The sequence below is a fragment of the Xenopus laevis genome, chromosome 1L (genome assembly GCF_017654675.1).
Source record: "Xenopus laevis strain J_2021 chromosome 1L, Xenopus_laevis_v10.1, whole genome shotgun sequence".
NCBI lineage: Eukaryota > Metazoa > Chordata > Amphibia > Anura > Pipidae > Xenopus > Xenopus laevis.
In genome coordinates, this window is record NC_054371.1 from 186951075 (window position 1) to 187078046 (window position 126972).

Consider the following 126972-nt stretch of genomic DNA (forward strand, 5'->3'; position numbering starts at 1 on the left):
CACTTATATACTATTTGTACTTGGGGAGTGGGGACCCTTCTGGGCATATGTTAAAACTGGTGGGGCCTTTTCTGTTTCATTTATTGGCTCTATAACTTTCGTGGGTGTGACATGACATGAGGGAGGTTTAAGTTTCTCCCACTATGGTATATGTCTCCAGCACTGGCTGTGAGGTGACTGTGCCAGCCCTGGGAACTTGATGTGGACAATGTTGTTCTAAGATGGAGGAGGGGAGAGCAATGGGCGGGGCTAGACTCGGCTCTGCTTGGGTTCTCTCATGAAATTTTCACATCATTGCAACCCACGAGGCTTATTTATTTCCACTTGCTTCTCAGTTACCTCGTGCAGTGAAAAACAGTCAGAGAGCCGCTTCATATCGCCTTACTGACCTGTCAGCTCATCTGTCAAACTTGGGAGAGTTGCTCCTTCTGCGTCCGGTCCACTGCCGCTGCCTCATCACTCGCTGCCTGTTCTCGCTCGCTGCCTGTTCCCTCGCTGCCTTCTAGGGGAGACTTCATGGTTTTACGCTTTCAAAATGAACGGCTCGGATGAAATTCATCAGTTTGGCTTCATTATGGACACGATCCAGAAGAGTCAGGTGAGAATGGAATGAATGAGACGTGTGATTGGGAGAAGATGATTGTGCAGCAAGAGTATGTGTGTCAGTGAGTTGCACACACAATGCACATTGCTATATGAAGCAGCAACACTATATGTTGTCACTAGATATAAGAATGGGAGCTTTGTAACGATGGGGGATTTCTGTGCCAAGTGTCAGCTGTTCTCGTGCGAGTCATATACTGACACTTACTGCTCTGCCCTTATACAGCGTTCCTCCTCGCGTGAAGTTTGTCTTGTGCTTAAAGAGACCACTGACACCAGAAAATAACGTTTTTTTATATCAAGTATAATATTGTCTTTGCATAAGATTTATAATTTTGCCATAAAAGTATTTGCTCTATGCTTTTACATGACTTTACCTTACCCCCATGTTCCTGTATGAGGGGGCTGTTATATTTGTGGAGCAGTAGCATTAGGAGCTCTAACTGACAGCCTAAAATAGGACAGTCAGGTTGGCAAAACTGTCAGTTTTAGGAACTTCAAGTGGCAATTAATTACAAAAACAGCACTATCCTTTAAAAACGATCAACATGACCTATAGGCAACTTTTAATGTAGATTAATATTTTGAAAAGAAAATTTTTAGTGTCCGTATCACTTTAACGTAGTTTTTACTTAAACTGCCTACCTGGGGCGTCACTGCTGTGATTAGCGTTATGGGAATGATTTAGCATGCTTGCTTGCCTGCTGGTCCGAGTCAGTGTTTCTCAGCTCCTCCCGCAGCAGTGACAGTGTCGGAGACACTCGTGTCACTCAGGCTTTGTAGTGCGATTTGACAAAGTGACAAACTCAACTCTCAGCTGTTTGTCCTTGAAGCGCCTACAGCTTTGCTTAAGCTCAGGGATGAACCTTTGAGGCCTTGTCTTTTATTCACACAAAGTTCAGGGCCCTTCTCAGATACATAACCAAAAATAGACCCAGAGACACAGACAGAAACATAGCCAGACACATACACAGTTAGACACACAGCCAGATACATATTGAGAAATATAACCACATACACAGACAGAAATATACCCAGACACATACTGAGAAAATAGACCCAAAAACACAGCCAGAAATATATTGACAAACACAACCAGACAAACAGAGCCGGACTGAAAGTAAAAAGCATCACTGGCAAAAAAAATCAAAGCAGCCCACCTAAAACATGCAACATTGACGGCCAGGGCCCCTCCCACAAGTTAAAAAAATAACTTTTGTGGTCAGGTCCCCCCAGGTTAAAATTGGTTACCAGACCCCCCATAAAAGTTTTAAAGCATTGGTGGTCAGGCCCCCCTGTAAAAGTTAAATAAAATCATTGGTGGGCAGGGCCCCCCAACAAGTTAAATGAAAAAAAAACAAAAACATTGGTGGTTATCCCTCCCCAAATGAATAAAACCATTGGTGGCCAGGGTCCCCCATAAAAGTTTAAAAAAAAATGGTGGTAAGGGCCCCCCCAAGTTAATAAAACTATTGGTGGCTAGGGTCCCCCCATAAAAGTAAAAAACAAAATAGTTGTAAGGGCCCCATACAAGTTAAAAAAGCATTGGTGGCCAAGGCCCCCCCCATAAAAGTAAAAAAAACCCAAAACATTGGTGGTCAGAGGTTTAAAGAAAAAAAGACCATTTGTTTTCAATGGAACTTACCTTTAGAATTTGGCAGGTGGCCTTCTTCCTCCTTGGGACAGAAGCATCTTCGTTCTCCTCTGTGGCTTCCACTTCTGGCTCCCTTCAGCAGCTTGTTCTTCAGTGGTTTCAGTTGCCTTTGGTGTCTGCAGTGGCTTCACTTTGGTGGCTTCTTCTTTTGGCGGTTTCTGTGGCTATGCTTCAGCTCCTTTTGGTGGCTTCACTTTAGTGGCCTCCCAGTTCCACTTTATAGCAAGCGGCTAGTATGCTATAAAATGCCCTATTGCTAACAACTTTGCAGCTGATTTTCATTATCTATTTTATGTGTTTTTTTTTAAATTATTTTCCTACCTCTTCTGCCTCTTTCTAGCTTTCAAATGGTGGTCACTGATCCTGACAGCCAAAATCTATTGCTCTGCAAAAAGGCCCGGATTTGTGGCGAGGCCACATAAGCCCGGGCCTGCTCCCCAGTGCTCCGGCGCTTGCTGGCGCCTTTGCGCCAGCGTGTGGTAGTGCGACCACACGGAGCGCACGGCCTAGGGGCGCCCGCCCAGCGAATCCGCCGCTGTCTGCGAGGCTACAATTTATTATTATGGTTATTTCTGAATTACTTGTTTTTCTATGCAGGCCCTCTCCTATTAATATTCCCATCTCTCATTCAAACCATTGCCTGGTTGCTAGGGTAAATAAGACCATCGCAACCAAAAAGCTGCTAATAAACTTGAGAGCTGCTGAACAAAGAGCAAAATAACTGGAAAACCATACAAAATAATAAATGAAGACTAATTGCACACTGTCCCAGAATAGCAATGTCTACATGATACTAAAAGTTAATTGAAAGGTGAACTATCAGCTTACAGGTATTTTAATGAATTCAATAACATCTGGGCAACCAGATTGTTCACAAAGGTGATTCTACATTTTGGAAACTGTTGATGGTCCAGGGTCAGACTGGTGTATTTATAAACAGTTTTGTTTTGTAAAAGGAGTAAATGGTTTTGTTAAAACAATCATATCGGTGCCAATGCATATTCAAGTGATCAATCATTTGTTAGCAAACAACCAATCTGAGGATCTTAAATGGGCCACACAACCATATAGAGCTGTTCACTATAGGTTTCCTAATGTCTTGATCACTGCAGATCTCTGCATATCAACCCCTTGTGACCTCCGCACAGTGTCAGAACTCCTTAAAACACTTATGTAATCACACATACTTACACAGCCTACTACTACTACACGTGTGTATATGTACACTGCGAAAGAGGTCTCCTAAGGACTGGTGCATGCAATCCCATTTATTACAGCCCCTGACTGATGTGTATGGCCATTGTAATTTAATGAAAAAGCTATTGCATTCATTAAGACCTTATTCATTGTCAGTTAAGAAGGGTGTAATGTGCATCTGTCACTAGGTCCCAGGAGTAATGACAGCCTAATTGCCTTTGTTGGTGGTTAGGTAACTGTCATGGTGCTGGGGCATATTTATTAACATTGGAGACAAATGTCACCAGTGATGTTGCCCATAGCAACCAATCAGAATTTTGCTTTTGTTTTCAAACTGTATGTGACTGTTAGAAACATATTGCTTAGCTTATCGTTCTACGTATCCTCCCTACCTCACACGCTGCTAATAATATTCTCCATATCTACTGATAACAGCTGTCATGTTTGTGGGTTTCTCATATGGGGGTACTCTACTTTATCCACCCCCATTACTTGTTTAATTTTAAACTTTAACACGTACATATTATGTGTATTATTATGTGTATTTTAACTGTATTGTAATTAGTGGCAGTTTTTCCATAATATGCAGTACTCAGGTTGTTGCTGTTATCCAGAATGCTCGGGACCTGGGGACTTTCCGATAATGGATCTTTCTGTAATTTGGATCTTCATACCTTAAGTTTACTAGAAAATCACGTAAACATTAAACAAACCTTATAGGCTGGTTTTGCTTCCAGTAAGGGTTAATTATACATTAGTTGGGATCAAGTACAAGGTATTGTTTTATTATTACAGAGAAAAAGGGAATGATTTTTTAAAAAATTGATTATTTGGATAAAATGGAGTCTATGGGAGACTGGCTTTCCATAATTCGGAGCTTTCTGTATAATGGGTTTCCGGATAATGGATCCCATACCTGTATTTGCTTTTCAAAGTGCATGCCGATTTGCGTTTAACCATGCATTTGCCATGCTGTTCATATCTTTGTGTTACACGGGTCAACAGAAGAGCAAAAGACTCATGTACCCAAACAGTATATTTTATCCACAATCCAGAGATTTCTCCTAGAATTCCAGCATCGGTATGGGACATTAGCAAGAGTCATCAATGCGGATGCAAATTTGTGTCCACTCTGATGAATCACATGCAAGTTAGGATGCACTAGAAAATCATGTAAACATGAAATAAACCCAATAGGCTGGTTTTGCTTCCAATAAGTACTCATTATATCTTAGTTTGGATCAAGTTCAAGTTTCAACAATTTCAATGTACTGTAACAAGCATATTGACAATAAATATTTTGATTTTTGAGCATAGCTTGTGACAAATGTTTAAATACCAATGGGTATGTTCCCGGATCAGCACAATATCGCCCACTCAAGGTAGGCATATCAGGAAAGGATCTGCTCGTTTGAAGATCTCTCCACATGAGCAGATACCCATGTATGACCTCCTTAACCCACATGATACAGGTGATAGACAGAACTCGTAGCAAAAAAACACTCAAAGCTAATGTGTTTATGCGGAGGTCCATCTGTCAGACAGGAGCTATCTATTAAATAACATTACCACCAGTGACAGGGGCATTTTAATTGCCTTGTGTGTACATTCAAAGATCCACTTACTTGGTGAGGTCAGCAAACCAGCTGATTTTTCCCTGATGTGGCCACTCAGAGGTGGGCAATATTGGCCTGATCTGATATTTTGGCTCTGGGGAATGCAGGCTGTCTGGACGAGGACCACACTCCCCACAACAGGATTTTTAAAACGGCTTGATGAATACTTGTCTGATTTTTGGCCAGATATTGGTCAGGCAGGCCTGTCAGAGGGCCTGTGTAAAGTCGGTATGCATATCCTTAGCTAATACATTCTGCTTGATGTGAATCGATAGGAGGTCTCTGAGGAAGTGCTTTGTCACGAAACGCGTCAGACCTCAGACGCCATAGTTACTTGATTGTATGTCTTAAATAAAGTATTTACCTTTTAAACAATTTGGAGTCGAGCGATCTGTATTTATACCCAGGAGTGCGCGGCCTGCACATCGATTGTGAATCGATAGCATGCCAGTTTGGCTACTACTATACAGACCCATCTCCTTTGTGTTAGGGATATGCAGTACCAGCAATATGAAAAGTGCTTATCTTTTATTCAAACTGTCCCATTCACCTTCCAATCTGTCATTTAAAGTGCTGCCAGTTAGAATGAGAACTACTCACAGCCATACTGGAGTGTTACAGAACACAGAACTGTGAAATAATCAGCAAATTGCCTCAGGGCATCTCTGTCATACCATTTTAGACTGGCATTTCCATAACAAGAAGATGAAACAAGGAGGCATTGTCCTTTCCATTGTACAGTATCATAACCTCTTCTACAAATAGGGCTTGTTTTGAATATACTTTTTTGTATGTTTTTGTAGGTAATGATGCAGTAAAAGAAAGAGGAAAATAGAGTTGGGAAAACATTTAAAATAAGTGAAAAAAAGGGTAAAACCCAAAGATACCTGATGTCAAAGTAAAATGCACTTTAATATCATTAATATCATCATTTGCATTCCTTCAAATAAATTCAGACAGGAAACACTATATCATTTTTAAAAAGGTCACTAGCAATAATGATATTATATACATATCCAAGCACTCCCCGGCAGTTGTTAATATTTCAAGTGTGAACATCCACATGAGAATTTACATAAACAGAAATGCCAACCTGCATCAAAGTGGTCCATGTAATGTGGCTGCGCTGAGTAACAAGACACAAGACTGAGCAAAACTTTTTTCTTTATTTTAGATCTTCTCTCACATGTGCTCTCCTATGTGGGCATTTACAGATGTCCCTTATTACTTCCTATTACATCACAAGCTAATGCAGTGCTGCTGCTACAGGTCTGACAGTCCAGTATACTACAGTCCAGGTTCATGTTGGCTCCACCTGCCCGCCCAGGCCCCACCCCGTTCATGTTCTCTCCTTCACTGTGTCTGCTGAGCACCAGGTCAGAGTAGGGTTGCCACCTGGCCAGTAAAAAAAGATGGTTGATTCCAATGTTATTAATAGGAAAAGAACATAAATATATAGGAAGGCCGTTATTTTTTTCCAGAAAACGTGGCAACCCTAGGTCAGAGAGGCGATTAATTTAGGGTCACTCGTGAAAAATACAGTGAGTTGACATGTATGTATACATGCTACATACAGAAACCTAGGTGTCATAGCTGATCCTTGCTGGCTGCTTGCTATGGTAGTCTTATAAAATGCAACATGTCAGCTATATTTTTCTGCATGCAGGGTACATTCACACTCTGTTCGTCTCCTTTAATACATGTATGTGGTAAATGGCATACAAAGTATCTTACCTAGGCCTTAGAGCCAAAAGTGAAGTGAGTAGTGAGGTTTACTGGCTGGGAGAGGCCTCCTTGTTGAATTTCAGAAATTATTAGTATATAGTACCTAGGTCTGGAACATAATAATATATATTACAGCATATAATGAGTTTTACATTTACTGTGTCATGTATCATAAACGCTGGCTATTACTAGAGATATGCAATAACCAAGCATCAGAGTTTATTGACGACAAAGGCATGGGCTATCCACTGCCAGCTACCGAGACAGTCTATTGCCATTAGATTAGCCACAATGGTGCAAGCTATAAGACTATATTTATTCTGTAGAATACTTTATCATACCCGAGTAAACAGCTTTAGAATCTCTCTCTGTTTGTTTAGGATAGTAGATGCCATATTAGCTTGATGTGACATCATTTCCTGCCTGAGTCTCTCCCTGCTCACTCATAGCTCTGGCATCAGATTACAGCAGGGAGGGGGAGAGGAGCAAATTGAGCATGCTCATGCCCTGCCCTTGAGGTTTAAGCTGAAAACAGGAAGGCTGATACAGAAGCCCATGTGTACAAAATAGAAGAAAACAAATGTTGTTTCATTTGACAGAGGACTCAGAGCATCATTACTTTGAGGGTTTACTGGTGTTTTAAAATAGACCTTTCTGATACAACTTACTTAGTTTTAACCGTTCCTTCTCCTTTAAATGGTAAAAGGTGTTGTGGTACCCTCCATAAGAGAAATCAGGGCCCTTTAAGACATTTGGACCACTTTGACTACTGAACAATAGAACTGGTTGCTTTGCAAGTCACTATGAATGACTGGTCCTTTTTCTACCCCCCATACCTACTCTACAAAGTATTTTTTATGTACAAAGTAATGGCCACATGGTGCTACTTCTGAAAACAAAGTTCCTGCTGAAGTGACAAATGCTGCTTTTGTCCTTGAAGTGGAATTTATAAAACCCAAATTGAGAAGAAGGTGAAGCCCTCACACAAAGGCATTTAGATGTTCATGTACTGAAATGCAGGCTGATTGCAGCAGAATGCATATGATGAGTTCATATGAATTGTTCCTATAGCATTTATAAGTACGTGTGTGATTGGGGCTTCAACATTCATTTGTTTATTAGACTGTATTTTAATCTTCAGGCAAATGTGTAAAAATGAAGAAGAACAACCAAGCAAAACACAATGTGCACTTAATCAAGCATCTAAACAAAGCACACGCCTTGTGTATAGACCCCAAGGTAGAGTCCTGCAGCTGGTCGGGTACCCGCAGGTTACCCGCAAAAGCCTACGGTACCCTGCGGGTTGTGGGTAGAAGTTCAGGGTGCGGGTTGTCGGTTCTGCGGTAAGGCATTTTTATCATGGCTTGAGGAATGTCAACTTTGTAGGGAACGTAAGTCAGTTATAAATTGAAAGTGTTATTAAATAGCTGAACAGACTGACAGACAAGAGTTTGCCTCAATGTACTTCATGATAGCAGAGGTAACTAGTGTATATGAAGATGCCTAGCAAGTCAACAGTGACATCCCTGTGGGTCCCTCTCCATGTATGCTCCTGTCCTTGAAGCCAAGGGCACAGCTAGAGTCACATTTATCAAAGTCGAATTTCGAATTCATGTGAGTTTTAAAAACTCACCTAAACTCACATAAATTCGAAATTCAACCAATCAAAATTTGATAAAAAAAAAAAATCTAATTTTCAAAACTCAATTCGAAACGAATCTAATTCGATTTTAATTTAAAAAACTCAATTCGGGTTTTTTCTCAGAAAAAAACTTGAATGTCAGAAAGGCTGCAAACAACTCCAAATTGATCCCTGGACTTCTCCCATTGACTGAAACAGCAATTCGGCAGGTTTTGGATGGTGAATAGTCGAATTTGAATTCTTAAAGGGTCAGAGTATGATAAATCTCGAAAATCAAATTTGAATTTTTTTTAAAAAACTCGGATTGAATTTGAATAACTCCCTAGTCGAATTTGACAGTTTTTACCATGAAAATTTTTTTAAAATTCGAATTTCAATTCGACCCTTGATATATCTGCCCTGCTGCTCTCAGCCTGTGTTTTATCTGCCCCCTCTGCAGCTCTGTTTATTTGGAGTGAAAGGTACAGTTTCCATTTGAGTGCAGGTAAGTGGAGCGGTCTAAAAAATGCCTGCTTTAGAGTTTTTCGGGCCAATTTCCGTTCCGTGTACCTGCACTTAAGAAGTGCAGATCAGTGGTGCTAGGAAAGGGAGCAGATCCACTTCTCTCCGCCTGCAGAATAAAATGCTCTGTGTGCCCTTAGTTGCTGAGCCATTTCTTTTTCCATAATAAACATTCTTATGTATATGGCTAATACTTGGTGATCTTGAGCTAATGTTGGCATGAAACTTTTTTGCTCTTTGACTTCTAAACTATCTCCAATCCTATATATACTAAAACTTCCTATACTTCATGAAATCTAATCATTATATGACTATGGAAATACTGATATCTAAGCTCTGTTGAATGGGTCCCTCTCTGCCTCTTCAGCCAATATTTGCATGTAATCTGCATGTTCGATGTGTACTCCAATCTATTGTACAGCACTGAGGGAGATAAAAAAAATATCAGATATAAAATAAACAGGAAAAATTATGTTATGTGACACAGCACTCTATCCTCTTTTGTTGTGCAGAGAGCAATATGTTATTTTAATTTACTGGAATGCTCTTTTTTGATTGCATTACCGACTGCTATGAGTGTTCTAGTGAGGTCTTCGTCCAAAAGAAGAAGTCTTGAGTTCATTAATCATTCAGCTCCATGGCAGTTAGATGGGAATAATACAGCTTTTCTATGCACTTGGTGCTATGGAGTGCGCAATTGGCTATCATTGAATAACTGCTCCCTGCAGCTATCAATACTCTTGGCTACGTGAGGTATTCACCTGCCCCCATGGATATAATAATGAAGACAGCAGCCCCAGCAACTCCTTGGGGGCTAAGGACTGTTTAGGGACCAATGAGTATCCTAAATGAAGTATAGCCACAATATATATATGTGAAACAGTTCATCTTCCCAAAAGAAAGCATTGTGACTTCCAGCCCCATCCAATCTCTTGCTTGTATGTAAATAATGGGGGTCTTAACATGTGGGCTAGTTAAAATGAGATACACTTGAAAGACAAGTTTGAATGTGAATCATGTTGAGATCTGAGCGAATTTTTTTTTTTTATTATTGGCTTGAGCCACCAAGCACCATTTTCCTTGGTTAAACCTCCAATGGGGACCTGAGTCAAAAAAGACAGGCTCTGCACTACAACAACATGACTCCCCTTAACCTTTCATTAAATTCCGAATGTGCTTGCTGTGCAGACACTGCTGAGATGCTAAGCTTGAGGAACAGTAAGAAATAAAGCAACAGGATTTCAAAATTAAGACAGGACCAAACTCACTGTAATTGCCTTCTCTCTATTTGAAGCAGGCATAACACTGTGCATAGGTTTTCTTTTGTGCAACTTATTAAAAACAGTGGGGCTTATTTAGCAATGCTGGGCTAATTTACACCTGGGCAGTAAACCATGGCAACCATTAACATCAGTAGAAGGATCTGCACACCATTTATTGAAAAAAAGTGTTGTTTTATTTCATTCATTGTGCATTCCTTAGGAATTCCTGCACAGGAATGTATGAGTGAAATAAAATAACACTTTTTTTCATTCATCCATCTTTGATCCAGCACCCTAATATATACTTACCCTCTTGCTGATGTTTATTTTCCAAGTATTCACTCATGCTGCTTGTCTTCATCAATATATTAAAGTAGTGCTGTCCAATTGGCAGCCCATGAACCCCCCTGGTGTGGCCCCCCCACATGAAAGTCAGCCTGCTGTGACTGCTTAACTTGTGTAAAGTTTAAAAAGTATCAATGCTGAGATTAACTGGCCCCTGTATTGTTTACAACTCAGATTCAGACAGTAAATTCCTTCATTGTTCACACCTTTAATCCCCCCTGCATTGTTCACACTTATGACATCCCAGACTATAAATGCTCACATTGTTCACACTTCAGACAAACTGCTGAAGGAGCACCAGGTCCTGACAAGTTTCCCTGTCTCCTGCTGTATTCTGCCTTCCCTATGCTCCCTGTGTGTGCCATACTCTGTCTGCCTTATGCTCCCTGTGTGTGCCAAAATCTGCCTGACCTATGCTCTCTGTGTGTGCCATACTCTGCCTGCCCTATGCTGCCTGTGTGTGTCTTATTCTGTCTTTGTGTGCCATACTCTGCCTTCGGGAAACTGGTAGGGGTTTGTAAGCATTTGGAAATACTTGTTAGGGGGTCCCCGAGGTGTTTAATCATGTGCTGGGGGTTGCTGCGCTATCCACAGGGGAGGATGATGCATATGGCTTTAGGGGTATGTTTTAATATGGTTTAATAAACTTGTTTCACAAATGAGTGAGTATCCCTTCAGTGAGCACCAACCATTTGGTTTTATGATGTGCTACCGCCATTAATGTTGCTATAGTCTTATAAATTCTTGTGGTAACATGGGTGTGGTTTAAAGTGGGTGTGGTTTAAAAGAGGGAGTTGTCAACACTGGCTTCCATAATTGGCCCTTCACCACGTACGCCAGAAAAATTCCAGTAGCACAGAAGTTGGACAGCACTGCATTAAAGCATTTGGTAACATGGGAGCATGTATATATAATGTATAATGTGCATGCGTAACTTTTCAGCCCATATAGTCTGTCTGGATGACTGACACAGTGGCTTAGTACTGCTTGCACAGCTTTCATGTGCTTGGTAAGTTCCCAATTCTTTTAACTGGTTTGCCAAAGTAGAAAGGGCAAAAATCAATAAATAGTAGCATATGTTCTGTGCAGGGTCAGTTATTTTAACTGCTAATTCGGAAGCTTATTTTGTAAGGTGTTTTATCTGCTGCATAAGTAGATATTGCCCTGTCTCCCTTACTGCATACTACACACAGAAAAACAAGGCTGCTACTAATCTGCAACACATTCTCCAACTGTGTAATATTACCTCTATGCCTCTATGTGTCAGTTTGCTGTTAACAAAGAATACTGGAAAATAGATTCCTTAAATTAGCCTTACAATGAATTAATAAACAATGTATGCTTGCAGACATTAAGGTTCATATTTTGAATGCAATTTTTACACTTGAATTAGAGTAGAAATGGGGGTTTGTACATGCAATTATTTTTTCCCCATTAAAATGTTATTGTAAGTGTTACATTTAATTCAATTTATTATTTAGTATTTTTCTAAATGCATTTCTACACTATATTTCTACGTTTCAAGAAGAGGATCAAAATACCCGTTAAATATTTGTGTGGACATAGATTATATAAACAGTAATATATAAATCATATTGTCAACGAATGTTTAAACCTCAGTGATATCAGTACCTTATTTGTGTATGCTGTTAATTTAGGTTTATTGCATACAAAGCTGCTAGAAATAAAAATTGGGAACAATGCTGTTCATTTCCCATTAATGACTTAGCAGCAAGTTTTTCAAGATAATGGAGATTTGTGGGCTCTGAATCAGTAAGCCACTGACTGCAGTATTTACCCCCTATTCACTTTTGGATCACTTTAAAGAACCAGGAAAGATAATCAGGAAACCTGGGTAATACTGTATATAACCCTAAGTAGTAGGTAGAATTTTTAAATTTTTTCTTTAAAAACCTTCAACACTGCCTTGAACCTATGGCACTCTGTCAACAATGCCTTTTTCGACCATCTCAAATCAAGTGTTAAAACAGGGATCAATAACAGAGGTTTACTGCTCACTTGGCTTCACAACACAATAGAGACCTATTCAAGATAACACAAAAACAGCAGCCTGATGGTCACTGAACGCCTCTATCATTTCTAATAACCTTGAGTCATAATATCCCTTTTGTTTTTCTTAATCTTTTCTATTTGTTTTTTCCATGGTTTAAATTATTTATTGTGGTTACCAATATACAAACACAAATTTGTGAAAATTATAAAACTTTTGAACCATAAATAGCCTGTTTTGGTCTCAATGAGCATGTTCTCACATTGATCAGTAAGAAAGCTTTTCTGTTAATAGGTTTGTAAACGTATTTTCCCCTATATGAACCAGGGTGGATGTTTGGTTATGCCCCCAATCTAAAGGTGACCATACACGTAACAATATTTCCTACGACCACTGATTCAACAGCCGATGTTGAATCGACAAACCAACCAATCGACAAACCAACCGATATCCAAGTCTTTTGCTGATATCAGTCATCTTGTCTCTCACCATACACTCATCGAATATCGTACGAATTATATCTTTGCATGTATGGTCACCTTAAGCCAACCATGCATTATGCTGTCCTGACCAAGAGGCCACGTTCACATTACAGTTATTTTATATGGAAGAAAGATAAAGAATATGTTATTTAGTTACAGAAAGGATGAGAAGTAATATATTTACTTGAATGAATGATGCCATCTCTAAAGTCTCTCTCTTATTTTATATACATAACGGATGGGACAGCTGTAGTGCACTGACTGTTCCCCTCTGTTCATATAGTTGAAAGCAACAAATGTGACAGGAAGGTGCAGAGCCATAGTGAGGACAAATCCATATCAGAATCATGTTTAGGGACACAACTTTAAATTGCCCAAGTAGCAGGATAATATTCTTGTGTATTAGTGAGGCATGGGTCAGCTAAAAACCCACAGGCCCATCAAACCTATCTTGGGGCATAAGTTCAAGCTCCTCACTGATGATGTCTAAGGCTAGGGCCAGACGATACAGAATCTCTGCAGGCTGGAAATCCTCTGCCTGGCTGCTCTTCTTCTCTTCTGCAGACAGGGTGTATTTTGGCGCGAAATGGAAAAGTCACACGATTTTCCCTTCTGCCCCTAATTTCAATATGCAAATTAGGATTTGGTTTGGGAGCCACAAGGATTGGGTTAAATCTGACTGAAAAAGGCCAAATACTGGCTGAATCCTGAACCAAATCCTGGATTCGGTGCCTCCATATTTCTTACAAACATCCTCAATATTTGCTCATATTAGTGATGTGTGGGACAGGTTAAACCCGACCCTAACCTGCCCTGCCTCCACCCGCCCGAGCCTGGCTTTCATTTTTAGACTTGCGCTGCCCCGAAGATGACGTCACATCGGGCCAGCCCGCACATCACTAGCTCATATCCATTATCTCGTTAAATGTTTGCTTCCAAAAGGCTAGGACTACATGGCCGGCATTGATGCGATCTGAAGCTGGGCAACTAAGCGCACGTGTCAAGTCGGATGCGACAGGAACAAGGTAAGTAAATATAACGTCGGATAGTGTCGCAACGGTGATCCGACGCAACACGATTACTTTACATTACTTACCTTGCTCCTGTCTCATCCGACTTGCATGCATTTAGTTGCACAGTGTCGGATTGCATCAATGTCGGCCGTGTAGTCCTAGCCTTATTCTAAAACCGCTATACCAGGATAAGCCAATTACTGGTTGGCAGCTACTAGATAACAGTTACTGGTCTCTAGAAAACTTTACCTGATTCAGCATGACCTTTGTCTTGATTTAACTCAGTTTCTATTATGAATTAGATGGACTGAATACTGTATATAGAATCATTAGAAATCAAATGAATGTCTACTGTAATTAGATATAAATAAATGAAAACTTACTGCACTATATGTGTCCATTTTATATAACTTTATGGGCACATGGGGTTGATGTCGTACTTGGTGGTACTGACTGGACAGCTCCCCTGGTTGGAAGCTTGAGCACCTGCTAACAGTTAACGCACCAGCAAATGGTTTTGTGTATTATTTCCAACAAAACCACTCCCATCTGTTTTTTGTATTTCCCCACCCCCTGGGACAAGATCCTATTTCAAAGCATTTTCATTTCCTCTTCTGTTGCACAGGGAGATGGTGTAAAATGAAAATCTAACAAAGGCCTGTCTTGTTTGCATATAGTCAAGGCCAGTGCTTATTGCAGCAATACAAACACAGACATGAGCTGCACGGGGCAAATATAGACTCTTTTATCATTTGCGGTTCTCTCAGCATCAGTACATTGGCCACAAGCCTGACAAGGGAATACAACACGCAAGTAAAAAAGGTTATGCCAGGACACACTCATAAATAATATCAAAAGAGGGAAGCAACACATAACTATTCCTCCAGAGCAGGAGAAAAAGCAGTTTCTAGAAAGGAATATTTAACTATTGACGCATGCTAAAATACATATTAAATGATGTCAAATTAAAACACGTACATCTATTGTATGATATACACACTAGCTTGCATTGACATTAGTGCTGCTTTTTATTAGGGTTAGTCCAGATGTATTTATATCTATACCTGCACTTGAATTAATTGCAAAGGCAGTTATTAGTGTTACTATTACAGCTTATTTAAAACCGCTTAAAACTAATTGCTGATTGGTTGTTGTCTGTATTGGTGCTATTTTTTCACCTATATTATCAGATTTGCCCCATTGTCTGGTCTTCTTCACACACACATCCAACTTTTTGCTTTATATAGGGTTCAGACTTGTTTAGGCCAGGCTCTTGGATCCGAATCCTGTTAAAAAAAAAGACTCGGATTTGGGCAAATCTTGAACCCAAACCAAATATGGGATTCAGTGCATCCCTAATTCGCAATTATTTCAATATTCACAATGTTTTCATTTTAGATAATTTTACATAAAAAAGACTAGTCCCTGGATCAACTTGTACTATGAGCTATCTTCCATAACCCTGTATTCCCTCACTTGCTAAAAAGCAATCCAACCCCTTCTTAAAGCTTTCTAATGTATCAGCCTGTACAACTGGTTCAGGGAGAGAATTCCACATCTTCACAGCTCTCACTGTAAAAAAACCCGGAATGGGTGACCTTGTGTCAGACGGAAAGACCTACTGGTAAATAAAGCATTAGAGAGATTATTATATGATCCCCTTATATATTTCTACATAGTTATCATATCACCCCTTAAAGGACCAGTAACATCAAAATTTTTTTTTTAAAAATTCGTTAGTATACAACGAAAAAAAAACACCAAGACGAATTAAACTTTAAATAGCAAAGCCTTTATTAAGAAATAACTTACTGAAACTCCACTTCCTGTCCTCTTCAAGAAACGGCGACACGGCGAACATCCATTCTACGGCGCTTGATTTCTCCTCCCTAGCTGTTTCTCCTCCATGACAGCTGTTCTCTGACCCGATCTCCTTCTCTTCTTCATCCTCCGTCCTCCCAGGTGTCCAACAGCAGCAGTAGGAAGGCGATGTGGGTAGCCTCCCCAATGTCTCTACAAAAGGTGCAGTAAGGTAGAGGAGTGCAGACACGAGTGTGCAGCCTGCGGGGGAGCCGAGCTGAACCGGTACTTATACATCCGCTGAGTCCTGCGCTGCCGGTGCAACTGGTCATGGACAGATACAAAAACTGGATCCTTCCCATGGAATCGCCGTGTATCTAGAGCCCAGCAGCAGCGGTATGGGGGTCGCCTTCCTAGGATCTCCATGGACGTGCAGCTTGTGGGGAAGCCGAGGCAGAACCCCTGCCTATACTTCCTGCGCTGCAATCGTACGAAAGTTATGTCCAAGAAATAGTAGTGACAGTCACCCATTGATATTTTCAGATATTGTCGTTCGCTGACAGAAATCTTCTGACCTGTCCCATCAACCAAACAACCAACCAATCTCCATGAAAATGGAGTCCACAGTGCAAAAATACAAACTTTTGTTTACTTAAAACTGGACATAGACTTGCAGATTTTAGCCTATGTCTGACGAACGATGGTCCGTGCCAATCATCCGACCTGCAACTAACCAATGAGATTAATTTAAAGTAGTAAAGAGAACCAGTCACATGATGCTCGGGCATCGTATGAAAGTTATGTCGACAAATATTAGTGACAGTCTCCCATTGATATCGTCAAATAGGCAAATACGTACAACAATATGAAAAATGTCTGGACATTCCGCACACGGTTTGAAAATTGTACGAAAGACTGTATCTTTGCGTCTATGGCCAGCTTAACAGGAATAGAACAAGACAGCTCTTCTTCCTGGCTGCCCTGTGTGGAATCTGCAGGGTTTAGTAACCCACACTATCAACCTACCACTGATACCGAGGTCAATTGAAAGGGTTGGTTCACCTTTAATAAAGCCACCTTTACAATCTGAGGTAAGTACACTCGGGCCCCTCCCACTTATGGCCAAAACCAGTAGTCCTCCCGCCTCGCCCTTTACAGAACCTGAAATGCCCCCAATACGGTTTCCGAGCGTTGCGTCTCAAGCATTTTCACCAGTAACTCCATTCGAGGGACTTACCTTCCCCCAGGGCCGCCATCAGGGGGGGACAAGTGCACTTTTGAAAGAGCTGGGCCCCCCTTGCGAGCATTGAAGATTTGCGGCCAGCCAAAAATGCGGAAGTGCCAAACTCCCGAAGCGGGGAAAAGACCCGAAGTCACGAAATCAGTCGAAATTGAAGTCCTGAAGCGGCGAAAAGACCCGAAGTCACGAAAGGAGGCGAAGTTGAAGTCCTGAAGCCATGAGTTCAATTCTACTGAACACCAGTTTTTGTTTTTTTAATCCCCTGGCCACCAATGTATTATTTTAATATTCTATAGGCCCCTGCCACCAATGTTTTTTTAAAAAAATATTTTTTGGGACCCCAATTTTTTTTACTTGTAAGGGGGGCCCTGGCACCAATGCTTTTTTTAAAAAAAAAAAACTTTTATTGGGGGCCCTGCCGCCAATGTTATTTTTTAAAACTTATAAGGGGGCCCTGACCATCACATCAATTTATGTGTGTGGGGGATTACTTTTTTAGCGCTGATGTCTGTGTGGTCTTTTAACTGTGACGTGGAGTGGGTGGGTCTGGGGCGGGGCTTGGGAACCAGGGTGGGCGGGGCAAAATTTTGTTGTACGCCGTGATTTCTAATGGCGGCCCTGCCTTCCTCTTCTCCATATGGAATAAAATATGTCTCTGATATTGCAGAAAGAGTAGTACCTAGTGTATCGCACATGCCTGCCACTAATGCAACAGGTATAACGCGTCTACCTGGCACTGAACTCCACTACTCCCAATCACCTAACTAACTGGGGGTAAATGACCACGCCCACCTTGCCGGCTTGGATCGGAACTAATAACCCCGCCCCCTATGTTAGCCGCACCCATTCAACACCGCCCAGAAGCCGAGCGGCAGATGCTGAAGTTGGAGCGGAGAAGGTTGTCGGGCGGTGTGTGGGTGAGATGCGGTCGGAGCGTTGATTCAAGGAATATCTGTATTGGGAGCGCGTAAAACCGTGAGATATATTTGTTCGAACACGCAGACCGGGATTGGCGTGTGACATCGCGTGTTTGACCCAGCGCCTGTGTCTGCCGCAACAAACAAGCGCAGATGGAGGAGACGGGTCGCCGCGAGTCGATGGGAGGACAACAAGTAAGTGGCACGTGGAATGGATAATAAATATGGATAATAAATATGGGAAATGCCAGGGTGTAAGTGACCCAAAGCCGCAGAGGCGCAGTTCCCTGAGGTTCATGCCCCGCGTGTGTGGGCAGATCTCACCCGAGTACCGACCATATCCTCGTCCTGTCGCAGACTTTGCCTTAGATGTGGGAACGTCTAGCCGACACCATGACCTGCTGCTGCTCTTGTAGTACAACTCCCAGTATCCTCTAACAGGATCTGACCCCAGTGTAGCAGCACCAGCCTGCGCTCTATTCTATTCACCCCTAGTGAAACTGCTTCTAATAACTTCCTGACCCTGCTCTCTCTTAACTCACACTATAAGAACATCATCAATCGGCTCAGTGATGACACATCTCCCTTTAAATCATTCTCCCCTGCCTTTATTGAACAGCTCATACCGCAGTGTTGAACTGGATGACTCCTCTCACATGCAGCAACTGGCCGCTGGTTTTGCCAGAGGTGACACCCAAGTTACTTATCTAATTATTTAGACGGCTCTCTACATTCTACTTACTGTAACTTTATTGCAGCAGTGACATATAATTGTGCATGGGCTGTTTTGTTGTGGGTATTTTTCCTAGTCACTCATAGCACTGGTACTAAACTGAATCCCCTTCCATAACACCTCCAAGCACCCATGCCCTCACCCTTTGTCCTTCACTTTTAGGGTCAGGGCACACAGGCAGATTTGGGGAGATTAGTCGCCCAGCTCTAAACTCTAAATCATCCTTTTCTTCGTGGCGACTAATCTCCCTGAAAAGCCGCCCCCCTTGGCTACATTGTAGCTCACCGGCTTAGATCGCTTAGTTTTCCGAAGTTTCCTTGTGAGGCAACTTCAAGCACAAAAAATGGAGCGCTCACCTCCCAGAAAAACACTGTTGTTGTGTCAGGTGCGTCCTAGGGTCACATCAATACATGGAAAAAATCCAGCACCACACTATTAAATTTGCTCAAATGCAGAGTTTATTTAGCCCATAGCATACAAAAAGTCAACGTTTCGAGCCAACCAGGCCCTTTATCAAGCCTTCAGGCAGATTCGGAAAACAAATCGATCCGAGTGCAGTCCTGCAGGCGATTTATATTTTAGCCGGCGGGGAGGCAGTTAGGGGAGATTAGTCACCCGAAGAAGAGGAGATTTGTCGACTAATCTCCCCTAATCTGCCTGTGTGCCCTGGCCCTTAGGTTATTACCGGTAACTGGCTGCTTCAGTTAATCTATGGGGCCAATTTAGTGCATTGGTGACCCTTGTGAGCTCTGTGTTACATTCCTGCTAATGTGTAATAATTAAATTAATCTTTTTGAAGGTACAAGTATTGTAAATGTTAGTCAGAAGTTTTGGGATCTGCAGCTTTCTGGATAAAGCAGTTTTATCTTCTGGATAAAGCAACTTATCTATCATCAAGTACAAGTTACTGTTTCATTATTACAGAGAAAAAGGAATTAATTGGAATTAAGTGCTTATAATGGACATAATGTGAATCTGAATATTGACATTCTAGATAAAGGATCCTTGATATCTCATCCAGCACTGGTCAAGGAGCCAGCTGCCAATTGAGAATGAACTTTACTTCCAGTTTGCTGTAGGCCAGAAACAGCAGTTTTGCTTCCATTTAAAGGAGCAGTAACACCAACAAATGAAAGTGTTTGAAAGTAATTAAAATATAATATAGTGTTGCACTTGTAAAACTGGTGTGTTTGCTTCAGACAGACTACTGTGGTTTATATTAGCAAACTGCTGTAGCTATGGGGGGCAGCCATTCAAGGCACAGGTTACATAGCAGATTACAGATGCACTCTGCACAATACCATTGTATTCTATTACAGATCTTATCTGTTATCTGCTAAGTAACCTGTGCCTTTTCTCCCATTTCATCTTAAATTGCTGCCACCATGGCTATGCAGTAGTTTGTTTATGTAAACTATAGTAGTCTTTCTAAAGCAAACGCATAACTTTTACCAGTGCAGGGCAACAGTACATTTTATTTGAATTACTTTAAAACACTTTTATTTTTATGCTGTTACTGTCCCTTTAAGTGAAGGGTTGAAGTTGATGGACATATCTGTGTTTTGAATCTCTAAACAGCATATGTGTTAGGAATGAACTTGACTGTTGGCCCTCTGGGCTTTTGCGCAATGAGCACATTGGGAGCCCTTTTTGACATCCTGATCGGTTTGTTATTGCTCTCTGAGGCCCCAGAAATGGCTACACTCAGGGGCCGATTCACTAAGCTCGAGTGAAGGATTCGAATGAAAAAAATTCGAATTTCGAAGTATTTTTTGGGTACTTCGACCATCGAATTGGTTAAATTCGTTCGAATTCGAACGAAAAATCGTTCGACTATTCGACCATTCGATAGTCGAAGTACTTTCCCTTTAAAAAAAACTTCGACCCCCTACTTCGGCAGATAAAACCTACCGAAGTCAATGTTAGCCTATGGGGAAGGTCCCCATAGGCTTGCTAAACTTTTTTTGATCGAAGGATTTTCCTTAGATCGTTGGATTAAAATCCTTCGAATCGTTCGATTCGAAGGATTTAATCGTTTGATCGAACGAAAAATCCTTCGATCGATCGAACGAACGTTTAGTGCTAAATCCTTCGACTTCGATATTCGAAGTCGAAGGATTTCAATTCGAGGGTCGAATTTCGAAGTATTTTTAACTTCGAAATTCGACCCTTAGTGAATCTGCCCCTCAGTACTGTTAGTTGAATGCCGCCAAATAATCTCTTTACAGAGAGGAAAACTTTCATTACTTATGCATTTAGAGCTGCTGGCAATATGAAGTCATGTACCTATTAAGAGCAAGTACAAAAAGATAATATTGCCTTTTGTTAGAAGGAAATAATCACAAATAAACTGAAACCGCCAACTCCTAATTCTTTTACTTGTAAGGAGCTCGAGGCTTGTCCACAATGAGCTGGTATAACTGGTTCTAAGCTCTCCTGCTCCACTTTATATTCTAATATGTGATCACAACCTGATTCTGTACATAGGAATTGAGTGCATGCAGCCCAGTATGTCCCATTCCTAAGAGAGGGGTCTTATAAAGCAGTTGTGCTTGGGAAGAGAACTGTGTCATTATCATGGCTATCTGATTTTCTGATGCGAGTGACCGAGCCCCTGGCTGTTAGGATGTTCTTTCAGATTGGTGGTAATGGCAACTGATGGGTTTGCGGTTTAGTTGATCCAAAACTGGCTGGAGTGCCCCCTCCCCTAACATCACACAGGCTGCAGTAAAAAGTCTCTGCTTCCCATGAAAGGAACGTGAGTGATGTTCCGACTGCCTGTTCATCTGTTCAGTGAATATGAGCAGTTATTTTTTCTTTTTCCCTCTCCTGTCTTCTCTAATTGCTGTTGAATTCTTCACATGCATTACAATAGCAGCTATATACTGTAACTGCTGAAACGGGGGATACCACTCCATGACACCTCAACAGGACCCCCCCCAACCACTACCCTTGATGCAGATATTTCATATGGTACATCTACTGCAAGTTTCATAGTTCACTAATTGCTCTAGTGCTGGTCTGGCCAACTGGAGGCCCATGGGCCAGATGTGTCCTTCTCTCTCATGTATACTGTAAGTGGGATTTCTTTGCAAAAATGATAACAATTTATTGACGAATAATGTAAGTTCAAGTTATTTGCGTCAGCCTTCAGATCAAAAGTCAGCAACTTAAGGGGGTTGTTCATCTTTGCGTTAACTTTTAGTATGATGTAGAGAGTGATATTCTGAGACAATTTGCATTTGGTTTTCATTTTTTATTATTTGTGGTTTTTGAGTTACATATTTAGCTTTTTATTCAGCAGCTCTCCAGTTTGCAATGTCAGCATCTGATTGCTAGGCTCTAAGTTAAATAGGAGAGGACTTGAATGGAAAGATGAGTAATAAAAACAATAACAATACATTTGTAGCCTTACAGAACATTTGTTTTTTAAGATGTGTTGAGTTACTCCTATTTGAAAGCTAGAAAGTATTAAAGTAAGAAGGCAAAAAATAAACAATGAAGACCAATGGAAAAGTTGCTTACAATTGGCTGTTCTACAACATATTAAAAGTTAACTTAAAGGTGAACCACCCTTTAATGGCTCATATATGTTGGCTGCCAACTGATCTGTTTCTCAAAATCCCCTTGGGTAGTAGGTGGATGTCTGTTTTAGGCTATAGCCAGACGAGTCATATATCGTCCTGCGTCAAATTGTAGGCCGAAAATCTGCTTCTCTGCTGCTGCTCTTATGCCCGATGTGCCTGCACCCGGAAACAATGCCTCCACTCGGGTGCAGGCAGACGCAGCGGATTTCACCACGAAATGCAAAATCCGCTGTGTCTGCCTCCACCTGAGTAGAGGTTTTAATGTTTTGTGTCAGTAAAATCCCGCATATTCACAATAAAGTGAATCATTTTGCTTTCATTTCCGTCATACTGACAATAAATATACGGTAATGATCGTGCACTATGTGCTCCTGGCCAGTTTGTATTTACAATATACACATTTTAATTGCGCTTCCAGCCTCAAAATCCACTTGCTTCTAGGAATTTCTGCATGTGGCTTTCTCTGAGACGTCCATTCCTTTAGTACTTTTTATTGCGCATCCCTTCCTTTTGTGCTTTTCCCACAGGGGTCTAAAATGTGCAGACAAAACCTCTTTCCGAATGATTGACTGGTGTCCTGTGCTTTCTGCTAATTCATCCAGGCAGAATGTAATATGGGTTCTTTAGTGCATCTGGATGATTGAAGGAGGCAATCCGTTCCTCCCCCACTTTCAGCACACTTTGTTGTGTAGATTGTGGCAAGTGTTTCGGAAGTGATGCATGCATTATTGCCATAGTTTCATTATTAACCTTTATATACATATGCTGAAGTGCTTTAAATAGGTTGTCATTTATATCGGTTCCTGCCTCATTAGAGTTTACAGTCTAAGGTCCCTGTCATATGCACATATGCTATGGCCAATGTTATCAGCCTCCCTGTATGTCTTTGTGTGGGAGGAAATAAACGCATGCATGGTAAGAACAGATAAACTCCTTGCAGATATTGCCCTGGCTTGAATTAATCCTGACCCCAGTACTACAAGGCAGCAATGCTAACCAGTGCACTGCAAGTAACACAAATAAATGAAGATGCAACAAACATACAGTAGAACCCCCATTTACGTTTTTAGGGCACCAGAAAAAAATGGTGTAAAATCCAGGAAAATGTAAAATGTCTTATGCATAACATTTATATGTTGGACCACAAAACAACAATGTAAAATGAGGGAAAACGTAAAATCAGGGAATGTAACATTTAGTTTTCGCTGTATTTAATTCATATCCTTAGTTTGCATTTGGGCGATAGCTAGGTTTTCTACAAAGCATGATTTCTTTTTTTTTTAAAGGACAAGTAATACCTGTTAGTAGAGTGTCCCTTCCCAATGATTCCATCATCAGATTCCTGTGGCCTGTTTGGGGGCTCAACAGGTTTTACTTCTTCTTTGATTTAAAATAGCTTTTGATTTAATTTTGTATGACATTCTGACTGCATTTTTATCTAAAGCCTATTCGAAAACACAAATACTTGTGTGGGTTTCCTTTTTTTTTATAGTTTTTGAATTATTTGCCTTCTTCTAAAAACAAATGTTCTGTAAAGCTACACATTTATAGTTATTGCTACTTTTTAGTACTTGTCTTTCTATTCAGGCCCTCTACTATTCATATTCCAGTCTCTTATTCAGACTGATTCATGGTTGCTAGGGTTTGGACTTGCAAATTTTAGGGTAAGGGCACACTGGGCGATTCAGGGAGATTTAGTTGCCTGGCGACTAATCGCCTCGACTTTGCGGCGACCAATCTCCCTGAACTCCTTCCCTCACTCTGCGCCTGGCTAAAATAAAAAATCGCCGGCACTAATCACATGCGGCGATTCGTATACCAAAGGCGACTTCGGAAAATTAATCGCCACGTGTGATTAGAGCCGGCACTTTTTTAGACAATTTTAGCTTTCTGCTTTCCATGTTATTTTAAGAAAAAGGCCCATTTTGTTCCTTGGCTAAGTTTATATTCCCATGACCTTAATTGATTTAAAAAAAGAAAAAATCCTTGGGTGGTCCGGGGGCTATACATTTGCCTTTTGCCAGCCCAGCTGTTTGAAAACCTATTGTGATTGACCAGTTAGTAATGAAATAGATGGGTAATTCATCATCTGTCTCTAATTCACAAAACATAGCAAATATTCTGACCTTTTTTTTTAATGATGCCCCATTTTGTATCTCAACAGCTGGTGGAAAATATGATCTCATTTTAGTGGAAGCCTAACAAATGTGGCACCCTGCCCCTCTCCAAGCAGAGGAGTGAGTAATGTGAAACCACTTGTACATCCCCAGGAGAAATTGCTATTTATTATTGAAGTCCTATATTTCAGTAAAGTGATGCTCATCAGGTGGCCTCTTTAGCTACAGCCTCTATGCTAGGGAACCCACCAGGAGGCCTTTGCCTTTGTGCATTTCATAAACTGTATGGAAAATATTTGTGCTGCAAACTCATTACACATCAAAAAAATATAGTTTTCCTTTATTTAAAGAAATTGTATTGTGCTATCTATGTGTGTCTCTACTGAGCATTCCAGGAACACACGGAAGGTCCTGTGCCAGATAGCAGACAATCGCATTAAATGAAAATTTAAGCTTTATTTCTTTTTGTTTATTTTGAAGGAGACATAGGATAAATGAAAAAAAAAAAAAAGTTTTGTAGGCAGTTATAAGTAATATATGGTATTGCTTTTACATGGTGCTAAAAATTTATATTATCTTTAAAAATAGCCTCTTTATTCAAGCTCCCTACAGATGTTCTCTGGTCCCTGTCTGTGTTTCCAAGGGTGGGTTGTGTCCTAAGAGTACTTGCCAGAAGCACAGTAGGAGGGGGACAGCCAATCACAGCCCTGTGGTCACACAAGCACAGACAGGCTTCAGTTCCCTATCAGGTCCTGCTAGCTGCTGATTGGTTCCTGTCCTACAGTGCAGTGAGCTGAAAGCCACTGGCTCCCCTGCACAACCTGGGAATTCAGGGAGCAGGAAGTGGAAGAGAAGGGAGGGATTATTATGGTTTTAGCAGAAATATTCAATAAATCAGCTTGAAACAATACTTTTTAACCACAATTCTTCTATATCTAAATAAGTATAATGCACTGGTACATTCTCATTTTTTACACAAAATGTCTCCTTTAATGTTTTCAGATTGAATATTTTTTAATCTAAAAATAATATCCTAGCTCTTTTTAAGACTGCTCTTTTTTTTTTTTTTTTTTTTTAAGGGCGCAATTAAGAATATTGAGAGGGAACTTGTATGCCCTTCCTGCAAGGAATTGTATACCCATCCACTGATCTTGCCCTGCCAGCATAACATTTGCCACAAGTGTCTCAAGGAACTTCTTTACTTGAGTCTTGAGGACTCCACTGATGTCAGTTCAGAAGCATCGACACCTGGAAGCCCACGAATTCGGTTGACCTCCCCAAGTGTGGAAAGAATCGACAGGCTTGTCAGATCAGGTTGGTATTTATTATTCATTACAGATATATATGTTACAGTTTAAACTTTAGTCTCCTAACAGAAGTAGATATAAAGCTATTTTGCATGCACAGCAGTGACAGCTTATTTAAAGGAGAGCTAAACCCACCCTAAGAACAATATACCTCCTTTACTGCCTTCCGTCAGCCCCCTCACATCTTCCTCCTCGCACAGTGTATTACATAGGTACCCCTATTTGTAAACCTGCGCCTAAACTGCAGAGCAGCGGAATTCCCTGTCTACATCTTCTGCCCATTCTCATCCTTTGCTGACACTGAGCCTGCGGTAAAATGCGCAGTTGAAGCCTGACAAACTCCAAATGTGCATGCTCCTGCAGGTTTAGTGTCGGAAAAAGAGACCCAAAGATGATGAGAATGGGCAGAATATGGTGCCGGGAAACTCCACTGCTGTGCATTTTAAGATCAGATTCTCAGATTAGAGTGCCTTTATATGTAATACACTGTGAGGGGAGGGAGAGATGAGGGGGGCTGAAGAAAGGTAGTTAAGGAGGTCTGTTATTCCTAGGGGGTTTTAGTTCTTCTTTAAAGGAACCACAGCATCAGGGGGACGTAAATGGTCTGGGATAGAATTTTAGATGCCACCCTGGTGCACTACTGATAATTCTGCTTGATAATTTGCGACGACCCCTAAGCTTAGCTTTTCAACAGCTGCCCAGAGCCCACTGAGCATGTGAGTGTCGCAGACCCTTTCCAAGATGGTGACCCCCTGTGACAAGTTTGAACTCCTGGATCATTGCTGCTATTGAGAAGCTGAAACTTTAGGCTGGTGCAATAAGTTCAGTATATAAAATATGTCATTTTAGCCATATTAATGTTTAGGGGTTAGTTCTCCTTTAAACGCAAATCAGAATCCGTTTAATCTCCCACTGAATGAAAAATCAGTTTCACTTAGGCCCCCCCCTTCCGACATCATTGTTACTCCTTCACTAGGGAAGCACATAGTAGTTCCCAAAACCATGTTACCCAGGGTTTCAATTACTGTCCTTTAACCTTCAATAAGACAAATACAAGAGGTCCTCTGCACTCAAACCACTATCAATATATTAAGGACATTGAAACATTTTGTCCCTTAAGCTACTAAAAATGCCTTATCCTTTTAAAACAGGGATTGTTTGTCAATATACTGCAATATATTTAAGCTGGCCAACTACGTCAGTCATCCCTGGTATAGCCAGTTCTACACGCAACTTGCATCTGATTCATTAAGAATTCTATTGCTTCATTATATATTTTACAAAGGGATTACGTTTTACCCGCAACTTACTTGCTGCTTTCAAAGTAAAGCTCCCAAATTTGGTTCCCCTTTTATTGGCCACCAGTGGGATGACCTGACTGTTGCTGGAAAGGGTGGGAGCTACAACAAGGAGCTGGTCACTTTCCCTTGTTTGTTATACTTTAGCCTTCAGGAACACACAAGCACACACACACTGGAAGTATGTTTGAAAAAAAAAAAAAAAAAAAAAAATGAAAATAATTTACAATGTGATGGTAGTACTGAATCAAGTAGCACCCCTTTGGACCACAATTTGCACATAATATGGCAGCAGATAAGGCCTTAAAATATGTGCAGCTATCACTGCTATTAGCTGCACATTTACTGTAGAACATTCATGAAAGGGCTTGTATTGTAGAGCTCTTACAGTTGATAAAGACTATACCATTTCTGGGAATTGCTTTATGCAAAAGTTGTTGAAAAATAATTTAAAAGGGAACTAGATGCAGTTCCACTTCAACAATAAAGTACCAGCTTTGTGCTATGGATAAGTCTCTGAGATCTTGAATGGAATAGTTTCAGAAGCATCTCACAAAAATGACAGCCGTTGATGAAATCCTATTGAAATCCTTTTCAATATTTTTGTAACTTCAGATTGGTCCCGGAGCCCATTGTTCAACATTATTTGTTCACCAACAACTACCACTTTCAACATTGAAATGATGAACTCTAGTTTTCAACACACAGCTTATAAGTGAACAATCTTGCTATAAATGTACACCTTCTGACAGTGTGTTTAAATTCTGCCTAATTGTCTATATATAATTATTTTGTAATGTCTTATAAATGTCAATTACTTTCAGCCTCCCAGCGGAATTCTCTTGGGCGAAGAAGTATAGGTGATTTTATTTATCTCTGTTTATATATGATCCTCTTGAGTTTCCTTTGTGTGGTGGGTGTTTAATCTTTCTTTGATTGTAATTTTTCATTCTGGTGGAGAAAAATAAAAATTGCTGCCAGTTTCATTATATACAGTACAGGTATGGAATCTATTATCCAGGATGTTTTTTTTTAGGACAAGCTTTTTTTCTGTAAATGGGATCCCCTTCCCCTTCTACTAAAAACATCTAAACTTTAAATACACACAATAGGGTTGGTTTGCCGCCAATGAGGGTTCATGCAGCTTACAACCTTGTTATGATTAAGTAGAAGAATTTTTTTTTTTTTTTAAATATTGAATTACTTGGCAAAATGGACTCTATGGGAGATGGCCTTCCCATAAGTTGGAGCTTTCTGGATATTTGGTTTATGGATAAGCCATCCCATACCTGTATTCCTTTAAAGGGGTTGTTCACCTTTTAAATTAACTTATCGCATGATCTAGAGAGTGATATTCTGAGACAATTTGGTTTTCGTTTTTTTTTAATATTTGGTTTTTTGAACGCTTTAGCTTTTTATTTAACTACTCTCCAGTTTCAGCAGTCTGGTTGCTAGGGTCCAAATGCCTCTAGCAATCATCCATTGATATGAGTAAGAGACTGAAATATGAATAGGAGAGGACCTGAATAGAAAGACGAGTATTAAAAAGCTGGAAAGAATAAGAAGAAATCACATAATTCAAAAACGATATGGAAAAATTGAAGGCCATTTGAAACCTTGCTTAGAATTGGCCATTCTATAACATACTAAAAGTTAACTTAAAGGTGAACCACCCTTTAATAAGCAGTTTGGTTATCTTTCCTCTTGTGTCCTTTGGCTCTTGAACACCTTGACTTTGTTACAGCTTTCAGTACACTTCACTGCTCGGATTTTTTAAACATTAACTACCAACAGTCGGCCAACCAATTCCTTTTGCATGCATACTCTTTTTATTTTAATACACACATTTTGTGTGCTAATCAGCCCCCTGTCCTCAATAAGTGTCCAATAGCAAACATTTGCTCCTCATTAAAACCAAGAGATAGCTCTAAGGCTTATAACATATGCAGTTTTGGTCAGTGAGCTGCTTTCAGGTCAAAAAAGCTGCTGTGATAGCTCCCTTAATTGCTTGTCACCACTTCTGGGGAAAAAGCATGGCAGGCATTTGTAGTGGCAGATGGGTATTTTATACAGGTGATCCCAAACAATCCTTCCCTTAGAGGAGGCTAAAGCCTATAGTGGACGCAGCCTTTAAAGAACAGTTCAGTGTAAAAATAAAAACTGGGTAAATAGAGAGACTGTGCAAAATAAAAAATGTTTCTAAAATAGTCAGGCAAAAATGTAATGTAAAAAGACTGGAGTGACTGGATATCTAACATAATAACCGGAACACTACTTCCTGCTATGCAGCTCTCTTGCTTTCCACTGATTGTTTGCCAGGCAGTAACCAATCAGTGACTTTAGAAGGGCCACATGGGTCATAACCCTTTGCTTTTTAATCTGACCTGCATGCTAAGGATCAATTACAAACTCACTGAACATTTATGTCCCATGTGGCCCCCTTTAAAGGAATTGTTCAGTGTAAAAATCAAAACTGGGTAAATGGGCTGTGCAAAATAAAAAATGTTTCTAATATTGCTAGTTAGCCAAAAATGTAATGTATAAAGGCTGGAGTGATTTGATGTATAACATGTCAGTCAGAATCCAACTTCCTGCTTTTCAGCTCTCTTGGTTTACACTGACTGGTTACCCTGGCTACCAGGCAGTTACCAATCAGAGACTTGAGGGGGGCCACATGGGTCATATATGTTGCTTTTGAATCTGAGCTGAATGCTGAGGATCAATTACAAACTCACTGAACAGAAATGTACCATGTGGCCCCCCTTCAAGTCGCTGACTAACTCAGAGTTATAGAGCTGAAAAGCAGGAAGTTGGATTCTGGCTGTTTTATTAGACATCTGTTCACTCCAGCCTTTATACATTACATTTTTGGCTTACTAACTATATTAGAAACATTTTTTATTTTACACAGCCTATCTATTTACACAGTTTCTATTTTCACACTGAACTATTCCTTTAAAGTCGCTGACTAGCTCAGAGTTATAGAGCTGAAAAGCAGGAAGTAGTGTTCTGGCTATTATGTTACACATCCAGTCACTCCAACCTTTATACATTACATTTTTGGCTAACTAACTATATTAGAAACATTTTTTATTTTACACAGCCTATCTATTTACACAGTTTCTATTTTCACACTGAACTATTCCTTTAAAGTCGCTGACTAGCTCAGAGTTATAGAGCTGAAAAGCAGGAAGTAGTGTTCTGGCTATTATGTTACACATCCAGTCACTCCAACCTTTATACATTACATTTTTGGCTAACTAACTATATTGGAAACATTTTTCATTTTGCACAGCCTATCTGTTTATCTAATTTTTATTTTTAAACTGGACACTTTGGAGAGATTTGTGGTGAATGCTTTTTGTGTGTTCCCAACACTGTTAGGGTGACATTACAACATTATGAAAATCTTTGCTTAAATGCCATATGAAAAACACCTTCATTTTGTTCTGCCATGACTGCTGGAAGAATAAGACCCCATTGTGACAGGGTGAGAGTTGTCCTGTCCCAGATAGGCGTAGGTTGGAGAAGAAAAAGTGTAGAAATCAGATTGTGCTTGAGCGTAACTATGAAACCTGCCCTTTTAAGCATTAATCTTGCTGTAAATTCATGGATTTGGTTGGGCTGTTTGGAAGATTTTAGCTCCACTGTGGGTGGGACTTCTTTTTCCTAGAAAAAGTAAATAAAGCTCAGGGATCGTTAAGGAAGGCCATAGATAGACAAGCAGTTAGGAGTACAGTTATAAATAGTACTATCCATAGGGAAGCCTTGTATGGTTTCTTTCCATTTATTGTTTCCATTATAATCAGGTACACATCCAAGATCTGTTCCCATTTATTGTACATTTCACTATTTTGGTGACATACTTGCCTGATGCAAAGCATATTTAGCAAAATGAAGGAATTCCATAGGTGCTGAAACCCACCATTAGTTTGTGACTGTCCATTTCTCAATCCATCCATTTTATCTTTGGGTCATCATCAGCATGCTTCATTGCTTCACAATGTACATAGAGTTGTCTTCCAACAGAATGAAAGCTTGCAAAGCTAATGTAACCTAATTGGTGCTTTGGCTTCACTCTCCGTTTGGTGTATGCATGCAATGTTTATTGCTAAAGGCAAAAGCGGCACAATGCTTACCGAGTCCAAGGTCCTTAAAAACAAGTTGCTTCTTACCAGAATGTCGATTTTTCGTAAATAGTTTATAAAATATTTTCTCTTCTTCTAGACTGTCCCACCATATTCTAGCAGCTATATAGCATCTTGATTCTATTTGGGTGCAGGATAGAATGTATTGAGGAATGAGACGTGTCTGAGATGCTAGACAGTTCTCTTGGATGCTGCACCTCTCTCATAAATGTCGCTGAATGTTCAGCTCCCAGAGCACAAGGGTCATATTAATTTTATAAGTAAGCCTATACTGGAGAATGATCTGGTCAGCACTGCTAGCTGAAATATTGTGTTATGTGTTCTTAGACCACACATGCAGGGTTAAATGAACTTGCCAGGCTGTTCTATGCTGCTGTAGTTAGTTTTTGTACATGTTCTAGTGCAGTTTACTTTTTTTTCTGCATGGAATATGTATTTGTTAACCTGTGGGAGACCCTTTGAGTAGTTGTGAGGCTACAATAACTTATATCTATTGACTGAAAATGATCTGAATTGCATAGCCTTTATCCACCAACCCCAGAGCAGTAACCCCTTTTAGGGGAGATGTGTTACCCGTGGGAAATCTACACTACCTGCAGATAAAAAATCTAGCAAAAATGCATTTTACGAAACATACAGGACCGGATTACTCCTGAGGGCACCCGGAGGCCAGTGTCTTTCATTGTCCCCTCCGATGCGCATCCTTTGTTCATACCAGAGCACAAGTGCCTAGTCCCTAGTGCTCCGGAAGCAAGCAAACTTCTAATCCAGTTTAATTGCTGAAAAATTAAGAATACTGGAATTCGTTTTTTCAAATTGCTTATCCTTGAATTTTGTGCTGAGGGCCTTACAGGTACAGAGCAAAGTCTGCAAATTTATTCTAAAATATCCTTATTGCCCAACCATCTTGCTGTGTTTGTTGCCTTTTACTCCATCACCCCATTACCAGTATTTTTAGTCCTTAGCATCTCTCTTCATGATCCAGTCCCAAACACATAGTCTGATGTTATGGTTTTGTCAGTGCAGAACAGGCCAGTATCAGAGAGCTGTTTGTTTGGCAGTGACAAACTGCTTGCTGGGAAGCAAAATGTTAAAAAATGGACATTTTTAAACCAATACTAAATTTTTTGCATCTTTACACTTTTTGCAACTTGTTTTTAAGCCTTAAAACCTATGAATTTGCATTTCGCTTTCTTGTAAGGACATGCATGCTACAAATCATTGGTTTTCAATCCCATATTTGTGTCTTTTCAAAAATGCATGTTTTCTAAATATCACCATGGGGAAAGTAGGTCAGTAACTAGGTGGGTAATAAGAGATTGCTTCTGTGCTTCTTCATGGATGTCCAAAAACCATGTTTTGTTGGATGGTCAGGAGAAAAGGTGTGAAGTGTGTTTTGTGGTATTTGTGTGACTCTTTGAGAAACCAACAGAGGCACCTTTGGTATGGATCTTCCGTTTGATTTTATATGCACTGTTCCCTTTGTGGCCTGTTGCATGCCAAGGAACAGGCACCAAAATAGGTTGTTATGGTCTGATTTCCTGTGCATTGGTTTAGTACTATATAAGAAAGATGATGTTGCAATATTTATTATATAACATGATAGCAGTCGTTGCCTACAAAGTTGTCACGAATATAGAACAGTCCCTCGTTTATCCTTTTCTGAGCATAGCTCCCAGCAGGTTGTCACGAGTTGTCTTCTCCAGCAAAGGCCATGTTTTAGTGCTTCCTACTGGCTAAAGTTGGATGAGCTTAGTATTTTGCTGATGTCGGTTACTTACAATTTTTTGGCAATAGATGATCTAATCTCTCTTGTTTTTACTATTTAAATTTAATTTTGCTTATGTGCTTATGGTTTCTTTTGTTGTGATGTTTATATTTGGCATGGACTCATTTTTATTTGAACATTTCCTAGGCTCGAAGCGCAATTCGTTGACTCCCAAGATCACAACCATAGCATGCCCAGGGTGCTTGCACGATGTAGATCTTGGAGAACGTGGGATCAATGGCCTTTTTCGTAACGTTACTTTGGAAACTATTGTGGAACGCTACAGACAGGCAGCCCGAGCAGCTACTGCCATCATGTGTGACTATTGTAAACCTCCAGCTCAGGAATCTACCAAAAGCTGCATGGATTGCAATGCTAGTTTCTGCAATGAGTGCTTTAAAATCAACCATCCGTGGGGGACCATCAAAGCTCAGCATGAATATGTTGGACCAACAAATCAATTTAGGCCAAAGGTAGGTCACTTGGAATTAATCTTCAGTTTATTGGTATGGGAAGGTTGGTAAGTCTGTTTGTCTTCTTCTGTAATTTCTTTAATAAAGCACTCTCCGATTCGTTCCCTCTGTTTCATTTGCCACAATAGTTGTTGGAAGTGATCAGACTGATGCATGCATACAGATTCAGAAACCGCAACAACTGATATTGCTTCATGCGTTTGTAGTCCAGATAGACTTGCAGAGACCGTGTACAGGAATACAAGCAATTGCAATGTTCAACATATTATTTTTCCCATGGTTGGTCTTTATAGAGATGGTCAGTTCCCCCAATAACTCAAATTCAAAGCAAGGTTGATAAAACATCATCTGCAAAAAATACTGTAGTATTCAGATCCAGTACCTGGCCTAAGGAGAGTCTGCGAGTATGCATTAAAAGTAAAATCAATTGCTTGATCTCACCTGCTTCTGCCTATAGTCACCTCTGCTTTACCTGTCCTCCCACTTCCACTATTCACTTTTTTGGTAGGGGCGTAATAGGCTGCAACAGGGGTCCCCAACTTTTTTTTACCTGTGAGCCACATTTAAATGTCAAAAGAGTTGGGGAGCAACACAGGCATAAAAAAGTCCCTGTGCCAAATAAGAGCTTTGATTGGTTATTTGGTAGCCCCTATATGGGCTGGCAGCCTAAAGGAGGTTCTGTTTGCAGTACAGCTGTTTTTTTTTTTTTTCATGCAACCAAAATTTGCCTCCAAGCCAATAAGTCAAAAATAATCACCTGCTTTGAGGCCACTGGGAGCAACATCCAAGGGGTTGGTGAGCAACATGTTGCCCGTGAGACATTGGTTGGGGATCACATTTGTTTATTAGGGTTGATAATATAAGTGTATATGTAGAGTAAGACCTCACTTTGCCACTTACCAGTGGACTACCATAAATCAGTATGTCTAAGAATCTGGCCATGGCATAGCAATTAATGTCTAATTTCTGTAGCGAAAATTCCCTTCATACCATTTTGAAAAAGGTGTCCACTATTTTGCAGTACCAGCTTTTAATGACTATTCCAAACACTTGATTTAACCATCAAAAAGACAGATTTTTCTCTGTCGGTCTGTCTGTGCAATTACGTAATTTGTGTATAGGTAACAAGGGTGTGTTAACACTAGCTGACATACAGGGTGCCTAATTGCACAGTAGGAAATCACCTCTCCCGCAGGCGATGAAGAACCCGACAATACCTGTCGATTCACATTAATTGGATTTTCTACATTACATGCTTCTTGTTGCATGTTATGTATTTTACATGCAGAGATTCCAACTAGTGGGAAGGGGCAGGTATTGTTGGGTGCTTCATCGCCCGTGCAAAAGGATATTTACCACCCGCTCATAAAATACCCCATGTGACAGGGCCATTAATCACTATAGTGTTTAGACTACAGCAGACCGTAACTTATAGACCATCTGGCTACCAGTCAGAAGTCACTTTATCAGCCTTAAGTTGGTGCAAGTAAAATGCACAAATATAATTCTAATCATTATACATGGTTTTAGTGAACCATATATAAAGGCAAAGTAAACTCTGCCTGTAGAAAGGCTTTTCTGTTTAAATTACAGATCCATAACAAGATTGTAAATGTGCAAGATTGCTTTTAGAAACCATCTAGATCCTTTTGGGCCCGGAATAAAAATGGAATTCAATGTCTCTCAGGAATTTCTCAAGCAATATAAAAAACTGCTTCCATGGCGCTAGTCCGGTGGTAACTTAAGCAATGCTATGTGCAGCTGCCATTTGGGGGTGTGTATGTACAGAAGTGCTTTCGCTAATATTAGTTGTTGTCACTGATTGTTTCTACTTATACTGGCTTTATGAAGTGCCAGAATCAATTCCTTGTGGGTAGACGCTGTGCTACAGTAAATTCCTGTCCAGAACGTTTCTGGGAAAACCTGCTAATTTTAGAATCTTCTTCGTAATGCCTGCAGAAATGAGTGATGGAATAATGTCCTGCACCGTATATGGCTTTTCAGCAGTATGTAGTGATCCCAGGTGGAAGCTGCCAGAGCCTGACTGAAATATTAATATTCTTTGTTTATCAGAAAAAAGTTATTTGAGCTGATTAGCTGTTGGAGATGGTTGTCATTGCTCTAAAATATTCCTAGAGAGGAAACGGGAAAAAGTGTTTGCAGCCGCAGGCATAGAGGGCCTTGAAAGCTTAAAGGGATACTGTCATGGGGAAATTTTTTTTTCCAAAACGCATCAGTTAATAGTGCTGCTCCAGCAGAATTCTGCACTGAAATCCATTTCTCAAAAGAGCAAACAGTTTTTTTTATATTAAATTTTGAAATCTGACATGGGGCTAGACATTTTGTCAATTTCTCAGCTGCCCCTGGTCATGTGACTTGTGCCTGCACTTTAGGAGAGCAATGCTTTCTGGCAGGCTGCTGTTTTACCTTCTCAATGTAACTGAATGTGTCTCAGTGGGACATGGGTTTTTACTATTGAGTGTTGTTCTTAGATCTGCCAGGCAGCTGTTATCTTGTGTTAGGGAGCTGCTATCTGGTTACCTTCCCATTGTTCTTTTGTTTGGCTGCTGGGGGGGAAGGAAGGGGGGTGATATCACTCCAACTTGCAGTACAGTAGTAAAGAGTGACTGAAGTTTGTCAGAGCACAAGTCACATGACTTGGGGCAGCTGGGAAATTGACAAAACGTCTAGCCCCATGTCAGGTTTCAAAATTGAATATAAAAAAATCTGTTTGCTCTTTTGAGAAATGGATTTCAGTGCAGAATTCTGCTGGAGCAGCACTATTAACTGATTCATTTTGAAAAAATTTTTTTTTCCCCATGACCGTATCCCTTTAAAGGAGAAAGAAAGGTTAAAACTAAGTAAGCTTTATCAGAAAGGTCTATATAAATACACCAGTAAACCCTCAAAGTAATGTTGTTCTGAGTCCCCTGTCAAAAAAACACAGCATTTCTTTCCTTCTATTGTGTACACATGGGGCTTCTGTATTACACTTCCTGTTTTCAGCATAAACCTCCAGGGCTAGGGCTTGAGCATTCTCAGTTTGCTCCTCTCCCTTCTCTGCTGTAATCTGAGCCCAAAGATATAAGTGAGCAGGGAGAGGCTCAGGCAGGAAGTGATGTCACACCAAGTTAATATGGCAGCTGCTATAAACAGAGAGCTTTAGAGCTTTTTACTCAGGTATGGTAAAACATTCTACAGAATAAATATAGCATTCTATCTTGCACTAATGCAGCTAATCTATTGGCAATAAAATGCCTCTGTAGCTTTCCTTCTCCTTTAATCTATGAAAAAGAATACTGTTGTTGCATAATTTTCCTTTTAATTTTGTTCCGTTTCAGTATTACGTAGTTTTAGTGCTTTTCACTGTTACATCAGCAGGCTTATTTACAGACCTATTTGTTGTCTGTGTTTCTGGTGCTAACAAGAATGTTTATTTCCCAGCATGCTGTGTGAAGAGCACAACAATATGGCAGCAGGCTGCTTTGTCTAGACTACACCACTGGGCAGCACCAAGTGTCACCCCCTCCCAAATGAGACCTCTGGTATTTAAAGCATCTTTAATATTAGAGGTTTCTGCTTTGTGTAGTTCGGTACATTCTTAGTATGTTGTTGTGTTTGGGTATGTTTTGTTACTAGATCTATATATGCCTCCACCAACTGGCTGATATGTTCTCAGAATCTCATGGGTCATTCTGCCCAATGTGCTTTAATTTCTAGGTCCTAATGTGCCCAGAGCATGAAATGGAGAAAGTAAACATGTACTGTGAAATTTGTCGGAGGCCTGTTTGCCACTTGTGTAAACTGGGAGGAGCACATGCAAACCATCGAGTCACTACAATGAGCACTGCTTATAAAACACTGAAGGTAAGCAACTTTCCCTCTTTGCTAAATATACACGGGATGCTTACTGCATCTCTAATGAGAATTCATTTGTTTACTGGGGTTTGGCCGAATCCAAAATAGTGGATTCAGTGCATACCTAGAAGAAACACAACAACTTTTGCCGGTTTAAACAAGAACAAGCTTTCGAGGACCAACCCCCTCCTGAGGTGCAATACACACTAGTGAACATAAACCTAGTTTAAATACCTTACAGCCCATGTGATACAAACATGTGGTCCATTTAACCCCATCCTAGCAGCATATTATATCACAGTCCAAAACAGCTTTGTCAGTCAATTGTATAGCAGTCCAATGCACAGTGATCCTTGTGTTTCAAAATCTGCAAGAATATAACAATAAATTTATCATTGTTAAAACCATAACGATAACCAAAATGATTACTCAGTTATATATTTCTTTGCTTCTTCTGATTTAATTCATTCTTTTTCTTTCTCTGGGGAATAATTTAGTACATTACTCTTGTGTTTGTTTACTCGAACCCACACAGATTATTGTGCATTGCTATACAATTGATTGGCCAAAGCCGTTTTGGACTGTGATTAAATATGCAGCTTGGATGGGGCTAAATGGATCAAATGTTTGTATCACGTGGGCTGTAAGGTATTTAAACTGTGTTTATGTTCACTAGTGTGTATTTCACCTGAGGAAGGGGTTGGTCACCAAAAGCTTATGCTACAACTTCTGCAATAAAATGTGATAAAGGTTTATGCCGGCACAAGTTTGTGTGCTTCTTCACTATATACAGCTTGGATGTTATTTGACTTGGAGGCAGTCAGGGAATCGAATGCACCCTATTAAACAAGTAAGTGGTGTGTGTCAGATAACACTTTCAGTGCTGGCCAACTTATTGGAGGTGGCAGGGGGCAATTTGGGTATGTTTGAATTTGCCAGAAACATATGAGAACGCAAAATACCCTGCACAGTAGATATTAAGTTTACCGCTGCATAGATCCCCCTGCATATTGGAAAATTTCTTATCTGTGCACTTATAATCTACCTTTCAAGAACCAAACATGGAACAGTTTCCCTGTTTAGCTCAAGAAATAACATAAAAACATAAGAGTTCATGAAACAATAGGCAAAGTACGTTCAGCATAAGCCTTATTCATCTACCTTGTGTCAAACAATGGGACATACTGCCTGTTTAATTGAAAAATGGCAGCGTTTTGTCATTTTTAAATATAATTGCAATTCTAAGCAGTATTTGGTTATTCCTTTATGTTCTCTGATTCTAACCCTGGAAACATTGCAACAGAATTTGGTTTTCCAGATCTAATTAGGAGCCTTCTGCTGCATTGTTTCAAGAGCTACAACTAGATGTGCATATAGTAATTCAATAGCAATTGCTTTTACAAATTAATTGCAAAACCACTGAACATTTTAGTAAATGTGTGTTGCAAAATTGCTTAGAATATAATAGTTTTCTTTACACAACAGCAGTTTTTGGTTGGCGATCCCCTTTAATTGAATTGAAGGTTTTGTGCAAGTATTTTTATATTAAAGAATAACAACTGTTTATAGTTTGTGCTTCAAATTGTCCTTTAATATAATGTATTTTACTACTTACAGGAGAAACTTACAAAAGGCATTAGTTATCTTATTAGCAAGGAAAGCCAAGTAAAGGATCAAATATCTGAACTGGAGACACTGATTAAACAAACAGAGGTAAGTAATACTTGTGCCAGTCTTTCTGTCTTGAGGCCTAGTTGGTGGTTGAACTTAATGTCATTGGGAATCTTTCTGGAAACAAACCTGTAATGTTGCAGTTGCTGAAATCCAACATATTCTCCTAACATAGATCACCGTATCTTAAAGCTACATAAAATATGTAAACATTAAATAAACCAGATTCATGTTTTTGTTGCCAATGTTGATTTAAGAAGCTTAGTTACTATGAAGTGCAATGTACTGTTTTATTATTGCAGATAAAATGGAAATTATTTTCAAAAATTAGGATTATTTACCTAAAATGGACTCTATGGGAAATTCCCTGTAATCCACAGCTTTCTATGTATTGGGTTTCTGGATAAGAGATCCCATACCTGTACTATGATTGTCAACTTCTTCCTCCCAATATTAAGATAAGCATTAAAAATAGGCATGGAGTAAGAGCTATGGAAATAATACATGCTACAAATGTTTGTGTTTTTTGACTTGTAGAGTAATGGAGAAACGGCAAAAGAGGATGCAACCTACAACTTTGAGAAGCTGTATAATATCCTAGAAGAACGGAAATCTTTTGTTATGAGGTCTATAGAAAATTCAAAGACATTGCGCTTGGAAAAACTCAAAAACCAGATGGAAGAGTACCAGGGACTCCTAGAAAATAATGGGCTTGTTGGTTATGCTCAGGAAGTGCTAAAGGAAACTGATCATTCTTGCTTTGTTCAGATTGCTAAACAGCTGCATATAAGGTAAAAATTGGGGGCTAAAGGTTGAGCAAATAATAGAACTGGCATAGTAAAATGGTCTTGTTTGGAAACAGTACTCTTTCTAAAGGACTGCACTTTATACATTGTATTGTGTAAATGTATTTATAACCTTTGGCCTACATGTTCATGTGTTCATCTCTAATACCATCAAAATTCTGGCACACTGGCAGTGATTCCTCAACTATATGTTGTACTCTTAGTCAGATAAAATGCAAAATGAAAAAGACCATTTCTTTTAAATCAAGTCATTAATGGAAACAATGCCAAATTCAGTTCTCTGTAGATTTTAGTACAACTCTTTACCCTGTATATTTCACACATGACCCTAATTAACATAGTAATTTAGTTATTACGTTTGTTGTGGCTACATAAAACAGTGCATACAGATGTGTCTAGCTTTAGTAAAGAGACGTGCCAGTCACTGCTATTGCATGGGTGAGCTGCTGTTGATTCTTTCTTGAATTTAGCCAACCACACTTATAACGTTCACAAGAAAAAAAAAACCCAGGTGAACGTGATTTTTTTTATTTTAATTATTTAGCTTTTTATTCAGCAGCTTTACAGTTTGTAATTTCATAAATAGGGTCCAAATTACCCAAGTAACCATGCATTGATTTGAATAAGAGAGTGAAATATGATTAGGAGAGTAGTGATGACCATAAATGTGTAGCCTTACAAAGCATTTGCTTTTTAGATCGAGTCAGTGACCCCTATTTAAAAGCTGAAAAGAAGGCAAATTTAAAAAAAAAACTATAAATAATAAAGACCAGTTGAAAAGTTGCTTACAATTGGTCATTCTATAACATACCAAACGGGGATCTAAAGGTGAACCACCCCTTTAACATTCAGGCTGAAAACCATTTCATAGCAATTGAATTTCTTTTTATAGCCAGCCCCTCCACCATGATGTCTGTATTCTTTCCTGTATCATCTAATAAAACCATTATTCATATATATACAGATATGGGATCCCTTATCAGGAAAGCCAGAATTACGGAAAGTTTGTCTCCCATAGACTCCATTATAATGAAATAATCCAAATTTTAGCATACAAATGCAAAGTACAAATTAAAATGTATTATTTACATTTTACCTGTTCCAGAATTCAGAGAGCATCAGAGTCTCTGACATCATTCCGACCTGCAGCACAGCCAGGGTTTGATGAGTATTTTCTTGATGTGGCTAAGGAAGAAGATCTATTAAGTGAAATGGCCTTTTCCAAAGGTACGTATACTGTGTGCCTCACCCATATTACTGCTACCTATCTCTATATTGTACTTTGTCGGCTGTGTCATTGGAATGTCAAAACATGATTTAGTTTTAACTATCAAACAATATTCCTTTCTAGCTCTAGCTGTGCCAGAAATCAACACGGAACAGAGCAAGATCTATAACAAAGCCAGGATTTGTTGGAATGAGCCCAGCGATTCCCTATCCGCAGATAGCTATGTGCTTGAGTACCGCAGACTTGATAAGAACGAGGATCTTTTATGGAATGAAATTGAAACAACCAATACCAGCAAAATCCTCACAGATCTTGACTTAAATAGTCAGTACTGCTTCAGAGTGAAAGGGTACAGAGGTTCTACCAGCACTCCTCTCAGTAAGGAAGTCATCCTGCACACCCCGCCAGCACCAGGTATAGGTTTGGCTCTTGAGATTTTAACGGGGTTGTTCACAATTAAATTTACTTTTCGTATGATGTAGATAGTGATCTTTTGAGACAGTTTTTAATTAATAATGAGAGTTCAAAAAGGGGGGAAGTGGGGAAAGGAAAAAAAAATATCCAGTTTCAAAAGCTTGTAAGCAGTAAGGTGCACTTACCAATGCTAACAGGGGGTCCAGGTGCTCAAGCCCCAGACCTTCAGCTTGGGGAGGTAATGTCATACATTCTCAATTCAATTGTAGGCTGGCACAGAAACTGGACTTCACTCCAATATGATGCAAATAAATAAAAAAAAAATATTACACAAAAAGGAACATCTCAGAGGGTGGCCTTATGCGTTTCGTGCCTTGTGGGCACTTAGTCATAGGCGATGTATAGGCGTATGAATAAGTGTCAGTGGGGTCAGTGACGCCCCATTTGAAAGTTGGAAAGAGTCAGAAATAGGCAAAGCATTCAAAAATATAAAAAAGAAAAAATGAAAGCCAATTGAAAATTTGCTCAGAATTAACTACTATAAAACATACGAAAAGGTAAAAAGTAAAGCTTAAAAATGTATCTAGAATTCCTTTCACCTTTGAGCGTATGGCAGGCAGATTAAATTTTCAGTTTGAACAGAGCATCTGCAATTTGGAAGGATGGTCTTTTAAAACTGACCCTCTAGCTGACAAACTTGCCAATAATATCAGGAAGTATGATCATAAATCAATCAAACTGCCAGGTCTTGGCCAGCTTAAAAAAATATATTTGACAGAGCTCACAAACCCATTTTCACAAAATAATGGTGTCCTAAAAATGTCACACAACTACAATTTTACCTGTGAAAAGTTGTTTGTTTCAGTTTTTGCTGTTTAATTTTGTTAATCTGATTTTCTTTTTCCCCCTCCCCAAAGTTTTTAACTTTCTGTTTGACGACAAATGTGGATACAACAAGGAGCACCTAATGTTACATGCCCAGCGGGATACTGTGGAGAGCATGGCGGGGATCTCTCTATTGCTTGGAGCAGAACGTGTCCAAGTAGGATGTTACACGTGCCTTGATTATATCATTGGTGACACTGGAATCACAAAGGGAAGACATTTCTGGGCCTTTTCAATTGAGTCTCATTCATACCTGGTGAAAGTAGGCGTTGCATCTGATATTAAATTGCAGGAATGGCTTTATAACCCACGGGACATAAGCAGTCCAAGGTAATTCTTTGTTAAAGGAATGGGGAAAGACTGACAAATACTCTTCAGTCATTATGTTTTCTAGGAAACACATTTTGTTTATCGGTCTTACCTATTGCTTAGAGAGAGGCTGTAAAGCAAGCCTTGAAAGAAAAAAATACACTATTGTATATTGCTTTTATTTAAGGCAACTACAGACAACCTTTTTCTGCATTGTGCCATTGGAGAGTTCCTATTTGTTCTGTTACCACATGACAGAATGAAATATTACAAAAATGTAATATCCCTGGTTACTTTCCTACCTACAAAGCACCATGCAGCTGTATTTCTCCTGCTACCAGATTTAGCTTGACTGTTCTACAGCTTTTTGGGAACTTGATGTAATGACCGTGTTCCCAGCTTAATTCAGCACAAAGGGTACTTGGGAGAAGGGAAAATATGGTGGTGACACCCTTTGTAAGAAATGACCCTAGTGGCGCCCATGTTTGCTGTAAAAGTTGAGCTATTTTTAGCACTGTGGAGGTGAGTGAAGGGTGTCTAACAAATTGCCAACCCTTGGGTTATTTACTAAACTCCGAATGCAAAAATCACGAATTTTTCTGAATTTATTAAACCCAGAGGATGGAAAAGTTTGAATCAGAAAATCTGGCATCTCAGACCTGTCGAGGTTGCATATAAGTCAATGGGAGAAGTCCAATGATGTGCACTGAGTTTTTATCCAGAAGTTTTCGGGCAAAAAATATAAGAAATTTGAGTTTTCGGGTGAAAAATCTGAACATTTTTGAAAATCGTATGAAAAAACGGAAGAAATCTGGAAAATCTGATTTTTTTGCCCACGCAAAGCAAATCTTTGGGAAAATGTAATAATAAATAAGCATAAAAAACCTGAATGGATTTGAACAGAGTTTGTAGCAGAAAATATTGAGATAAATTTTTTCTTAGTGTTTGTTTTCCTTCTTCTTTTAATAGTATCTCTTTGTGATTGTGATCTCTTTGAGTTTTTCCTCCTGACCTTTCAACAATTTAGTTATAACAAACTATACTCAAGTCCCACCTCTTTAGCTGCAATGGGTTGTTGCCCTGATAAAGGCCAGTAGTTCGTTTTGAGCTGAAAAACTCTTTACTATCCTAAATGTTCCTGAAACTGTAGTAGAATTACTAATACAATTCTGTCTTTATATATCAATGACGTTGTTATGAGATGAGGCTTTCTGAACAAAGGTTGAACGTTTGCATTACAGGAAAGCTATTGGAGTTAATCTGAAAGGTTGTGCCCTAACAGCCAGTAAACAATAAAATATAAAGTATATAGTGCAGCATTTAGAGGCACATTTATCAAGGGTCGAATTTCAAATTCATGTGTTTTTTTTTTTTTTACTCTCGTGAATTCGATTTGTATTAGAATATAAGGGGTATAAACACACTGCTTCTTTATTATTAACATGTATTTATATAGCGCCAACATATTGCGTAGCACTGTACATTCAGTTGCACTTAAAAAAACAAATTACTTAATTTTAGTTATATTTGAATGTTGGTTAGTTTTTGGGCGGTGACCCCCATTAATGTTTAAATATGGAGCTCAATATTCTGTAAATCATTTTATGAGTATTGTTGCTGTCTGGATTTTCTTCTGTTTTTGGGATATTTGTATATATTCCATTGGAAGATGCACATTCTATTAGCCATTATATTCCTTCTGAGGTTCCATGTAAATTTAGAAGTATGAGATGCATGAAATCCAGTATTCAGTTCAGGATTTGGCCAATTCCTAGCACCTTTTGCATGATGCAGATTCATCTGAATCCTAAATGTTGGGCCAAACTGTATTCTATTTAGGGATGAACCAAATCCACTATTTTGGATTCGGCCAAACCACCTTTCTTTCGCGAAGGATTCAGCCGAATACCAAATCTGAATTTGCATATGCAAATTAGGGGTGGAAAGTGGGAATTTTTTTTTACTTCCTTGTTTTGTGACAAAAAGTCACACGATTTGCCTCCCTGCCCCTAATTTACATATGTAAATTAGGATTCAGTTCGGCCGGGCAGAAGGATTCGGTCGAATCCGAATCCTGCTGAAAAAGGCAGAATCCCGAACTGAATCCTGGATTCGGTGCATCCCTAATTCTTTTGATGCAATTGTTAAAAATAGTAAATAAATCAGATTTGATTATGCAACATTTCTATTCAGTATGAGGACATTTGGATTCAATAATCACCCAAATCCAAAACTAATGGATTCATAGCATCAACATTAGGCACAAATATGAAATTCAGTAGAGCTAAATAAGCAAGCTTTGCTAATGGGCAGCTCAAATGGCTTCCTTGTACTAATAATGTTATCTTTTAGGTACGACCAGGACAGCGGCCATGACAGCGGCAGTGAAGATACTTCCTACGACTCCTCACAACCATTTACTTTGGCAACTATTGGAATGAACAAATTCTTTATCCCAAAGTCCTCTCATGTTGCAGGTGCCACCGCAGACCGAGTTCTCCCTCTACCAACCCGCATTGGCATTTGTCTGGACTATGACGAAGGAAAGGTTGGGTTCTATGACGCAAATAATATGAAGTGCCTTTATGAGAGAGATGTTGACTGTATTGGAACAATGTACCCGGCTTTTGCTTTGCTAGGGGGCGGAGCCATACATCTGGAGGAGGTTATCACTGCAAATCATTTGGACTATTCTAATGAAATATAAACGGCGATATCACATGTAAAACAAGTGATTTTGATTCAGTGCACCACAACTGATCATTTGCACTCCAATTTTAATTCCATTGTCTTCTTCATGCAAGACTTTGCAGCAGGCCTTGTTCAAATGTTAACCACTATGTTTGTGTAAGCTCTTTTTCATAAGGAAAATGCTTTTTCTGCATTATTAATGAATAAAAACAGGTCTGTGTCACAGTGAGACAGACCCAGTGATTAGCAATAGGATGTATTAGGCCAAAATGGCTGCTGTGTTGGTTCTAAAGCAACGTTTGCAGCTGGACTATGTGATGCTCTGGGCAATAGTCTGAGGCCTATGAGCTGCTCTTATCAAATATTCTATAAAATGCTCTGTTACAGTGTAGCTTCATCAGTGCTTTGGCTTATTCTTTCCCTTTAAACACACTTAGTGGCAGGGCTGGGTCTGCTCCCAAGACCGTATCCTTTAAAACCCCATCATATTTTAATATCCAAATAAGTTAATATCATCCTCAAGTTTCATTGTTCCAGTTTGTCATTTGAAGTTGTTTTAATGAAATCTTTTAATATACATTTACAGGGTGGTAGTTTACTCAATACCTAATGTTTTGCATGTAAAAAAAACAAAATGCCCAGGCCTTTTAAGTCTTTATTTAGCTGTGAACTCCAGAAAGAGTTAATACTTTTAAACCTGTGACCTGCTGACACGTTTAAATTTCATATATTTATATGTGTAATTTATTTGCAGATGAGCTGTGGCATTTTGTCACTGTTTTATTTTTTATCTCTGTTGAATGTTTCCTCAAGTTTCATTTTGTTTTTTTGTGTGTGTGTGTGTGTATATATCTGTTGTCGGCAAAATAATAATAATATAAGTTAAAGTTTTATTGGCAGCGGACGTCTATGGAGTTCAACAACCAAAAAGGCTCACCTGACAAAAAATAACCTTTAAATTCACTTTCTGGGAAGGTGTTTAAAATCCTATGAAATTTTACAATATCTAATTTATATTTTGTAATAGAACCACATTAAATAGTGGTTACACATTTTGTTTCTATAGAATGTCATTTGTTATCACTGGATCCTGTTTCCTACTGTACACTAAGCTCATAGTTTGGGTTTTTGTTTTCACCTTTTAAGGGAATTGTTTGTTTTAGGCAAAATATGGTGTTTGATTTTTTTCAATGCAGGGACTAAGTAATTCACTGAGCAAACATATCATGAATATTTTTGGTAATGCATCGCTGATACTGCGGGTTTTTTTTTCTTTTTCTTTGTAAACTATGTTGGGATGGTGTTTCCCCCTCGGTTAAATTGCACTTTATGGCATAGCGTTCACAAGGTACTATGCAACCTTTTTTGAATTGTGTTTGATGAAGCTGCTAAACTATAAGAATACTGGCTAATACATAATATAAATATGTTCTTTATTTCTTCAGGAAACATGTACTACTAAGGAATTTGGAGGTAAAAATGTCTGTTTTTTAATAAAATATTAAAATTTATTTTAATATTTGGTTTGTGATAATTATATGTATTCTACTTTATGACAAGGCCTTACTAATTTTCAAGGTTGAGAAAAAAAGCAGCAAAACTCGATTTGCGACACTATATTCTCATGCAAGTTTTTTCATAGAAAAAAAAAAAAGTCACGTGCCGCAAGTCATTGCGTAGTTATTAAAGGCCATTTAGAGTGATAAAGCCGACAGTTTGCCACTGAAGAAGCTGAAGTTCTGGGCATGTGTTGACTCTGCACAACACTACTTCTGACTGGAGTTTCAGACATCTGGCATGTCCGATCTACAATTACAAAACACGTGGAGCACAACTTGCTGAATAAATCTAGTATCCTATTGCTTCTGCAACGATTTAAAGCCATAATGTGCATACAATGGAAAATCTCTGCTCACCAAACTTACGACCCATCTTCATCATTTCCCAAGCCTTTCCTGTAGATGTGAGCTGCAGTCATCCAGCTTTAATACTTAAGCAATCCAATATTTTCAACATAATCTCAGCTGTTAGGGAGGAGATATAACTCCCTGCACTGGGTGTTGCACCTACAAACCTGTACCTTAGGGAGAAAAACCTTTTGCTTAAGCCTGGTGTTGTGTACTTGAGATCATGGGTAAATCGTCCATACATAAGCTTGTGCTTCACATTTGCGCATTATCAGAATGGGACTAGAGAAATAAAAACTGAAGTTTTATATGGACAAATGTAGAAAGTTTGTTAAATCAGGTAGTATTCTTGGCTGCAGCACTCCAGATGCTGTATACAAAGGGTAACAGTATGGAGGCAAAGCCAATTTTGCTTTGGCACAATCGCTGATTAGCCACATAGAAAGTGTACAGGTTTACAAACCCGTCTACAAAGGAGGCATGTAAGAATATTAACAATGAGGACACGAGAATGAAGAGTTTTTAGCAGAAGGATTTATGCAAGGTCAAAAATTAAGAGAATAAAGTATTTGAAAAAAGAAAAATTATCCGTGTGAGTGGTAAAACCACTAGTCAACTAATAGAAAATGTCAACAATATTTAGTGACAGACTGGAATTTCTGTGTATATACTGTTTAATGTAGGTAGTGCCGTACATTCTCATAGTCCCTTGCTGCAAGATAGGAGCACCATGAAAGAACACAAAAATCCTCAGTATGAGATGATCTGGCTTTTCAATAGGAATGCTTTGTTTCACTGTGTTGAACTGCGTAGTATATACAGTACTGCTTGAACATTTGTGAACCATTTTATATGTTTCATGTATATTGTGTAAAACATCATCTGTTTTTCATGCAAATTCTAAAAATAGATGAAAATCTAAATAAACAAATGGGTCAGAAATATTATACTTCTTTTGGATTTTCGGTTAGGTTTCTGGATTTATTTGAAGGGGAGATTAGAGTTGGGTGTTTCAATCAATGGCATAACCAGGTGCGAGTGTGGGAAGCCTTGGGAGTTTGGACTCCACCAGTCTGCTACCAGGCAGAATGGGTACAAATGAAGGCTATTCAACACCATTTTTACCTGGTGTTGGCCAGCAAAGATCACATCAAGATCAAAGTGTATAATATACCGGGAGATCTCAAAGAACCCAGGCTAACATCTAAGGATCTAAATTTAGAACAGGAACATTTTGCATTGCCAAAATTTTGGGTTCATGTGTCCACTATCAGTATAACAGTTAACAACAAGAGTGTGCATGGGAGGGTTGAAGGTTGCAAGGAGAATGCTACCCATAGCTCAAAAGAACATTCCTAAATGTAAAAAGCACATGAATATATCAGAATAATGAACGAATATATGGACAACTGTGACCAAAACAGAGGTTTTTGGCTTGAATGAAAAAGCCTTATGCCTGGCCATCTGCATTCCAGCAAAAGAACCTCTCAGCTTTGAAACGTAGTGGCAGTATCCTGGTTTGGGCCTGCTTTGCTGCCATCCATTGAACTTGCAGTGAATTTATCAGTTATATATGCGTCTTTTTTTCAGCAGGTAAATATATTAAACATTATCTATCTATCTATAGCCTGAAGCCTATATAGCTATGTTGTATAATATTCCTACGATTGATATCTGAAAAACGCATAGGTGTTGCCAGAAGCTTATCGTAAATTCAAATCAGACTCTGCAGTTACAGTAGATGTTGAGGTTTGTGTAGAAGAAAATATGCACTGAAAGCCCAAAATACAGAAAGCGTGCAAAGTGAACGCATGCAGTGATCACGTCTATAGAGGTCGTTTATGAACACACCCAAGTGTGGGTATTCCAAAATGGGATCAGTGGAGAGTCCATATTGACACAATAAATTAAATAGGTAGTACACCCTCTTGTTCAACATGAATTCAATAGGGCTTATGCTGAACATTATTGTATTAATGTGCCAACCTATTCTACAGCACTGAACAATATATGGGTTCGTTCACAAAAAAGCCCTGTTCATTACACTCATGCTTTTGTCACAAAAATGCATGGTTTTGCAGACTTGTGCTGATGTTGATCCATAAACATACATGCCAATGCTTTGCCTGTAAATGCTTTCTAATGATTGTCCAGAAGGCAGTGACGGAAGAGAGAACACAATATGTGCCTAAGGGTTCAGATTTAAAGGTTTGGCTGAAGACTTAGGCTCAATTTACTTCTGTTTATTAGTGGCAATTAATTATTTGTCTTATTAGAAAATTAGTCATGTCTGTTTTTGTGCTGTATTGTTGCCTGCTACATAGATCCAAAGAATATGTGTGGGTTTTATTTTATAGGAAATGAGAAAGATTTTTACTATGTTATCCGGTATTAGTCAGACAAAAAAAAAAAAACTACAGGTATGGAATCTGTTATCCAGAAGGCTCAGGACCTGGATAAGGGGTCTTTCCATAATTTTAATCTTGATAATTTCCCTACTGAATTTAAACAATATTATTATTATTGTTATTAACATGTATTTATATAGCGCCAACATATTGCGTAGCACTGTAAGGTAAATGTGATTATACAACTAAATCACATGAATTATATGCATAGAACATATGGAGTTACAAACATCACAATCAATACAGGTACAAAAAGGTGAGGAAGGCCCTATGCATAGACATACACTCTAAAGGGAAGGGAGTAATACACAAGGTGAGGGAGTGGGCAAGATCGAATTAAGTGGGTGAGAAATGTGGTACTGTATGTGGTGTTGCGTTTGGTAGCTAAGCAGGGTGAGGGTAGACTTCTCGAAAGAAGTGCGTTTTAGGAGATTTCTTGAAAGCAGAAAAGTTGGGAGAAAGTCGGACAGACCGTGGGAGAGAGTTCCAGAGGAGGGGTGCAGCCCTTGCAAAGTCTTGAATGCGAGCATGTGAGGAGGTAATGAGAGAAGAGTTGAGTAGCCGGTCAGTAGAGGAGCGTAGTAAGCGGTTGGGTCAGTATATAGAGATGAGTTCAGAGATGTAGGGTGGGGCAGAGTTATGAAGTGCTATGAAAGTCAGTGTCATTAATTTGAATTTGATTCTGAAAGGTAACGGAAGTCAGTGCAGGGATTGACAGTATGGCGAGGCAGAGGAGGAGCGGTTTCTGAGGTGTATGAGCCTTGCAGCAGTGTTCATTATGGACTGGAGAGGGGGAGGCCAATTAAAAGAGAGTTACAGTAGTCTAGACGCGATATGATGAGAGAGTGAATAAGAATTTTGGCAGCATCTTGGGTGATAAATGATCGTATTTTGGATATGTTCGTTAGGTGGTATTGACATGATTTAATAAGTGACTAGATATGAGGAGTGAATGACAGGGCAGAATCTAGGATAACCCCAAGGCACCGGGCCTGGGGAGAGGGGGTGATAGTGGAATTGTTAACTATGATGGATACTTCCGGGATGTTACTGGTGTTAGTTGGAGGAAAGAGAACCATTTCAGTTTTAGAGAGGTTTAATTTAAGGTAGCGTTGCGACATCCAGGTAGAGATAGCGGACAGGCAGGAGGAGACGCGAGTTAGGAGTTCTGGGTTGAGATGAGAGATAGATCTGAGTATCGTCAGCATAGAGGTGGTAGTGGAAACCATACGAGTTGATGAATTTGCAGAGGGAGGAAGTATAGAGGGAGAATAGTAATGGTCCCAGGACAGAGCCTTGAGGAACTCCAACAGAAAGAGGTAGGGGAGAAGATGATACTCCATTGTAGGAGACACTGAAGGAACGATTGGTGATGTAAAAAGAGAAGAGAACCAGGACAGGGCTGTGTCACGAAGGCCAAGCGAATGGAGGGACTGGAGGAGGAGAGGGTGATCTACAGTGTCAAATGCGGCTGAGAGATCAAGCAGTATTAGTAGTGAGAAATGATTGTTGGCTTTAGCGGTTAAAAGGTCATTAGTTAGTCGAGTCAGGGTAGTTTCCGTGGAGTGTTGTGGCTTAAAACCAGATTGTAGGGGGTCGAGCAGGTTATTGTCAGAGAGGAATGAGGTTAGTCGGTTGTAGACTAGGCACCCAAGTAGTTTCAAGATGAAAGGTAGCAGAGAGATAGGTCGGAGGTTGTCAAGATTGGAGGGATCAAGAGAGGGTTTTTTCAGAATGGGGGTGACGAGCATGTTTTAGTTGAGAAGGAAACAGTCCAGTTGAGAGTGAAAGATTAAATAGGTGACTTAAGGCTTTGATTAGACAAGGATTGGTATTGCGGAGAAGTTTTGAGGGAATTGGATCAAGCGGGCAGGTGGTAAGGTGAGAAGAGATCAAAAGCTTTGAGACTTCCTCATCAGTGACAGGGGTGAAGGAGCACAGGAGAGACTGGGGAGTGTGGAGGGAGGGTGGTGGAAGTCTAGGGGGTTGAGTAGTGTAATGTCCCTTCTGATAGTGTCAATTTTGTTTTTGAAGTGCTCAGCAATATCTTGAGCAGAGACAGATGTGCATGGAGGGGGTGGAGAAGGGGAAAGGAGAGTGTTAAAGGTGGAGAAAAGTTGTGCTGGTTTTTTAGAAAGGGAGTTAATGAGTGAAGTAAAGTATGTTTGTTTGGCTTGGAAGAGGCTGGTGTTATAGGATTTTGACAATAGGATTGTTATGCCTCCAATATGGATTCATTATATCGTAGTTGGGATCAAGTACAAGCTGCTGTATTATAGAGAAAAAAGGGAATCATTTTTAAAACATTTAAATTATGTGATTATAACGGAGTCTATGGGAGATGGTCTTTCATAATTTGGAGCTTTCTGGATAATGAGTTTCTGGATAACAAATCCCATACCTGTAGTACTTAGATTGTACTATTACAGTACTTTTCTCCGTCTTTTTTTTTCAAGGTAACTGTAAGAATGGAAAGGTATCTGTTTACCGTCTGAAGACTCTTATAAGGATATTTCTGCACAGGAACATGCTCCCCATAAGTCTTAGGATAGAAGCCAGTATTTCAGCCTACCAAAATCCCATAAACAAAGCTCCATTACTGGGGGTGAACATAATGCCCATGGAAGAGACACACAGCTAAAGATATTGTCCATCATACTCATCAAGTCCCTGCTCTTAATTTACTATTACATTCACACGCACCAGGGTTGATTCTGTGAGTAGCAAATAGACCTACCCGCATGTACATATACTGGTTATATAGTAACGGCAGACTGGACACTATAGTTATCAGTTAATACAATTTTATCACAGGGAGATGAAAATGAATCTTGATGTCAGAGGTATAATATTCTGATAAGCGTTGCTGGGACAGGCATTATACAGATAATGGATTCCAGATGCTACTTGTGTAATTAAATTGTTCCTACTTAGGTGGCTTTTCTGCTCTGGGGTACAAGAAGGCTGCCTTGACAACAGATGAGATAAGAATGTCAGGATGCTGGAGGTTAAAGGAAAACTGATATATTTACAGTTAGAGATGTGTATCAGTAACAGCTGGAGTGTCACAGGTTAGCAGTCCATGCTCTGTAAACTCCAGCAAAATTGCTGCGCAGACATCTAATTTCCATTTGTTTGCTAAAGGGACTCCTGTCTGACTTTCCCACAAGTTTCTGCAGATTATGCTGATGAAGCATTTCATCACGGTTTCTGGTGAGTGATATATTAATGTGGTGAGCATCATGTCTCGGTGTGATCTTGATGAGCTGCTAGCGATGCCTAAAGCTAGCCATATGTATTATATAGACGCTGTATAAATGATGTCTCTGGAATTTGTGAAAAGTCAGCAGAGGCAAATTAATAAACATACATAAAAAGAAAATGAAATTTATCGGCAAAGAAAGATTCTCATGATTTTACACGGATAGGTTTTTACACAAATGCATGAAAAGTATTAACTATTGCATGCGGCTGCGTTTATCCCATAAGGGGAAAGAGTCAAAAGAGACTGAAATGTAAGCTTTAGGGATAGACTTCAGTGTAAGTGTTTTTGACATTGTTATTAATCTTTTGCTGTTTCCTGCACTGCTGGTTCTGATTACATGTACCCAGGAGCGTAACTACAGAGGAAGCAGACACTGCACCTGCAGGGGGGCCCAGGAGGTAAAGGGGCCCCAATTCATATACAATATACAGAGGTCAACCTCTAAACATTTGTGGGGCCTGAAAAATAATTTTCTGTGGGGTCCAGTAATATTTAGTTACTCCAATGCATGTACCATTAGAACACTATAGCACTAATCAGCTATTCAAGGCTCCAATTGCCACAGTTCCTTTTATGTTCTGTAAAAAATGAAAATCACAAAAGGGGACATTTTGGGAACTGGAGTTTTGGCTTGGGAAGAGCTGACTACCTTGACACTAAGGTGTAACCAAGTACCAAGAATTACAAAGAAACAGCTTCATTTATGAAACAAAATTGCACCTGCACTGTACGCCCCTGCCTTAGTGCTAATGAATATTATTGGTACTGTTCTTCATTAAGATTATGACTGGTGGTGTTGGGTTCATTGATGAACTATATAGCATTTATAAAGCACTGTGCAAAAACACCAATTATCATGTGTATTAACAACCGGCAACCTGCAGAATAGCCACACACACATCAGACTGCCGAGATTCTGTTTAGTTGGTATCCTGCTGGGATAAGTGTCAGAGTCCTTTTGGTGCCCTAATAATTCACTTCTATAATACTGTCTGTCTGGGAACACAATAGCCCTTCCCATATCAACTTGTCTGAGTATAACATTATTATCCAGCTTCAGGTTTTTTTTTTTACTCTTAGGGCAATGTTGTGTAGGGACCTATAGGTTTATCATGTCCCTATGGCTTTAAATCCCTATACTTCCTTATCTCCCTAGCTGCCTATGTATCTAATTACTTAATTTACCTATTTCAGTTATTTGCCTACAGGCTCATGACCACTTCCTGCCACACGTTAACATAGAGTCTGATAGAGGTGGATAATTCTCTTTGGCTTTAGGTTGCTGACCCAGCTGCATCTGTGCCAGGGAGCCTGGGTACACCAAGGCCCAGTAAAGCTGTTCTGCCCTAGAGGGACCAGTACGTCTAGTAATAAGTCAGGGAGAAGGGACCCCATGAATGAGGCCAGCCAGTGATAGGTCAGATCATTTCATAGTGCTCTCTAGGAGAATAAAATAGTGAGGATAAATAGAAAGACAGCCTGTGCTCCAACAAGGATTTTAATAGGGAATAGCTCTTCCCTAGGCTCTGAGTCTGCCTAAAGTGAAGGGACCACAGCTGGATAGGGATTCAGGCTTAGAATATTTCTCCCTGATCCATACCTCCCAACATTTTGGAAATGAAAAGAGGGACAATTTTTTTTACCACGCCCGTTTTTGTGGCCACAGCCCCTAATTACCATGTTCATTTTACAAAATTGGGCAGGTTATGAAAGTTTGAACATATTTCTGTGTTTTTTTTCCAGTTATTACAGTTTTGCTAATGAAGGTGAATTGCCCTTTAAGCTGTGAGTCTGACTGTCCCCAAGGGACCTCCTTATCTAAATTGTTACAATTACTTATTTGCTTATCTCAAAATTGTTACAAAGAAACTTAGTTTCACCTGGTGGCTGTTCTGTGCTCTCTGCCAAAAGCTAATTAACTTAGATATTTTGTTTCTTTTTCTGGCTGTTCAGTGCAGAGAAAGATGGGACTTTTCATTACAAATGCAGGACTTCGGGTTGAGCTGTCAAAAGCAGGACTGTCCCACTGAAAACGGGACAGTTGGGAGGTATGCCTGATCATTCCACTGTATGGGATCCAGACCACGACGGGCATTCCATCCTAGAGATGTACCTTTAACTACCTTAACTGTTTCCACATGGTGCCACATTGTGCTGTCTGGCTTGAATTATCCTGACATTGTATCATCAGTTAATATTTCGCCTCTGTGAATGTGTGAGTATAACCCTGTAGATCCATGTCTTTTTGTTAATAAATTGTTCCCTTTGTTTACTGCAATAACCTCCTGGTGACTTTTTTACTTTATTTTTACACAGTAGCATACTGTATGTGAGTTGTATTTCCACTGCACCCTCCTTTCATTACTTCCACCCCTTAAAGGGGTGGTTCACCTTTACGATAACTTTTAGTATGTTATAGAATTGCCAAGTTTTAGAAACTTTTCAATTGGTCTTCATTATTTATTTATAGTTTTTTTTTAAATATTTACCTTCTCCTTCTGACTCTTTCCAGCTTTCGAATTGGGGTCACTGATCCCATCTAAAACACAAATGATCTGTATAGTAACAAATCTTTTGTTATTACTACTTTTTATTACTCATCTTTCTATTCAGACTCTCTCCTATTCATAGTCCAGTCTCTTATTTAAATTAGTGCATGGTTGCTAGGGTAATTTGGACCCTAGTAACCAGATTGCTGAAATTACAAACTGGAGAGCTGCTGAATAAAAAGCTAAATAACTCAAAAACCTCAAATAAAAAATCAAAACCATTTGCAAATTAAATCATACTAGTTCCTCAAATGTGAACAACAACACCATTGGGTTTTACCTTGACCTGGTAAGGTGACTTATCAATCTTATGATCATAATTTTGTAATTTAAAACCCCCTGTCTTTGTAAATACTTGCATCTGCATAGATTACTTATATGACAGGGGACCAGGGAATGTGCAGTGATCAATCTCTCTTATTTTTCTTTAAAAGTTAATTTAAACGTGAACCACTCCTTTAATGATGTCATTGGTTATAATCAGAGCTTAGTGATGTCATGTCATGTGACTTGAAACTTGTGTATTATAATAAATAAAGTACCCCCTGTTGCAAAATATGGGGATATTAGAAGTCACCTTGGAGTTCCATGACCTGTATAAAAACAGCCTTTGGCCTTGTGTTTTCATATGGTCATGGAACTCCTTGGTTACTTATAATATCCTTATGTAACGCTATAGTAAACTGACTTGTGCTAGGGCAGTTTTAGCTACTTTCCTTTGTGGGCTGAGACCACCGATGAGCTCTCTTTCTCAGGGGTAAGCCCTCGCAATACGGTGGAGGCAGGGTGTAGTGTAACTGTAACCAGGTGCGATAGCACAATGATGGGCGCCAGTAGTTCTTTAACGGTTGAACACGGAACTATATTTATTGAACAATAGCACATAGATCATTCAGCACATTGATCCACAACAGAGCATAGAACATACACAGCAGCATAAGGGAAGCATATACTCACAGCACGTATAGGCTGAATCCCCACAGGCTAGGGAATATACAGCAGAGAGTAAGTTGACAGCATGTGATGGGTATTGCCCAGTTTTCAGGATATCTTCCAGTGGCAGACTAGGGGAACTCCTGACATCCCTATCTCAACACTTGGTTCCTTACTCTAGGTCAGTAATACCCTGGGATCTTAATCCCTCTAATCTCCTCGGCGGAGCCTTGAGCTGCTCAACTAAATAACCTCTCTATCACGCCTAGAGTGATCTATAAACGAGTATAGCTGTCTAATTACTAGGGCCAAGGCTCCTAGGGTCGACACTACCCATTCCCTTCCAGCCTGCTTGGTTGGGCTAAAGCAATGGACCCAGAACACATGGTTCCTAAACCTTTTATACTCTGGCACAGTGCCATCTGGTGTACACTGTGTGAACTACAGGGGTTACATAAGCACAAGGTCCCCATAAGGACCCACTGAGGTGTCCATATTACTAGGGATGTGCCTGTCTGTAATGTGTAAGGGTGTCTAAGATTTTCACATCCCTACACTTAGTCCTGCAAGTGCTCAACCATTGTTATGGATGTGCTTGCTGAACTATCACCCTGCACCAAAGCAGTTGGTGGATTTTTTTTTTTAAAAAAAAATTCAGTTCAGCCTCCTGCTGCAAGCAGCCATTAACATCAGATGGAATGTGTTAGTGACTCACAACATCAGTGTGTTAGCTGCAGCCAGAAAGAAAAATTTGGGGTTGAGAAACTCACCCATAAATTTATCAACAATTATAGGGAAAAATAATAAAGAATATTTGTGAAATAGATAAATTAAACTGTAACATTTCTGGATTGTTTATTACTACCAGCCATATTTCCTTCTCCTTTTTATAAAGATACCATGGACAATAAAGAGTTACTAGCTTAAAAAAGAAAATCAATAATCAAGCTTCTACCATTTCTTAACAACCCAATGTATCGTTTCTATGGTTTTAATCAATAGTGACCTGAAGGGGTAAGCACAATTGATTTTCTATTAATGTATTATTTCCAGCCATCAATCCAATGTCTCCACTTAACTGTCATCTAGAAGAGCCCTTAAGCTGGCCATAGACGCAAAGATCCGATCGTACGAATCGAGGATTCGTACGATTTTCGTACCGTGTGTGGAGAGTCCCGACATTTTTCGTCCGGCGGAGATCGGTCGTTTGGTTGATCGGACAGGTTAAAAGATTTCTGTCGGCTGCCGATAATTTCTCTGCGTGTATTGCCGATCGTACGATTTTCAGTGGGAGACTGTCGCTAGTTTTGTCGGACATAACTTTCGTAGGATTGCTGTCAGGGGCAGAACATCGGCTGATCTGTTCTTTTACTACTTTATCTGAATGGTTAGTGGCAGGTCGGGAGATGGGGATGTCCGATCATTCGAGGATTCAAACGATCGGATCTTTGCGTCTATGGCCAGCTTTAATAATGACTGCTGTGCACTAATGACTAATGGTGAATAAACTTAAATTTGCTTAAAGTTATTATTCGGTGTAAAAAGAACAACTGGGTAAATAGATAGGGTATTGGGCCGGCCTGCATATCACTAATTCCCGACATGGTTCAGCCCCATCTTCCAAAGGCTCCATTTCATCAAAATTATCCAACATTTTAAAAATGATTTTCTTTTTCTCTGTAATAATAAAACAGTAGCTTGTACTTGATCCAAACTAACATATAATGAATCCTTATTGCAAACAAAACCATCCTATTGGGTTTATTTAATGTTTATATTTCTATTACACATATGGTATAAAAATTTAAATTATAGAAAAATCCATTATCCGGAAAACCCCAGTTCCTGAGCATTCTGGATAAAAGGTCCCATACTTGTATAATAGAAAGGGCTTTAATCAAAACATCCCTGTTGTTGTCAATGTAGGGAGTTTCTGTTGTGGTTTCCTAGTATTAAATACAGTATCTGTTTTTGCCCTTAGAAACTGGAAAATCTATTGGTTGCTGTAGCTCCATGACTTACTTATATATACCATAGTAGGATGGGCAGCTCTTTCCTTCTTCCTTCTTCCAGACAGTAATCTGTTAAGGATCTGTTTTTAACATGGAGTAAGAAACTGAATCCTTATATGTATTAGCAAATATGACAAAATCTTCATGTGAAAGAATGCTGTAATTAATGGTTTAATGTATTTTTCAAGGGGTTTATAATTAAGCATTGGCCACAGGAGAACTTGCCTTCCCCCATGTCTATAACCTGGGAAATAGGTCGCCACATTTGAAAAATCAGCTATTGTAAGATATTGCCTTTGTTTAGTTAGAAAACCTGTACTGTGTTTATAAACCATAGAAACAACTCATGAGCCTAAATCTTGTTTTACATTTATTCTAATTGAGTGTTTTTAAAGAAAGCTTAGATTGCAAGCTCTTTTGAGCAAGACCCCCTTTACCTCTTGTATCAATTACTGGTTGTTATGTATATTTAATCTTGCATGTTCACTGTATACACCCATTTATTGTACTGTGCTGTGAAATAGACGGATGCTTTATATTTATGTGTTATTAACAATAATAATAACCAGAGGAAATATGGCCACCTTTTATTATAAATTCTATCTGCTCTGCATATGACTGATATCTATTAATCTTAGAAATGTGTTACTAATGGTGAAATACTCATTAAATGCAAGGACACAAGTATGGCTAAAGCAGAAGTAAAGGTTTTGTATTATTATTGTTAGGTATTTTGTTAGGACATCCCACCCCTTCCCAAACAAGTAGGTTTAGGTGCAATGAAATTACTGAATATTTACTGACATTCTTTACCCTGGAGATGTGGGTGCAGGCAGGCAGGGGGCAAGCTGATGGGGCACTGGGCCAGTTTTGCCTATGGCAGACAGTAAGTACAAGTATACAGTATGTGCAAAGAGCAAGCTGCTCACAAAGTAAGTAGGGGATGACATAAATTACTTCTTTTGTATTCTGATGACTGTATTATTATAACATATTCCACAATAAATGGCTTAAGGTTCTATTGGTTGAAACTACAGAATGCAATGGGCACTGTTGGTATAATATCCTGCTAGAACCAAGAGAAACACAAAGGATCCCATCAACCTAACCCTCATACTGTATAAGGAATATATGGTGAGAGATAGACAGTACTTGTCTGAGCATGAGAACTTACTCTTAGAATTTCCTATGAAGTTTAGAAGCACATATTTAAGAAGAGATGGATATATAGCTGCAACAACACCTCCCAGGAGTGAGTCTACATCACAAGAGGGAAATCTGAATGGGACCTATTGGCTGGAGGCGAGTCAGTTACCCTATAGTTTGTAATTGACTTCACTTGTGCTTCAAGTCCTGCACATTGTCAGGCTTCACTGCAATACACACTGACATACCACCAGACTAATATCAATACAGTGTAACCGTACAAAGAAGGGGGCCCAACACATACCTAAACATTGCAATGCAGCTCCTACATGCCTTCTGGCAAATTTTTAGGTGATATCATGTACATTTGTCCAGGGCCGCTCCTGCCATGAGTTGACACCGTAGCCTCGGGCATCAGTGAGTAGAGATGTCGCGAACTGTTCGCCGGCGAACTTGTTCGCGCGAACATCGGGTGTTCGCGCTCGCCGGAAGTTCGCGAACGTCGCGCGACGTTCGCCATTTTGGGTTCGCCATTGTTGGCGCTTTTTTTTGCCCTCTCACCCCAGACCAGCAGGTACATGGCAGCCAATCAGGAAGCTCTCCCCTGGACCACTCCCCTTCCCTATAAAAACCGAAGCCCTGCAGCGTTTTTTCACTCTGCCTGTGTGTGCTGAAGAGATAGTGTAGGGAGAGAGCTGCTGCCTGTTAGTGATTTCAGGGACAGTTGAAAGTTTGCTGGCTAGTAATCGTTTTGATACTGCTCTGTTATTGGAGGGACAGAAGTCTGCAGGGGTTTGAGGGACATTTAAGCTTAGGTAGCTTTGCTGGCTAGTAATCTACCTTCTACTGCAGTGCTCTGTATGTAGCTGCAGTGGGCAGCTGTCCTGCTTCTGATCTCATCTGCTGACTGCTGCAATAACAGTAGTCCTTGTAAGGACTGCTTTTATTTATTTTTTTGTTGTTTTACTACTACTACTACTACTACTACTATAAGAGCCCAGTGCTATTAGTCTAGCAGTGTTGGGGAGTGGGACTGGTGTGCTAATCTGCTGCTCCTAGTAGTTCAGCAGCACCAACTTTAATTTTTTTTTTTTAATATTCATTTTTTTTTATTTTACTTTTTTTTATTTTACTACCGCTGTAGTAGTGTATAAGTTGACCTTTTAGGCATTATTTGCCCTGTAGGCATTATTTGCACACTGTTTTCTTCAACCCGCCATCGAGCTGTGTGACCTTGTTCACATTCTGTCTAAATATCCATAATATTACCGTCTCCAGAAAAACACCGGAGTCACTTTTTTCAAGCAGCCATAATATATTTTACGTAATCCGTATCCACCGCTGTAGTAGTGTATACGTTGGCCTTGTAGGCATTATTTGCACACTGTTTTCTTCAACCCGCCATCGAGCTGTGTGACCTTGTTCCCATTCTGTCTAAATATCCATAATATTACCGTCTCCAGAAAAAACACCGGAGTCACTTTTTTCAAGCAGCATTCATATATTTTACGTAATCCGTATCCACCGCTGTAGTAGTGTATACGTTGGCCTTGTAGGCATTATTTGCACACTGTTTTCTTCAACCCGCCATCGAGCTGTGTGACCTTGTTCCCATTCTGTCTAAATATCCATAATATTACCGTCTCCAGAAAAAACACCGGAGTCACTTTTTTCAAGCAGCATTCATATATTTTACGTAATCCGTATCCACCGCTGTAGTAGTGTATACGTTGGCCTTGTAGGCATTATTTGCACACTGTTTTCTTCAACCCGCCATCGAGCTGTGTGACCTTGTTCCCATTCTGTCTAAATATCCATAATATTACCGTCTCCAGAAAAAACACCGGAGTCACTTTTTTCAAGCAGCATTCATATATTTTACGTAATCCGTATCCACCGCTGTAGTAGTGTATACGTTGACCTTGTAGGCATTATTTGTACACTGTTTTCTTCAACCCGCCATCGAGCTGTGTGAGCTTGTTCACATTTTGTCTAAATATTGATAATATTATCGTCTCTAGAAAAACCACTTGAGTTACTTTTTTTCAAGCAGCATTCATATATTTTACGTAATCCGTATCCACCGCTGTAGTAGTGTATACGTTGACCTTGTAGGCATTATTTGCACACTGTTTTCTTCAACCCGCCATCGAGCTGTGTGAGCTTGTTCACATTTTGTCTAAATATTGATAATATTATCGTCTCTAGAAAAACCACTTGAGTTACTTTTTTTCAAGCAGCATTCATATATTTTACGTAATCCGTATCCACCGCTGTAGTAGTGTATACGTTGACCTTGTAGGCATTATTTGCACAGTGTTTTCTTCAACCCGCCATCGAGCTGTGTGAGCTTGTTCACATTTTGTCTAAATATTGATAATATTATCGTCTCTAGAAAAACCACTTGAGTTACTTTTTTTCAAGCAGCATTCATATATTTTACGTAATCCGTATCCACCGCTGTAGTAGTGTATACGTTGACCTTGTAGGCATTATTTACACACTGTTTTCTTCAACCCGCCATCGAGCTGTGTGAGCTTGTTCACATTTTGTCTAAATATTGATAATATTATCGTCTCTAGAAAAACCACTTGAGTTACTTTTTTTCAAGCAGCATTCATATATTTTACGTAATCCGTATCCACCGCTGTAGTAGTGTATACGTTGACCTTGTAGGCATTATTTGCACACTGTTTTCTTCAACCCGCCATCGAGCTGTGTGACCTTGTTCACATTTTGTCTAAATATTGATAATATTATCGTCTCTAGAAAAACCACTTGAGTTACTTTTTTTCAAGCAGCATTCATATATTTTACGTAATCCGTATCCACCGCTGTAGTAGTGTATACGTTGACTTTGTAGGCATTATTTGCACAGTGTTTTCTTCAACCCGCCATCTAGCTGTGTGTATTATCGTTTCCAGAAAAACCAACTGAGTTTTTGTTGTTGTTGTTGTTTTTTTAAAAATAATGCCAGGCAAAGGCAGGCCGCCACGCAGAGGCCGTGCTAGGGGCCGTGCTGCTATGCAATCCTGTGGCCCTAGCAAATTTCCCAGTTTTAAAAAGCCAATGACCCTGAACTCCCAAAATGCTGAAGAGGTAGTTGACTGGCTTACACAGCACACCCCATCCTCTACCGTTTCTAACTTTACCACAACATCCTCCTCATCCTCCACTGCTATGGCCACCCCACGTAACACTTCCTCCACCACCGGTGCCCCTTCTTCACTGGGGTCAGAGGAGTTATTTTCCAATGAGTTTCTTGAACTGAGTAATGCGCAACCATTATTGCCAGAAGAAGATGAAGGAGATGAGGACCTTACACCAGATTTAATTCTGGCAGAGAACACGATAGAGATGGACATAATGAGTGATGAGGAGGAGGTCCCCGCTGCTGCTTCCTTCTGTGATGTGTCAGAAGAAATTGATGCATCTGAGGAGAATGATGATGAGGAGATTGATGTTTTGTGGGTGCCTAGTAGAAGAGAGCAAGAGGAGGGTAGTTCAGATGGAGAGACGGAGAGTCAGAGAGGCAGTAGGAGAATAAGACTTAGAAGAAGCAGGGAGGACAGCCCGCAGGGATCAGCAGGGCAACAACATGTATCGGCACCTGTGTTCAGCCGGCCAACGCACCCGCCATTGCCGCCAATACCGCCAACTCCGCCAACTTCTACTGTTACCGCCAGATCGCACACTTCCAAAAAGTCAGCAGTGTGGGATTTTTTTAATGTGTGTGCCTCTGACAAAAGCATTGTAATTTGCAATGAGTGCAGTCAGAAACTGAGCCTTGGTAAGCCCAACAGCCACATAGGTACAACTTCTATGCGAAGGCACATGAGCGGCAAGCACAAAGCACTTTGGGAGCAACACCTCAAAGGCAACAGGCAAACTAAAAGCCACACTCCTTCTGGTCCAGCATCTTACTGCTCTACCTCTGCTCTCCTTGACCCGTCTGAACCACCCTCCACTCCGCCTTCCACCTTGACCACCTGTTCCCATTCCCAGTCATCTGCCACCAGCCAAGTTTCTGTGAAGGCCATGTTTGAGCGTAAGAAGCCAATGTCTGACTGTCACCCCCTTGCCCGGCGTCTGACAGCTGGCTTGTCTGCACTCTTAGCCCGCCAGCTTTTACCATACCAGCTGGTGGACTCTGAGGCCTTCCGCAAATTTGTAGCAATTGGGACACCGCAGTGGAAGGTACCCAGCCGCAATTTTTTTTCTAAAAAGGGAATACCACACCTGTACCAACATGTGCAGAGCCAAGTTACCGCATCTCTGTCACTTAGTGTTGGGCCAAAGGTCCATATGACTACTGACGCATGGTCCTCCAAGCATGGTCAGGGCAGGTATGTCACCTACACTGCCCACTGGGTGAACTTGGTAATGGCTGGGAAGCAGGGAATGGGTAGCTCAACAACAACAGTGGAGTTGGTGTCACCGCCACGGATTGCACGCGGTTCTGCCACCACCTCTACTCCTCCATCGCTCTCTACCTCGTCTTCTTCTTCTTCTTACTCTGCTGCTGGGTCCTCCTTCTCCTCCTCCACACCTGTGCACCCCCAGCTCCCCTAGGCTATTCGACGTGCCAGGTACGCCGTTGTCACGCTGTCTTGGGGATGACGTGCCTGGAAAGCAAAAACCATACCGGATCTGTACTCCTGTCATCTCTGCAGTCACAGGCCGATCGGTGGCTGACCCCACACCAACTGCAGATCGGAAAAGTGGTGTGTGACAATGGAAGCAATCTGTTGGCAGCGTTGAGACTAGGCAATTTAACACATGTGCCCTGCATGGCACATGTGTTAAATTTAATAGTCCAACGTTTTGTCTCCAAGTACCCAGGATTCCAGGACGTTCTCACCCAGTCCAGAAAGGTGTCGGCCCATTTCAGACGTTCCTACACAGCCATGGCACGCCTTGCTGACATTCAGCAGCGCTACAACATGCCAGTCAGGCGTTTGATTTCTGACAGCCAGACTCGCTGGAATTCAACGCTCCTTATGTTGGAACGTCTGCTGCAACAACAAAGGGCCGTCAACGAGTACCTTTTTGAACTGGGTGGTAGGACTGGATCTGCACAGCTGGGGATTTTTTTCCCCCGTTACTGGGTGCTTATGCGCGATGCCTGCAGGCTCATGCGACCTTTTGAAGAGGTGACAAATATGGTCAGTCCGCACCGAAGGCACCATCAGCGACCTAATACCCTTCGCTTTCTTCCTGGAGCGTGCCGTGCGACGAGTGACAGATGAGGCTGTAGACCAGCGTGACGAGGAGCTGGAAGCGCACGATTTCTGGTCGGAATCACCAGAACGAACCCAGGCACCTGCTGCAACGCAGGGAGAGGTGCCAGAAGTGGAGTCAGAGGAGGAAGGTGGCTTTGTGGAGGAGGAGGAGGAGGACCAACAGGAGCAGGCTTCCCAGGGGGCTAGTGGTGACCTTTTGGGGACCCCTGGTCTTGTACGTGGCTGGGGGGAGGAGACCGTGGATGATGCAGTCCTTGATAATGAGGAAGCGGAGATGGATAGCTCTGCATCCAACCTTGTGAGAATGGGGTCTTTCATGCTGTCATGCCTGTTGAAGGACCCCCGTATCAAGAGGCTTAAGGAGAAGGACCTGTACTGGGTCGCAACGCTACTAGACCCTCGGTACAAGCATAAAGTGTCAGAAATGTTACCAACATACCACAAGTCCGAAAAGATGCGGCATTTACAAACCAGCCTGCAAAACATGTTGTACAATGCTTTTAAGGGTGATGTCACTTCAGGAACTCATCAACATTCCAGGGGCAGAGGTGCCAGTAATCCTGCCACGAGCACACCTGCAAGGACAAAGCCCTTTGGCCAGTCTGTAACGTCAGACATGCAAATGTTTTTCTGTCCAAGGCAGCGCCACAACCCTTCTGGATCCACCCTCAAAGAACGCCTCGACCGGCAGGTAGCGGACTACCTGGCATTAACTGCAGATATCGACACTCTGAGGAGCGATGAACCCCTGGACTACTGGGTGCGCAGGCTTGATCTGTGGCCAGAGCTGTCACAATTTGCCATGAACCTCTTGTCTTGCCCAGCCTCAAGTGTGCTCTCAGAAAGGACCTTCAGTGCAGCAGGAGGGATTGTAACTGAGAAGAGAACTCGCCTAGGTCACAAAAGTGTCGATTACCTGACCTTTATTAAAATGAATGAGGGGTGGATCTCGGAGGGTTACTGCACGCCGGAAGACTTGTTCTGACTTCTATGCAGCTGTCCTTCTCTTCAAGCCTCATGACTCCACACACAGCTGTCCTTTAGCGTCCTCCTCCTCCCTCCGCCACCGTTACAAACTAGGGTGCAAACCCTACTGGTTTAATTTTTTCTGGCCTCTGTGCTTCAGTGGCTGCAACCAAAAAAACTGGGCAAACAATGTCTACAAGGTCAACGTATGGCAAAAAATGACTATTTTCAGCATTTATATGGCATATTTTTTCTGGCAACTGTGCTTCAGTGGCTGCGTCCAAAAAAATGCATATTTTCTGCATTTATATGGCATAATTTTTCTGGCAACTGTGCTTCAGTGGCTGCGACCAAAAAAATGCATATTTTCTGCATTTATATGGCATAATTTTTCTGGCCTCTGTGCTTCAGTGGCTGCAACCAAAAAAATTTATATTTTCAGCATTTATATGGCATAATTTTTCTGGCCTCTGTGCTTCAGTGGCTGCAACCAAAAAAATTTATATTTTCAGCATTTATATGGCATAATTTTTCTGGCAACTGTGCTTCAGTGGCTGCGACCAAAAAAATTACTATTTTCAGCATTTATATGGCATATTTTTTCTGGCCTCTGTGCTTCAGTGGCTGCGGCCAAAAAAACTGGGCAAACAATGCCTACAAGGTCAACGACGTTGACCTTGTAGGCATTGTTTGCCCAGTTTTTTTGGCCGCAGCCACTGAAGCACAGAGGCCAGAAAAAATATGCCATATAAATGCTGAAAATAGTAATTTTTTGCCATACGTTGACTCAACGTATATGGCAAAAAATGACTATTTTCAGCATTTATATGGCATATTTTTTCTGGCAACTGTGCTTCAGTGGCTGCGACCAAAAAAATGCATATTTTCTGCATTTATATGGCATAATTTTTCTGGCCTCTGTGCTTCAGTGGCTGCAACCAAAAAAATTTATATTTTCAGCATTTATATGGCATAATTATTCTGGCAACTGTGCTTCAGTGGCTGCGACCAAAAAATGCATATTTTCTGCATTTATATGGCATAATTTTTCTGGCCTCTGTGCTTCAGTGGCTGCAACCAAAAAAATTTATATTTTCAGCATTTATATGGCATAATTTTTCTGGCAACTGTGCTTCAGTGGCTGCGTCCAAAAAAACTGGGCAAACAATGTCTACAAGGTCAACGTATGGCGAAAAATTACTATTTTCAGCATTTATATGGCATATTTTTTCTGGCAACTGTGCTTCAGTGGCTGCGTCCAAAAAAACTGGGCAAACAATGCCTACAAGGTCAACGTATGGCAGTTGTTTAAAGAGAACAGTAGATTACTAGCCAGCAAAGCTACCTAAGCTAAAATGTCCCTCAAATCCCTGCAGACTTCTGTCCCTCCAATACAGAGCAGTATCAAGCAGATTACTAGCCAGCAAGCTTACTATCATCTGTCCCTGAAATCACTAACAGCTCTCCCCCTACACTATCTCTTCCAAGCACACACAGGCAGATTTTTCAGATACATTTTTGCCCTTGATCCCCCTCTGGCATGCCACTGTCCAGGTCGTTGCACCCTTTAAACAACTTTAAAATCATTTTTCTGGCCAGAAATGTCTTTTCTAGATGTTAAAGTTCGCCTTCCCATTGAAGTCTATGGGGTTCGCGAACCGTTCGCGAACCGCTCGCATTTTTGCGCAAGTTCGCGAATATGTTCGCGAACTTTTTTTCCGACGTTCGCTACATCCCTATCAGTGAGCGGCCACTTACATGGGGCAACACAAAACCGTTTCTTGTAACTAGAGCCAAATTTCTGTTTTTTAACCCAGAAATATGGTTCCGCTAGTGCAGAGAACGCTATAGTGCTCATTGCATAGTGAAGCAGCCCCTCTTTGAAGTATTATGCGCAGAGCATACAATTCAATTGCTAATTAGTGCATTTGATTTGTAGTATTTAAGGCGGCATGTGCAAAATGTGTCTCTTTAGGATTGGGATGCACCGAATCCAGGATTCAATTCGGTATTCAGACAGGATTCAGCCTTTTTCAGCAGGATTTAGATTCGGCCGAATCCTTCTGCCCAGGCAAACCGAATCCAAATCCTAATTTGCATATGCAAATTAGTTGCAAACAAGGAAGTAAAAACTGTTTTCACCTTCCCACCCCTAATTTGCATATGCAAATTAGGATTCGGTATTCGGACGAATCTTTCGAGAAGGATTCGGGGGGTTCGGCCAAATCCAAAATAGTGGATTTGGTGCATCCCTACTTTAGAAGCAGAATTGTTTTTCTTTTCCCTTGAGAAAATTATTCTCTTCTGTGGAATCCCAACTTGATTTAGAATGAAATGTTGGAAAAGAGAGGCAAAGAACTCTGAAAGTGTTTGCTGAAATGTATGTTTATTGCCCTGGGAGTTTACTACATTCACCTATAAAAAAAGCACATATTTACCAAGAATGTGATTATACACTGTAGCTGAAGGGCCCTGATAGAGGGGGCACTTTAATGTCCATGAGAAATGTTCTCCTCCCACTGGCCATAAATCGACTGAAAATACCGTCTTCTGCATTTCTTTTTACGTGGAATCACCAAATGTACAGTGTTTTACATGTGTAATTCAAATAAACACAGATGGACAGATATATTTGGGCACATGAGAGGAGACTTCCTGTGGGCAGTAAAGAGCCGGCTCTATCAGTGGAACCAGGGCCCGAGTACAAACCAAGAAAAACAGCCCAGACCATTATTCCACCCCTGTCACGCATGCATTTCAGACTTTCCACATCTCCATTGTCCATTTGCATGACCTTTGCACCTCTCCACCACAATGCATGACTTTGTTAGACTTGTGCTGCTTACCTATAACTAATCCCTTGTATTGTCGTTTCATCCAGACATAGTGAGTGTTCCAGCAGCTGAGGCTACGTAGATAGAGAGCTAGCCACACACAAGAATAATTATAATAATCTTCCTCTAGATGGCAGTGCCTGCCTATCATAGTGACATTAATGGTGTGGCAGTAATTACAAGTAGTTTTTTCCATGAAACCATGTGTTCAGGAAATCCATCCCCAGAGAGAACATTACAGACTCTTAAAGGCTAGAGAGAACATTTAAGTAGACTCGTGTTTTTATCTGTATGAAAATCCCTTCTGCATGCAAAATGAAGCCATAATAAGGGAAAATGGCATGAAATGTTAATTATAGTTATTGATGTTTAGATATAACATGGGCTTGTGGTCATTTATTGTTCTGTTTCTTTGTCAATCATTAAGTAAGATATTGTCATTAAAGGAAAGTTTACTCGCACCCTGTATGATATACCAGAGCAGCTATACCCTGCCTCTGCTGCACTTACCTGACTTAGTGGATAATAAAGACAAATGTGTTGGTTTTGTAGATGAGGTACAGTGACACTCAATGCAGAAATGATTACAATGAAAGTCAAACATTTTTTACCATCATTCACTTCACTTCTGGGGTGAAACTGAAAAGCAAACAGACCCTATTGGCTGTAGGGGGACCTAGGGGCATAGAGGGCACATTGAAGTCCTAATTAATGAGAAATTCAATATGTTTTGGCGCAATAGGTCAATTTACCAGTGTTGGGGCCCTAAACGAATTTGCTGTTGGGCCCAATAATATCTAATTACACCACAGCTTCACTTCACTGTCCTTGTGATGTCAGTTGAATATTAGGATGAGAGTGAGGAAGTGTAGTTTAAGAATTCTGTGCACCTCTGTAATGCATTTTTTCCTGCTTGAAATTTACTTTTTCAATATGATTGCATAATACTGCACTATCCCATATATATACCAGAGAAAGCATTAAATGATAAGGGTACAGTTACTGGGAAGTGACTCGTTTTTAGGACCCCTCGTTGATTCTAGTCACTTATTTCACTTAGTTACTTACGCCAGGACTTTCTTTTCTTCTACCAAAAATGCTCCAGCCCAGGGGTTTCTTCTCAGCATGGCACTGCCATACTCCCCCAGTCCTTGAGGAGGACCTTGAGTGCAGAGGACTCTTGTATTTGTCTATATGTATTTTGTGGTCACAGCCTCATTGCACCCCCGCCTAATGGTTTTAAAAACTAGTGGTGAGCACAACTTTCCCTTGTTTGTTATACTCCTCCAGTCCCCCAGCGTGCAGTACAGAGAGGGGAAACAAATTTCCCTACCATACATGCACTCACACAAGGCAGCATAAAAGATGCTGGGAAAAGAGAATGGTGGCACATCACTTAATAAGAAAGCTTTGCCAGGCCGGTGCATTTTTGAAAGAAGAGTTCCTGTATAGGGTCTGAAGAAAGTGACCTTAAAGCTAAGCTTTAGGGTTCCATTTCAAGGCTATTTACCTGTTTTTAACTGCTAACGTAATGAACTTTATGTCAATAGTGCCACCTGCTGGTCAGTTCCTTTGATACAGTACAGTAAGAAAGGTGTATGCTTAGATAGAAAACAAAGAGCTGTTCTGATGTTGCTCTGCTCATGACAGAGATTATCTAAAGATTCTGATCCATTTCCTGAGGAGCGGAGGATCATTTCTTTGTTTTCCTTCTGAATCTATCTCTCTCTGACCATACAGTCAGAGGAACCAACCAGCAGGTGGCAGTGTTGTTACAAAATTCATTATATTAGCATCTTATAACCAGCTTCATAGCTTTGAAATGGAAAAAAATGGTAAATTGTAATTACATTGATTTTTTTAAGGTATAAATATCCATTCCAATTCCCTTTATTATGTAAAAAAAAAAAAACAGTTTTAAAAGAAAACCAACAAATGTACTGTACTGTACCAGTTTCAGACCATTTCAATGTGGTTTCAGATTGATTGACTCATTTCTATCCAGTAAATAGCTTCCTAACCTTATCTAATTTCTTTGGCCCCTTCTCTTCCCATGTTGTAACTTCACGAAGGGTTCAGGTACATAGCAGTATTATGAAATGAGTTTCTTGCACTAAGGTCATTATCCCACTGCCTGGATCACAACCGATACAGACGCCTCATGGGAATTAGTGCAGCAGCCTGTTATCAGTAAGTTATTTACTCATATTCTTGCATTATAGATATCACAAGAAAACATTTTTTTTTACAAAATGCATCAGTTAAAAGCGCTCCTCCAGCAAAATCCTGAATTGAAATCCATTTTTTAAAAGAGCAGATTTTTAATATTTCATTTTGAAATCTGACATGGGGCTAAACATGTTCTTAGTTTACCAGGTGGCCTCAGTAATGTAACTTGTGCTTTGATAAACTTTAGTTGTGCTGCAAATTGGAGTGAGGTGTTTTTATTAGCCAGTCCATATGGTGCTCAAGGTTTAGCACAGGCTTCCAGCACTCATCACTAAGGGGAAAGCAGCAGGTGTGCTGGGGTAAAGATGGCCATACATGCAAAGATCCATTCCTTTGGCAAGGTCACTAGCAGATCTTTTAGTGATATGCCCACCTACAGTTGGGCGATATCTCACTGATCTGATCATTTGGCCCAAGGGCCAAACAATCAGATCACAATGCCGGACAAGCAGGCCAGGGGAGGGCGCAGACAGCATTGAAGGAGAACTAAACCCTATACATTAAAAATGTCATATTTTATATACTGAATTTATTGCACCAGCCTAAAGTTTCAGCTTCTCAATAGCAGAAATGATCCAGGACTTCAAACTTGTCACAGGGGGGGGTCACCATTTTAGAAAGTGTCTGCAACAGTCACACACTCAGTGGGCTCTGAGCAGCTGTTGAGAAGCTAAGCTTAGAGGTTCCGTAAATTATCATCCATAAAATGAGGTTCCCCTGTAATAAGCTGATGCTACAGGGCTGATTATTAAATTCTGATGCTAGTTGCACTGGTTTATGTGCTGCCATGTAGTAATTATCTGTATTCAACCTTATATTGTGACATTTATATTCTATGTGTACAGAAACGGAACTAGAGGGGGGCCGGCCCTGGCACAGGATGCGCAGCCGGGCCCCCCGCCCACCTCCGTAAACCCGGAACTGGCCGGGATATGTGTAGCGCGCGGACTGCCGGGGGGCCCTGAGGGGGTGCGGGCCCTGGCCCGCTCGCACCCCCTGCTCCTCCGGTAGTTCCGCCCCTGTATGTGTATTGTATATTGTGAGTGGGTCCCTAAACTCAGTAATGGACAGCAGCACAGAGCATGTGCAATGAATCAGCAGGAAAGAAGATGTGGAGCTACTGGGGCATCTTTGGAGACATAGATCTTTTCTGCTAAAGGGCTATGGTTGCCATGGGCTGGTACAGAAGCCCAAAACATAATGTACAACATTTCTAGCTACTTCTTTAGTTAAGCATTAGTTTTCCTTTAATGAGCCAATGCTTTTCTTGCCCCAAGAAACCTGTTCAATCAACATCTGCCCAATTTTTAACCACGTTTTGGTTGAGGAGGCCCTTGGAGGGCCCCATACATGGGCCAATAAGTAACTGTCTGTAGGCATCTTTCATTGTCCCGTGGATGACCACCTTAAGCTTTGCATTTATCAATGTAAGATCCTTTTTGATTATATTTTTGATAATTATCTGGTATGAAAGCAAAGTTTTTGAATTGCTTCCATTTTCAAAATATTACTTGCGTGCAACCATGAAACATAATGTTCACATCTACACATAAAGTAACAATAAAAAGAGAACAAAGCGATGTGTTCGTGATACAAAGCCTCAAGGTCTTTTCTTACGCATTCCTCAGTCTTTCAGTTTAATACATTTCCTTGAACTTATCTGATTATTATTATTTTTTTTCAAAAAAAAAGATGAAAACACATATAAAATACTGCACCTTTAAAGGGGTGGTCCACGTTAAATCTTAGTTTGTTATAGAATGTCCTATTCCTAGCAATTTTTCAGTTGATCTTTGTTATTTTTTTATTTATTTGCCTTGTTCTTCTGCCTCCTTCTAGCTACAAGCCTCCTTCTGAGGCTACAATTTTATAGTTATTTTTAATTTTTATTACTTATATTCGTATTTGACCTCTTCTGTTCATCTTCCTTTCTCTCATTCACACCTGGTTGCTAGGGAAAATCTATCTTCCCAACTAGATAACTGTTGAAATACCAAACTGGAGAAAGTCTGAACAAATAGCTTGATAACTAAAAACACAAAAAATGAAGACCAACTGCACATTGCAGAATAATAATTTATTCATGCAGTTTATCTTGACACCAATTTACACCATATGCAATGTTTTTACACCAATTTACACCATGTGCAAGGTGTGTAACCCAATTCCTTCCCCAGGTGTGGACTGAGGACTCCTTTGGTAAAGAACGCTTGGTCAACTTGCAGAGTGGCTGGCTCATCTTTATTATGAGGAAAAAAATGATTCCTAACCGATTTACAGCTGTCGTGTAGAATCTGTTGCATTTTTAAAGGCTATGCCAGACAGTAAACTGTTTTTTTCTAATCATACTGATGCATAAGGTCCAGGAAAGGGCTGATAAAGAAGCCCATTTTTAATAGGAACCATGTCTATATTTTAACTTTCTGAAGGCCACAATTATGGCCAATTTCCTAATTTCTTTTCCTCCTCTTCAAGTACTTCTGCTTTCTATGCCTAGTAGGACTGTAAGATTGTTCAAATTACCCCTTCAGTTCCTGAGAGGAACCCCTTTCAATTTGATAACAGGCCTCAACAACTGGATACCCTACATCCTATTCTTTTGTCCTGTTATGTGGATAACTGGGAACACGAACTACAGAAATGGAGAAAGTGCTTCACTGCAGTCAAAAAGCAATTTTTGTAGCATCAGTTATTAGACACCAAACAGTTGAAGATTTGGGCTTAACACCACTTTTATCAAGACTGCTGTCTTTCCCCCAGAGTGCATTTGGGTGAAAAATTCGCAAAATGCATCAAAGTCTATGGGAGCCTTTTTTGTCACAGCTACTTTTTTGTAGAGCCGACTTTTTTTGTAACAAAATATATTAGAGTCTATGGGCAACTTCATTTCTCACGCCAATTGCATTAAAGTCAATGGCCATTTTTTCTCAAGTTTCTGCTCACTCCAAAATGCATTAGAGTTATTGGGAGGGTTTTTTTTGGCAAATTTTTGTAGCAGTTTTGCAAAAAATCAGCCAATGGCGAAATGCGGAATTTTGCTGCAAATCCATGCGTAATGAAACAAAATGTGCTCATCACTACTGCTGTTTAATATAGTCCTCATCCATAAAGGCAAAGCACCAAGGGTCCAGTGTAGAGTCTTGGCTCCCCAGTCAATGCCCCAGCAGATTGTAAGCCAGTTGAGCCTGGGTTGAACAGGGAAGCCTAGGTTAAAGAAAGGGTAGGGTTGGATTTAGGATGTACAACTCTTTGCTGCACTAGATATGCTTTTAGCTAAGGCAGAATGGATGATACATCAATGTTTTATGTGTCTTGCTATAAACCAGTAATCCCCGGCCAATGGCTCAGGAGCAACATGTTGCTTACCAACCCCTTGGATGTTGCTACCAGTGGCCTCAAAGAAGGTGCTTATTTTTGAATTCCAACTTTTGGTTGCATAAAAACCAGGTGTGCTGCCAAACAGAATCTCCAGTAGGCTGACAGCCTACATAGGGGCTACCAAATGACCAATTGATTTTGCACCAGGGACATTTTTCAGGCTTGTTTTTTACATTCGAATGTTGCTCATGGGTAAAAAAAGGTTGAGGACCCTGTTAAGGGAGGCTCTGTCCAAATATTGAACCTTAAAAAGGTGTTTGCTCCAAAAATACAGGAAACCACTGGTATAAATAGAAATGTAATAGAAAAGGCTATTTTGTAGAAGAATATAAGGAATATAAGCAGTGTTCCATGCTCTTGACATATGTGAAAATAAATGAAATAATATCCTTTCATAAAAAATAGAATTTATTTTCACTTTATAACTCCCTGGGGCTTATTTACCAATATGTTTCAGCTGCATGGAACGCTGATATTTATTGCTGTCTTTAAATTAGTTTGTGGCTTACAACCAATATATGAATAGATATCAAAATCGAAGTGCGAAACAATGTGAAATATGGAAATATTTCTCTATGGTATTTTTTTTTTTTTGCTGCAACCTTAGATCAGCTAATTAATTAAGAAATAAACACCTATATTTGCTAGTGACCCTTGTAATCCATCAAACATGCGCAGAGAGATAAGCAGCTAATTGAATTTATTTTAGGGTATTAATCACAAAAAGGTTTCATGAGTAATTTTCTAATTACATACTTCAGAGGTCAGATTATTGATGTGCTCATCTGCAGCAGCTTGTTGCTTAAAATACTTTGTTTTTAAGTTAAATCGATAAAGACACTCTTGCTGTCATATAATGTTATTAAAGACACATACAGTGTAGTCCCTGGAGCTCCGGCCCAAAGTGAATTTTTTTTTTCCAAATTTTAATCTTTCATTTTTCACAACTGTGAATTTTCTTTTTTAGCCTTAGCTTATGAAGTGCAGTACAATGAAGATTAAATTAATATTTCCCTTAAGCTAAATTCGAATGTGCTTCACTTAATCTTATTTCATGGATTTTTTTTTTTTCTGAGAGGAACTTGGAAAAGTATAATGCTACTGCCCCACAACATAGACACAAATTAGTTCAGATTGGGAGCAGGAGAACAGTAAAAGCAGAATGAATGCAACAAGGGGTTGATTGTGACTTTTTTTTATTAGGTCAGTTAGCATAAGAACCAGAAACATACTGAAAAGAAACATGTTTTTGAATGGATTTTTTCACAAAGATTATTTTCTCTTGGGCATACTTTGAAATCAATTTGATGCAAAGTGCTGTATAGATGTTGTGTGATCAAAAACAAATACAGCGTTTTGCACTGGAAATTATAGCCTGTTTATCTAGGGTTGCCTACCCTTGTGATATGAGAAACTTCTAGCTGGTGTAACTTGCTCAAGCTGGTAGTGGTAGAGTGAAGGCAGACTGGAGACAGGGGCACCAAATTGCAGTTTAAAGCATTTGTCTTACTGCACTTTATTCAGCTTTCATGCAAACAGTAACAAAATACAGTTACAGTTCCCAAAGCAGGATGAAGGACTCTCGCTTCTCAAGGTTTATATGGTTCTCTCCACTTAAACAAGGTGTACCATACCTTTACATTCACTACACTCTGCTGCAAATCTCCATAGAGTTATAATGTTCCTTAAGTGAATATTTTTAGGGCAGACAGATGGTTATTGATATTCTATTTTTTACCTCCCCCATTCTGATGCCAGAAGCAGAAGTTTTACCTGCAACTTGCTTGCCTTCAAGGTTAAAGGAGAAGGAAAGCTCCAAGACAGTTTATTGCCAACAGATTAGCCACAATAGTGCAAGACAGAACGCAATATTTATTCTGCAGAATGCTTTACCATACCTGAGTTACCAGCTCTAGACTAGTCTCTGTTTGTTTAGGATAGAAGCTGCCATATAAGCTTGGTGTGACATCACTTCCTGCCTGAGTCTCTCCCTGCTCACTTACAGCTCTGAGCTCAGATTACAGCAGGGATGCGGGGAGGGAGGGGGAGAGGAGCAAACTGAGCATGCTCAAGCCCTGCCCTGGAGGTTTAAGCTGAAAACAGGAAGTCTGATACAGAAGCCCATGTGCACACAATAAAAGGAAAGAAATGCTGTGCTTCTTTTGACAGAGGACTCGGAGCAGCATTACTTTGAGGGTTTACTGGTGTATTTATATAGACCTTTCTGATAAAGCTTAATTAATTTTAGCCTTTCCTTCTCATTTAAAACCCCAGAAATGATTGCCCTTTTATTTGCCACCACTGGGATCACCTGACTGCAGCTGGGAAGGGTGGGAGCTACAACATGGAGCTGGCCACTGTGCTATAGCTCTGCTTCTAACATCAGTCAATATCTAATTACTGACATTAAATTCAAGCCATTATTTTATACTAATAGTGAATATTTTCTTTCATGTTGGCAATCTGCTGAGTAATTTTCTTCTACTAAGTGACAGTTATGTCTTTTGAAACTGTAAACAGTTCTTTCAAGAATTATTCCATCTTTGTTAAAGAAAAGCTTTTATGTTGTAGCCATATTTTAAAAAGTCCTCAACACAAGGACAGAAACGATATCAACACATACCGACTGCAAATAGAAACATTATGTAATAAAAGGAATGTAGGGGCAACATCTGCTAATGGTCTAATCATATACGGTAACCAATTAGCAAGTAGCATCAAAAAAAGCAACCATCTGATTGATTGCTCTGGGTTTCTGCACTTGGCCAAACTATGAATCTTTAAAGGGCAACTATAGCAAAAATGAAAATTTAATATAAGCTTCATCACACTGAAATAAGAAACTTTCGAAATACAATCAATTAAATATTCGGCATCATTTCTGAAATAATCATTATTTAGTCCATTGATAGCAAGATCGCTGGCTCCTTGCCGTAACGAGATTGGAGAAGGTAACAAAAGTTCCAAAAAGCCTCTAGCAGCTAAACGGATTTTTTTCAAATGGTTTGTTACTGCTGCCATACATAGTATTACATATTCATGACAAATAACAAGTGTCAGTTGAAAAAGCTACCTTTTTAAAGTAAAATATAAATTTTTAGATATATAGACATCTAATCTAAAGCCTTTTTATCTGTGCCTTACTTCCTAATTATCAGGGTGCCTTGGAGGTTACCTGGACAGACAGCTTGGGGTAAACTGAACTGGTCCCTGTAATTCCCTTAGTACTCAAAAGCTGTAACAAGGGCATCGAGTATCATCACATTTCTGTTACTGGCTTTGGAATTTACAGAAACTGAATATATTGTAGTATACTTTGTTCAGTTTTATTAATCTTTCGTGTTTATACCTGTAACCTATTAGCAGAGCCTTCATTATGTGCATTCCCCTTTAACATTATGAGGTCTTTTCTCCTGTGTAGTTTCTCCATGAATGTGTTCCTCACACTGTTAGCTGACTCTCTAGAACTATGCTTGTTGACTGGCTGATTTCTGTCTTGATCCCTGGTTTCAAGGTTACTTCTTTGGACCTCTGGTTTTCCCTTGCCATAGATCTAGCACATCCATATTGTAAACTTTCAGTTTTTTCCCCCTTTACTATTAAGCCCAGTATCTGTACCCTTCTACTACATGGGCACATAGGTTAGAAGTCCATACTTGGTGAGTTTACTGTGCCCTTTAAATTCAGAGGTATTGTGTAAATATTTACATTTTATGCATTGATATTAAATTAGACTCAGGAACTGGAAAAGTGCTTTAAGTGCTTCAACCACAACAGAGAGGTTTATTAGGAGATGTCAATGCTTGGAGGTGGTACCTGATATGCTATTAGTAAACTATGCTGTGAGGCTGTATGCCAAGATAAATGGGGAGCTGGAAGGAGTGCTGTGAAATGAATCGTGTGTTGCTGAAGGGAAGCGTTTTATAACATGGACTATTTAGTGCTTGAAGAAGTGCTGCAAAATAAAAGAGGTTTTATTCACTACAAAGCACAAGCTTCATTGAACATATTAAAAGCCAGAATACTTTATTAAACCAGCTGTAATATAATATCTGAAATCGTATGCTATTTGTATGTGAAAACAACCAGCTCACACTGACATTATTTTCTGGTATTTTCTGAATTGAACATAATGTCCAGTCTATAACTTTACTGTAGGATGAGCGAGACCCTGCTGTACCCAACTGTTCTTCATTGAGGGCTGATTTTGTTTTCCAGAAATGGACAGTAGATCTATAATTCTTGGCAGTCACTTCCTTGCCAGCCTGTGTAGTAGGTTCTACATTCTATGGCTGGTCATATGGACCGTCATATGGAGAATAAAGCTGTGTACATAAGGCTTCAAAAATCTGTTCGTTTGCACATTCTGAATGACTTTTGCAGAGAAATCGGAAGCAGATTTTTTCTTGCAGCTGTGACTACAAATCCTCTACAGAAAACAAATCATTCGTTTTGTCAATGAAAGACCTGACCTTTTACATCTTAGTACAATGTTTCTGTTGTCAGTGAGGAGTAAGCCAGAGTTCAATGAATTGAACAGAAAGAAAATACAAATAAAAGATATTTTAGCACATTTTACAGCTGGCAGAGCATGCTTCCTCAGAGCACTGGGAAGAGACTAAATTGCATCTTGCTCTCAGTTTGTCTATTTCTTGGTGCCTGGGCATTGATAGTACATTAGAGAACAGGGGTACACTCCCTTTCTTATAGGGTTCTCTAAGCTTCTTCTTATTGTCATCTTCTGTCACCTTATTTCCTTTCTTCCTTTCATTTCATTATTCATGTTCTCCCCTTTTCTCACTGATCATTCATGAACTTCTCCATCCCTCACACTTTTTTCCATTTCAATTTGTCTTCTCACTTTCTTTTTTGTTTTCTCCTATTATGTCTTTCTGTATCCTCCCTATCTCTATATCTCCCCTCTCTTCCCTTTCCACTCATTTGCCCTTTCTCAGCACCTCTTCTGCTCTACCGTCTTTCCTTTTCCATCCTGTATATACTATGATTTTACCATTTGTTGTCTTCAGCAGTCCTTTGTTTTTCTTTTATGCTCCAATTTTCTTTCTTCTCTGCTCTTCCATTGTCCCTTCTGCTCTTCTTCTTCCATCCCTGAATAATTGAATTTCCTGTACCCTTAAATGCCTTCTGCAGGACCATATCCACAAGCTATGGAATACTTATTTAGCCCTCTAAGTGCAACATATTCTGCAGATATTTTGACATATTTAACAGATAATAATATACATCATCAAACTAAGATAGTCATTTATACAAACCTTGCACTCCGGCCTGTCCAAACACAAAGTTGCTTATGCTGTCGAAATCTACATTCAAAGCTGCTATCTTGAACATACAGGGAAGTCCTGGGCCTTCTCCTGCTACTATCCTGCTGTCAAGAAAGAGTCTATAAATGTATAATCATATGTATAGTCAGGTAAGATCATTAAGTAGCTGGAGTGTTGCAGTTAGTCCTTGTTCTCATTATTACAGATTTGGGAAGGAAGTCTATACTTTATACACTGATGCAGTATGTTATTGAACTGAAGTATTTAGTATTCACAGAGATCATCTACATATAATGCACTCCAGGCTCATGTGACTCATTATAATTGCATGGAATTCATACAAAATCAGCGACATTATGGAAATAAGTACACAGGTAGGGCTAAAGAAGGAATGCTCCTCTAACGGGATCTCTAAAGAGTTACTTTTTAAGGGCAGTGATGATATTCATAAATAACTGGCTCCATAACTGCACATGCATGCAAACGAGGGGTGAGCATGCTGTTGGAACATATGGTTATTCAAATTGTATGATTGTGTAATTAAACTGTAGGGCTCTTGTTCCAAATATCTGTTGTTGCTGCAATTTGTGAATAAATAATATTATTCTTCCTGATTAAAGGTACATAGAAAAAAACAACATGCTCACATATTCTCAGGTATAATCTCTGAGGAGACTACCTATTCCCTTCATAAATTTATTTATAGTGTCTATTAATTTATATTCTGAAAAAGGCGTTGCAGCACTAAGGTTATTTTGAATGGCTTGTTTTATTTATTTTATATGTAATAAAGTATATTTTTTCAATAACAATTAGAGATTTACTTGGTTTAAATTACTACGCACTCAATAGAACAAAAATGCAGGAAGGGATGCAGAGACATTAAAGGAACAGTAAACAGTAAAGTGTTTTAAAACAATGATATATAATATAACATACTGTTACCCTCCACTTGTAAAACTGGTGTGTTTGCTATAAAAACACAACAATAGTTTATATAAACACGCTTCTGTGTAGCCACGGGGGCAGCCATTTAAGCACAGGATACACAGTAGATAACAGATAAATTCTGAAGAATCCCATTGTATACTACAGAGCTTATCTGTTATCTGCTATGTACCCTGTGCCTTTTCTTATTTTTTTCAGATGGAATGGCTGCTCCCATGGCTACACAGCAGCTTGTTTATATAAACTACAGTGGAGTTTATGAAGCAAACATGATAGTTCAACATATGTAGCATTTGCCTCCTGCTTGCAGTTCAAAGTTGGAAAGGTTTGCCCTTGGTCAAACAATTGTAGTTGTGAAATGCTGCTGTAAATAAGGACCACTCATCAAAAGCTCTGAAGAAATTGTACTTTATTCACTGCATTCCCTTATAATATCAGCTTTCATTTTGTGAGCATGCTTAAGTATGAGAAATATTATTACAGGAAGCATTTAATCCAGTATAGTTCTGACAAAGAGTAGGCTAACACCATATGTAGTGGTTAAATGCGTTCTTAGTGTGAAAACCAAAAACACATTGCTTGGACAAAGGCCTAGATGAAGTGGTCACATGTCCAAGGGTGACTAGATCAGGCAATCAGTTGCTTCTAGAGTGCCTGCCATCTCCAGTTCCAATTACTCCTTATATGTGTATTATAAATGATGTGCAAGAAATAGAGTATGCCAGGGGACATCCACCTGTAGGGATGTGAAAATCTTAGACACCCTTACCCATTACAGACAGGCACATCCCTAGTAATATGGACACCTCAGTGGGTCCTTATGGGGACCTTGTGCTTATGTCATCCCTATGCAATTCTCACAGTGGAAGCTAGAGGCACTGTGGTATAATATAAAAGGGCTTGAAAGCCATGAGGTAGAGGCCATTGCTGCTGAACCTTTCCTCTGTTAGGCCACAGAGGTTAGGGGTGGTGGAACTCATCCTGAGTTTAGTGAAGTGATAGTTATACCCTTTAATAGATCACTCTAGGAGTGATAGATAGGGTATTTAGTTGAGCAGCTCAAAGCTCCGCCGAGGAGATTAGAGGGATTAAGAGCCCGGGTATTACTGACCCCATAGTAGGGCCTAAGTGTTAAGCTCAGGGAAGTAAGAGTTTCTGAGTTCCACTTAAGGTAATCCTGAAGATTTGGGGAAATACCTTCCAACAAGCTGCATTGTTCTCTACATGTACTCCTTACTCCTCAGAGAGTTGTTCTATATTCACACAGTGAGTATATTGTGTAACCTTGATTGATCTCTGTTTTACTCTATGTTTCATGCTCCATGGTGAACTCTGGTTTTGGTTAATAAACTCCGTTTATTGTTTAAGCAAATAAAACTACTCGCGCCCAATCTCTTGTGCATTCTACACAGTTACAGTTACACTACACCCTGCCTCCACCCCGCTGCGAGGGCTTACCCCTGAGAAAGAGAGCTCATCTGTGGCCCCAGCCCACAAAGGAAAGTAGCTGAAACTGTCTTCACATAAAGCAGTTTACTATAGCGCTACACACCTATATGTCATCACCCTTGTGTCCAGCACAACATACACAGATGTGCAATTCATTCCACTAGTCGTGCAAGATGATGTCTCGGATTTTATTAGCAAATTACACAAACACACATTATATCCATATTTATATAAAGAGAAAGAATTTTGTGTGGATATGCATTTTTCACATTTTCGAAAAGCACAAAAGCAACATTTCCTGGTCAAAAGAATATAGTTTGACTTTATAAAGATCCCATCTACAAACAGATAAGATGATAAATTGCTAATATCACCGATTCCCTATCAAACATTTGGTGCTCCATACGCAGCAGTCATCATTCCTACCTCTGTTAGGCACCTGGAGGAAAATAGAAATAACGTGTATATGCTATATAGATATAGATATTCCCAGACAATTTTCAGTGGCTCTTTAACCTTTTAACCACTTGTCTATGCTTTTTAGTATATTTTATCTCTTATCTTTCAGACCTTATTCATCAAATTTGCATTTAACTTGAAAGAGGTCTACAACATTTTAACCTGCTTTCATTGTTGTTGTCTCACCTCTTTTTCATCTCTATTTCCTACCTCATTATATTCAAGTTCCCCTGCTTAAGGTTATACTACCATTTCTTAGGATCACTACAATAGCCCACCAATAAAATATCTGCTCTGGGTTCACTGGTATCTTCATTTTGCCCTGGTCTGCTTGCTAGGGTTACAAAGAAGCAGCTCACATTTCAGACCAGAGATGTGTGAAGGAAAGTTTGACAACTCACAACAAATACAAAGTACCTCAAAGTATCATGAATATCTTCTTTTACTGCACTGGGCAATATCTTCCTCCCTTATGAGCAAAGACTTTACTGATGTTGATCATTTTCAGTATTTATGCTCATTTGATAAGGGCCATCAAAGATATCAGCATAATGAAAGTATAATTGCTAATCAATTTAGTCTCTGGCACCAAACAGCCAACAATTCATTATTGCTGATAGAATTATGTATAGATTTTTCAATAGTACAACTCTAATAACAGACCAAATAACCATTAACTGAAATGTACAGGGTGTTGAAGACCATTTGTTATTAGCCAATTTGCACAAAACAATTGGGAAAATAGTCATTTATTTTGATTAATGTAAATTAATTGCAATTACATTTCTGTCATTAGTACACAATATACACAACACCTGCAACTGGTTCTACTGATGAACTGCTAAGTTCTGTACTCTTTTTCTGGTTGAGCGTTTGAATCAGCACACAAGGAAATTAGCTTATGTTGTATTGCAACTAGGCCCTATATAAATAACTTTTGGGACAGGTTTATTCTCGTCCTGGGGATAAATATAGACTGAGAATCAGCCTCTCAGTTGGCATTAGTCTTCTTCACTGACTGCACCCAGACCATTACATTGGCCTGGGCGCAAGAACACAGAGCAGATTTCAGCCCAAAGTGCTTGAGTTTGACAAAATCTTTTTATTAACAGTCTCATTTAAGTGGTTTTAGAGGTTTTTGAGACCACAACTAAACTCACTTTCTCTAAAACCACGAATGTCATAACATTCATTAAAAGATCCGAACTGAAAAAGCACAAACTGGAAGAGTCACAGAAAAGCAACGAAAACTGCAACTTTTCTGACGTTTCGCACAATAACTACAACTTTTTCGTATTGTCACACAAAAGCCAGCATCAAAAACACCCGAATACTTCTAAAACAACAATTAAAGAAAAATGTTACAATTGTAAACATTACGGGGCCAATTCATTAACTTTGAGTGAAGGATTCGAAGTAAAAAAATTTCGAATTTCGAAGTGTTTTTTTGGCTACTTCGACCATCGAATGGGCTACTTCGACCTTCGACTACGACTTCGAATCAAATTATTCTATCTAAAAACCATTCGATAGTCGAAGTACTGTCTCTTTAAGAAAAACCTTTGACCCCCTAGTTCGCCATCTAAAAGCTACCGAACCCAATGTTAGCCTATGGGGAAGGTCCACATAGGCTTGGCTAAGTTTTTTTGGTCGAAGGATAATCCTTCGATCGCTGGATTAAAATCCTTCGAATCGTTTGATTCGAAGGATTTAATCATTCGATCGAATGATTATTCCTTCGATCGTTCGATCGCAGTATTTGTGCAAAATCCTTCGACTTCGATATTCGAAGTCGAAGGATTTTCATTCCCAGTCGAATATCGAGGGTTAATTAACCCTCGATATTCGACCCTTGATGAATTTGCCCCTACCATTTACATAATTTTGACGGGTTTTAGCTGTAGTATTTTCGGATTTAGAATTGTTGTAATTTTATTGCATAATAAATCCCGGACAATCGTGATTTTTTTCCCGCAACTTTTTCGGATTTTTGCGTCAAAAAGCCGTACCTGAAAAAAACTAGGTTTAATAAATTGAATAAATCGACCCCTTAATGTTAGGAGATGGTATTCTTCGTTTCAAACTCCGCATTCAAGTAATAAGTTGCCAGATGAGTGGTCCAGGTATGAAATCTGTTATACAGAATGCTTGGACCTGGGCTTTTCTGGAGAAGTGGTCTTTCCATAATTTGAATCACCATGCCTTAAGTTTGCTAAGATGATTTAAATAATGAAATAACCCCAACAGGATTGCTTTAGCTTACCGGTAGTTACCATCAAGTTAAAGGTACTGTTTTATTATTACAGAGAAAAAGGAAATTATTTAAAAACTTAATTATTTGCTTAAAATGTACTCTACAGGAGATGGCCTTCCGTATTTTAGAGCTTTCTGGATAACATGTTTCTGGATAAGGGATACCATACCTGTAATTGCCATTAATTGAAATGCCAATTTTGTCATCAATTAATTGTGGTTTGCAGCAGTACTGACAATTTGCAATGAATTGATACAGAATTTGCACTGCAAAATATCATAAATCATTTCACTGCCCTTAAGTGCACCAGGAGTTAATTGTTCTGAAGCGAAGGCTGTAAATTGACATGCAGAATTCAATAGAAAATAAAAAAAAAAAAAATCTGAGAAATTGGCTTCAGGGAAAAAAAAACATGCACCTAAGGAACACAGCAAGTCAGGGCCAGCACCTAACAAGGAATACAAATAAAGACAGAAACATTCCATTAATATTAAAGGCACATCCAATTCCAAACAGGGCTACAACGTTTTTGGAATTAGAAAGCATCCAGCAGCAGTTCCCTACAGTGCTGTAGCAGATCTATGGGAAGCTCCAATAAAGGGGCAATTTTTAAAGATAATATAAATTTTTAGTCCAAAGTAAAAGCACACAATATATTATTCATTATTGCCTGCATGACTGGGGGTATTTTCATTATGCTATATTCCCCTCTAAACTTATGAATCACATATGAACTGTACTTTAACTTTTCATCTTGATGCCATATTTAGAAATTGCGATTGACAATTGTGAATTGTGATACTTTTGTTGTATATATAAGTATATATTAATATTTTTTTTAAATACATGCACTTGCATATTTATTGAATTACTTAGACAGGGGACCAAGGAATGTTCATTGATTAATTGGCCAGGTCAGTAGCACTTCCATTGTACTTAAACATATTATAATTCAGCCTTAGGTGTGCACCCACAACCCCCCTTTTTTGTATAATTATATATTGTTTAATTGTTACCATGGTGGCAACAGGGTGTGATATCAAATGGCTTGTTTACAACTGCAAGTACCAATTTTGGGTGCAAGTCTCCACGTGTAAACACAATGCAGCCCCCCCCAGATTCCCAGACCCCTAAGCTTAGTGATCCAACAGCAGCCAAGGGACACACTGAGCATGTGCAGTGCCATTGACACTCAAAAGATGGCCTAACAAGACCAGCAGATAAGTAGCTGCTGTGAACAACTCTGAAGGTATGGCTCTTTACTTTTCAGTCTGCTGAGCCTCTGGGCTGGAAAAGTAAGTTCAGGATATACAATGTATATTTTCTACCATAATCTTTTTAAGACTTTAGTCTTCTTTTAAATGTGTTTCACAGAAGGAGTTTATTGAAGAAGAAGAAAATCTGCCAGCTCCGTATGGCTGTCTCAAACATAGGGGCAGATTCACTATCGGCATCGACCGATTCACACACTTTGCACCACTTCGCCAGGCACAAATTCGCATTAAAAACAGTAATTTACTAAAATGCAAGATTGCATCCTGGCCGCCGAACGCTGGCGACTTTAGCCATCAATAAAGAATAATAAAAATTTTCTAAAAGAGCTGCTGCTAGACCGTACAATACACATTTGAACTGAGGTTATTAGTAAATCATATCCATTTATTAATTAAACAGTTACAAATTCTGAAATAGTGCATCAAAAAACAGTGAAAAAACCCCTCTTTTTCTCCAATGCATTTTGGCACAATAAAAAAGCAGTCATTGACTCCAATGCATTTGTGCAGAAAACAATCCCAGCGATAAAACACCTTTTGGCGCCAATACATTTTTGGCGCCAGGAAAAAAACAACCCACTGACTCCAATATAATTACACAAAAAATAAAATGCAGCAAAAAACACCCACTGACGCCAATGCATTTTTTTGGTGTGAGAAAAAAAACACACATGACGCCACTGTATTTGCATAGAAAAATACTGTGAAAAAAAACCCACCAACTTCATTGCATTTTGCAAAATTTTTCTGTGAATTTTTCTCAGCGCAAAACAGCATAGATTCCCTCATCACTATTATATGTAAATAGTGGCTAGCCAGCCTTCTTAATAAAAACATTCATTTAAAATAAATAAAATAAATAAATAAATAAATGTACATATGTGAATCAATTTTACACAAGAAAGGGGAGAAAGCAGAAAATGAGGAAAAACAGAGTCACAACAGACTAAAGGACTAATAGACTCCTCCCCTCCATATTCTCTCCCACTCCATCAAGTTTACCTAGAATAATATACAGGACTAATTCCCCTTAAAGGATAAGTTAACCTTAAAAATAAGTGAATGTAAAATCAACGAGGGTGCTATACAAAGCACTTTTGCAATTCATTATTTATTAATTTTTGTTATTCCAGGATAGAAAGGATGCATGTACTGGTAAGATGAATGAATTATGTTATAACAGCGCCACCTGCTGGTCATTTTCCAACCAGCCTGACCCCCAAATAGTCAAGAAAGTCTGCTCTGATGAGAGGCTGCTCTGATGTTCTACTGTTTAGGAAAAAAGTCAAAACCTTTCTCAAATCTTTCCTAAGCAGAAGAAAGTCAGACCAGGCCTTTTTCTTTCTCCTGACAACTTCCTTGACTATTTGGGCGCCAGACTGGTTGGAAAATGACCAGCAGGTGGCGCTGTTATAACAAAATTCATTCATTTTAGCAGTACATGTATCCTTTAATATCTTGGAATTAAAAATAAATCAATAATAATTGTACATGGCAAAAGTGCTTAGAATAGCACTCTCATCAATTACATTCAGTTATTTTTCAGGTTTTCTCATCTTTTAACTGAACTTGAATTGGATTCTACATACAGCTTCTTAGTTTGCCCTCTCCCTGTATTTGGAACTTTTCAACCTCTTTTCTATTTATTTTTTTAACTTATTTATTGACCTACTTTTTTAACCAGTCATCAGTTAAGCAGCATGGATTCTAGATTTTGTATAAAACTAAATTTCATCTATGTACATATATTTATTTATTTTTAATTTCTAATGAAATGGTTTAATTGAGTAAGCTGGCTAGCCACCTATGTATTACTGTTGAATTAAAGACTATAATTTACTGATAACCTTGAGTTCAAGTGTGCACGCATAATATATTTGTGGGCGACAATTCTTTATAGGTTTTTATTGGTACACATTCCCTTTTTATTTATTCTGGTCTTGAGAGAAAGCCCTAGTATTGTACAGCTAAATTTAAAAGTGACCCAAGGTGTTGCTAAAAGTGATTGTATTTTCCATTGGTTGTAATCATTTTGATCACAGTGCATTATTAATAATAATATTTTCTCACCCTTTCCTTTTTATTTATTTTAAATACATACTGTATGTATCTATTTGTATTTGTTTATTTATTTATATTTTCCAAGAAAGCAGAACTATAGTTAAAGATAAAAGATCTATCAAAATGTAAAATGTACCTAAAGGAATAAGACACAGAGAGAGCAGTCATTTACGTGTCAATTTCTATTATCTGGTACAATTCACACAACAATCAATTCATGGCAATTCAAAAACAACACAATTATTCAGCAGAGAGGACAAGTTAAAAGGAAATTGGGGGAAATTGATTGGAAAGATGCTTCACTCAAGCTCTATTGTGTCAAGCAAGTGATATTAACCAAATGGTTTTGGTGCTATCCAGTGAATATCATTTAAATCTAAGCATCTTTAATAGGAAATAGAAATAAACAGGAAAATAGAAATAAATGTTTGGTCCTCCTGATGTGCTTATACATGGTTATCACACAGTAATCACTCCTAAAATCAAAATTATTTTGCTTTATATATTGTTGAGACAAACTAGCACTATTTCAATAGTAAAACTGAATTTTATTTTTTATTCTTAGGTGTTATGCTTTTACAAGAAGGACCCTCTTTACTAATTATATTGACCTGTCTTTGGGCATGGTCAGCATTTACTGAAATCAAAGTCCCACTAATCCTACAATAAATTTAACTGCTGCTAATATTCCCTGAATACTAACAACAGAGTAGGGTTCATTTACAAACTGCAGATGCAAATTGTCATTTTTTACTTTCAATGCAGAGTTTTTGCCCATAATCCTCACTGTGGCTGTGCCTTTCACCATTGTTCTTGTGTTTTAGAGCAAATCAGGTGCAAACTGCACCTAGCACCATGGGGTTTGTGCCCTGCAGCTGTGTTCCTAAACTACCCCTTAAATTGTATTTAAATACATGGATGTTAAGTAATTATACCCATCGAGGCTTTAAGGGCTTGCTATTGCAAAGATTAAAATTTTAATATAAGCTTCATTGTACTGATATAAGAAATGTTCTAAATATCATGTTTTTAAAATTCTGGCACAGTTGTGATGTAATCAAGTTGCTCTTTACTCTCTTCCTCTCACTATCTGTTTTACTTTATTCTGTCTTCATGCAGGAGTTGGGAGTCTGATTTTGATTGACAGTTAAATCTAATACAGACTTTTTACAGATTGTTCACTGATAATTTTTTTTGTAAATATCCAACAGTTAGGGGCCGATTCACTATGGGTCGAATATCGAGGGTTAATTAACCCTTGATATTCGACTAGGAATTAAAATCCTTCGACTTCGAATATCGAAGGATTTAGCGCAGATAGTTCGATCGAACGATCGAAGGATAATTCCTTCGATCGAACGATAAAATCCTTCGAATCGAACGATTCGAAGGATTTTAATCCAACGATCGAAGGAATATCCTTCGATCAAAAAAAGTTAGCCAAGCCTATGCGGACCTTCCCCATAGGCTAACATTGACTTCGGTAGCTTTTAGATGGCGAACTAGGGGGTCGAAGTTTTTTTTAAAGAGACAGTACTTCGACTATCGAATGGTAGAATAGTCGAACGATTTTTACTTTGAATAGTTTGATTCGAAGTCGTAGTCGTAGTCGAAGGTCGAAGTAGCCCATTTGATGGTCGAAGTAGCCCAAAAAAAACTTCGAAATTCGAAGTTTTTTACCTTCGAATCCTTCACTCGAAGTTAGTGAATCGGCCCCTGTATATTGACAAGGTTTCAGATCTATCACATAGCAATGAAGAAAATAAATCAAGTTTGTAGCTAAAGTCTACAAAAAGGTACCGTTAATACATACATACATACATACATACATACATTACAAATTATATACGTATGTACGTATATAAATGACAAATAATCATTCATATATGAGCAATTAATACTGCGATTCTATAAAGCAGTATAATTATAGCTTATTGCTTGAACTTTTCTTTGGTATAATACAAAATACATGGAAGCTAAACACATTTTCACACTAAGTGAACACAAAAAACAGTCCCATATATATCAGTGAGACCTTTTTAGAAATAAAATAAATGTTTTTCTTTAAATCTGAAAACTCTAGACATATTTTAAAGCGTCAAATAAAGCATGTACAGCAGCTAGGAATGTACAATCATTTTATTTTGTACAAATCAGGTCTAGAAAGGCTAATAGACCATCAACTGGCCTGGATTTGTGGCTCAAGGTTGCAGCTTGTAGTAATATTTAGGGAAGCAGTAAAAGCTCAGTTTGAAATTATTGGTTCAGATCACATTTAAGGTTTCAGAGAATGTTTATGTTTGTCCCATACTGAAAATATTTCATGCTGTATGTACTTTACTTTTTTGTTTTTGTCATGACTCCTGCAATGGAAACATGGTCCCTTATCTATGGGCAAGATAAAAACAATAATGACTCTCCAGAATTTGTTAGCTGGAGTCACCCATATTTATACTCCCAGGTAGGATAGAGTATAGGGCTTGGTTTGGGTGGGACAGGATAGAACAGAGGATAGTCTGGGTGTAAAGGACTGTGGTTGGGTTGGAATGGGGGGTGGACAAAAAACACTTGTGTTCATATAGGGGACGTTGATGTTTCTGGAAATTTAATTTGTATTTAGTTTTTTAACACAGGAAAGCATTATCTGCCACAATGATTGAATAATCTAAGGACTTCCCCAAAAGCAACTGGCCACAAAAGGTGTTGTTTGTTGTTCTTAAGGCAAACCTGCCAATTCTTTAATTTTACTTGGAAAGGAGATGGACAAAGCAGAGCTGGATTAAGGTTGATGGTGATGCATGACCGAGGGGCAGTTTGAAAGGCATAGTTAAAAGTGTCCAAATAACATGGCAGCTGCAAATCACCATATTGTTATACCCCCAATACAGTATTTCCCCTACATGTCATGGACATTATGCAACTTCAAGTAGTTTCTGCTTTTGGGAAATTCCTTGTGTAGAGCACAATATTCTTACTCCATTTGGTAAATGGTATAAGATTAGTAGCATGAAACAAGGACTGGACGGGCTGGAGGTGTGGACTGGGTGGGAGGGAGGCGGGACTGGGAAGGAAGGGGGTGGGTAGGGTTCTCTGTGCGCAGGAGTTTTTTATACTGGGACAACAACATGAAGACAAAATTGTTCCTTAAAAAAAAGTACAATCCTAAAGCCTAAGGAAATGGAACTATGTGCTGGAACAACATACTCTATCCAAATCTACTCTCAAGTATTTAGATACTTGTACAATAAAAATGTGCAGCTTGCCAGGCCAGGCATGGAATAAATAAGGAATATATGTCACTAACGGCATTTACACAGAATTTTATACAGAATTTCCATATCATTCAGACTGGAACAATGTTATCCATCAGAATAAAGAGAGCTTACGTCATTAATGTGCATTAAATCTAGCCGGACTAAAGCTGCTAAACATCTGTGTGTTAGGAAATCTGTTCTGTACAGATGCCTTAGGAATATGATATAAACTTGGCAGACTTTTTTGATTCTGTTCATTAGTCCCAATGCTGACTTATGAGATGATACACACCTATAGGCATTGCCATCCTGAGCTTCATAAACATTTGGAATCATTGCATGAATGACCTCCGTATAAACAAATGTTTATTGCAATATCAAAAATCTATTAAAATAGAAGTAAGCTAGGCTTTGTATGGATTTAATAATTTAATGGAGGGCATTTGAATTAACTGTACATAAAAATGAAATGAAATTAGATGATTATTAACTCATTCAAAACTATGAGATCTGCAGAGAAATTTTCGCCTCTTCTAAAGTTGAGATTTGAAAGTTGATCGAAAGGCGAATTACCCTTTAAAATGTGAATACCTCTTTGTGTTGACAAAAGGCAGTATGACATTTATTTACAGAAAATTTTTTTTGCTATAGCTATACTATATTATTATGCACAAGAAGCTATACTTCCCACATTAAAGTTATACTGCACCTACATGAAGGCTAAGGGTCCTACTTAGTTACTTTGATTTAATGGAGAACTAAAGCTTAACTAAAGAAGTAGTCTAGAAATGTTGTACATTATGTTTTGGGTTTCTATACCAGCCCAAGGCAAGCACAGCCCTTTAGCAGAGAAGATCTATGTCTCCAAAGATGTCCTAGTAGCTCCCCATGTTATTTTATACCGATTCACTGCACATGCTCTGTGCTGCTGTCATTACTGAGCTTAGGGACTGAGTCAAAATATACAGTACACATAGAATATAAATGTCACAATATAAGGTTGATTAGTTATTAATACAGATAATTACTACAAGGCAGCACAGAAATCAGTGCAACTAGCATAGGGTCAGCTTTTATTACAGGCTGGCCTCATTTTCAGCTGCTCAGAGCCCACTGAGCATGTGAGTGTTACAGACACTGTTCCAAGATGGTGACCCCATGTGACAAGTTTGAAGTTCTGGATAATTGCTGCTATTAACGAGCTGAAACTTTAGGCAATACAATAAGTATATAAAATATGGCATTTTTAGCCATATTAATTTTTAGGGGTTATATCTCTTTTAAGCATCTGTATTAAACATATCTATAAATTATTTAAAGCCAATACCCTGACATAAGAAGGGGGCCTAGGAGGTATTGGGGCCCCATGAGGCACTAATTTATATACAATTTCAATAAATATTGGTAAAACAGGTCAATCTCTAGACATTTTGGGTGCCTGAAAAATTATTTGCTCCGGGGCCCCATAATATCTAGTTACGCCACTGCCACAATTCCTGACATTCTCTGGTCTGCCTTTCCAGGCTCACTCTCATCTGCCTGTTCTGCTCTGCTTTATTTGTGATGAATTCATCTTACAAGGTTTCAGTGATGTTTTATTTCAGACACTGGACATTTAGGTAAAGAAAAAGTTAACACAGTGTTCTTTATACTTGTTTTGTTATTTTTGTATTAGCAGGTTATTATATCAAATGAGCTGTAATTCTGCAGTCTGTATTATAATAAACAGGGCCATCTCCCTTATCTTACATTGCTTCCTTCAACTCTAGCATTATTGGTGGGATGGAACATACTGGAGGGTGAAGAAATACATTAGGGCACTGACATGGTCTAGAGAGAATTAATACAATTATTTGCAACCCAAAGTAACTGGCTGGAAGACATACAATGAACAAATGAGATTCCCACAGTGTGCTGTGGTGGGTGGACATGTGAAACATGCTAAGTCTTTGCATTACAGCTCTCTGGATAGGCCCTGCTACCTAGCATCCATTTAATAGCAAAATAGGTACTGTGAAGAGGCAAGTCTCTCTAAATGTAAGTGAAGCCATAAAGGAAAAAAAAGATCTTTGATCTCTCCCGAGGGCAGAAAAATAAATTACGAGGCCTGTTACAGTGATTTTTTGTTTGGTGGAAACCTGCACACACAATTTCCCATCACGGCTGCTGCCCCTGCTCTTTATTCATAAATACCCCAACCCCTCTATATACAGCAGCTTAGTATAAAAGCAAAATATGAACTAGAACTGTAAGTTCCCAAACGTCAAAGCATTAGATTCTTCTATGTCTTAATTATAACAAAGAATCCTGGCTAATGCTGCTGTATACACTATATATATACCGCATCAGAAGGATTTCTATGTCAAGGCTAACTAATGTAAAGTGAATATATTGAAGAAGAGATAGATACTATGGTTACTAAGGTATTTATAACAACCAGATAACATTTTATAATTCAAAATGCAGAACAAAACCACAGGCTAACTGCACTTTACTCTTAGGGAAACTTTCCAGGTAGTCAGGAACATGTTTCATAAATGGGATAAAATGTGAACTGCCAGTAATCCCTTAGGAATTTTACTATATCTGCACCTGAATGGTTTATTGCCGAATAATTGTATTAATTCTGGCAATGCAAAGAATACAGAAACCATATGTAATTCTGGATAATCCAAGCAAAAATTCGGAGTGGCAATCGTACAATTTGAATTGACGCTCGATTTTGTTGTGACATTTTGTTGCTCTTTATTCTTTCAAGAAAAATGATTGATAAATGAGTTAAAATCATTAAAAGGAGTTTGGTAAGATTTGCTTTCATAAAACAATGAGATTAATTTGAGTTGCAATCTGGCTTTTTCAGCTGTTTCCAGCATTGCCAAAAGGGAAATCAATGCATGTGCAATAGCTTGGGTTGCCACATTTTTCTGGTAAAAAATTCCAGCCCTTCCTACATTTTTAACCTTCGGGCCATCAGGGATATTTTTTTACTGACCAGGCTGGTAAAATAGGTAGCAACCCTAGCAATAGCCCTTAGTACACATTAAAGGAGAAGGAAAGGCTAAAATTAAGTAAGCTTTATCAGAGATGTCTATATAAATACACCAGTAAACCCTCAAAGTAATACTGCTCTGAGTCCTCTGTCAAAAGAAACACTGTATTTCATTCCTTTTATTGTGTACACATGGGCTTCTGTATCTGGCTTCCTTCTTTCAGCTTCAACATCCAGGGCACGGGCTTGAGCATACTCAGTTTACTCCTGTGAGCAGGGAGAGACTCAGGCAGGAAGTGATGTCACACCAAGCTAATATGGCAGCTGCTATCCTACACAAACAGAGAGAGATTCTAGAGCTATTTACGTTAAAGCATTCTACAGAGTAAATAAAATAAATCATAGTTAGGGTCTCTCTAAACCTTTTGCATTTGTTTCTTTAGACAAAAATTCTTCGTACAGCACCTTGTAGTTTAAAAATGCCTTTATTCACAATTTCATGGCAAACCTGGTCAGCAACGTTTCAGGCCGATGTGGCCTTTTATCAAGCTTGATAAAAGGCCACATCGGCCTGAAACGTTGCTGACCAGGTTTGCCATGAAATTGTGAATAAAGGCATTTTTAAACTACAAGGTGCTGTACGAAGAATTTTTGTCTGGCTGTTCCTAGTGGATGATGGACCACTGATGGTGCGTTCACCTGGCTATTGAGAATTGAGGGTTAACTTGAGCTGACTCTAATTAGCTGCATTTGTTTCTTTGAAATATCACAATGCCACAACTCTGTAATCCCCCTCTGAAGATATTTTCATCATGTTAGCTTAGAATTCCATCCCAACATATTCTACACTGAGCACCATTGCATTCAAATATTTCATAAAGACATTTTTTCATATTCTTAAATCCTATATGTTTTTTGTCTAATTATTAATTTCCTTAAAAAACATCTCCTGCGGCAAAAAAAAAGCACAATCAAACTTACATCTCAGTCATATTGCTTAGGTAACAATTTAAATGTCATTTTGACAAATGTGTGGGTTGACAATTATCCATAGTTTTTAAAAAATGTCCAGCAGAATGGAATTCATCATCCCGGCTGTGAAAGGCTGAACTGAAAATGAGACATTTGTACTTCGTTCTACTGAAACAAATTAATAGTTTTATACTACAAATTAACCAAAATTCCTGGCATATTTATATATTGGTGGTATTGAAATGATTTCTTTTTGGGGCTGGTTTATCAGTACTTACTTTTAAATCATAAATTATTATTTTTTCAAAAACTTGAATTTTTGTTTATTATGCTAAAAACAGCAAAGAACTTAACTATAAAGCTTTGGCATCTAGAAGCATGTGAGGTCATGTAGAAGTAAATGGGAGCTCTCCCAGGCAGATTTTATGCTGTTTTGGTATACCCTTTGAAAATGATGAATAGACTAATAATGTACATCTAATTCCTGAAACCTTTATGGAAGGCACAGGCTCTTTGAAATATTTCCAAGAATAGATTGTTTTTACTATACATATTTACTAATGCATATTTAGAAAAACTGTCAGAAAATGCCCTTTAAAGAAAAGACCCTTCACCCTAATAAACATACATCCCCCCAAATGCATTGTGAATGTAAAATCTAAATTTGAATGATGACTATCCAGCTGATTTCTAAAGAACAAACAGGAAGGTGGCATTTACAGGTGTGTATTGTAGCAACCAATCCATTTTGAAGAAAATTATCTTGAAAACTGGCAAATGATGTTAGACGATAATGTTTGCACCCCTTACTAATAATATTGTGTTTCCTAGTGTTACCATGCAGCATGTCTGAAAAGAACTGTAAATGCATGACTGCTCTAGAAAAGGAAACAATAAGACAATGGACTCCATGGGTAATATATAATATATTCTATTATTGTGCTAAAAATGAAATTTATCATACCAGTAGAGTGTATTTCTTAGCTCCAGGCTGCTTAGCAATGGTTTGCAATGCATTTTCACATGTAGAAAGTCAATACTCTTTGTAGCCTGACATAGAATTCTTCATTTTTGGCTGTAGGACTTAGTCAATTATGGGTCTGCTTTGATTGAGACACAAATATATTGCTATTGTGCAGTTTCTGTATACAGCCATCTTTATTTCATGGAAACCCTTTGACCTGTTTGTTTTTCTTGCCAAAGGTATCTTTGAGCTATTGTGAACTTTAGATTTAAAAGCAGTGAATATGTAACATTTGTAACTTTTTTTCTAAACCGAATAAAAATGTAAGTTTCACATGAGACTACAATTTGATTGTTATTGTTACTTTGCATAACCTATTTTTCTACTTTTTGTATTCATATTCTAGTTTTTATTTCAGACCATTGCCTGGTTGCTAGGCCAGATTGGACCATATAAACCAGCTGCTGAAATTTCCAACTGGTGAACTTCAATTTTGAAGACCAGTTGCATATTGTCTTAGAATATCACTTTCTACATAATACTAAAAGTTAATTCACAGTTGAAATAACCCTTTAGGGTTCAAGCACACGGGCAGATTTGCCTGATGACTAATCGCCTCTTCTGCGGGGCAACAATCTACCCGAACTGCCTTCCCCCTGCCTGCCGCCTGCTAGAATGAGAAAACGCCAGCACCAATTCCTCGTGAGGCAACTTCGTGCGACTTCATAAATCGAAGCACTGTGAGTGCATTGGCACTGGCGTTTTCTAATTATAGCAGGCGACAGGCAGGGGGAAGGCAGTTCGGGGAGATTGTCGCCCTGCAGAAGAGGCGATTAGTCACCAGGCGACTAAATCTTCCCGAATCTGCCCGTGTTCTTGAACCCTTAAGCGTTCCAGGAGCTTGTGAGGTAGTAGGTTAATAAAATAATGAACTTGGTATATAAACAATCCCCTCTCTTCACCCATTTGTTATGACTGTTTGGGATTACAGATTAGCAGCTGTCCATTATAAATTCCCTGGTTATCTAATAAACTACCTTGGAAGAAGCAGGAACTTAGAAACATGGAGAAGTTTCAATTACTCCTATTTGCCCTGTTTTGCTGAAGAACTAACAAAAACCATAAGAAAAAAGTTAAATTCCAATGTTCACCACTCACGATCAGCTAAACTGCTGTATTTTGGTTTAGGGTAAAATATGCAAAACCATGAAAAATTTGCAAAATGACAACATTTTGCCAAATTCATTGGAGTCAAATGCCTTTTTTTCTCTTGTCAATTGTATTGGAGTCAATTGCCTAAATGTAGTGGAGTCAGTGGTTGGTTTCTCTCCCATTTTGAAGCATTGAAGTCAGTTGGCATTTTTTTTCTCAGCGCACTCATATAAACTGATATCATAGTGTCCAAATATTCTGCAATTTGATTCTTGGGTTGATCCGTCCTTGGGCCAGATTCAATTCAGAGAGAAAAACTCATGGACGAGATTCAATTCAAGGAGAAAAAACATTTCTCCTAATTCAGTTCTAGTTTTTTCCCATAGACTTCAATAGAGTTTTCACGTGATCAACAGTGAGATACGTTTTTCTGAATTGAATTTTATTTCAAATTGAATCTCATCCAAGAGTTTTCATGAGATAAACCTTTTTCCTCACTGATTTGGATCTGGCCCTTTATCTGAATAATGTGACCAGGGTTACTCTTTTGTTCTTTATTCCCGATAAAAAAGAATCTGCATAAATATGCATTAATTAAACACAATTTTATGCATTAATCATGTAGTTAACTCTAATACATTTTCATTAACATATTTTATTCAAGCTAATTGTAATTAATAAGAATTATAGTGCATATGTTTTAATAAACACTGCCATAATGATTGCTTACTGTTTCCATTATGTAACTCTCAGTGCACCACTAACTGGACACTGTGTTAATCATGATCCTATAATATTCATGAGTAATAACATAACATAACATAACATCACTGTATTAATATATTTTATTTCTTTAATCATTTTTGCATTGAGACTCAATTACTTTTGCAATGTTTCCCCAAATATACATAACCATTTCCAGCCATTTTACCCCCATATGTCGGATTTTCAGCAAATCTGTAGAAAATCGTTCCAGGACTCCTGAAACCTGAGCTGCTTTATTGCTATTTATAGTAATATGTGTCTTTTTTTAATGGAATGAATTACATTCTTAATTAAGTACAGAATTTTTTCTACTTTTATTGGCAATGTTACTTGGAAGGTTTGCAAATATTTTGAATTATATTGTAACAAAGCTTACATTGAAACGTTACTGTAATTTAATTTTCCTTTCTTTTTTATGTTATACTGAATACTGCTGACTTTTAGATCAGCAATTATTTGGTGAATAGCTTATATAATTGCATTTTTTTCTGAATATATTGCTGGATATGTTAAATAACAGGTTTTGAATAAGGAGGAAGTACAAAATAAAAATTACAGGTAGAGCCAAATGAATGTGAAGGCTTCTTAAGCGAAACACTTAATTGGGAATTTTCTGTTATATTCATCTTCTGTTGTTAGGGATTTCTGAGATACTTGCATTTTTTAGAATGCTAATACCAGGCTTTTGACTCAACTGAGAGTCAGTTTGGGTCATGGACACCCTTGGCCTTCAAAGAGCTCTATTGAGCTAAAAGCCTATTTAGCAGTATAAACTGCTAATATCTCAGAAACAACTACAAATATATAATAACAATAAATTGTAAAAGTGCTCAGAGATCCACTTAGAATAAGAATAATTTAGGGGTTTAGATCCCTTTAAGGTTTCAAAATTTTGGAAGCAAAACATGTTTTTGATCATTTTTTTTTTTTGCCCTTCTAACAACAAAAACAACCTTCCTTTTGGATATAATGGGCAGGTTCAGATAGTGGAACAGTTTTGGGTTTTAAATAAAAACTTAAGAATGCAAGTGTAAAGGAGAAATAGGAAAAGGAAAAGAAAAAAAAGTCAAGAAAGTAAAGAAAGACAATATTACACACAATATGCATAAAACCAAATAAAATATTATTCTTACTAAATAGATGTAACCCCACCTCAATGAAGAGGCAACTTACAGCCAATAACAGTCAACAGGAAATATTTGCAATTTTGCTGTTGCGTTTGTACAGTAGAATGCATTGCTATATGATCTTGTGCCCATTGTTTGTATGGAGCATTGTGCATTGCACCTCTCTAGACAATGGTTCAGGGAGGCATTGCGTGCTAATTCTATGCTTTTCAGTGGAGCTGGTAAATTAAGTTTTCAGTGCAAATTACTGACAGTGGTTGACAGAACAGTTACTGCAGGAGACTGAGGTTAAATGAGTATAACTACCGAACAAAACAGGTAAGTTGACATGTCTGACATGTAAAGGGCAGGTAGACACAGAGGGAGTTAGGGCAGAAAAACAGTGAGTGCATCGTACTGTCTGGGGAGAGAGTGTAGGGCACATTTACATCTGGGAAGACAGAGTGCTCAATGGCAGGTGGTAAATGCTGGTGGCGGTGAGTGTGTGTCTGTATGTGGTTGTGTTTGTGTGATCATGTTAGTTTGATAGTACCTCTAATCTGCTCCAGATTCTATGTATATTGTGTATATTTGTGTGTGAGCTTCTGTATAAGGGGAATTTTGCTTCAATGTGTGCTGCAGTGAACGTGTTTTTTGTGCCTGCATTTGTGTGTTTTTTTGTGGGTTTATGTAATTCTGTCTGTTTGGGTTTGTGTGTTTCTGTGAGCCTGTAGCTTTTTATTATTTATTTCACTAAATCTAACATGACAAGCTTTTGTTTCTCTTGGACTGGTGGGTGCGCTCCCTGGGGCCCCCTTCACCCCCTATGGACCCCTGCTGTGCCGCCCGCACTCCCATGGGCCCCCCTGTTGCACTGCCCAAACCTCCCTATAGGGCCATCGCCACCTACAGTCCCAGGGAAGGGAGATCAACAGCCTGGGGGGAGCGCTGGCAATTATCGGGTCCGGGCCTAGTCCAGCCCAGTCTGACCCTTTGTCTGGCTTTTTTGTGGAAAGGGCACCTTTCAGCTACATTCCATTTCAATGACATCCATACTTTCACTCATAATCCCTTTTGTTGTGGATTAGGACTATGGCCCTTAGGCAGGGTAGAATGTGGTAACTCGCTGCAGATATAGATATCAAAGAAAGAGAGTCCAAACTACAGTGAGCCCCTAAATTACCATATGTCGGTCTACATAGTTACATAGTTACATAGTTAAATTGGGTTGAAAAAAGACAAAGTCCATCAAGTTCAACCCCTCCAAATGAAAACCCAGCATCCATACATAAGAGAACAACTGTACATTCTCCCTGCCATATGTTGGGACTTTATATAAATACCTGTTAATAATAATTATATGTTAGAAACAGGGCTGTATTTACCATATAAGCAGTGCCTGGGGGCAGCCTTCGGGGGGCCTATATGGTTAATAAAAATGAATGGAAAGGAAATCTCCCTTCCTCTACCAGATACTTGCTGCTAAATCCAGTAGTGTAGTTGAGAGGGTTGTTACCTTATCCTTCAGTGATTGTCAGAAAAGGGGGAAGGTGAGGTCCATTGCCTAGGGCAGCACAGCGCCAAAGCTCTGTTTTGCACCTGCAGAACATCTTCTGAGATACCAAACTGGCTCTGCAGCTTCCCAATGGTCATTGTTTTCTAAGAATGTATACCTCCTGTATTGAATGGCTGCTTACTGCATATTGTTAAGAAACACATTAAGTACTCATTGGGAATAAAATAATAAAAAATTCTACAATATTTACATTGCTCTGGCCCTTCCTTGTGATGCATATACTTATTTATGTGCTTCCAATAAAGGAAGCCGCTCAAGACTCACCCTTCATGTCCTGCATGGGCCACTCCCCCAAGTGTTCCTTTGCATGTTGCATCTTCAGGTGCTCTTTCAATGACAAAGACAACAATAGGGTCTGTGTCCCTAGCAGCTCGTTGAATAAAATTGTCTCCTTGTATCAGTCAGAGTGCCGTCTTTGGATTGTGCTTTACTTTTACATTTATATGGATTTGCAAAAATTTCCCTAAATTTCTATAGTTTTTCCCTAGCATTGCTATAATCCATTTACTCCAAATGCAAAAACCACTATCCATCTAAGCAGATACATATTCCACAAGGGAAAAAAGGATTTGAGGAATTATTATTTGCATTAGAGTTAACTAACTATAGTTAATAAATTAGTTCTATGACTTTAAGAGAGTCCTTAACAAAACAATACAGATGGTTGGCTGGATCAAACAAGTTCCTATGACGGTGGCTTATTTCCCCAGAGAAAGACAATTTCTTTCTTAGACTAAGAATCCCATGTGATTCCATACTATGCTTGTGCTATATGTGACTTCTGATAACTAGTGACTATTAATTGGCCCCTGGAGAGAAATACATAACAAAAACAACATGGTGATAGAAACACAAATGAATGCATATCAGACCTTGTTGTTTACAGGAAAAGGTCTCACTCAGCAATACAGTATATGGTGCCGACATTGATGTTGTCTGGGAGACATGACTGTCACAAAATCTGTCCTATCTGTCAGTTCTGTATTGCCATACCTTGCCCACTGCATATTAAAGCTTATTTAACATACTGAAGTGTGTGTTAGCCTAGTAAACAATGACGAATTTAATTTCAGAATGGAATGATACACACAGGGGCACATTTACTAAACTCGAGTGAAGGATTAGAATAAAAAATACTTTTTTGGCTACTTCGACCATCGAATTGGATACTTCGACCTTCGACTACGACTTTGAATCGAACGATTCGAACTAAAAATCGTTTGACTATTCGACCATTCGTTAGTCGAAGTACTGTCTCTTTAAAAAAACTTCGACCACCTTCGATATTCGAAATCTAACTTCGATGGTCGAATATCGAGGGTTAATTAACCCTCGATATTCGACCCATAGTAAATGTGCCCCATAAGGTTAAGGACATCATAAACTACATGTGCATTTGACTTGGAGAGATTGTCTGAAAGTATGAAAATAATTGTACATTATGTTATTATGTTATTTTACTATATTTAATTACATTCAGCATCTTAAGTATTGCATACAATAAAAGGAAGGCTAATCTATATCTTGCCAGGTCACTCAGGTTTGCAAAACGGCATCAGTTTGTACCTTGCACCTTACTCTTGCCAGCACCTTGCACTCGCTCATTTGAATTACTGGCAAATTAGGTGGAGACTGGGGCAGGAGGGCCAAATGCAGGCAGTACTGTATTCATTGCAGTTCTGTATTCACTTTTGTTTTATACTTTTTCTTATGCAATATTGCCAAACTCTGTCCCCCTTTCACCTGTTACGGCCAAGACTCACATGCATGCTCTCATCCTATCCCAACTAGATTACTGTAACCTTCTACTAACTGGCCTCCCTAACTCCATCTCTGCCCTCTACAAAACACTGCTGCCAGAATTCGCCTCTTCACATCCAAATGGGTACAGACCCCTCCCCAGCTGAAGTCCTTATCATGGCTTCCTATAAAACAAAGAATAACTTACAAACTCCTCATAACCTTCAAAGCCCTTCATTCCACTGCACCTAACTACATCTCATCTCTTGTTTCTTTATATGTTCCTGGCCAAAACCCCTGCTCCTCTCAGAGCAACCACTTGGTTGCACCCCCCACACACACCGCGTCAAACCCTTCTGTCTTGCTGCTCCTTATATTTAGGCATGCATCTATGGGTGCTACACACAGGGCCTGTGACTGTTTTATGCACTTTGCACCCTGCCCTACATATTGTAAATGAACCCTTTAAAGGGGTTGTTCATCTTTGAGTTAACTTTTAGTATGTTATAGAATGGCTAATTCTAAGCAACATTTCAATTGGCCTTCATATTTTCATTTTTATATTCCTTCAATTTCTGACTCTTTCCAGCTTTCAAATGGGGGTCACTGACCCCATATAAAAACAAATGTTCTGTAAGGTTACACATTTATTTTTATTGCTACTTTTTATTGCTTATCTTTCTACTCATGTCCCTACTATTCATATTCCAGTCTCTTATTCAAATCAATGCTTGGCTGCTCAAGTAATTTGGACCTTAACAACCAGACTGCTGAAATTGCAAACTGGAGAGCTGCTGAATAAAAAACTAATTAACTCAAAAACTACAACTAATAAAAAATGAAAACCAGTTGCAAATTGTCTCAGTCTCTACATCATACTAAAAGTAAATTCAAAGGTGAACCAGGGGCGATCCTGTACATTTTGCCGCCCCAACCCCTCCCCACAGCACTCACCTTTCAGTGCCAGAGGGGGTCGTGAGCGGTCCACGTCACACGGAAGGTGTCGTGGGCGGTCCAGTTGCTAGTGCAGAGAGTGCAATTGTGCTCTCTGCACTAGAAGAGCCGAATTTCCGGTTTGAAAAATAGAAATTCAGCTCTTAGTTACCGGGGGGGCGCTTGAGGCGAGCGTCTCAACTCGCCTCATTGGTGGAGCTTCCCTTAGGTGAACAACATCTTTAATATTCAGTTTCATTTTTTCAATCCCACATTCCACATTACAATAGAATGATGTAATAACTTAAACTCTCAAAAGATACTTGGGTAGATTTTTCAAATGGTATCAATCGCATTTAAAAAATAATTGAACAAATGCCTTAATATTAATAGGCATGACTTAAGAAGATAGGTGAATTGCAGATATGCAAGGGAAAGTGAATTTCATGCTTGAAACACATTGTGGATTTTGCAAAGAATTCCATCTGTTTTCTTATGCTCTGGATTCACTCACTTAGGAACTTGGAGGTCGAGTAGAAGGTACTAAGGGTGATTCCAGTCATTCTGCAACATGATGTGCTTTTATATAAAATACAAAGCATGAAAATAGCATTATGTAGAGAATAAGATTTTCAATCCTCAACTAAACCTCAAATCCCTGCTTCTAGATACAGCGCATGCCGTAGTGGAGCATTACAAGCTGCTCGATGCATAGATATATTGCCTATGGCAGGACACCAGTTGTTAGTGTATGTTTGACTTGATATATGGATTTAATTAAGCAGACTTAGTCTGCCTATAGGAATGCATATAATTAATAGAACTATGTAATAATTAAGATCTGTATTATTTATAACTGGATATTGGTTTGCAGAAGGATTTTCGAGAGACTATAATTCTATGCTGCAAGTCAGAATCTGTGGGATACAAGGATAAGAGCAATAATAAATTACCAGATTCTGTGGTGGATGATCTATAGTATTTATGTGCTCCAGTTAATGGGCCAAATTAAAAAAAAAAAAACATTCTATCAATATTATAGTTTAGAGGTATAAAAAAAAATAGCGCAGTTTTTAATATTAATTGCAGAAAGCGGGCAAGTTAATAAAATATGGAAACTTTTGCATCATTTCACATTGGGAAAACTAGAAGTTTATCATGTCATGTGGCAACTACATACCGATTCGGAGATGACAATCGTACCAGTCCCTGGATTAGCTTTATATAGGCATGGGATCCATTATCCAGAAACATCAATGCCATCTCCCATAGACTCCATTTTAAGCAAATAGTTCCAATTTTTTCAAAGTGATTTTCTTTTTCTTTGTAATCATAGAACAGTACTTGACCTAAGCTGCATACATAAATCCATATTGGTGGCAAATCAATTCTATTGGGTTTATTTAATGTTGAAATTATTTTTAGTAGACTTGTGGTATGGTGATCCAAATTATGGAACAATCGCTTATCAGGAAAATCCCAGGACCCAAGCATTCTGATAATTAGATCCTTCACCTGTGCTAAGAATTTCAGTAACCCTTTCTTAAAAGCCACCCAATGCTTTCAATTCAATGTATCTGCCAGCACAACCACTTCAGGGAGAGAATTTCACAACTTTTCACAACAGCTCTCACTGTAACAAACCCTTTTGTAAGGGATCAGGCACGCCTTCCGCCTGTTCTGCCTGTGGATCACTAAACCTGGTTACAGGAAGGGGAGTGACCAAGTGGCGGGAAGCCCCAGAGGCCATCTGGGAAAAAGAGGAGGATCCAGGAAGATTCTGGGTTTGTAGCCAATTGCAAGAGGTTATGAGAGAGAGGTTATAAAACCACCCCTGCTGCAGCATCCAGCCAGAACCTGTTAGTGTGATACTGTACAAGGGAGCAGAGAAGATGCTGTTTAATGCTGTGCAGTTTTGCTGGAGAGTTCTGCATCTCTAACAGTGGCGATCCCTGGGCTGCTGTCGCCTAAAGCAGCAGCCCAGATGCCGCCCCTCTCCCGCTCTGCGCTTAAAAATCAGCGTCGGAGCGGGTCAAAAGGGGGCAGCATCACTAGTGCATAGAGCGCTCTCTGCACTAGTGGAGCCGGGTTAAAACCCGAAAATTCGGCTCTTAAAGTTACAAGAGGCGGCTTTTTGCCACCTGAGGCAAGGGTCTCACCTTACCTCATGGCAGGAGTGGCTCTGATCTCTACAAGTACAGAGAGAGCCCATCCTGTTCCCTGCCAAGCTGCTAGAGACTCAGGTGGTGAAAGGTGCCACTGGTGACATTTATCCTGCTGCAGATCTCTAGTGTGACTGTCTCTGAGAGCACCCCGGTTAGTGAGCCACCTAAGGGAGGATACTGGCAAGGATACAAACGTGCGGCCCCAGTTTGAGGACAGGTCTTATGCATTTACCTGATACTTGGGAGCGGCTGCTAAGTTCCAAAGGGAGAGGTAATTTTGGGAAAGGTGCGCTACCTGGGGAATAAGAGCTCTGGGGAAGGGACAATCCATTTGACTGAACTGTGTGGTTATTAACTACTTCCAGAGAATTGGAACTTTGAAAATAAAAAGGACCGTGTTGGAGAAACAGTCAGATACCTAATAGTGAGTTGGGTAGGTCCCACGTTTCCCCAGTGCAGGAGTGCATTGTGTATTAGATTGCCCAAGTTCTTTCACTTCAGTTTTACATAAAAACATATTTGTTTCATTTGCAAATTGTGTATTATTTTTCCTAGTGGAACGACCTGAGGTGTGTTCCTCAGTGTTCCCTAGGTGGAGGGACTGCATTGTAAATCCCAGTTCCCAGTACTTTTCATACACAAAAGGGACTCAGGGCCCTGAATTGCCAATGGTTAATTGCTATTTAAAGAGACAGTAACCAAATTGGAGGGACTGCTGGGATATCAACTAGGAAGCTGGATATGTTTGATTAAAATATTTCTGCCTTTGTAACTCCACAAAGTGTTTGCCAGTCATGTATGGCATTGGGACTTAACCCCTGAAAGGTTTCCACTGTGGGGCTTATGGTGGGCCCAGTGAAAGAATAATTATTTACCAAATCCTAGATGAGGAACAGCGGGTGGCTGCGTCAAGGCGAGATTCTGCCAGGGTACTGCTGTATGTTCTTATAGAGAGCCCCAGAGAGATAGATCATGACCGGGTTCCCCCAGATATTGATGCTGAAAGTGAAGAGCCATTGAAGATTGTTCTGCCTGATATGTCTGATGACGCAGATTAGTTGACTTCCCAGGGTGAGGCCCTTACTACCCAGTATGCACCAGAGAGTGTGCCAGAAGGCACCGGAGTGTGTGCCGCTGAACAAGACATTGTTGCATTTGCCAGCTGAAAAGAGTCAAGTAAAGAGATCTCCAAAGGTCGGCATAGCTCTGGTGGCTGGCTGGATACCCCAGAGATAGTGAGTGTGCTGGGACAACTGAATGACCAACTGACACAGCTGGCCTGGAATGGTAATTTTAAGAGACTTAAAGTTTTTCAGGTACCGATCCTGTAGTGAAGAGTCCTTTGAAAGTTGGAGAGACTCCACTGTTGTGTCTGTGAGAGATTGGATCCTTGAGAGTCTGCACAGTCCTGCTGTGGATCATTCTGGTTGGTCACCCCGACGCTACTTACGGTGATCTGATTGAAGTCCTGGAGGTGACATTTGGCCCGGTAGAAAGTGCTACAGAGATGCTTTATTGCTTCCACTCTACATTCCAGAAAGAGAAGGAAGATTTGTCTGCTTATCTTGTGTGGCTAGAACAAGTCCTGAGACTGCTAGAGAGCAGTGGTGCAATTATAGATGATGAAATGGATTCCCTGAGAATTTGCCAACTAAATAGTGACCCGATTGCCGTGATAATTAGAGCGCACTACCAGGATAAATTACCCCCTGGGTATGTTGCTCTGATAAAGACAGTTCGGCGAGAGGAGGCAGATGCCTATGTGAGGGTCAAAAGAAGTTCTACTTCAGGGCATACAGCGAAATCCCCTGCTGATGCTAAACTGTTGGAAGAGAACAAGAAGCTCCGCAAAGAGTTAAAGGAGTTAAAGGCTCAACTGTCTGAGAGAGTCAGAACCCCAACTGAAACTAAGAAGGTTCCTATGTGTTATCGTTGTGGAAAGCTTGGCCATGTCCAGCCAAACTGTCCAGTTCCTGATGAGGGTGAGATCTAATCTGCCCTGTGTAAAGTATGCCGCAGGCGTAGAAGATTCTATGGGAGATGTTACAAGTGCCAGTGGTGGGTCATCAGGCCCGAAGTTGTAAGACTTACAAAAGTCCTAAATTAAGAACCCCTCTTCAGTGCAAATACTGCAAGTTTGGCATATTCTCATAACTGAGACCTTTCATATCCTTTTCAGCTTTGTTGTTACTCTTTGGACTCGCTCTGTTTCATGAATGTTCTTTTTGGGCACTGGAGATCAGAACTGGAATGAATATTCTAGATGGAGCCTTACCCACTCCTCCCATGAATCAATACTTCTTTTAATACAGGATAATACCTGCTGGCCCTTCCAGCTGTTGACTGGAATTGCTTGCTACATCCTAGTTTATTATCGACAAGAACCCCTAGGTCCTTCTCCATCAAGGATATACCTGATAAAAGGTTTGGAAAATCTTAACTTAAGTTGGGTTTGTTCACACTGGAAAAGAGACACATAAGGGGGATATGGTAACTATGTATAAATATATCCTACAATAACCTCTCTAATGCTTTATTTACTAGTAGGCCCTGCTAGCTGACAAGAGGGCACCCATTCCAATTAGAAGAAAGGTACCGTTTTTTACAGTGATAGCTGTGAAAATGTGGAATTCTCTCCCTTAATCAGTGGTACTGGCTGATAAATTAGATTTAAGAAGGGGTTGGATTTCTTTTTAGCAAGTAAGGGAATACAGGGTTATGGAAGATACAGTACAAGTTGATCCAGGGGCTGGTTGATTGCCATGTAACTATGTAACTATGTTACTTACTCCCATTTAGGGTATTGGAGAGTTATATAATAAATGTCACTAAGTTTGCCCAGCTGCAGTTACCCATAGCAACCAATCAGCAGGTTACTGGTCACCTGTTTAAAATGAAAACATCTCATTGGTTGCTATGAGTTATTGCTCCTGGGCAAGCTTATTGCATTTTATTACATATGGGGGTAAGTTACATCTCAGGTGCACAACATCTAATCTCATGCCATTTAGCTGCCTAGATTGGAAGTTTGCCTCAATCCTGCTGAAAGGATGCTGCATCTTAGATAGACTTATTTGGCCTGCATAGTTTGCTCCATTTATAAAACACCAGGGTTGGACCCAGACCTGATCCCTGCTTGCCCTCTGTTGTTGCTCCCCCTCCTGCCCTCCACCATCACTCCCCTGTTGCCCTCCCATCCCCAATCATCAAAAGTAGATTAAGGTTGCATGGAGGGGGGAGGGGCTGGTGGTGGTTGAGTAGGCCTTGCACACCCCAGTCCAACCATGTATAGCATCAACATAGTCAGTATTATCTGACAGAGATGATACATCCACACCAGTAGAGCTTACAGTCTGCCCCTATCACATGCACACACACACACACACACACACACACACAAATCCAAGTATATTTAGTTATTTATGGATCCTGATTGATTTGTTTAGATTTGTTTTGTGTTTTCTTTCTAATTTTTATATTTGATTAAGATTTTGTAAAATCGTTTCATTCATTTGCATTGCAGCATTCATCTGCCTGGGCATCTGTGTTCTCAGTGACAGTCTGTTGTACTTTCCCAAATGCAAATTTGTCAGGGAGTGTAATACATTATATTTGCATTATCCCTTGTTCTCTATCATTTTTCTTGTAGTTATTTTATGATGAAAAATCAAATTTCTTTTAAAAGCTACAGTCAATATGAATACTCTGAACAAATATAGGTCTAATTTATTTACAATATAAAAATGTTTGTCAGAAATAGACATACAGGTAATTCTTTGTGTCTTCTCTATGCATGCAATGTTACAATGACTTAGAATTTAATAACCAGCCATTATTTTACAGTACACGTCATCAATGAAATAGACACTTTGTGTTTAGGGGTTTAGGCAAGTATTTATAACTTTAAGCTTCAGTAGTGTGGAATTGTTTTGATTTGTGGTTTAATCAAGCTGCAATATAAAGCTGTCAGTTGTTGCAATAGACTTTTCTTCATTTCATTTTATATGTGGTTAACAGGAAAAGGTAATGTTTCTGACTGCGCAGGCTTAGATTAAAACATTATTCCACTCTTCACAACTGGATGTAGACTGACTACATTCAACAGCCAACATCTATAATTGTGTTCCATTTCTATATACCTTTATTCCTCAGGACGGGATCCAGATTCAGTGTGGGCATCAGTTTTGCAATACAAATGGATTAGAATTAATTGTGCAATTAATTTCAATTAGTGTTGTGTAGTGTTATTAAAGTGATACTGTCATGGGAAAAAAATTTTTTCTCAAAATGAATCAGTTAATAGTGCTGCTCCAGCAGAATTCTGCACTGAAATCCACTGCACTGAAGAGCAAACAGATTTTTTTATATTCAGTTTTGAAATCTGACATGGGGCTAGACATTTTGTCAATTTCCCAGCTGCCCCATGTCATGTGACTTGTGCCTGCACTTTAGGAGAGAAATGCTTTCTGGCAGGCTGCTGTTTTTCCTTCTCAATGTAACTGAATGTGTCTCAGTGGGACATGGGTTTTTACTATTGAGTGTTGTTCTTAGATCTCCAGGCAGCTGTTATCTTGTGTTAGGGAGCTGCTATTTGGTTACCTTCCCATTGTTCTTTTGTTTGGCTGCTGGGGGTGAAAAGGGAGGGGGGGTGATATCACTTCGACTTGCAGTACAGCAGTAAAGAGTGACTGAAGTTTATCAGAGCACAAGTCACATGACTAGGGGCATCTGGGAAATTGACAATATGTCTAGCCCCATATCAGATTTCAAAATTGAATATAAAAAAATCTGTTTGCTCTTTTGAGAAATGGATTTCAGTGCAGAATTCCGCTGGAGCAGCACTATTAACTGATTCATTTTGAAAAAAATTTTTTTCCTATGACAGTATCCCTTTAATGTAAGCAATATGTATGGGAAATTTGCTAATACTTTTATATTTATTATTGGTGATTATATTTTGTTTTTGTGGAGCCAAGGGGCAAGACAAATGAATGCATGCACAAATGTATGAACAATTATTATTATACACAATTGTTCACACTATTAACTGCAATGTGATATGTTTAATAACAACCAATGTACTACAATACTATTAAGACAAAAAATATTGACACTTTTAAACTTTTCCAAATGATATACCAGTTCTGCCAGGAAAATGTTGAAAATAACAAAGCATTTTGATGACCAGCTCTAGATGCTGCTGGATTAAGGAAATCGATTACAAACTATAAAGATGGTACCTGAACCCGACTAGACTTTAGCAATCAATAACAGATCAATGCTGCCGATGCCACCAAGCAGTTGGGAACTTACTCTACACATTTTGAGATTGCCTTAAAATTCAACCATTCTTGCAACAAGTCAGGAACCTCTCTGACCAGATAATCAAAACTACAATATTAGATGATCCGGCATACACACTATTATTCAACTTGAACAAACCAATATCACATTTCCTATCAACTGTAGAGCTGTATCTACTAAATGCAGCCAAATTGTTGATCTCCGCACAATGGAAACAGACACAACCCCCTAGGATTTAAGACGGATAAACAAAATAAACTAACTATATATACTTGAGGATCACTGCACAACAAGAACCAAACAGGTCACACAATTTACAGCTAAATGGGTATTCTGGGCAAAGACTGAATGGAAAACCCTAATCTAATGAATATTTAAGGCTGTATACTATCTAACCCCCTCTCACTTTTCAGGCTTTCTACACAGCTAAACCCCCTTCTTCCCCCCTTAACTTTCAGCCACCTTATACTTCTCCCATTACTACTTCAACCCCCCCTCCTCTCCCAAACAAACTTACAAATTCCCTGATCCCCCCCTTCTCCCACCACACCCCCAATTGTTGAATATCCTCTATGAACCATAAATTACTGCATTGGACTATTAAACATATTAAACACAATTGCTGATTGTATAATCTGAAAATGTATTTTGCCTATTATGATATGCTATTTCTACCAATGTTATGTAAATATCCAACAAGAATCATAATTGGAGAAGAAAATAAAATAACAAAGCTATAATATGGACTGCATTTTTATTGTGCTTTTATACACCATACTAAACATGGAGAAAAGAAAGAAACAATGAACTGCATCCTGAGGAGGTGAGACAAAATTTTAAAAAGCACAGAAAATGTCAATTCCATCTGCAGAGACCTTAATGTTCCTGTGTCTACCATATGCAATATTGTGAAGATGTTTGACACTGTAGCCCATCTCCTTGGATGTGGATGCAAGAGAAAATGTGGTCAAAATTGCAGAGAAGGTCAGTTTAAATTGTAATAAACAATCCTCTGTCAACTGCCAGCCAGATTCAAGTTGACCTTTAGACACAGCCTTTAAATAAAAGAACACCATCCTTACAGTCAAACAAAATGAGGCTTGCTTATGTTTTGGAGTTTTGCTTTGGTGCCTCTGGAACTGGGTGCCTTAAGTCTTTGACTAATATCATGGAATCATGACAGTGGAGAGCAATATTGAAACTAGTGTCTGAAAACTGGCTGTCAATGTTGCCCCCTTCAAACCCCCCCCTTACCTTTGTTGCCCTCAGATTGGGGTGAGGACTGCATCACTTGTGCAGAAAGCAAAATAATAGACACATTTTCTGGCTTAAAACAAAAAAAACAAAAACAGAATTTTGTACCTTAAAGTTACCACGATTGTCTTTGGTAACCTGCTGTTTTCCTCCTTAGAATAATTTTTATGGTGCAATACTATAATTATTCCAGAAATTAAATGTGGCGAAAATTTTCCTTAAAAATGAAAGTTCTCATCCAGAAATACAGTTGTGTCATGCATAGATAATGTCATGCATTTTATGATCCAGGAAAAGTAGCTAATCCGATGTTTTGGGGTTTTAATTAGATATTTTGAATATGAAATGTCATGGAGCTGTTATTTTAGTTCATATTTTAAATTATGCAAATTTAAACTTTCTTGTTGTTTAGTGATAATATTCTTGGGCAAGGTTCTACCAAAGCAGCATGGTTACAATAAAATACTTAATTACATGTATTTCCCTAGAAATATATATAAAGGTGAATATATAGAACAACAATTTTGAAGATTTTGTTGTAGCTGCTGCAATTAATTACAAGGTAGAAATGTCACTACAACTGACATTTTTTGTTACTGTTGTGCTAGGTTATTTAAATGCTGATAGGGTTACCTTTGTAGAAATGTGTTTGCAGGATCTGCATAACACAGCCATGCCATGATATTTTTGTGAGAGATAGTTGCCCGATCCCAGTGCCAACACTGTCACATGGGGCAGATTTATTAAGGGTTGACTTGAAAATTCAAATTAGATTTTTTATCAAAACTCTAGAACTGTGAATTATCCAAATTCGATTTGAGTTTTAATTTGAATTTCGAGATTTATCATACTGTGGTACTTTAAGAACTCAAAGTCGACTATTCTCCACCCAAAACCAGCCTTGTTCAGGTCCAGTCAAATTCAAGTTTATTCAAATTTAATAGAGTTTAAAAAAACTCACATGAATTCGAAATTCAACCTTAAATAAATGTGCCTCCCCGTGCTTATCATCCTACACCTGTATACTCTTTGGTCTGACTATTACTAGGGTCCTCCTCTCTCTATATTCAGCTTCCCTGTCCAGTTCATTCTTTGTTTATTTATTGACAATCTAAACTTCTTAATCTTAGGGACTGATTTATTAACTTTATAACAATGAATATTGTTCTGCAGCCCTTTAAGATAAGAAGAGAAATGATGCACACATGGATTCAGCGCCTGCATTTTGTAAGTGAGCTATAATTTATTGATAATAATACATTAAGCTTTTTCAAAGCTTAATCCACTAAGTGAGTTTAATTTGATGTAATATGGGCTGACCTATTTTCTATTTTTGTTGCAGCTGTAACACTTATATTTGCATTCTATTGCTTTGCTGTAGCTTTTTGTGTCCCTACACATTAATACATTGTGTGCCAAGCATTAGATCAAATATGTTTCATTGCATTTTAAATTTATCAGAAATCATAGGATTTGCATTAGACAGAAAAGTTTATCATATACAGTATTTGTCCCTTTAGTGAGAGCTGGGTGTTTTTCTGTTTATCACGGCAAAACTGTACAGTGCGATATTCAGCTTTTTCTAAATGTGGTTTTATACAACGCGGTACAAAATGTGCTTTTTCTGATGCAAACTAAATTATTATCGAAATGTATTTGTTATATCCAAACCACTTTTGGCCTACAAGAAAAACTAAAACCTGGATTTACTAAAGCAGGCTTAATGGTTTAGGAGTAGTGAAAACCGTAGCATATGTACAGTATTTTAATGAGTGTAGAACAGCAGCTTACAGAATACGGATTTATCCATATAGCAGCCTTAATGTACATGCTTTATGTACCACAGCGCACCATTATTTTTAAACATTAAGGGGCAGATTTATTAAAGGTTGAAGTGAATTTTCAAAGGAAAAAACTTCGAATTTCGAAGTAAATTTTTGGGTACTTCAACCATCGAATAGGCCAAAATTCAACCAATCGAACATCGAAGTAATGTCTCTTTAAAAAACTTTGACACTTTGCCACCTTAAACCTGCTGAATTGCTGTTTAGCCTATGGGGGACCTCCTAGAACCTGAGGCTTTTGGGCAAGTTTTGAGAAGTCAAAGTTTTGTTTTGTAAAATCCTTAAATAGTTCGATTTGAAGGATTAAATTGTTAGATCGTACGATTTTACTTTAATTGAAAACAGCCATTTTCGCTGGAAAAAATACTTTGACTATCGAAGTACTCAAATTCTTCGATATGCCCCCAAGTGACCCTGACACCTGAATTAATAGTTCACCATATGCACTATTTAGAAATTGTCAGAAAATGCCCTATATTATACTAACCACTGGTAGTTCTTCTAGGAGTTCTGTTCTGATTTAAAGAAGCAAGCTAAAAGCTGCAATAATCCATACAATTTACCATATAGGCACTCGAGGGCGCCGTAGGCACAGGCCCTCAAGTGCCTAAATGTTAAATACCTTCATCCCACTATGATGGAATATCTGTAAGCAGCCTGCGATGCTTTTGGAAGTAAAAGCACCAAGCATGACATGCTCCACTATCCAAGTTTTTAATTATGAAATTCTAATTTCTGGCTGAAATATAATTGAGGAGGAATGATAGTAATTAAATGAGCTTGAAAAAGGACAAAAATCATTAATTAACTGAAATGATCTGCATGGTATGTTAGAGATGAATACTGCCATAACTCTTTGTACACTTGAGACTGCAGGAACTAAAAAACATATGACTGTGAAGATTGTTGTACATGCAAGTCATGATATCCAGTAGCACACATGCATTTAACTCGAGGCAGTGTACAAAGTGCAAATAAGTTATGCCTGTATTTTTTTCCCACAGTGCACTTTTTTTTCACAGAATGGGGGAATGCAGGGATGCAGGCTGCTCCGTCACTGGACGGGGAGGGGGTGGGGAGTAGGCTGGCAAAAGTGGGTGGACGCAGGGTGGGGAGTGGGTGTGGAGATGCACAGGGGCAGGCAGATTGGGGAGTGAAGTATGCTGGGCCCTCTGAAAAATTTTACAGGGGGCCCAGGGAACTGTAGTTATGCCACTGGACACAGCGAACCCTGGAGCTCAAGGGTCATTTGCCAATAATGCAATGCTCCAGTTTGCTAATTGGTGTTGAGCACAACTATCCAGTGAGAAGAGCTCATTTGGACGCAAGTACCTTGAAAGTGTTTTTTTCACTGCGGGGAAAAGCAGAAGCTGTCCACTGCGTCTCCAGCTGTAGATAAGCCCTAGTAACTAGTAGTTATAATTTTAAAGCAAAGGAACTTGCTAAGAATTCTTGAATATGTTTCACCATTATCCGAGCAGCTTTTTCAGTTCAACTGAATGATAGAGAATGCTCCAGCAATTCAATGGTTTCAATGGCAGATTTTAACTGAAACTCACAGAGGTGTGAAAGTGTGATCCTGTCACAGTGGTGCTGTGAATATCGAAGGGGTGGTTCACCTTTAAGTTCCGTTTTCGTATGTTGGAGAATGGCTAATTCTAAGCGACTTTTAAAATTGTCTTCATTATTTATTTTTTTATAGTTTTTAAATTACTTGCCTTCTTCTTCTTTCCAGCTTTCAAATGGGGGTCACTGATCCCATCTAAAAACATGCTCTATATGGCTACAAATTTATTATTGCTACTTTTTATTATTCATCTTTCTATTTAGGTCATCTCCTATTCATTTTCCAGTCTCTTATTCAAATTAATGCATGATTGCTAGAGTAATTTTGACCTTAGCAACTAGACTGCGGATATCACAAACTGGAGAGCTGTTGAATAAAACGGTAAATAACTCAAAAACCAGAAATAATAAAAAAAATGAAAACCAATTCCAAATTGTCTCAGAATATCACTCTCTACATCAAAGAGTACTAATTTGCAAGGGGCTGCACCAATTCATAAATAAAATGGAAATTTGATTTTAGTTAATCTGCCCCTTAGTATAAGGGACCAAGAATGTAACTTAATTTTCTGCCAGGAGTGAGACAGAAATATCTATCACCCCCAAATTACACATACAGTATGCAAACAGTGTGTATATGTATGTGTTTCCCAGAATGGTTTGTATTATTATGTTACATGTCTTTTCAGAATTCCAAGCTTTTGTTTCAAAAGCTGGAATCACAGGTTCTGCTATATATTATATCCATGAAATTGACAGATCAGCAGTAGGAGAAAATCATGAAAAAAAACGTGACATTTGAATGATTTGATTTGGTTTTTTGAAAGAAAATATCTTTATTGAGGGAAGGGAATATGTTGTTGGACATTATTCATGCAAAATGTTAAAAATGGTCTTTTAATATTCTAAAATTATATATATATATATATATGTATATATATATATATATATATATATATATATATATATATATATATATATATATATATATATATAATGGCCAGACTTATCAAAGGTTGATCGTAAAATCATATTCGAAATTTCGAGTTTAAAAATTCACACGTTCGGATTTTAAACCCCCTAATCGAATGCAAATTCGAATGTGAGATTTATCACATCTCGACCATGGAAACAATCCTAATTCAAATATTCACCACCTAAAACCTGCCGATCTTATGTACAAGTTAATGGCAGAAGTCTGTTGAGCCATTTGGAGATGTTAATAGCCTTTCTGACATTTAAGGTTTTTTTTTCTGAGAAAAACTCGATTCGTATCCGTATCAAATATGAATCGAATACAATTAGAATTTTTGGTTCGGAACCATTCGATCGAATATTAGACATTAAAATTTTTCTTATATAACCTCCCAGTTGAATTGTGAGTATATTCGAATTAAAAAAAATTCACATGAATTTGAAATTCGATCTTTGACAAATGGGTCTCCCAGTGTATGTTCTATATGTATTTAGTGTATGAGCCTAATTGTTTGGCAAAACTTTGAACACATACAAGTAATAGTGACCTTTAACCATACATGTTTCATTTACTGCTAATTATTTATTGATTTGTTTCAACACACAGCTGACTCCAGGAAGGCCACATGTTCATTCCTCATTTACCTTTGGCATTCAACAAAATATTACAATAAAATATTCATAGATTTTTATTAGTACTTATTTAATTTGGCATAATATTATATTCTGCTTGGCTGAGCATAACATTTGTATTAACCTTGACAATTAAAAGGCACTGTCCTTGAAATTTCAATTTTCTTGACAAGCGATACAGTCTGTTAGCATGCATTGCACAGAGCTCAATAGTGGTTACACTGCACATTATTTAACTTCATGTTTCTATTTTAAAGTAACAATAACAATACCATTTTAGAAAAATGTATTCTTGCAGAGCAATATTGTTTTGGCTGCTAGGGTCAGTGACCCCAATTTGAAAGGTGGAAAGAGGCAGAAGAAGGCAAATAATTCACAAACTACACAAATAGTTGCTGAGACATTCGATAATATACTAAACGTTAACAGAAAGCTGAACTACCCCTTGTATTAGACTAGTGTGTAGGGATGAGCAAACATTTTCACCTAATACAGTTTAGTGGCAGAATTGGTGTTTTCTCCAACTGCAATTTTTTTAAGCAAATATTGTTGCAAATCTGCACTAGAATTTCCCCATGCAGTCTGTTTTGCTGGAAAAGACAACACGGTCTGCAGAAAAAGAAATACAGATGCCGTAATTTGAACACATTTCTTGGAATTTTAGGGCTGTGTTTTATGTGTTATTACAGTTCTACTAATAAAATGAATTGCCCTTTAAGCTGCAAATCAGAGTTTCCCCAAGAGACTTGCTTATCTTAAATAAATTGTATTTTTGCTTATCTTAATTACAAATGTATCTAAGTGTAGGTGCCGAGGATTCTGGGCTCTCTGCCAAAAGCCTCCTAATTCATTACATTTACAAACATTGTATCTTTTTCTGGAGTCAGTGCAGGAGATCAAAGAGAAACTCAGGACATTTCAGTAACAATCCGGGATAGAGGGCTGAGCTGTCAAAATCGGGACTGTCCCGCAAAAAAAATGGGACAGTTAGGAGGTGTGTTCTCCCTTTTATCTTTCTAAATACTGCCACCTACTGGGCAACCAATAAACCAGATCAGATTACTGATAACAGGAAAGAGGTCCTTTCACCCAGGACTCACTAAAGACCAGTTTAGATGTCCAAATACATGAGGAACTGCCTGTGGAGATGCCTAAACCTCAGGATCTCTCCATGTATAATACACAAGAGTCAGAAATATCCTGCAAATTATATTGTTACAAACTATACTTTTTGATGTCATTAGTTAGAATAGTGCAAAGTGGTGGCATTTGTATCACATGACTCACGTGTGTATTATAAAAAATTATGTACCCTCTGTTGCAACATATGGTAATATTAGACGTAACCTTGGAGTTCCATGACTTCTATGGAAACTAAGAACCTTCGGAACCTTTTACTTCTGAGAAATGAATTAGGTACCAAGAGGTAGATGAGTCCCTGTGCAACTGCAATGCCCTTATATAATTTCACATCATGCGCTAAATTATTGTTGTCCAACCAGAGGTCTGCAGACCAGATGTGGTCCTCCAGGATATTTGTATGGCCCCTAGACTCTAAGACAGCTCAAGAGCATCACCAATCTCTTTGATGTTGTCAATATCTTAATATAATCTGCCCCTCAATCATGTAGTTTAGTGGATCACTTCTCTATATAATACTTTTAATTACCAGTTACTTCTTACATACAGAACTACAGAGTTGTGCAGTATTTCAAGCATGAACAATGTAAAATTCAGCTGAAAGCAAAGGAGTATAAAAATAATTTGCCTTTGCATGAATACTATACTGAAATATTTCTGTTTCTGGGTCAAAGATATCTAAAAGACTATACGAGCAGAGGAATGCAATGGAAGGCATATCACAGTAAATAAAATCAGATTGACTATTTCAACCAAGAGAACATGCATGGGAATAAAAAGAAATTAAGCTTATCATGAAAATGTTTTATTGCAGTAATTGCCACTAACTGACAATAGAAGCAACGTTATCACTTTGCTATGCTTCAGTGTGGCGTTTTTTGTTTTTATGCTTCCAGATGTTATTAATGCTTCCCTGTATCCTTCCTCAAATGTAACTTGTGTATTTATTATTAGTGAAGTTATTTGTATTGATCCGATTGGATTATTTTGTCCTTAGAGCAAAGAATTGTATTCTGTGTCTGGGTGTATCTCCTCAATTGACATGCTTTTCTGGGGCTCTGTACAAAGTCCTGCCAAAAGAAGTTAAAGGGGTTCTTCACCTTTAAAGGAGAATTCAACCCTAAAGTTAAAAAGCCCCTACCCCCCTAGCCTACATAGACCCCTCCTCCCACCGGCCTAATTGTTACGCTGTGAAAATGCCTCTAATGTTTTACTTACCCCATCAGAGTTCACGGGAGCCATCTTCAGCTGTTTCGGTAATCTACGGAATGAGACCAGCGCTTCAGTAATTTTCTTGAGTTTTGGCACATGCACAGTTGGCGCAAAACATGCGCCGACACGCCGGTGTCATTACGAAGATATACGAAGAGAAAAAGTTGGCGCACGTGAACGCCAATGCCTAAATCTGCACCGAGGGGTAAGTAAAACGTTAGGGGCATTTGCCCGGGGTAACACTTAGGCTAGGGGAAGGAGGGAAGGGTGGGTCTATGTAGGGTAGGGGGGTAGGGTTTTTTTAACTTTAGGGTTGAATTCTCCTTTAAGTTAACTTTTAGTACGATCTAGAGATTTAGAATTTGAAGCCATTTGCAACTGGTTTTTATTATTATTTGTAGTTTTTGAGTTATTAACTTTTTATTCAGCAGCTCTCCAGTTTGAAATTTTAGCAATCTGGCTGCTAGGGTCCAAATTACCCTAGCAACCATGCACCGACTTGAATAAGAGGCTGGCATATGAATAGGAGAGGGCCTGAATAGAAAGAATAGTAATAAAAAGTAGCAATAACAAAACATTTGTAGCCTTATGAAGCATTTGATTTTTAGCTGGGGTCAGTGACCCATAGTTGAAAGCTGGGAAGAGTCAGAAGAAAAAGGTAAATAATTAAAAACCTATAAAAACAAATAATGAATACCAATTGAAAGTTGCTTAGAATTGGCCGTTCTATAAAAGTTAATTTAAAGGGGAACTGCCCCTTTAAATATAGGACTCCCTTGCAACCTAGTGAGCTGTACCCTTCACTCAGCACATTATAATAATATATTAGGCCCATGGATAGAGTAGTCTCCTTGCCAGGAGGAAATCACTAAGTACAAAGCACTGTCATGTGCCATTTGGTTACTAACAAGCAAATCTGTGAAGCTGTTGTATAGGCACGTTCAGGTTAGAATTTCCTCCAGTGACAGTGTGGGAATTAAAATGTAAATTCACTGTAGCTCTGCAATCAATATCATTCTTTAGCTTGTCCAAATGCTGACTGCAATTGCTTGGAAATTCACATAGTTATACATTCACTACCAAGCACTTAACTGGGGCCAAAGGCCAATGTCCTCAATGGATTCATTTAAGCTGCTGCCTTAACATTTGGGTTCATTATTTTAACACAACCTCCCTTGTGTCCTTTTCAGATTTGAGTAAGATTTGAACCTACTTAATGTTTATACTGTTACACTTACATTCTGTAATGCCTGAAATAACTGTCAGTGCTTCACAGGTTAGAGGAATGGTTTTGACCTGCATGCTGCAGCCGAGGAGATGAAGAAATCCTTCATGGGCAAAATTATAATGTTGCCCAACCTACCCATTACTATAAGGTGTAAAATAAAAATGCAGGTTACCTTTAAATAATTTTTTTAACTGAACCAAAAATTGATTTCAGGGTAAGCAGCTCCTTAAAGGGATCCTGTCATCAGAAAACATGTTTTTTTCAAAACGCATCAGTTAATAGTGCTACTCCAGCAGAATTCTGCACTGAAATCCATTTCTCAAAAAAGCAAACAGATTTTTTTATATTCAATTTTGAAATCTGACATGGGGCTAGACATTTTGTCAATTTCCCAGCTGCCCCTGGTCATGTGACTTGTGCCTGCACTTTAGTAAAAAAATGCTTTCTGGCAGGCTGCTGTTTTTCCTTCTCAATGTAACTGAATGTGTCTCAGTGGGACATTGAGTTTTGTTCTTAGATCTGCCAGGCAGCTGTTATCTTGTGTTGAGCTGCTATCTGGTTACCTTCCCATTGTTCTTTTGTTTGGCTGCTGGGGGGGAAAGGGAGGGGGTTGATATCACTCCAACTTGCAGTACAGCAGTAAAGAGTGATTGAAGTTTATCAGAGCACAAGTCACATGACTTGGGGCAGCTGGGAAATTGACAATATGTCTAGCCCCATGTCAGATTTCAAAATTGAATAGAAAAAAAATCTGTTTGCTCTTTTGAGAAATGGATTTCAGTGCAGAATTCTGCTGGAGCAGCACTATTAACCGATTCATTTTGAAAGAAATGTTTTTTTCCCTACGACAGTATCCCTTTAAGGTTGAATCGCTCCATGGTAACATCAACGTTATAGTAAGGATAATACCATAATTAATTAAAATAAATGTATTTACTATAAAGCCTTATGTCACTATATGAGGAAATACCAAACTTAAGAGGTTTTTACAATTAGGCTGTTATTTATTAAAGTTCGAGTTGTATTTTTGGATTGAAACTTTTAGCAGCTTTGGGGCATAATAAATTTTGAAAAATTCGAGTTTTTTTCCTTTGAAAAAATTATAGTTTTTTTAGTGGGCAAAAACTCAAATTTTTACCTTATTTTTTAAGGTTTGAGTTGTGTTTTCCACGAAAATTAGAGTTTTCGAGTTTTTTTTAGGGTCAAAACTCACATTTTCGGGTTAAAAAAACTAAAATTTTTCGAGATTTATTATATCCCGACCCTGGAAATAGCTGGAATTTGAAAAAATGCCATGTAGGAGTAGGAGTCAATGGCAGAGGTCCCTTGAACCATTTGAGGATGTTAATAGCCTTTTTTGGAGGGTTTTGGTGAAAACGAATTAATTCAAGATTTTGGGTTTCGCAACTCGAGTTTTTTCCATTCAATACCATTCGAGTTCATTCGAGGTATAAAAAAACTCATTTGACCTTTGATAAATAACCCCCTTATTATACCCTGAAGCTACAAAAAGTCGGAATCTGAAAATCCTCCATCTCAAACCTGTTGAGGTCATGTATAAGCCAATGGGAGATGCCCCTTTTTTTTACAGTTTGAAGATATCGTGATCTGCTTTGGGTTTCGTCCGATTATCTGAAAAATTCAGGGTTTTAGTTTGGTTTAATAAAAATAGTAGGTAAATTTGAGTTTTATTAAAAAAAACCTTAATAAATCTCAGATTTTTAGAGCTTTTTTTAAAAAAATGGGTAAACCCAGAATTTTTAGAGATTTGTGGCAAAAAAAGACATTTGCTGGTTAGTAAATGGGCCCCTTTGTGTATGTTAGTTATACAGGGAATTCAAAAAGGCATGTGTCCATATAGTTCAAAGTTCATAATTCCATTTTATTTCTAGGAGATCCAATGGAAGGGATAAAAAATATGTTCAAGGGAAATCCTCAGTGTGGCCTCCACACGCCGCATGATGGAGTGTCACACTGTCGCCATTTCTGAAGAGGAGCGCAAGCGGAGAATCGGTAAGTTATTTCTTAATAAAGAATATGCAAATTTAAAGTTAAATGTGTCTTGGTGTTTTTTTTTTCGTTATGTAGAAACAAATTTCTCAAATTTTTTTATGTTACTGGTCCTTTAAGTCTACAAGAAAATCATGTAAACATTAAATAAATCAATAGGCTGGGTTTGCTTCATATAAAAATTAATTATATCTTAGTTGGCATCAAATACAAGGTACTGTTTTCTCACAGAGAAAAAGGAAATAATTTTTAAAAAATGTGATTATTTGGATAAAATGGAGTCTTTGGGAGATGGCCTTTCAGTCATTCTGAGCTTTCTGTATAACAGGTTTTCAGATAAGGGATTCCATTCCTATAATATAGACAATCCAATCACTAAACTATGAATTGTACACATAAAGATAATATAGGCTAGTTTAATGATATATACAAACTACAAGAAGTCATTCGATACTGAGATGTTAGTTTTAGGGAACTTTTAGGAATTTAATAAACACTGGAGTTTATATTTAGAGGTGTAGCAAGTGAGCATTTTTTTATAATAATAATAAAACAGTACCTTGTACTTGATTCTAACTAGGCTACATAAATACATATTCACGGCGAAACAATCCTATTGAGTTACATTTTAAATGTATTTAAGCAAAATGAAATTATGGTTATTTCAATTATGGAAAGATCCGTAATTCAGAAATTCGAATCGAACGATTCAAACTAAAAATCGTTCGACTATTCAACCATTCGTTAGTCAAAGTACTGTCTCTTTAAAAAAAACTTTGACCCCTTACTTCGCCACCTAAAACCTACTGAGCATCAATGTTAGCCTATGGGGAAGGTCCCCATAGGCTTTCCTAGGTTTTTTTGATAGAAGAAAAATCGTTCGATCAATGGATTAAAATCCTTCGAATCATTCGATTCGAAGGATTTAATCGTTCGATTGAACGACTTTTCCTTCAATCGTACGAACGAAGGAAATGCGGTAAATCCTTCGACTTCGATATTTGAAGTCGAAGGATTTTACTTCGACAGTCGATTATCGAGGGTTAATTAACCCACGATATTCGACCCTAAGTAAATGTGCCCTCACATGTAATTCTCTTAAAATAGCAGATTATGCTCTTTGAAGGTGGACTTCCACATGAATGACTCACAGAGGAACTATAACACTAATATACTGTACTGTATATTAGTGTGCTTATCTTTTCCAGCATTACTTAATATTCTAGGGGTTCATTTTATTTTAAATACCAGAAGCAGATGTGAAAAAAAAGTAATACACCCACTAGAAATACCTATAATACAACAGCCCCAAACTTTAAAACTATTTTTGAAAGAAGCCCATTTGATTTAATGTATCGACCATACACCATTTACAGGCTGCCACACAACATCTACAACAGCAGATCCTTTGAACTCCAGAAATGTTTACATTTTTTAGGAGGGACACCAGACCAGTGTCGGACTGGCCCACCGGGATACCAGGAAAACTCCCGGTGGGCCCAGGTGTCAGTGGCCCCTCATGCTGCTAAACATTTGGCCTATTTCATGGTCATTCCCTATTCCTATAAGAACAAAGAGGCAAAATAGATAGAATAATAGATTATAGTATGTAAAGAAAAGAGACTAGGGGAATAGACATTTAGTGAGGATAGTAAGAATAATAGCACTGAGAGTGGGCCCCTGGTATAAGGTTTTTGGGTGGGCCCCTGGTGTCCCAGTCCAACACTGCAACAGACTACCTCAAGGAAACTTACACAATTGTGTGCATATAAACATATTAACTCCTTGCAGATAGTAATCTGGCTGGAATGAGGCTTGAACCAAAACAAAAATGATTCCATTTAGTGACAGAGATGGAAGAGTGGTAGAAAAGGAAAAGCATTCCCCATTGCATGGATGTTAAGAGTATAAAAAAAATTTCTCCTATAGTTTTTTCAATATATACAGTAATATACTATTAATGAACTCCATTCAACCTAATATGTTTGGGATGGTGCAAATAACGTTTGCTTTTTTTTTGCAAAAAATATAAATTACCACAGCCCAACACACTGAATCCAGGACTAGTCAGCAATTTGCAATGCCTTTTTACAAAACATGAAAAATATAAATACAGTATGACATTTTCCTTTCAAGTAATAAGAGCAAGTGCCTTTTGCTTCTCTTCTCTGTACAGTCTGTCAGATGAGACCTTCTTAAGTACAGCTGCTTGGGAAAACATGTTTTCATATCTTAAAAGGTTAACATAATCTTTCCAATTGAGACTGTATGTATGGCCATTAAAATAGTTTCAATGACCTCTGTGCCTTTTCCGTTTTTTATAAAACATCTCTGGAAAAATCAAATACTGCCATGTCATTCAGATGAAAAACGGAAATTTTGTTTACATATTTGAACCTACATGTAAAGTATCCATAAAAAGAGCTACACTTGTCAAGGTTTTAACTTCAATTCAGCAAAACAAATCACACTCATGGGAAGGTCCTGTTAGGGTGCCAGATCTTGCTTGACATTTACTAAAAGAACTCAGCTTAGTAAATCTCTAGCACCCACTGGTTTCCAATGCAATACATAACTTGCTGTAAGAAGAAACTGATTATGAAGCAACAGTTTTCTACCTTGGTCATTAATAATCTGTAGTGTGTATAGCACATTCCATTGGGCTAGATATACTATTAAGGCTGCTGCAGTTGCTGTTGTGCTAAGCTTATTCTATTATGATGTATGCTATTATGAGTTTTCTATGTTCATTTTGAGACATTTTCTGCTTGATGTCTTTGCCTCCACATTCTGTGGAGTCATTTAGTCCAGATCAGCAGATATAACTGTAGATATAAATCCTGTTTTATCATTGACAGAAGCCACCTGTTCTAAATCCTGGGCAAAATGCTCCAGATATATTTAAATATTTTGGTGCATAACTTGTCTTTACTCAACCCCAGCTCTTTAGGGCTAGCATTGCAAAAAAACGTGCAACTGAAAAATTAACACTTTACTATGTGCCAAGTGCAGAGTTTGCATTAACATCTCTTAGCTACTGACCAGTGCACTTTATTTCTTTATCTCATGCCGATTCCTGACTAGTCCCAATTGCACAAGCTCTTGCAGGATTCTTGTCAGCAAAGAAACACCAAGAGGATATGAATGGACAGAATATGGTGCCGGGGAACATCGGTGCTCTGCATTTTAGGCTCAGATTTTCAATGTAATACATTGTGTGGGGAGGGAGAGGTGAGGGGGCCAATTGAAGGTAGTTAAGTTAAGTCTTGTCACTAGGGGAGTTTAGTTCCCCTTTCAACACTGCAGCTGAGCCCTGGAGAGGAGGTTATGAGAAAAACAAGAGCAGACAGCTAGAGCAGAGTTTCTGTGGAAACCAGCAATGTCATTTCATTGGCTTCTAGACTGAAAGGCATGTTTAGTAAGCTGAATTGAGAAGAACTGAGAGAATTCCATTTGGGATATGGTGAGTAACAGGGTGGGAGAAGATGATGACCTCAGGAACACTGATTAGTGAACTGTTCTGCTAAAGGTTGCTTTGTGGGAAGTCTCTATGTCCAGTTTTTTTATAAAGGTATGGAGCCTCACTGAAGTAGCCACTCTACATAATTGGTCAGGTGGGACCACCAATCGTTCTGCCCAAGATATCGCAGTTGCAAGAGTTGAACACATACTTCGAAAAGATGAAAGTGTCTGGTTGGCAGATAGAAAGGATGTTTAAATTGTATCCTTTATACATTTTCCACCTAAATAGTCTAGAACTTGCCTTGCCTTTATTTTTTCCATTAACATGTCAGAAAAATGTTCCCAGATTTTCTAAGGTTTTCAATTTTGGATAAATATTGTGCAAAAGTCAGCATTTAGTAACACCTCCTTTTTCACAGATTTCAGCTTGTAAACATCTTCATATCGAAAGTGTTTCAGTTCTTCCTGTAGGGATTTTTGCCCACTCTTCCTTGTGAGATCTTGATGGGCCATCTGCTTGTGTAAGATCTGCCAACAGATTTTCAAGTGAGGAGCCATTCCAAAACCTTCAGCCTTCTACAGTATTTTCCAAGTATCTAATGGTGGCTTTTGAGGTATGTTTATGATCATTGTCTTGTAAGAAAAGACAATGATTTCACACTGGCACACATAATTTGCTGATATTTAATGGAATTCATTCTTTCCTCTACTTGTGCAAATTTTCCTGTTCCACTGGCTGCCTCACAACCCCAAAGCATAATGGATCCACCCCCATGTTTAACGGTTGAGTATTTTTCATCATGTTTCTCCTTTTGGTCTTCAAACGA

The 126972-nt window shown here is 38.9% G+C and overlaps 1 protein-coding gene across 4 annotated transcripts; it reads left to right on the forward strand.

Annotated features, from left to right (window-relative positions):
- The first annotated feature begins 344 nt into the window (after window positions 1-344).
- Window positions 345-46823, forward strand: trim36.L (tripartite motif containing 36 L homeolog). Of its 4 annotated transcripts, none has more exons than XM_041578695.1 (11): window positions 345-598; window positions 25525-25759; window positions 27875-27910; window positions 33114-33439; window positions 37160-37306; window positions 38915-39010; window positions 39506-39759; window positions 40880-41001; window positions 41126-41416; window positions 42334-42631; window positions 44963-46823. In XM_041578695.1, the coding sequence occupies exons 1-11, from the start codon at window positions 536-538 to the stop codon at window positions 45315-45317; spliced, it is 2223 nt and encodes a 740-aa protein (XP_041434629.1). In that variant the 5' UTR covers window positions 345-535; the 3' UTR covers window positions 45318-46823.
- Window positions 46824-126972: the final 80149 nt, after the last annotated feature.

Excerpts from the sequence above, each read along its gene's own strand:
- trim36.L (XM_041578695.1), top strand. The coding sequence starts at position 536 with ATGAACGGCTCGGATGAAATTCATCAGTTTGGCTTCATTATGGACACG. Across the intron at positions 27,911-33,113 it reads TCTTGGGCGAAGAAGTATAG|GCTCGAAGCGCAATTCGTTG; the intron begins GTGATTTTATTT and ends AACATTTCCTAG. Across the intron at positions 39,760-40,879 it reads GCTAAACAGCTGCATATAAG|AATTCAGAGAGCATCAGAGT; the intron begins GTAAAAATTGGG and ends TACCTGTTCCAG.